The 126,274-nt window shown below is 42.4% G+C and overlaps 1 protein-coding gene and 1 pseudogene across 1 annotated transcript; one reads left to right on the top strand and one right to left on the bottom strand.

The window, feature by feature from the left end:
- The first annotated feature begins 11,125 nt into the window (after window positions 1-11,125).
- TPH2 (tryptophan hydroxylase 2) lies at window positions 11,126-114,715 on the top strand. Its single transcript, XM_037049433.1, has 11 exons — window positions 11,126-11,732; window positions 14,807-14,959; window positions 17,488-17,671; window positions 17,782-17,882; window positions 22,543-22,610; window positions 52,051-52,247; window positions 56,604-56,739; window positions 74,922-75,048; window positions 104,115-104,210; window positions 113,908-114,041; window positions 114,164-114,715. Exons 1-11 carry the CDS (start codon window positions 11,628-11,630, stop codon window positions 114,336-114,338), a joined length of 1,476 nt encoding a protein of 491 aa, XP_036905328.1. The 5' UTR covers window positions 11,126-11,627; the 3' UTR covers window positions 114,339-114,715.
- On the bottom strand, window positions 81,226-86,264 carry LOC118989563 (tropomyosin alpha-3 chain-like; annotated as a pseudogene).
- Window positions 114,716-126,274: the final 11,559 nt, after the last annotated feature.

Here is a 126,274-nt window from a genome sequence, read left to right as displayed (position 1 = left end):
GGGTTGCTGAGTTTTTCCTGTGTCTCCTCAACTCTGTAACCAGAGTTCGGAATCAGAGTAATAAGGTAAATTTAGAAGAGTGGAAATTTATTTTGAGAGAGCTTAAATAATTCATGTGCATTTCTTATGTTCAAGTCTTTAATCCATTTTGAGTTGATTTTTGTGTATTGTAAGATTGGTCCAGTTTCACTCTTTTGCATGCGGGTGAGTCATGTGATAGCTTCACAGGGCAGAGTGACTCCATTCTGTGAAGGCATCGCCTGGGTCTAAGGGGTCCCTGTTAGCTTCTTTTCTAAGTTTATCTTAAAGACGCTCACATAGTCTGAGAGCATCACCATAGATCTAAAAATATTATACATTCTTTGTTAAGCTTTTAGAAATCTTAGAAGTTTTGCATGCTCTTTTCTCCTTTTCTTATTTATCTGCGATGACTAACTCGAAGTTTCTTGGTTACAATTTGGAGCCCCATACCTATGTAAACATGGATGACATGAATTGTGTCGATAGTGTAGCTGAGTGAAATGCTCTGTGTCTCAGTCTCCGTCTTGTTCAAGCTTGCTTTGTTCCCATGGCATTCGGGCTAAAAGCCCCGGCTTGGAGCTTGAGGTTTTACAAAAACAGTGCCTCCCATTTCCACTCCTCTTGACAGAAGAGAAGATGGAACTCTGTACTTTCATAAGATGGACTTGAGGAACTTTTCAAGCTCCCATCTTCTAGGTTGGTGTTTCCCATCTTCTAGGTTGGTATCTTCTTGGTCAGTAAACCTTACCTTACTTTAAGCTCTAATGTTCCTTTGGAAGTCTCAGGCACACAAACTTCAGACTGGTAACAAGAGGTGGCACATCTGGAAAAATGGTAATGGTAACTGGTAATAACAATAGTAACCAGTGGCAAGAGATAGTATTTCTGGACCAACAACCCCCAAAATTGTTTACTCAAGGAGTTCCAGGGGGCGAGGATGGGTGTGGATGCTTGGATCACTTTATGCTTTATGTTCTTGGCACAGAGGGAGAGTATTCTATGAGCTCCAGGAATCAGATGTCAGGGGAAAACAATTCAACCAAACTGATGGAAAGGTTCATTTCAGAAAATGTCCTCTGTACTTACGAATGTGACACAGAAGAGCTGAGCTGTGTGGGTAAGGGCACAGGTTTTGGAGCCAGCTAGTTGCAGATTTGACTCAGGCATTTCTTAGTTTTGTGCTCATAACCAATCTCCAAGCCCTCGGGTTCTTATCTGTAGGTGGGAATAATATCTACCCCAACTGTGAGGAGTGAATGCAGTGTTTACTACAGGGCATGGCAGTAAGCCTGAATACACAAGGTCATTATTGTCCGGAGGCATCTGAACAGACACTGCCACAGGCTGTCTTTCTTAGGGCGAGAGATTGGTTTTTCCTCCCAGCTCACACTATGCTACGGGAACGAGAGGTGGTAGTCCTTGGGGCCCCATTTGGTTTGTTTCCCTTGACTGAGGTGATTTTGATTGCCAATTTGAACTCGGTATTCTGGCTTCATCTGAGCTACTGCCTCACTGACCCCCCAATAAATCACTCTCCTCTTTGTGCTTCAGTTTTATCCGTTTCACATTGGGCTTAAGTATGCTGGTCTTTGATCAATCTCCCCTTATGAAAGTTTTAATAAAAACAATGGGAACACTAGTATAAGATATATCATATTTTGTTTATTTATGAGGTTTGATCATTCTCAAGTCAACCCTCTTGGTCAATATAGCAAATAAAAAAATGCAAACAATTATAAGGCACATCTGCATTAAGCATTTTTAGCAGCATGGAAAATTGTAGTGACTGTAGACAGTCTAACATCTAATCCCTTTACCTGGCTGGAGGCTAAATGCCTGCTCTCAGCCTCCTGAGGTTTGAGAGTCTCAGCATCCACTGCATACGTTCATTTAATCACCCTTTTCTCCGGATGATGCCCCTATTCTCAACTCTGTGTGGTGCTCCTCAGTCTAGAGGGCCTCTATTTTACCCTTACAGAGGATAATTTCCATTCATCTGCCTGGGGGCAGGAAGGGAAGTTGTGTAGCTACATAGAACACAGGAGGGAAATAAGGGTTTTTAACTGCAGCCCTTAAAATAACAGCTTTACGAAGATACAATTCATATGCCACAAATTCACCCATTAGGATATGTAACTAAGTGGGGTTTAGTATATTCACAGAACTGCGCAACTAGCACCAACGTCAAATTGTGTGTTCATCACTCTCAAAAGAAACTGCACCCATTAGTAGTCGTCCCTTCCCCGCTCCCTTCAGCCTCTGGCAACGGCAGGTGTGCTGTCTGTCCCTGTCCATCTCCGCCTCCTTTTGTGTGTCTGCTTCTTCTGGCCTCTGCTAGACATTTCATATAAAAGGAAACATACAACATGTGGGGGGTGGTTTGTGACTGGCATTTTCCACTTAGCCCAATGTTTCCAAGTTCATTCATGTTGTAACATATCAGTACTTTATTCCTTTATACTACCATTTGGGTACATGCCATATTTTCTCTTTCCATCCGTTGATATTTGATGTGTTACCGCTTTTGGCTGTTAGGAATAATGCTGCTCTGAACGTTCATGCACAACTTTTTGTGCGGATGTATGTTTTCACTTTGTCTAAGGGCTACACCTAACAGGAAAATTGCTGAGTCATATGGTAACTCTAGGTTTAATTGTTTTAGGAACTGCCAAACATTCTTCCAAAATGACTACACTGTTTTACATGGGACAAAAAGCACTGGGGTGCAAGGTAACTTTATGGTTAACATTTTGAGGAACTACCAAACTTTTCTAAAGTGACCGTAGCATTTTTTCTATCCCAATAACAATATATGAGGATCCCGTTTTTGTACTTCCTTCCAATACATGTCTTTATTATTTTAGCAATCCGAGTGGTTTTTGAAGTGGTATCGTGTGTTCTTTGGTTTGCATTTCTTTAGTGACTAATGTTGTTGAGCATCTTTTCATGTGCTTATTGGCCATATATTCTTTGGAGAAATGTTTACTTAAATACTTTAAAAAGCAGTTTATTTGTTTTTCTTTGTTACATTGTAAGAGTTCCTTATATATTCTAGATAATGTCTGTTATGAGATACATGATTTACAAATATTTTATCCCATCCTGTGGGTTGTTTTTTTTTATTTGCTTGACGGTGTCCTTTGAAGCACAAGTTTTGAATTTTGTTGAAATCTTATTTATCTAGTTTTAACTTGGTTGCTTATACTTTTGGTGTCACATCTAAGAAACAATCACCTAATTTAAAACTACAAAAATATACTCCTATGTTTTCTTTTAAGAGTTTTATAGTTTTATCTCTTACATTTAGGTCTATGACCCATTTTGAGTTAATTTTTGCACAGTGCAACTTTATTATTTTCAATGTGGATATATAAGGTTACTCAACAACATTTGTTAAAAATATTATTCTTTCTCCATTGAATGGTCTTGGCATTTTTATTGAAAATATATTGATTGTAAGTGTAAGGATGTAGTTCTGAACTCTAAATTCTATTCTGTTTATCAATATGTCTGTCCTTTTGTGGTGCTGTAGTGTTCTGATTATTGTAACTTTTCTGTTAAGTTTTGAAATTATTTAATTGTTTCTTAAACAGGTTTGAAGTGCTCTTTTCCAGCCTCCTTCATTTACCCCAACTTCTATGTGTATTTGAGTCTTTAGGGGATTTTTCAGTATAAATTGAGGTGCTTCTCAGCCTTTTTCATTAATAGCTTAAGATTCAGCTTTTATTTATTCCTTTATTTACTACTAATATTTTTTATCCTCACCTGATGACATGCTCATTGATTTTAGAGAGAGAGGATAAAGGAGGGAGAGAGAAGGAGAAACACTGATGTGAAAAACATCAATTGCTTGTCTCTCGTACTCGTCTCTCCTGGGGACCAAACCTGCAACCTAGCCACACGCCCTGAGAGGGAGTCAAACTCATGATCTCCCCCCCAGTTTATGGGACAAGGTTCCAATCAACTGAACCACATCAGCCAGGCAAGGTTCAGCTCTCTCATGTCTGCAAAATCTTTGATCACTCTTTCCTCCCCTGTGAAGCCTCCGATTTTTTTGTTGCTGTCGATACTATTCTTTTGTGCCTTCAAAAAGACAGGAAATTCTTATTGTTGCTTCTACTAAATCCTACTAAGGATTTCTGGAGGGAGCAAAAAATAGTTAAATCTACATTCTTAACTAAGAAGGGCCTTTATCATCTTTTATAAATGATCTAGACCTGTTGCCTACACTTCAGCATCCACACTCTATTTAACTCCTGTAATATAAATTTTATTTCCTCTCTTTTGCAAAAATTGCATTCTTTAAAGTTATGAAGGACCGTTTTATAACCAGGTCTTGTGGTTTTCCTCTAGTCCTCATTCCCTTTCTCTTCTCTACGGTTTTTGAAACATTTGACCATGAGTCTTACCTCTTTTTTTAAGCTTTCATATTTCATCTCCTTTAACCATCTTGTTACCTAAGGACTTCTATTTTTCTTTCCACATTTAATTGTAAAACATTCACATTGTTCTGCAACCAATCTCCTAAACTTTTTTAAAAAATATTTTATTTATTTATCTTTGGAGGGGAAGGGAAGGAGAGAAATATCAATGTATGGTTGCCTCTTGTGAGTCCCCTGCTGGGAACTGGCCTGCAACCCAGGCATCTGCCCTGACTGGGAATCGAACATCGATCCTGTGGTTCGCAGGCCCGCGCTCAATCCACTGAGCTACACCAGCCACGGCCAATCTCCTAAACTTTTTATCTCACGAAACAGAAAATCTGTACCCTGTTTTTCCCTTCTCGCCACCCCTGGCAACCCCTTTTGTACTTTCTGTTTCTATGCGTTACACTGTTCTAAATAACTCATATGAGTGGAGCCTACAATGTTTGTCTTTGTGATTGACACTGCAGGTAGCATAGTGTCCTCAAGGTTTGTCCATTTTGCAGCATGTGCCAGGGTTTCCTTTCTTTGACTGAGTAATATTTCATTTTATGCATGCATATATATATACATATATATACACACATTTTGTTTACCCACACATTCATCATTAGACAGATACTTGCATTGCTTCCACATGTTGCCTGTTGTGGATAATGCTGCCATGATCATGTGTGTACAAATATCTCTTTGAGACCCTACCTTCAAATTCTTTTGCATGTAGCTATTGCTATATCATATGGTAATTCTGTTTTTACTTTTCTGAGGAACCACTGTATTGTTTCCACTTTGGCTGCACCACTTTAAATTCTCTGCAACAGGGAACAATGGGGTTCCTATCTCCTTTTCCCCTGTGCATATATATTCTTTAATTTGGTGACCTCATGTATCGGCTAACATCAGAGTTATTCTCAAATTTCTATTCCCAGCTCTAATCTATATCTCAAACTGAAGTCCCATATTTATAATTGCATGCAATTTAAAGTCATTAGATACTACTGTAGTCAACTCAAATTTACTATTCTTAGTTTTTTTTTTTACCTAAAACTTATTCCTCCTTTGGAACTAGTGAAAATCCCACTATTTCCAGCCATAGAAGCTTGATAGTTTAGTCCTTTTCTTATATTTGACATCACCTTCTTTTTCAGAAATAATATTCAATGAACCACCAATTCCTTGTTGATTGTTATTTTGACATTCCTTTTAATAGGAATATAAAAAGGAATATACCTGCCGCCACTCTAGTTCAAGCTTGTATTAATTTTCTTTCCTCTTACTGGTTGATCTGCCTAGACTAAATCTTACTGAAGTATCATTTTCATTAGGCTATAGTCCCAATACATTAAAAGAAAACAAATATAAATTTTTTATCCTCGCATTTAAATTTCCAAATAATCAGTCCTTTATCCTTTCTTGTTTTATATTTGTCTTCTAGAAACTTCTCGTAGTTCCTTTCTTTCTTTCCTCTTTTGATTTTTTATTTTAAATTTCTTCTTAAATTTGTTGTCCCCAACATCAGTTCTTGGCTTTCTTCTCAAACAACATATTCTCCATGAGTGAAGTTATACCCACATAGATTGATTAATGTGACAGTATCTAAATCTCTATATCTAGCATAGGTCTCATTTTAAAAATTTTAATGGAATTTTTTGGGATGACCCTGGTTAATAAAATTATATGGGTTTCAAGTGTACAGTTCTATAATACATCATCTGTAAATTGTATTGTGGGTTCACCACCCCAAGTCAAGTTTCCTTTCATCACCATTTATTGCCCCTTTACTCTCTCGTAACTCCTCCCACCCCCTTTTGCCCCCTGTAATCACCATGCTATTGTATCTATGAGTTTTGGGATTTTTTGCTAATTCTTTCACCTTTTTCACCAAACCCCACTCTCCTCTGACGGCTGTCAGTCTGTTCTCTGTATCTATGAGTCTGTTTCTATTTTGTTTGTTAGTTTATTTCATTCATTAGATTCTGCATATAAGTGAAATCATATGGTGTTGTCTGTCTCTGACTGGCTTACTTCACTTAGTGTAATACTCACCAGATCCATCCACGTTGTCACAAAAGGCAAGAGTTCCTGCGTTTTTTATGGCAAGTAATATTCCATTGTGTGAATGTACTACCAATTTCTTGTCCACTCACCTATTGATGGGCACTTGAGCTGCTTCCCAATCTTGATTGTTGGAAATGATGGTGCAGCGAACATAGGGGTGCATATATTCTTTTGAATCCATTTTCTGAGTTTGTTTGGATATATTCCCAGAAGTGGAATCAGTGGGCCATACATATGGCAGTTTGATTTTTAATTTTTTTGAGGTAACTCCATACTGCTTTCCACTGTGGCTGTACCAATCTGCATTCCCATCAACAGTGCATTAGGGTTCTCTTTTCTCCACAACCTCACCAGCACTTGTTGTTTATTGATTTATTGATGATAGCCATTCTGATAGCTATGAGGTGATATCTCACTGTGGTTTTAATTTGTATTTCTCTGATGATTAGTGACATGGAGTGTGTTTTCATATGCCTATTGGCCATCTGTATGTCCTCTTTGGAGAAGTGTCTATCAGGTCCTTTGCCCAATTTTTAATTGGCTTTTTTTTTTAAAGATTTTATTTATTTATTTATCTTTAGAGGGAAAGGAGCAGGAGAGAAACATCAATGTATGGTTGCGTTTCGTGCATCCCCTGCTGGGAGTTGGCCTCAGGGAACCAGCCTGCAACCCAGGCATGTGCCCTGACTGGGAATCGAACCGCGATCCTCTGGTTCGCAGGCCCGCGCTCAATCCACTGAGCTACACCAGCCAGGGCTCTATTGGCTTTTTTTTTGGTGTTGAGTTGTATAAGTTCTTTATAAATTTTGGATACAAACCCCTTTTCAGCATTGGTGAACATGTTCTTTCATTCAGTGGGTTGTCTTTTCGTTTTGTTGATGTATTATTATTTTTTTTTTTGCTGTACAAAAGCTTTTTAGTTTGATGTAGTCCAGTTAATTGATTTTTTTTGTTGTTTTCCTTGCCTGAGGAGATATATCACAAAAATATTGCTATGAGAAATGTTCAAGATTTTACTGCCTATGTTTTCTTTTAGAGACTTTATGGTTTTGAGCCTAACATTTCAGTCTTTAATCCATTTTGAATTTTCCTAGTGTATGGTGTTAGAAGATGATCTAGTTTCTTTCTTTCTTTTTTTTGCACATATCTGTTCAGTATTCCCAACACCATTTATTGAATAAACTATCTTTACCCCACTGTATGTTTATGCCTCCTTTATCAAATATTAATTGACTATAAAGGTGTGGGTTTTTTCTGGGCTCTCTATTTTGTTCCACTGATCTAACGCTACATGTGTACTTTTTATGCCAGTGCCATGCTGTTTTGATTACTATTGCCTTGTAGTATAGTCTGATATCAGTTACTGTGAATCCTTCCACTTTGTTCTTCTTTCTCAAGTTTGCTGTGGCCCTTTGGGGTCTTTTGTGGTTCCATAGAAGTTTTTGAAATTTGTCCTGTTTCTGTGAAGTATGCCATTGGTATCTCAATAGGAATTGCATTGAACCTGCAGATTGCAGATTCAATGTTAATTCTTCCTCTCCATGAACATAGCATATGCTTCACTTTTTTTGTCTTCGATTCCTTTCTTCAGTGTTTTATAATTTTCTGAGTACAGGTCTTTTATATCCTTGGTTAATTTTATTTCTAGGTATTTTATTCTATATGAAGCAATTGTGAATGGTATTATTTTCTTAGTTTCCATTTTTGATGGTTCATTATTTGTGTATAAAAATGCAACTGATTTCTGGGTATTTATTTTGTATCCTGCAACTTGACTGAATCCATTATTAGTTTTAGTGTTTTTGTGTGTGGAATATTTAAGATTCTCCATCTACTGTATCACATCACCTGCAAATAATGACAGTTTTACTTCTTCCTTTTCAATTTGGATGCCTTTTATTTCTTCTTGTCTGATTGCTGTGGCTAAGACTTCCAGTATTACATTGAATAAGAATGGTGAAAGCAAACATCCTTGTCTTATTCCCAGTCTTAAGGGAAACACTTGTAGTTTTTCCCATTGAGTTTGGTGTTGAGTATGATGTAGTTTTGCCCATTGAGTGTGATGTTCGCCCATTGGTATGGTCACTGAGTATGATGTTTGTCATATATGGCTTTTATTATGTTTAGGTATGTGTTCCTCTATTTGCACTTTGCTGAGAGGTTTAATCATAAATTAGTGTTGGATTTTATCAAATGCATTTTGACTTATAAAGAGAAATAGAGTACCCAAATAAACAAAGTCAACAATGATAGAGAAGTACATTGCCACCAAAGAAATACAAAGGATTGTAAGAAAATATTACAAACAACTATATGCCAACAAATTGTACAATCTGGATGGAATGGATAAATTCCTAGAAACACACAATCTTCCAAAACTGAATTAGAAAGAATCAGCACTGAATCAACAGATTACAACTACTGAAATTGAAGCAGTAATAAAAAAACTCCCAATAAACAAAAGTTTTTGACCAGTGGCTACACTGGTGCATTTTACCAAATATTCAAACAAAGAAAGACCTAACGCCTATCCTTCTCAAACAAACTATTTTGTAAAATTCAAGAGGAGGGAAGGCTCAAGCTCATTTTATGAGGCCAGCATTATCCTAATGCTAAAACCAGATAAAGATACTATAAAGAAAAAAAATTATAGGCCAATATCCCTGATTAACATGGGTGCTAAAATCCTCAATAGAATATCAGCAAACTGGATATAGTAATACATTAAAAAGATCATATACTATGATCAAATTGGATTTATTCTGGTGACACAAGGTTGGTACAATATCTACAAATCACAAAATGTGATTTACCATATAAACAAAATGAAGGATAAAAATTACATAATCATATCAATAGATGCAGAAAAAGCATTTAATAAAATCCAGCACCCCATATAGCCACATGCTAATTGGATATGCTAATTGCACTTAAACATTTATATGCAGTATGTATAAACTTTACAAATTCCCTCTTAAGTTGCTACTATTTATGTGTGGTCTAGTTCCATGAATGATACTATCATTTACCTAGTTCCCCAACTCAGAAATCTGGGAGCCGTTCTGGAACCTTTTTTCCTGCTCCCCCATCTAAGTAGAGATGTCATCTGACGGGTTTTACCCCTTAACATCTCTTGTTCTTTTCATTGCATCCTTAATGCTGTTGCCTGATCCCAGTCATCTTCTTCTGGCTGGACCATTTCAAGTCCTAAATGGTTTATGCCTTCAGTTTTGAAGTCCTCCTCCAAGCTTCTACTTTAAAAAAAATGCCAATATGATTATGTTATTGCCTTGAATAAAGCCCTTTCAATTGTTTTCTTTCACTTAGAGGAAAGGGTGAAGCACAAAGTCCACCAAATGGCATTCAAGCTTCATCAGGATTTGGACCCTTCTTTCCTTTTCAGCCCTGTATCTCACTGGACACTCTCACCTTCAAACTGTATCTACTATTGCTGAGCAACAACTTTTATCTCTATATTTTCCCCACATAAAGTATTGTCCTTACCATCACCACTCTCTTCTGACTGACTACACAACCTGACTTTTAAACATTAGCTCAAGCAACACGTCCTAGAAGCCTCTCCTAATTACCCTGATAGGCATTGGCCACTCTGTCCCCTGTTCTTGAATGTTTTCTGTGGAGAAGTCAATATTTTTTGTTTCACTTATATACTTTGTATATGTTTATTTTAGCCAGGCTGTGGTACCCTTGAAGGTAGGCACTGTATCTCATTCATTTTGCGTTCCCAGGACTCAATTGCAATGCTTAACACAAAGTGAGTGCTGAACAAATCATTGTTGAATTACACATCTTCCCAAATTCTGTTCTAGCTGAAATTATCTTAAAAATGTGCTTAGAATAAAAATCAGTGAATGCTAAGCACTCAGAAATGTTAGCTGATATTATCGTTACTTCAGTCAATGTGTTTAAACTTGCCTTTCCTATAAGTTGGTAAGAGGACTTACTTTTAGAGGAAATTCAAGCCAAATAACATTTCTAAAATTAGATCAAATAATAATTATTTGATCTAATTTTAATAATGGTTATTTCCTCTGACTATTCCAGGAACTATTAAAATTCAGTTAGTATTAGTTCATACATTCCTGTTCAAGAATTTTTATTTTGTTTTCTAGGTTGGTAAACATTGTTTTGTTTGGTTTTGTTTAGTTTTGCAGTCAAACAAGCACGTTTGGTCAAGCATATTCCATCCCTCAGGAGGTTGGCAATAATTCCTGTGACATGGTGAATTTTGTGACATTGAATTTGTTGGATTTAAGTTATAAGAGGAGAGGAAAAGTTCCCTAACTGCTGATAGTATCAAAGGAATGACTAGACATTTAGGTTCCTTTTCCTCCCCACTTTGTGAGAAAGATTCTAAGACTAATATTTCAACTATATCTATGGGGCTAGTCAAATATATGGCTAATATATGTATATGTGGCAAAATCCAAGCCTCACATTTTCTTTACAAATTGCCTGATTATCACCACAAAGCACATCACAATTGGGAAGCAGTGCCTTTATCAAAGCCACACACATGTGGGCACACACAATCATAACCCATCAGATCAGAAAAATCTTATCAATATAAAATCAAATGGCTTAGGGATACAACAGTGCTGATATTTCTGAAATTATTTTCCTTCTTTTGCAAAGAACCTCAAAACCTTTGAATTCATAGTCACCTGAAGGCAGAGGTTAACTTGCCAGTAACAGCTTTGAGGGATGAGAGCTAACATCAGGGGACAGACATTTTCTTTTACAAATAACACATTGTTATGTATTGTTCTCCATCACCCACGCCCAAATGGCTACTCGACCTATGAAAGAAATCGCACCATGAGCACAGATAACCCCAGGCTTCAAGGTCTGTAATCTGACTGTAGCCATCAGCAGCCAGAAATGAGTTTCTTTCTAATCAGCCTTCCATCAGTCCCCAGTCACTCATATAAAGGAGCCTGGGGAGGGGAGGATTCACATTGTTCTCTCTTCAGCACCAGGATTCTGGACAGCGCCCCGAGAGGGCTGCCTTCCTCCCGCTGCTTCCTTTCTTAATCTCCTCCAGGGCTGCTATTGCCCCTCTAGTACCCCCTGCTGCAGAGAAGGAAAATTACATCGGGATCCATGCAACCGGCAATGATGATGTTTTCCAGTAAATACTGGGCAAGAAGAGGGTTTTCACTGGATTCAGCGGTGCCCGAAGAGCATCAACTACTTGGCAGCTTAACAGTGAGTACTGAGTAGCTGGCACTCTCTAGAGAGCGCTTTCAGGTAGCAGTTGTCTCATCCTGCCATATTGCCATAAGGACACCTGGTGTAGAGTAAGCACACACACCTCAGCTCCTTCCTCTCTCACCTGTGTACCCTACCTCCCCCCATCTGCCTCCAATCTTCCTGCTCCCTAAAGTAAAGCAGGTGTCCTGGTCGCTACATGCTAAGCTTCTTTTCCGCAAAATTTATAAGTAGAAAGCAAAGAGGGTCTTGAACATCAACAGGCGTTTGTATAAACTGGTGTCTTATATCTACAACTAAAAGAAGTGTGCAGAATTTTGAATTGCCACGTATTCTGGGAAGGAACAGGCAGAAGAAATGAAGTAGATTTCTAGGGTTCCGCAAAATTACTGTGTCTCCTATAGCCCATCCCACCTACAAAGCCTGGTCTTTAAACACTGAAATAATCTTTCCTATTTTTCTCTATAGGTACTGGTTATTGGAATAAAAGAAAGACTGAGTTTTCATAAGTGTTTCTACATTCTTCATTTCTCCATTTTTTCAGCTTAATTGGTGAAGTAATAAAAACGATATACTACTTTTTTATCGTTTAAGGTAGTTTTTATGTTTAAATAGTAACAGAACAAAAAGTTAATATTTTGCAGGATTTTACATTCTGATTTGAGGTTATTGTCGTGGGACTTAATAAAAAGGACACTGAAAGAAAAATATATTCAGTTTCTAGTCACTAAAAATATTAAATGACAATATGATCTCTCCTTTAACTGAAACATAGTCAACAAAAGAAAAAAAGCAGAGACATAGAAATTAAGGACAATTTGACAGTAACCAGAAGGGGAGGGGAAGGGCTTTGGGGAACTACTATAAAGGACACAGGACAAAACCAAGGGGAAGGATAGAAGCAAGTGGTGGAGGTGGGTTTGGCTGGGGTGAGGGAGAGTGGTTGGGGGAACATGCAGACAACTGTAATTGAACAACAAGAAAATAACTATTAAAAATATAAAATAAAAGGGACAAAAATGACTGTAGTTTAATTAAAAATTAAATGATATTTCATTACTGTACTATCAGGCTTTATCACCAGTATAATTCAGTCTGTATCATAGAAAAACATTTTACTATTGTAACTCCAACTCTGTGCCAGAGAGTTGTATTGTACTTGTTTGTTATTACTGCTAAAGATGTTGAAAAGTAATCAGGGCAAGTTTTGTAGAACCATTTAATCAATTTGCAAAATGAGACCAAAAAGTTAAACATAGGTTTTCTAACATATAAATACCATGAATATTTGGATGAGATAGTTCACAGAAGAACTTCAAAGTTATAGTGTACTGCTCTAAAGAGAACAAAGATAACTCAGAATTATGCTGATTAAATATGTTAGATCTGTGTGTTGTGTGATGAGGAGGAGGCCGACGGTGAGAGTACTAAGACTCTGAGCTTTGAGTGACTAAACATTCTATCAAATGCCAATATCTGCATAGACTTCTTTTCTCCCTCAAGTGGTAAATAATAAACTATTTTTAGTGATATATAAATCTAGTGAGTGAAGCAATACTAACATGTGAAAATAAAGCCGGTAGAGAAATCAAAGGAAGACAATGGCAAATCACTATTCATTGAATTCCACATCTAATGTACATTTCCCAGTTTCATAAGGAGGTAATAGATGGGTGAGATTGTCTTATATCGCTGTTTGCCAGTGAGAAAGTTCTCTGTATATACAAAAAAGTAAACCTTAATTTTGCTTTGTTTGTCAAAGGAAAGTTTCTAGCTCTTTTATTCTGTAGTTGTAACAATGTGATCTGACTTTCTGGAATCTTCCATTTTTTTGGTGAATGTTTTAATTTTGTCTTTATTTTTGCTGGATTTAGAATTCTTAAAAAATTTTTTATTGTTGTTCAAGTACAGTTTTCTGCCTTTCCTCTACCTCAGCCCAACACCCTGGCCCTCCCCACCTCCCTGGATTCTATCATTTAAAAAAATTTTACTTATTTATTTTTAGAGAGAGAGGAAGGGAGGAAGAAAGAGGGGGAGAGTATCATTGATGTAAGAGAAACATTGATCCATTGCCTCTCACACATGCCCCAACCTGGGATGGGACCAACCTGGAAATGAACCTCCTCTGACTGAGAATCGAACCAGTGGCCTTATGTTTGAGGGACGATGCCCCACTAAGTGAGCCACACTGGTCAGGGCTGGAATCTGCCATTTCTATCTTTAGTCAAAAGGACTAATAGTCATTACTTAGTCATGTACACAGTATTTTGAATGGCTAATAAAATGCCCATCTCTTCTGGCGTCTCAGATTCTACGCCTGTGCACCAATGATGAGGTAGTTCTCTCTCATTTTGTCTCTTACACTCACTTTCTCCCCCTCACCCACCCACACCATTTCTTTCCTTTCCTTTCTTTTCCTTTGTGGCTGAATTTTAACAGCCGTTTTTCAGATATCATCTGCTGACACAGATGGCCTTCTATGAATATATCCCTTTTATGCTGAACTTCTACAGATAGATTCACATCGGCAACATGGATGTAACTGCAGATAGTAAGGTTCTCAATTTCAGTGCAATTCTGGACACATTTCAGAATGAAATGAATATTTTGCTTTTAAGTTTTAATTGAAACTAAAATTACTGTTGTGCAAAATATACATTTGGCCTTGTTTTGTCATGTTTAATAATTAATAATACAGTTTCCATGAGTCAATGAGGCTAACAGACCAAATTTTATGCTATAAGATAAACTTAGGCAGGAATTATTCATATATGTGATTATTTACTTTATGATAGTCAGATATTTGTTGCTTTTAAAGTGAATTAAATCTGATCACCCTTTAATTTTAGCCACTGGGTGATGTCTCAAGAGCATTGGAAAATAGTTTCCCAGAGAAAATTAGACCAGTACTTATGACCGAAAGTTGGGAATTGAATTGAAATAGTAACTTCTTAAGTTTATATGATTGCTGGGGCTTCCAGCGTATGATTGGAGTATTGAAAAAAAATGTCATGGAAGAGAACACTGGAATCCTAACTAATATTTGCGCGTGTGTGTCTACCTTCTCAAAGCTAAATAAAGCTAACGCTGGCAAAAATGATGATAAAAAAGGCAACAGAGGAAGCAGCAAAAGTGAAACTGCTACTGACAGTGGCAAGACGGCGGTCGTGTTCTCTCTGAAAAACGAAGTCGGCGGCTTGGTCAAAGTGCTGAAGCTCTTTCAGGTGAATGTGCACGGTCCTTCGTAACTTTCAGGGTGGCCGAGGGCCTGCTTGCAAATCTGTGATCTGTCCTGAAACATTACGGCATCCTTTCTGGATGATGCATTAAAAGGTTTGAAAATCCAAACTTCGTGAGGCTTTTACAAGGGGAGTTTGTCTGCCAAACAATGACATAAGCAGATTCGGGTTACTATGGTTCATGAATTCAGCGTTAGCTCATTAGCAATGCTGCAGACTGTTGCCAGGTGAGGCAGTTAGTAATTTAAAAATGTGAGCCTCACACCTGGAAATGCAAACACAAAAGGGGTCAGTATGAGTATCTTTAAATATCAAGAGCCTGCAGCCTGATTTGATTAACATTGGAATCATGCCCAGGTCCTGGGAGCCCATTTATTGCATAAAATGAGATGCTGGAGTGTAGGCATTTGGTATTCTCCTAATCCTCATTGTTTCATGAACTTAACCCGCTGTTTGTAAAGATGAGTCATTCTCCTTACACTTGAGCTCTCTCTTAAAGAAATGCAGTAGCCTTTTCCCCAGGCCTGAGTGGGTGATCTGAACACTGAAGAAAGAGTCTGGTTGAGAATGAGGTTAAAAAAATCCAGGAAAACTATTGCCGTCCTGCCAGGGTCGACCTGATGGTTCCCCTATTCTCCAGGAATCACCCTCCCTTACAAAGGCATTTTGTTTGGGGGCAATGGCAGCCCACCAGCTAAGACAGGATGCTTAGCTCTTTGAGGTGACTTGGGTACTATTGCAGTGAAAAGATAGTTGTAATTACAGTCAAAGGATTCAGACCTGCGTTCTCCTGCCTTGGCTAAATCCCAGCGGCTTCCTAGGTTCAATTTCTTCACTTGTGAAATAGTAATAATTCTTCCTACCTAACGAGGTTGTTGTGATGAAATAATATAAATGAAAATGCTCGGTCAAGTACACAGATATGAGGCATTGTTATAACGTAGAGGGGAAATCAGCAGGCTGATTTGGCAAATATTTCCTTGCTCTCTTTTGACCTCAAAGAATGGATTGGGCACCATAAACAGTGGTGATGGAAATCGGGGACAATTTTTTACACATAATTATATCATCTAGCTCTATCTCCACACAGTGCCCCGAGGCAGGCCAATTCAATTAGACATCTGGGTGCAGTGCAGAAACCCGGGGGGAAGGAGGAGCAGCCCTCTGCTCTCACCCGGCCATCAGCTCGTCATGGGGTCTTAGCCGAACCCTTAACCATCTGGACCTACTCTGCTTTGACCAGAGGACAGTAAAAGTCCAAAGTCACATAATCTGTGTGAAGACTCTTGAACTTTGAACTTCATACTAGTCTGACCTTTACTATCTGCCAGTTTAGAAAATGGGGCATTTGCACAGACATGAATCAAAACAGACACAGAGCATTTAGCTTTCTTGTCACAGGACTACTTTCTTTACACAGAGGAGCATGCCGTTTGATTTGATCTCACTCTGGCTCTGGAAACGACCTGTCCTGCCCCTGTGCTGAAAATGCCCAGATCACCCAGGACTGTATTGGGAATTGTGCTGATAATCAGAGGCCCCGTCCAGAGTGATGGGGAGGCGTCGGCTTATTTGGGGGTGGGTGAGGGTGGAGAGGAGAACGTAGTCTTCCGTTAACTCAGGGGAAAGGAGGACTCCATCCCTGGGGAAATTTAAACCTGAGGTTTAGGTATTACATTGCTGCCATCCCCCAAGCACCTTATTGTAAGGAGACTTTTACCCCTGGAATCCATCATGGGGTGGTAATTGCAACAAAACATTCTCATATGAAGCTAGCCTGGAGGTTGCGAAAAGAGAACAGGGACTAAGTGGTCCCGTTTAGGGTTTTGTTTGTTTGCTTTTTGGTTTCCCTTGACCTTCAGGGATCCACACGTGGCTGCTTCTCTTCCTTCTCTTTTCCTACAGTGTGGGCTACGCTTTGGCCCAGGTTTCCCAAACATCAGTCATTTTCAAATCACTGTCCCCATTTCAGCCTCTTGGACGATTTGCTTTTTCAAAGATTATTTCATTTTTAAATGTTAAAATTTATTTTGAATCTTTAATTTATAGTGGAAACTTTATACCACTATAAAATCAGGGGTTTGAGTTTTAGTTATGTTTTTGGAAACATACAAACAAATAAAGATACATATCTGGGGATTATCAGATAATAACCTAATTCCCCCCCCCCCCCAAATAATCACACACACCACCAGTGGGATGTGGACTGCACTGGGAAATGCTTATGTTTGCAGTTATGACACTTTTATAGTGCCCTTCATATACTTTAATGGCTCCCCCCACTTTTAAAAATGAGATGGGAAAACTGATGTCCTATGAATAAAATATCCCTATTAATAAAAATACTGGTTGAAAACCTATCCCTGTTTTCATCAACCAAAGAGAGAGGAGATTGTCTTCTTTTCATTTGTGGACACTTGGCAACTTGTTTAAGATTTGAAGGAAGACAGCTTGTGGCATCTCTCTCACTGTGCCCTGGAGGTGATTTGGGGATGTTACTTCTCTTTCCACAGGAAAAACACGTCAACATGGTTCACATCGAGTCCAGGAGATCCCGGCGAAGAGGTTCAGAGGTGGAGATCTTTGTGGACTGTGAGTGTGGCAAAACCGAATTCAATGAGCTCATCCAGTTGCTGAAATTTCAAACTACAATTCTGACGCTGAACCCGCCAGAGAACATTTGGACAGAGGAAGGAGGCAAGGCCAGTTTTTGCTCGTTGGGGGGTTTTGCAATCTGACAAATGTTGCAAAGGGGAAAACGCAATCTGTGAGCTAATGTGTTTGATCCTGCACTGTGTTTTCAGCAGAGCTAGAGGATGTGCCCTGGTTCCCCCGGAAGATCTCCGAATTAGACAAATGCTCTCATAGAGTTCTCATGTATGGTTCTGAGCTCGACGCTGATCACCCAGTAAGTGTCCAATACAATCCCTTCCACGAGCGCTTTTCTGGCTCCACTAGTGTGTCAGGCACTGTGCCATGTTCTGTGCTGTAATGCTTTATTGTAGAGCAATTTATTATTTGTTCCCTGGAACAGAGAACCGTCTTTTAAACAGTAAAGCTTCCTTGTAAATATGCATTGGCTGGAAGCAGGTTAGAAAGATGGCATTTCCACAAAGCATTCGTTTTTTAAAGGATTGGATAGAAGTGGAGATTTTAACCCTTGGAGAATACTTCCGTAGAGTTAGACAGCCTGAAGTATACTTGCAGATGGTGACCCCGGGAAAACCGATGAACTGAAATTGATAACTCTTTTGGGAACCTAGGGAGGCATTGGCATTCTGGGGCTCAGTGAGAAAATAAAATTCTCCTTGCTACTTTCCTTGACCGGAGGTAGTTAGGAGTAGAGTAATCTGGTGGACTTCAGTCTCAATGGAAAGGCGGAGGGTTTTAGAATAAGGCTATGACGGGAGGGGCATCTCTTCTCACATCTACCTGGAGTCTATTTACCACCATCCCTCCCCTGCTTTCATAAAAATGACCACCTTGAAAGAAATACGATACGTAGGTATTTCCCACAATTCCCTTCCTCCCGCTTTACATTAGGTTTTATTTAACACAAGAGACCTGGAACTTCTTTATGCTCAGAATGAAGTATAGTTAATAGTCTGGGAGAAATAAGCAACATTCTCATTCATTACAAGCATTTTCCCCCGCCCCCCGCCCCCATGTGTCCCTTGTCTATAAACAGGCAAAACCCAAGCAGATCAGTCATGTTTATGAGAGTGTTTATGGTCTGAGGGTAATGGCTTATAGATATTTGTTGTATTTGAATGGAGATGATCCGGAAGTAGGATAGCAGGGCTCCGTGCAGCGGTTGTCTGAGAGTGTTCCTGCGACCGGCCGCCAGGAACTGGTTAGCGAGCCTACCCTCGAGTTTGAGAACCGTACTTTAGAGACAACTGTGACCACTTCAGCAAGAGGAACGTTTTCAGTCAAACCAGCCATCTGGCAAGATATACCCATTTAAACGAATTCATAACATGTAATTCATATAAATGTTCAAACATACCTAAACATCCAATTCAATTGCATTATTTTCAAAAACCCGAATTTACTCAAAGACATGGTGTGTTTATATTTGCCATCATAGTCTAAAATTTCAGAAAATTCACAGTAATTTCCATGTAAGGCTCCTGAACATTAGAAAAACACTCAAAAGAGACTTCAGGAGTTGTCCATTTGTCATCTTCCCCTTCCCCACCTTCGAAGGAGCCAAAATTAACACAGGTCAGGAATGAGAGGTTAGCAGTAAGAGGACTGCCCAGATGCCAGCTGTTAACTTGCAGGATGACCTTGGACCAGTTCCTCTACCTCTTGCACCTCAAATTCCTTATGTACAAAGTGGAAATAAAATTCTTAATGACCTCACCGTGGCATTTGCAAGGCCTAGTTAATAAAGGAAGTGGAAAGCATTTTGGCGAGGGTAAATACTTGATTCCAGGAATGGAAATGTGGCATTAAATCATCTAGATCTATGCCTGGAGACTAAAGGGTTTCTTGCTAACCTATTTCCAAGTGCTCCCCTTAGTTTAGTTTGAAAATTACTTACCTGGAAAAAGGGGGTTAGTCCTTTTAATGGAACAACCACAGGAACCACTGACCTTGCTGTGAAAAAAATGTATTCAATACCCAGGGCACATTGTCCTAGGCTTAATTTTGTCCATTATTCCTAATCACACTCACCTTATGATACCTTCTTTTATTTTCTTTGCATCCACTTTAAATAATTGCAAGTACTTAGCCATCTCCTACCTCACTCATTTACTTTTACCACGCATATTTCTCTTATAAGCACAGCAACTGTTCATTATGTAAAATTTGATATTGGCAAGTTGATGTTGTTTATGTCATTATTTGATGAAGATGGAAATGTTGTCTCAGGCCTTCTTTGTGCTTCAGAATAATCCCAGGCCTGAGAAGGGTTATTGTGAGAGGCCAGGCCCCCAAGTGCTGGGGCAGCTCAGAAGGAAGGGGCTTGGAATGTGAGTCAGGCTGCTGACATTCTCAAGCAGGGTCAGTTATCTATCCAGGTCAGCGTCTCTCAAACTTTAATGGAAAACCAAATCACCTGGAATATCTTCTTAAAATGCAGACGGGGGTCCTGAGATTCTAGAGAGCTACATACCATTTGTGGCGAGCTCCCGTTCGAGGCTGACTGCAGTGCTCTGGAGACCGCGTATTGAGTAGCAAGGATCTAGACTGGGAGGGTCTTTCAAAGTGTGGTTCAAGGTCCATCCAAAAGGTATTTGTTAATGAGTGCTAATGTTTGACAGCTGCTGTCCTAGCTCAGTGATTCTCAACCTACCTTTCCATTTAAACGATCTGTGGGGGATTAAACAGTACACTGATGCCAGGATCTCATTTCAGAGTGCTTCAGTCAGAACATCTGGGAATGCAGCTAGGTTTGGAGTAGTATTTAGAGCTCCCAGGTGACTCTAAAACTCCATCAGGCTGACTTGTTTGGGATAGCTGCTTGAGCGTCAGTGTACATTTGGTTGAGTACTTCAGGGTGCGGGCCTGCTCTTCAGCTTCCCTTGATTTAAACTGAGAGAGGAATGGTGGGTGTCTAGCAGACACTTTCTGAGTGCTAGGGTTGCCAGATTTAGCAAATAAATACATAGAATGCTCAAGTTAAATTTTAATTTCAGGTAAACAACAAATATTATTTTTTCTTAGACGTATATCCCAAATATTACCCAAGTGTTCGGTATTTTATGTGGTAACCTTATCCCTGGCTTCAGTCCAGAGCAAATGGAATGCGTGCCTGTGATCGCTCATGCAGCCAGATTCCTGTTTTATTTTGCCAGTCCATGGCTCAGTCCTGGAAGCTCTGGATTGCCCACAACGTTTGTGTAATCACCGCCACACTAGGCTAATGAGGCATGATGAGCAAATCACTCTCTTGCATGCCTGAATAAGGTGCAGGTGTTTGCTGAGGAGAGAGACTGTTGAGATCCTTCAGGAAGCCCAGCAGATTATGATGCTGTTACCATGGTGTCCGGTTTGGCAGGAACTAGGGAACAGATGCTGTGCTTTTCACATGACTCTTTTCCTTTTGTCACGGCCTGCTTTCTTCTTGAGTAACAGAGGTGCTTGGATGTCTTCCGTTTAACCATCCTAGGTTTCTTGGTTCTGGTGAGTGTTGAAACTTGTCCTCCGTAGCTGGATCATATATACCCTCTGCATCACGAGGCCCCTATTTAGGTCACAGACCCACTTGTGAATGTGGTAATGACAGTCACAAAATTTTGTATGTACACATTGTAATACTCATAAGGCTCATGCACAAGCCTCAGTTTAAAAACTCCCAGGTCCTAGCTAAAGGAAGAACACGCAAGCTGCTAGGGCAGGAAACTTCATTTCTGCAGGGTGTCTGGATTTCAGAGTACTCTGTCTCCGTTAGTAAATCTCTTGTCCCTCCTGGGAGGAAGGCTGCTGGCAATGGAAGCTCTTCATTTCCATCCAGCAGACATGCCTGTGAAGACTTCTGGCCCGGAGGCCAGTTCTCCTTCGGCCAGGAGAGAGGGCAGAACGATTTCCTATGACTTTGAGTTCCTGCCAGACAACCTGCCCTGCAGGAGTGTCTGCGGAGCAGCAGAGGTGGGCTGGCCTGTGGGGGGTTGCCGCAGCTCTCCTCTCAGAGGCCCTGACCCCAGCAGCGGTCTTCTCCTCTGGCCCCCCTTCTCAGAGTGGCCACCACTTGCTTGTTTGCTTTTGGGGGTGCAGCAGTAGCAAGTTAAGTTGAAACAATTCCTTCTGGGCTTCCAGCAGTTTGGAGAAACAACCCTGGAGAGAACTGATTGAAAGTACCCGAAGAAAAAACGGAAGCCTGTTGACAAGAAGAGAGAATCTCGGGTAAACCAAGAAGTTCTCTCAGAAGGATTCCACATTAGTGAAGAATGACAAACAAGATATTTAATTTCCAAAGTGTTATGATGATGGATAAAAGTCATGAAGTTGCTGAAGACTTCCCGGAGTCATAGGAACCCAGAGTAGAATGGAGCTAACCTACTATCCTGTGCACGAGTCCCTTACCGTTGATTTTGCATTGTGTGCCTATATTCACAAAATACAGCAAAACCTCTTTAAGTTACACTAACTTGGGGATTTGATAATGACCGTGAATGATGGAGTTTTTAATAAATGCCAATTTATTGATCATTTACACAAGGCAATTAAATTTAGGTTAACCTACTGAATAACCAGGTTAAAGGGATGTGTTTTAATGAAAAGGATAAGACTCACTTGTGTTGAAGATCTTACATGTAAATGAAAACCAAAGGATGTTGTTCACTGTATCTATGTACTTCACTATGCCCTTCTGCCCATGTAGTGGGGGAGGGAGACTGCAGCCTGAACTCCTGCGCACCCCAGATTAGTGCAGTCCCAGTATAATGAGGCTTTGCTGCGAGCACAACTCCCCTCGGCCTGTGCCACCAAGGTGGCCACACAAGGGGGAAAACATACACTTGAACTGAACGCTCATCACCGCAGTGGTTTTCTTTCAGGCCTTCTGCAGCTAATTTTTTGGCACTCTGTTAAGTCACTTAATCTCTTTTCTGTTTAAGGGATTTAAGGACAATGTCTATCGGCAGAGAAGACAGTATTTTGTGGATGTGGCCATGAGTTATAAATAGTAAGTACTTGTATAACTGTTTCTGCAAATTGTCACTGGCTGGTTAGAAAAAACACATGCTGTGTGAAACACACCTGTCTTCCCTTCCCTTTCCCTTTCCAAAGGCAGACACGAGCTGTTGCGAACACTCACCCACTCTGCAGCAGTGGTGTTTGACACCCAGGCACAGTGATTGTACGAGAATGAGACCTGTGGGCCGCATGCCTAGCGCTGCATTCTCACCATCGTGTTCGCAGCTCTGCTAGGGCGTGGAGCCATTTTTTTGGCTCTGCAGGGCCCAGAAAATGTGCTTTGATTTTACTTCTGATTTGACTTTTCAGTAACCTCTTTCGGCATCCAGCTTCCCCAGGGGAAGTAGAGAATTCGGCAAGAATGGCAGAAGGGCTCAAGTGAGCAGCCTTAAGGGAAAGAAATGTGTTTGCTTTATGTGGGAAGCAAAACTTCTTAAAAGTTGGAACATTTATGGAAGAGTTTCATACCAATCCTGAGTTAGGGGTGAATGAGGGTTGATTTAGGGTTGGTATGAAGTTGGAGAACCTCAGGAGTGGGGTGAGGACTGTGCATTGTGCAGGGTATTGTGCAACAGTGACAGGGTGTTTGTGACAGACAATAATGTAGTGTGTTGACTGCACGCTGTGTCTAAAAAAGTGGGGTAAGCATAAGGCCTCTAGTTATTCTGCTCACACTAATAAAACGTATAGACCTTCACGGTGCTATCTTTACTTTGTCTGGTATGTGATCAGCCATATAAATCTTGTCATCAGAAGAAAATATAAATCTATGACTGGTAGGAAAGATTCTTTCTTATTCTAGTGGAAACTAGGTGAGGAACTTGACTGCCCTGTGGAGCAAGTTTGTCTTCAGTGAGAATTTAGGACATCATACATGTTATACTATGTAGCAATGTCTTCCTTCCTTCCTCCCACCCTCCCTCCCTGCCTCTCCTTCCTTCCTCCCTCCCCTTCCTTCCTTCCTTCCTTCCTTCCTTCCTTCCTTCCTTCCTTCCTTCCTCTCTCCCCTTCCTTCCTCTCTCCTCTTCCTTCCTCTCTCTCCTTCCTTCCTTCCTTCTTTTTTTCCTTGGGAATATGACATACAGGTGCTTAAAGTAAAATGAGGGTGTTTCCTAGCACACCTCTGATCGGGCCACTCATTTGCTCACTTCTAATTACTCTTGATGCTTTGGTTCTCTTCTGTTCCTCCTCCTAAGCCCCACTCATCCTTCACTCTCTGTACTGGTTTTAATTCTGAAAACCAGGACTACTTGGTACATGCTTTTCTGCATGAGTCTATTCCATGCAAATTCTTGACTCTTTTTACACTACTGTAACTTTCTACCCCTTCACAGTGTCAGTGTGCTGGCCCAAGCCCAGCCTCATGCCCCCTTTGACTCTCAGCACCATCATTTCTAACCCTGCCTTGAGTGTTTTCCACTCAAGGAAATTGTGAAGGTGGCACTCTGATGGTCCAAGCTTACTTTTTCACATCAGACCCTGGCAACTGGTTGTGAGTGTTCAGATTAGCTCCCCTTGGTTCACAGCTCCTCTGTGTGGAATCGGGCCATGTGTGTAGCAATGGGTCCCGAGAAGGGGTGTGGGTAGGACATACCTTTGGGACCTGTGGGGACCTGTGCTTGGCAGAGCCTTTTCCTTTAGATACAACATAGGTAAAAATGTATTTTGTATGTAGATACTATATTTAATGTATTATATATGAGCAATATATACACATATGTGTGTGGTATATGAAGAATTTTGTTAGTGTAGTGATCAAGGAACTGACTCAAATGTTATATATTTCTTTCCAGCAGAGCCCCCAAACTGGACAAAGGCGAGCTGATATTGATGACACCTATAGAATTAATATATATGAGTTATCCAGGTTTCAGAAGGATTGATATGGGGAGTCTTTTTGCCTTAAAGAAAACATGTTTATATAGAGAGGGGAGGAAAAGAGCACATAGTTGATACAGAGGGTAAAGCTCTCAAAGTATTAACAAGTTTGCATTTGCCATTTTCCCATAACTAAAGAGGGATCTTGAGGTGTGATATCTGTGGGAAACATAAGTAAAATCTGGAGGTTGGAAATGGTGGAGATTTTATACAAAGGAGGGTTGGGTGCAGCTGCAGCGTTCCAGGATCTGGCCCCAGTTTACAGAGCTGGGGTGAGGGTGGTGTGGAGGGCTCAGGCTTGAGGGCCTGACCCTCCCTAACTGAGTGAGCAGGATACCGAGGTAGACAGGACAACAGCAATTCTTCATTTTACAAGGAGAAGCTACGCTCGTGCAATTTACAATCTCCCTGTTGTCATGATACCAGAGAGGCCAAATTATAAGCTGAAGGTTATTTAGTGGATATACAGTCAAAGCAGCTAAGAGAGTTTGGGATACAGGGCCACTATAACCCTCTCTTCTGGACAGTGCTTAGTCCAGCTGACTATTAACAAAGTGAATAAGAACTGGAACGTGGGAGCCAGACAATCTGGAGTGTGGGTCCTGACTCCACTTCTTCCTAGATAGGTGATCAACATCATGGAGTCCCTGTTTTTCATCTGGGAAGTGTGTCTAATAATGGGACCCATCTCATGAGTTGTAAGGATTGTGGAAGAGAGTTCACTGCAGTGCTTCACATAGTGCCTGGCACATGATTGGTGATCACAACTGTCAGTCTTTATTGCATCCTCCCCCTTTTCCTTTTCCACAGACTGTCTTCAGTTTCCAGCTGACCTATGTTTAATTCTTTAGCTGTATTTTTTAAAAAAATATTTTTTACTCTGGTTTCTCTTCAGATCATATAAATCTTTCACCTTTTAAAAATATATTTTGTTTTATTAAAAATTTTTATTGTATGTTTTTCATTACTTTTTAGTCCCCTTATACCCCCTCCTGGCAACCCACACACTGTTATCCATGTCCATGAGTCCCTTTTCCTTTTGCCTCAATCCCTCCGCTCCCTAACCTCCTCCTGACTAGCTGTCATCTTCCTCTCTATCTATAGTCGGTCCCCATTTTCCTCATTAGTTCGGTTTGTTCATTGGATTCCATATATGAGTGAAATCATCTGGTATTTGTCTTTCTCTCTCTGGCTTATTTCACTTAGCATAACGTTCTCCAGGTCCATCCATGCTGTTGCAAAGGGTAAACTGTTCTTCTTTTTTAAGGCCAAGTTCTCTTCCATTATGTAAATATCCCATAGCTGTTTTATCCACTCATATACTGATGGACACTTGGGCTGATTCCATATCTTGGTGATTGTAAATAATGCTGTAATGAACATAATGATACAGGGTGCAGCCAAAGGGGATTTGGAATGGGGTCTAGAACTCAAGGTGTCCAGGAAATATTGGAGAGACATATAAGATGTCCTCACATTTTCCCCCTCTTAGGTGTGAGTTGGGGGAGGCGACACATGGAGCAGGAACATGCAGAGCTGTTTTGTACAGCCACAGCTTTGCAGTTAATCCATGGCATGGTCATTTAACATATCTATAATCTTTAACTGGCTGCATGGATATGTGAAATAGCTGTGGCCATGCTCTGAGCCAGGGGGATGGAAAGGGACTTCCCCGCAAGATGTAACTGGGGGGCAGGTCCTCCAAGTGACAGCACCTGTGTGAGAGCTTGGAGAAGATTGGCTCCTTGATATGGGGGCACACCTGCCCAAAGACTCATGATGGCAGCCCAGTAAACTTGGAATAATACAGGAATGCTGGCAAATGTAACTGATTGTAGGAGGATTTGGAAATGGGGGTATAGAGGAAGACTGGCACAGGGATTTAAACCCAGACATGGCAGCCCTGTGGGGGAGAGCCACACGGTTTTGGCCAGAATGAGTACCCCCTCTTGGCTTTGCCAGGAAAAGAGATCCACATGGTTTGGCTAGAGTGCAGAACCCTGCAGATATGGTGGAAAGAAGAACCATGTGGTTTTGGCCAGAGGGGGGACCCCTGTGGCTTTGGTAGAAGAGGACCACATAGCTCTGGGGTGCTCCCTTTGGCCATGTGGCCTTGGAAGCAGGAGAGACTTTGCCTGGAAGAAGTGTGAAAGAACTCTTGCCAGTAGGCCATGAGAAGGTGCCACATGGCTTTGGAGTAATTAGAGATCCTGCCTGGACAGCAACACAGCTGATGGCACCAGCAGCCTGAAACATGGACGTGTGCTTCTTTTCCAGAGTTACAGTACCCCAAATTAGGGCAGGCGGGAGAAGGAAGCACGGTGGGTGTTTGTGGGTATCCAAAAGGACTCTGCTATTTTAATGATGTTAGGTCACTACTTTAGGTCTGGATAGCATTAAATAAACAAAAGCTTTTCACAAATCTCTGGCATTGAGAGATGTCTTTCCTATGGCAACGAACAGTTGAATCTAGCGGGGGGGGGGGTCGTTTCAGTAATAGTATATTGCCACCCCCCTCGATCCCTTGTTTGGTAACAATAGGGTTCTTATGTTCTTTTGAATTAGTGTTTTATGTTCCTTCGGATATATTTCCAGAAGTGGGATCACTGGGTCACAAGGCAGAACTATTTATAATTTTTTGAGGTATCTCCATACTGCTTTCCATGGTGGTTTCATAAGCCTGCATTCCCACCAACAGTGCAAAAGGTTCCCTTTCTCCACACCCTTTCCAGCATTTGTTATTCGTTGATTTATTGATGATTCCTATTCTGATCAGTGATATGTCATTGTGGTTTTAATTTGCATCTCTCTGATGATTAGCGACATTGAACATCTTTTCGTATATCTTTTGGCCATCTGTATGTCCTCTTTAGAGAAGTGTCTATTTATATCCTTGGCTCATTTTTTAACTGGATTTTTTTTGTGTGTGTGTGTGTGTCTGTTGAGTTTTATAAGTTCTTTATAAATTTTGGGTATTAACCTTGTATCAGATGTATCAGTGAATATGTTCTCCCATTATGTGGGCTGTTTTTTTATTTTGTTGATGGTTTTCTCTGCTGTGTAAAAAACCTTTAAGTTTCATGTAGTTACATTTGTTTATTTTTTTCTTTTGTTTCCCTTGCCTGAGGCGATGTAGCAGATACAATATTGCTAGGAGCAATGTCCAAGATTTTACTGCCTATGTTTTCTTCTAGGATTTTATGGTTTCAGGCCTAACATTTAAGTCTTTGATCCATTTGAATGTATTCCTGTGTGTGGTGTAAGACTGTGGTCTAGGTACATTTTTCTGCACTTATCTATGTGTCCAATTTCCCCAGCATCATTTATTGAACAAACTATTATGCTCCCTTCCTTTGCCAAATATTTATTAGCTGTAAAGGTGTGGGTTTATTTCTGGGCTCTCTTTTCTGTTCTGTTGATCTATGTGTCTGTTTTTATGTCATTACCATGTTGTTTTGATTAGTAGGATCTTATAGCACAGTGTGATATTAGGTAGCGTGATTCCTCCAACTCTGTTCTTCTTTCTCAGGATTGCTGTTGCTAGGCGGGCCCTTTTGTGGTTCCATATAAATTTTTGAAATATTTGTTATGGTTTTGTGAAATACATCATTGGAATCTGATAGGAAGTGTGTTGAATCTATAGATTGCTTTGGATAGTATGGACATTTCAATAATGTTAATTCGTCCTATCCCTAAACATAATATATACGCACACTTATTTGTATTTTCTTCAGTGTCTCATAATTTTCCAAGTATTGGTATTTATTCCTAGGTGTTTTATTTTTATTTTTTTGATTCTGTTGTAAATGGAATGGTTTTCTCAATTTCCCTTTCTGATAGTTCTTTATAGGTGTGTAAAAATGCATCTGATTTTTAGATATTGATTTTGTATCCTTCTACTTTGTTGAATTCTTTTAGCAGCGTTACTAGTTTCTAGGTGGAATATTTAGGTTTCTCTATGTACACTATCATGTCATGTGCAATTAACAACAATTTTACTTGTTCTTTTCCAGTTTGGATGTATTTTATTATCTCTTCATATCTGATTGTTGTAGCTANTCCATCACTATTGGTTTCCTGGACATCTCCCTTCATTTCAATTAGTTTGGCCTTCATATGTTCCTCTAATTTGTGACTGTACTCCACCAATTCTGTGAGCATCCTGATAAATAGTGTCTTAAATTGGGCTTCTGAGAGGCGGGCAATCTGTTGGTCGCTTAGAGTTATTGGCTCTGGGACTTTGAGTTCTTCTTGTGCCATCTTTTGGGCTGTTTGTGCCTGTTAAGTAGCAGGATCGGAGCCCTAGGTTTTCACCAGAGCAGGGCAACTAAGTCGCTGGGTTGTGATGCTGTATGTGGGGGCGGGGTCAAAGAGGTACAATGGCTTCCCTCTGCCACCCGCTGCCGCGACCCCCACCACCACTGTCACCACGTTTCGTTCCACTGCACGCGAGTGTGCCACCGCCATCAGCCCTTCACCACTGGGTTTGTCCCCTGGGGCCTGCATGGTCCGTCTCACTGTGCACGAATGTGCGACCTTGGTCAGTCTGCCCCGCACTCCAACTGGCTTTGGGCTGCCTGCGCGCCTAGCGCCTAGGTTGGGGGATCTGTCCTGCCGGACCCAGCTCCGCTGCTGGTTCCGCCTCTCTTACCATCCCCATTGAACAGTTCGTAGCTGTCGGACTTCCGTATAATTCCATGTTCTGGTCTTTGGGTGTGTTCTAGTTCTCCAAAACTTTTGTTGTAGTCAAACTTGGTTGTGGGAGAAGGCACAGTGTTTCCACCTATGCCTCCATCTTGGCAGAAGTTCCTAAAAATGCATCTGATTTTTAGATATTGATTTTGTATCCTTCTACTTTGTTGAATTCTTTTAGCAGCATTACTAGTTTCTAGGTGGAATATTTAGGTTTCTCTATGTACACTATCATGTCATGTGCAATTAACAACAATTTTACTTGTTCTTTTCCAGTTTGGATGTATTTTATTATCTCTTCATATCTGATTTTTGTGGCTAGGACTTCCAGTACTATCTTGAACATGTAGTGAAAGCAAACACTCTATCTTGTTCCTGATCTTAAAGAAAATGCTTTTAGTTTTTCCCTGTTGAGTATGAGGTTGGCTGTGTATTTGTCATATATGGCCTTTAATATGTTGATGTGTGCTCCCTCTATTCCCACTTCGGTGAGAGTTTTTAATCATAACTGTGTGCTAAATTTCATCAAATGCTCTTTCTGCATCGTTTGATAAGATCATATGATTTTTGTCCTTCATTTTGTGTATGTGGTGTTGCAGATACTGTATAACCCTGCATCCCAGGAATGAATCCCACTGATCATGCTCCATGATGTTCTTAATGTATTGCTAGGTTTGGTTGATTAACATTGTGTCGAGGATTTTTGCATCTATGCCCATTGGGGATATTGGCGTATAATTTTCTTTCTTTGCAGTGTCTTTATCTGGTTTTAGATTTAGGATAATGCTGACCTTAAAATGATCTTGGGAGTCTTCTCTCTTCTTGACATTTTTGGAATAATCCTGACTGGCTCTGGCCCTGGAATCACACCTACACAGTGGTCTGTACCCCAAGATTATGAACACACTAAAAAGGTATTTACTTATTTATTGATTGATTGGCTCTAATTCATCCGGAATTTCCCTTTGAAATAATCAAAATGCTATTTCATATAAAAGCAACCAAAATATGTGAGTGGACACAAAGAAGTACCTATTATAAGATTCTATTGATAGGAAACTTCCAGAATAGGTAAAGGAGCAGCAACAGAAAGGAGATGGGGGAGACTTCCACCAAGATGGAAGCGTAGGTGGAAACACCGTGCCTTCTCCCACAACCAAGTTTGAATACAACAAAGGTTTGGAGAACAAAGACGCAGCCAAAGAACAGAAAATTGAACTATATGGAAGTCCAACAACAACGAACTGTTCTACCTGACGGGTAAGAGGGGCGGAGCCAGCAGCGGAGCAGGGTTGGGCATGAAAGATCCCCCAACCCCAGGCGCCCAGGCATCCAGGGCAGCGTCAGGCTGACCCAGTGAGGGCTTGAGACAGCGGGAGTGAGAAGTGAGACGGACCGCGCAGCCCCCAGCAATGAACCCAGCAGTGGCTGACTGCGCTCGCACATTCAAAAGCAGTGGGATGAATCATGTGGCCTGCGGTGGCGGCAGGAAGCAAAGGGTGCCTGCCATTGCATTCCTTTGGCCCCGCCCCCACATAAAGCATCACAACCCAGCAACCTGGGTCGCCCAGCCCTGGTGAACACCTAGAGCTCTGCTCCTCATATGTAACAGGCACGAACAGACCAAAATATGGCTCAAGAAGAACTCAAAGCCCCAGAGCCAATAACTCTAAGTGACCAGGAAATAGCGATCCTCTCAGATGCACAATTCAAGACACTGGTAATCAGGATAGTCACAGAACTGGTCGATTTTAGCCACAAATTAGAGGAACATATGAAGGCTAGACTAATTGAAATGAAGGGAAATACACAGGAAACCAATAGTGATGGAAAGGAAACAGGAACTCAAATCAAGGGGGTGGACCAGAAGGAAGAAAGAAAGGACCAAACAGGAAAAAATGAAGTTACAAGAATTCAAAAAAATGAGGAGAGGATTAGGAACCTCCAGGACATCTTTAAACATTCCAACATCCGAATTATAGGGGTACCAGAAGGGGAAAAGAAACAGCCACGAGTGGAACACTTATTTGAACAAATAATACAGGAGAACTTCCCCAGTCTGGCAAAGGAAATAGACTTCCAGGAAATCCAGGAAGCTCAGAGAGTCCCAAAGAATGTGGACCCAAAGAGGAACACAGCAAGACACATCATCATTACATTAGCCAAGATTAAAATGAAGGAGAGAATCCTAGAAGCAGCAAGAGATAAGGGGACAGTTACCTACAAAGGAGTTCCCATCAGACTGTCAGTGGATTTCTCCAAAGAGACCTTACAGGCAAAAAGGAGCTGGAAGGAAATATTGCAAGTCATGAAATCCAAAGACCTACATCTAAGACTGCTCTATCCAGCAAAGCTTTCATTTAGAATGGAAGGACAGATAAAGTGCTTCTCAGATAAGATCAAATTCAAGGAGTTCATCATCACCAAGCCCTTATTATATGAAATGTTAAAGGGACTTATCTAAGAAAAAGAAGATAAAAAATATGAACAGTGAAAGGACAGCAAACACACAGTTATTAACAACCACACCTAAAACAAAAGCAAGCTAAGAGGACAGCTAGATCAGGAGTGGAATCATAGAAATGAAGAACACATGGAGGGTTAACAACAGGGGAGTGGGAGGAGGAGAAGGGGGGAGAAGGTACAGAAAATAGCATAGACAGTAGGTAGAAAATAGATAGGGGGGAGGGCAAGAATAGTAGGGGAAATATAGAATCTAAAGAACTTGAGACACGTGGACGTAAACCAAAAGGGGGGAAGGGTGGGGGAGGGGTGTGCAGGGTGGAGAGGAATGAAGGGGGAAATTGAACAACTGTAATGGTATAATCAATAAAATATATTTAAACATTAAGAAAAAGAAAGGAGATGAGGTGTTGCCAGGGTCAGAAGGGGTAGAGAGTGAGTACTTCTGTTGCAGGGTTTCCCTCTGGGGTGATGGGGTGATGGGCCAGTTAGTGGTGGTGATGCTTACACAGCATCGTGAATGTATGTCATGCTCAGGAATGGCACAAATTTAAAATATAAACAATAACTTTTATTTATTACTGAAAAATAATTGGAACACAGAAAAATGAAGGCTCAGGAAGAAAAAAGAATAGAATGCAAGAAAAAACACCCGAAGAGTCCCAAATAACAAAATTAAAAAAACAATACACTGAATCGTGCCATAGATTAAATAAAAACACAGCAATAAAAGCCAATAAAAGGGTCAAAGAATGAAGGTGAAACAAATTCAACAGGTTCAATTTTCCCAACACCATTTATTGAATAGACTATCTTTAGCCCATTGTCTCTGCTTGCTTCTTCTGTCAATTATTAATTGACTATAAAGGTATTAGTTTATTTCTGGGCTCTAAACTCTGTTCCATTAATCTATATGTCTGTTTTTATGACAGTACCATGCTGTGTTGATTACTATGGTCTTATAGTGCAGTTTGATTTTAGGTAGCATGATTCCTCCAACTTTGTTCTTCCTCAGGATTGCTGTTGCTGTGCATGACTTTTGCGTTCCATATAAATTTTTAAAATGCTTGTTCTGGTTCTGTGAATTATGTCATTAGAGTCTTGGCAGGACTTGTGTTGAATCTACAGATTGCTTAGGGTAGGATGGACATTTTAATTATGGTAATTCTTCCTATCCATGAACATGGTATGCACTTCCACTTATTTGTATCTTCTTCAGTGTCTTACAACTTTCCAAGTATAGGTCTTTTATATCCTTGATTAGGTTTATTTATAGATATTTTATTCTTTTTGTAGCAATTGTGGATGAGATTCTTTTATAATTTCCTTTTCTGTTAGTTTGTTACTGGCATATAAAAATGTAACTGATGTTTGGATATTAATTTTGTATCCTGCTACTTTGCTGAATTCATTTATGAGTTCTAGTAGTTTCTTGGTGGAATCTTTGGGGTTCTCTATGTACACTATCATGTCCTCTGCAACTAAAGGCAGTTGTACAACTTTCTCTTTGCTGTCACCTAATACTGTAGGTCAGGTGTTTCTGGAAGTAATGCTTGGAATAGAAGCATTAGTTTCCCTCTTAAAGACTGTTGTATATACTGATGTTTTTTGTCTGAAGAACATCCTTCTCTGTAGAGAGATTTTTAAAAATATATTTTATTGATAATGCTATTACAGTTGTCCAGTTTTTTCCCTCCCCTTTATCCTCCTTCACCCTGCATGCTTCTACCCTGCAGCACTCCCCCAATTCCTAGTTCATGTTCATGGTCATACATATAAATTCCTCGGCTTCTCCATTTCCTTTACTATTCTTAACCTCTCCCAGTCTAGTTTATGCTTACCAATTATGCTTCTTATTCCCTGAACCTATTTCCCCCATTTTGTCCCCTCCCCCTCCCCACTGATAACCCTCCATGTGATCTCCATTTCTGTGATTCTGTTTCTGTTCTAGTTGTTTGTTTTTTTTTTTTTTTTTTTAGGTTCAGTTGTTGATAGTTGTAAGTTTGTTGTCATTTTACTGTTCATAGTTTTGATCATTTTCTTTTTCTCAGATAAGTTCCTTTAACATTTCATATAATAAGGGCTGGGTGACAATGAACTCCTTTAGTTTACTTTATCTGGGAAACACTTTATCTGCCCTTCCATTCTAAATGAAAGCTTTGCTGGATAGAGTAATCTTGGATATAGGTCCTTGCCTTTTATGACTTGGAAAACTTCTTTTCAGTCCCTTCTTGACTGCAAGCTTTCTTTTGAGAAATCAGCTGATAGTTTTATGGGAAGTCCTTTGCAGATAACTCCTTTCCTCTTGCTGTAGAGTTCTGGCCAAGATGGAGGCATAGGTAGAAACACTTGGCTTCCTCACACAATCAAAAGAAGGATAACAACCAATATAAAAGCAAAAAATCCCACAAACAAACAAACAAACCCCAGAACTGTCAAAAAATAAAAGTTCATAGAAGTCTGACAACCGAGGAGTTAAAGAACAAACATGTATCCAGACTGATAGGAGGGGTGGAGATGGAAAGCTGGGGTGGAGAGGATGGACGGCAAGGCAGTGGCCGTCACAGATGAAGTGGTGGCTGGTGGGTGGGATTTCCCCCATGTGTGAGCAGAGAAGCTGAGAGGAACAACTGGAGAGTGAGAAAGACACAACACACCCAGGGTTAGAGCAGGGGAAATAAAGCCTCAAAACCTCTGGCTGTAAAAATCTGTGGGGGTTGCAGCAGTGGGAGAAACTCCCAGTCTCAGAGGAGAGTCCATTGGAGAGGTCTATGGGATTCTAGAACATACACAAGCCCACCCACCTGGGGATCAACACCTGGAAGGTCATAATCCACTTGTGGGAAGCGAGGGAAGTGATGGCAGGTGGGATGAGAGCCAAGCAAGTGGTATTGTTCCCTCTTTGACCCCTCTCCCATATACAGCATGTTATCTCCCCATGCTGGAACTCTGGGTTGCCTGGCTTGTCTCCTTCCCTCGTTGTTTCTCCCAGCTTATCTGCACACAAATGGGGAGACTGCCTGGTCTGCCAGCTACTGCCTTTTCAAGTGTCCTTGCCACCCTAGCTTCTTAGCCATCTTGGCTTCCTGTCTCCACCCCTCCTACCAGTCTGGGTGAATGTTTCTTCTTTGATTCTTTGGCTATTGGACTTCCATACAGCTCAATTTTCTGGCAGTTCTGGTTGTGTTTTGTTTTTAAGTTGTTTTTAAGTTGGTTGTTATTCTTCTTTTGGTTGTACGAGGAAGTGAAATGTATCTACTACCTATATCTCCATCTTGGCTGGAAGCTCCTAAAATACATCTTTTTGTGGAGAGATTTCAAAGAAGGTAATCATATTCCCATTTGTGTGTGTTGGGGGCAACTGCTGAAATACTGGTGGTAATGGGTTGACAGTTGCCTCGGGTGCTTCTTATCAGTGGACAGAGTTGGGAAGGTGCCTACCAGGAGTGCTTCAATCTAGAAAACACAAAGCCAGGACTTGTAGAACGTGGGAGAAAAAGGTAATTTCTCGATGTCTTTCATGCCGTCCTCTGTGGCTTCTATGGGTATGAGCTTGAGGGTGGACACAGGGTAGCCATTTTTGTGTGTGTAAATACATGTGTGTTTGCAAGCTGAGGGGGGTGTCCTGGTGCTTGGGGGCGGGGGTCATAAGCCCTAACAAGTACCCAGAGGGTCTGGGTCATCTTCTCCAGTTTGCCATGCAGGAAGTAAGGTTTGCTTTTATTTTACAAAAAAATAAAGCTAGTTTCTAGTTGAAAAAGCTCTTATTCCAGTGCCAATGACTTTCTAAGTGAGCAAATGAAAATGGTGTCAATACAATAATTACTTAAAATAGTTTGAGTCATTTCTGGCAGTGTGCTAAGATCTGATTTCCAAACCACAGCTTGAACTATTGGTGTAAGAGCAGATTAGTTGAAATTAGGGTGGTCCTGAAAAATCCAGCACGTGAGGTCCCTCCAAACATCATTTGATAGTAAAGTTAGAGACCATTTTGATTCAAGGAGACCAATTTAATCCCTGTTAATAATTCATTAAAGTTTTCAGGGCACTGAAAAGAAGTCCAATATATGGTCAGAAATATAGACAAAGATGGCGTAGAGATGTTTCGGGGTTGTTGGTATTGGCAGGATGTAATATGAGGTGTCTGAAGGAAAAGGGAAGGGAAAGATATGAAATACAGCAGAATATCTATTGAAACCATGTCCAGGGAACCCTCTGGGGAATTTGTAATGAATGCTGTGAGAGTCTTCAGGGGTAAAGCAGGGGAAGAGTCAACACACGCAGAGAAAATGAAATGATTCCACTCTGTGATGAGAAAACAGCAGGCTCAAAGTCTGTCTAACCATGAACCTGAGGAGGAGTGGCAGTGAGGCCTGTGTCAGCACACTGAGAATGGTCGATAGGTGCCACTCAGGGGAGGTTCAGATTGACAGCCCGGCTGAGAAACGTGACTGACTGCCCCGAGCCTGCTGCCACCTGCAGACATGCCTGAGCTCTGTGCCCACGAGTGTCAGGAAGCCCTAATAGCCTCACCAGTGATAGCAGAGGAAACATTCATTAGTGCAAATACCAGTCTCCAAAGAAGGCCTGAGAACGAAGGCTCTGGAAAGCTTGGGTACTGTTTTAAAATCATAGGTGAGGGATGCAGATCACGGCCTGTCCTTCCCGACCCAAAGAAGAGAAATTCTAGTATAAACAAGCAAAGAGGGGTCCCATGATCGGAAAATGTGAAGTGTGTATAGACTTGCAGTTTAGTATCAGTGGGAGTGTGATGTTGTAGCTGTGAGGTTTGTGTGATATTCTCCAGTTTTCTGTCATTGGCACCTTCGTATTTCAACCTCGGCATTAGCTTTCCTGCACTTCTGTGGGTTTCACAGTTGCTATATTTTTTTGAGGAAATTAGTAATATATGTTTTTAATTGACTAGAAATAAACAGATTTTTCTTTGGGGGCCATCATAATGATCACTCCTCAACAATATGCATGCATATTTAATTCAATTATACTTGTGTGGGCATAGTGGTAGTTATTTCAATCCATCTTACTCTTTTGGAAAGAGGCCCCAAGCTCTGACTTTAATATGCCACTCTTGTTTGCTTAAATTGATTTTGAATATTTCTGTGATTTGCTACGAGGGCGCTTACTCCCGGCTGAAATTAAGGTGGTACACGGACCTCCTATTCTTCTCATGGGGTTGCTTCCTTTTCTCTCTGCTTATTTATTTGTTTTAGTCCATGGAATCTGAAACGCAAATAAGTAAAAGCAAATGTCAGGGAGTAAGGTAAACAAGGGATTTTCAACATGTCATAATTTCCTTCAATTAAAGTGGGAAAATTTCCTCATTGGCCACAGAAACCCACCTGATTTCAGATTGAGGGATTCAAGTGGTTCCTTGACATCTCTCAGCCTGTTTTCTCCTCAGTAAAATAAAAGATAGTAGCATGGCACTGCTTCCCCTGGGAGTATTTTAAGAATTAAATGAAGTCAAAGGAGTGTTGCTATACAAAGTACTTTACTATTATGTTTATCAAAACAGTAATCAGTGAGTCTAGACCAAAAGCCCAGGGTTTACGCAGACCCCGTCCTGCTGGTAGGGCCTCCGTTGCTTTCTCCGGTTTCTCTTTCAATCTGAGAGGCAGTGTGTGGGATGGTGCAGAGATCACGAGGTTAGAGCTGCGCCCCCTGGGGTGAGTTCCACACCTGGCAGTTATTTGTCTTCCACGCTTCATTTTCTTACCTCTAACATAGAGGTAACTCTACTTCTGCTGGATAGGAGTATTATAAGAATTAAATGAGCTAATATGTTAACAACACTTAGACTAGTTATTAGGAGGTGTTATTTCAGTATTTGCTAATCTTTTTACAACACTAGTTTTCTCACTTCAACCGATCTCTCCTTTTTCTCTACCATGAGGCTCTGCCAGGGGTGTCCAACCTGTGGCCCATGGACCTCATGCGGCCCAGGATGGCTGGGAATGCGGCCCAACACAAAATCGTAGATTTACTTAAAACATGAGATTATTTTTTTTGTGATTACGCATGGCAATATATTTGATGTGTGGTCCAAGACAACTCTTCTTCTTCCAGTGTGGCCCAGAGACACCCAAAGGTGGGTCACCCCTGAATTTTAATACCTTTTGCTTAACATTTGTCTCCACCTGCCTTGACCAGGACTTTCTTTGAGCCCTGGATTCCATCTAATTTTTACACAGTATTAGTTAGTTATTGCTGTGTAACAAAGTACTCCCAGATTGAGTATCTCAAAATAGCAAACATTTATTATCTCACAAAGTTTCTCAGAGTCAGGAATCAGAGATCCACTTAGCTCAGTTCTGGGTCAGGGTTTCTCATGAGGCCGGAGTCAAAGTATTGCCCAGGGAAGCAGGCATGTGAGGGCTTGATTGCAGCTGGAAGACAAGTTTCCGATGTCACTCACATGGCTGTTGGCTGGAGGCCAGAGTTTCTTGCAATGTGGGTCTCTCCACTGGACTGCCTGAGTGCCCTCAAGATGTGACCTGGCTTCCCGCAGATCAAGTGATCCGAACAGAACAAGGCAGAATCCACCTAACCTAGGGTCGGGCAGACCACCAATTCTGATGAATTCCATTGGTTTCATAGCCCAACCCTAACATGTTGTGTGAGAGGGCTACACCTGGGCATGGATACCAGAAGGCGAGGTTCACTGGGACTGTTTTGAAAATCGCCTAACACATACATTTAACTTATTTTTCCTTTAAAACCCACGGTGACTGCTCTGCTACAGTGGGCGCTCATGCGTCATCTACAGAAAGCAGAGGTGGCATGGTGCGGCAGAGTGTGGGTGGCATGGATAGGCGTTGGCTAGACAGAACCGAGTTTGAAATCTGCTACATTTACAAGCTCTGTGGCTGTGAGCATTGACATTATTTCTCTGAGTCTCAGTGCTCTCCTCCTAAAGTTGGCGCAATATCTATTTGTATTGCTGAGAGGATTAACAACATCTACAGAACCCAGATGCTGACCAGTATGAACTGGTGTTGGGTCCATGATAATGTGAATATTATTATCACGTATTAATAAGTTGCTAATGGTTCCTGGATTCCATATAATCATTTGTTAAGTTCATTTGAAATGAATAAAGAACTTTAAGGAGTGAATGAATTAAGGAATTTTTGGCTCCATGGGTGGCTGGGTTAAAGGAGCTTTTCAAAAAATGTCTCTGTGTTTGTGTGTGTACACCTTCTGGTTTCATATAATTCCCGTGCACATCTTGCTTCTTCAGTCTGAAAAAGTGACCCTTTGCGAGGTCTTTCCAGGTCAGTGAATCTCAGCTGTGGTCAGAGGGCACAGGCTAGGGCTGGGCCGTGTTGGAAGCACCCCTGAATGGCTGATGCTGATAGCACTAATCACCATAAGTGGACCTCTTAGCTGGCTTATTTGGGTAGTTTTATCTTCCTTTTGTTAAATTCTGGCCATGTGCTGGACACCATGTTAAACACATTGCTTTTGTTCTCTCATTTAACTTCACATCGAGCCTGGGAGGTAGGTGGCGTTATTGGGCTCATTTTGAAGATGAGGACACTGAGGTTCAGAGACATTAAGAGGTGCCATAGCTGATTGTCACTGACATAAACACCAGTTGCTAATGCTTTAATTTCTCTGAAATTGAGCAGTAAGTTGAATAGTAGAACAAACTATTTGTAGTTCCCAGATCACCCGAAGAGTTTCTGAGTAAGGTCACTTTCGGGGGTTTCCAGTGGGCCTCTCTGACGGATCTAAATGTCTCCTCAAGAAGTCACACCTTTTTTAGGGAGATGGGGTAGCTATAACACTTCCACCCACAAGTTGAAAATAACAATGACACAACTAAGTGACTTGGAATTTTTTAAAAAGCCATTCTCTTTACAGAATTCTCAGCATGTTTGAAATGCATTTAGTACACTTAAGATTTGATGGAGCCAAGACTCAGAGCAGGCCTGTGGACTCCAGGGCTGTGTGCCGTCTCTCGCGGAGTGCTTGGGACTCGCGCCTGGCCCTGGCCTGGCAGCCCTGCGTCCTCGCCCTGTGCAGTCATTGCACTCTCCTCTCTCAGGCCCCGTGCTCTTCTCCTGCTGGAAGCCTGACCCTCATGGGATATATTATGGATGCAAATAAACACAGCTGGGCTGAGGCTTGAAAAACAATTGCTAGAGATTTGTCTTTCTCTGGCTTTTTCTAGTTGCTAGCCTATTTATTTCTTGATTTTTTGATTTACAAAATTGCACCGTTTGTGATTCATTTGCTCTGAGGGTAGGTACACAGCTAAACAGAGACTCTAAAACAAAACAGCCCCAGATGAAGACTAGTGTATCTGAAAAGTGCAATCACCAGCCCAGCAGGCACATTCAGTTGGGGTGAGCTTGAGAATATTCTACTCAGCTCCGTTAGAGAGAGAATTCTATCATTCAGCACAGAACGGTGATGAGAGTCTAACCTCTTCTTTGCATCAAAGCAGAGAAGGGCATTTTTCGGCCACTTTCCCCTCCACGCCACTTCCCCGCTGCCCCAAGTACCACTTGGTCAAAACGAAGCCCTTGGGGACTGAGATTCAGTAATACGCCATGCATTTTAAGGTGTTGAGTAGACACAGATTATGGAATGGATGTGCCTTGAAATAAATGTATTGGGCTCCTAAGCCAGCATCTCTCTTCTCAGGAGGTGTTCTTGGTTCTCTCTTTCTGGCTGGATGACTCAGCAGGAGTCAGCCATAGGTTTACAAAGAACAGGAAGGAGATAGACCATCAGAGAAAAAGGCAGGCTCCCTTGAGTAGAAGTGTTTGGCAGATACTGGGGAGGGGTCTGTGCTCCTCTGCCTCTTACCTCTTGATACCCAATGTTAGAAAATGATCACAGTTGGAAGCTTTCCTGAAAGAAAGGGTTTACTGGAGCATTTGCTAACCAGAAAAAGACCAGGTGCTGGGGCATAAAGTCTAAACCACCAGCAGCGGGGCACAGCGGGGCACAGCGGGGCACAGCGGGGCACTGTGGAGCAGGAGACATGTCCCCTGACTCAGAGTGGATGGGTGCTTTCATACATTATGTGCTGGGGGAGAAAGATGTAAGTTGTTTTGAAAGGATTTGCATTGGCTACAGAGAAGGTGGGTGGGAAAATGTGAAGCAGGGAAGTTCTAGGATAGGTGCATGGTCTCTAAAAAGAAAACATATACTACTTTTTTTCTGTTTTTATTGAATTTATTGGGGTGACAGTACCTAACAAAATTGTACAGATTTCAGATGCACAATTCTACAACACAACATCTGTACATTGAATTGTGTGTTCGCCACCCCAAGTTAAGTCTCTTTCCATCACCATTTATCCCCCCTTTACCCTCCTTCACACCACCCCCAGCAATCACCAAACTTTTGTCCATGTCCATGAAGTTTTTCTCTTGTTTTCTCAATCCCTCTACCCCTGATCCAGTCCCCCCTTTCCTGACAGCTGTCATCCCATTCTCTATCTGTGAGTCTGTGTCTCTTTTGCTTGTTCATTTTGTTCATGAGATTCCACATATAAGAGATCATACAGTACTTGTCTTTCTCCGACTGGCTTATTTCACTTAGCATAATGCTCTCCAGTCCACCCACTATGTTGTAAAACATAAGGTTTCCTTCTTTGTTTCAGCTGCATAGTATTCCATTGTGCAGAAACATTTACTATTTTCGATTGGTTATGGGGCACCATCCTGAACACTTGTGCATAAGCAGGATGCTTGCATCTAGTGGTCGGCTACTACACACCTGAAAATTGATACAAAACTCCCACGAACATTCAGGAATATGAGCAGTCATTCGTTAGCTGCCCCACAGCTATGGACTGGTTAACAGTTCTTGTCTTTCTCTCGCTCTCCAGCCTGCTGTAATTTAACAGGACATCTGAGAATTTTTCTCTGTGTGTATTAGGATTTTCCTACTTCCAGGTAACTGTGACGACGTAGGTTTAGTTTGAGCTGGAGGATTACTTCCCATTGCTGAGTTTTTCCCAGGAGGCACTTGCAATTATTGCAACTTGCAGAAAAAGAACTGAGGTGGCTCCACTTCTCCACCTTTCCAGAAATTTCTGTTGACCTTAGCATTTCTCATTTCATGCCAGGAGACATATGATTTATGGGGCCTGCTCAGTTTCAGAATGTCTTACAGAAAAACATTACTAACAGGAGACGTGAATGCTATATTACTTATTTTAGATAAGCGAATTTTAATTAGAAACAAAACAAATAGAAGACAGAATGAAAGGGAAAAGTTATGCTTCCTTAATAGGGAAAAAAAAACTTTACCTGGGCGGTTGCGAATGTTTATTCTTAATGACATTTTCCTCATCGGTTTCACTGGCAAATGGTCACCTTGATGAATCACGAGCTCCATTGTATGGTGGGACCAAGCTTTAATTTTTTATCTTCTCTGTCTTTTTGAGAAGAGTCACTTTAGAAGGCAAATGTGTCTTCTTCCCGACTGAGCTAATTTGGTCCCATTTCGTTTTCCTCCATTGATTTGCTTTCCCAGGCTTCGAATGAAGCTGAGATCTATGTGGCTGTCTGGGTACATGGTGACTCCTGTGTAAACACTGGTTGTTGATACTTTAATTTCTTTGAAATGGAGCAGTAAATTGAAAAGTAGAACAAAATCAAATATTCGTGGTACTAGGGTCATTTCCCAAATGACTAGAATAGCTTCTGAGGAAGGTCACATTAAGGGTTTTAAGAGTGCCTTTCTGGTGGAATCTAAATATCTTTCCCTGCTCAAGAGGCCACACCCTTTCATTCTTTTTTTTAAAAAAGAATCTGCAGAGCAACTGCTATGTGACATAGGTAGAATCAATCAAGTTGCAAACAAGAGCAACAGAATTCAAAGACTTGGGTTTTTAAAAAGTTATTCTGCTCTGCACAGAATTCTCAGTGTATGTAAAATACACAGTTCTTGTAAGTGTTTAAAAGACATCAGGTTTTATGGGAGAATAATTTTCATGCCAAATGTTTCTCACTACTGGAGTTCAGCTTGATGGTGGAAAGGAAGGGAGCCTGAGGGTTAGTTGCAAAGAAAAATAAAAGGGAAAATTGATTTGGAAAAGGTTTCTCCTTTTCATTTGGGGGACTTGGTGGGTTTTTTAGATGTGCATGAATGAATGCCTCAGTAGGGTGTTGTATGATTATAGCGTGGCTTCCACAGCTGTGAGAAATATTGACACAGTAAGGCCACGTATTACTGACTAGTCCTGGTAAATTCGCACCAAATTCGAATGTACTTCTCAGGGAGGGAGGTATGAGCATTTTTCCTGTAAAGTGGTTTTCACTAACATGAAAGATTAAAATAACTTCCACACATCCTGTCCAAGAGGTAAATGGATTTATATGAAAGTGCTTTTTTGTCATCTCCAGACCTAATCCTGCCCCTGCAGGGAAATGATAAAACTTTACTCATTTCTATACACCCAGAGGAAGAGAACCGCTAGCACTAGGCATTGGCCCTGGTGCTTTACAGATGAAGTGTCTTGTGATCCTCTCAGGGTTGTGCAGTTGTCTTACTCTGCTCAGTTTCAAATGAGGGAGAAGAGACCAAACTCAATGCAGGATGCACGTTAGGTAGGTACTCAGTAACTTGCAGCGAGATGTGTTGGTTAAAGTGGGGTCTCTGGAGGTAGGCATCCTGAATCAGAGTCCCTGCTATGCCACTTACTAGCTGAATGACAATGGGAAGATGACTATGTCACTAAGCCTCAGTTTCCTCAACCATATGACAGGGATACAAACAGTGATTCAATCACCGTAGACAGTGAGCAGCATTTGATATAATCCATGCCCTGTGCTGTTACATTATTGTTGTAGTTAAATGGTTGAATGGACGAGTGCATGCTATTACTAGGGCATGGACTATGGGGTGACTGCATTCCCTCATCCACCCCTGAAAGAGGTGGGAGCACAGCAGTTGCTAACATTCCGTTCCTGTTGGTCAAGATGCAAGATGTGTGGGTTTGAACGTGGGCTCTCCGGGACTCTAGAGCCTGAGGGTCTTCATCCCAGCAGCCTGAGATTGCTGACTGCTCCGGAGTTAAACTCTTTTCGGGATCGCCTTCTTTCAGTTCCACTTCCTTGCGCGTGTTGGGCAGGCACATTTCAGTGAATGCTAGACCCACTCTTGTTCCTGTTGGTATTTAATTTCATGGTAGTTTTGGCAGAAGAAAATCGCTCCTCTTGAATGCGAATAGGGCTTTCTGCAAGGTGAGAAAATGGTGGTAAGCCCTCTCCAGAGGCACAGGTTGAATGAAAACAAATAATTTCCAGGAGCTAAATCTTCTCTCTCCCTGAGGTTCCCTGGGGGCAGTAGTTTATTTTCATTATGCCTGTTATAAAGGCAGCACCAATATTAACAATGGGAACAAAACAAACTCATGTTTCTGCTTTCTACCATCTGAAAGTTCCTTAGGGCCCATAGACTCATTTAGGAAAACTCGTGTGCGCAAAACACATTTGCAAAAGCAAATAAAATATGTGATCACAAATGCTCTTTACCTGACTGGCCTAGGGGACCCACTGAAAATGAGTGTGCGTGTGCCTTGGCCACCCGCTCGCAAAGCTCGCAAAGCGGGCCGCCCAGTCTCCTCACAAAATGAGCCCTTACTGAGCGGTTTGATGTCAGACAACTTGAATGATTTGAAATCTTGGTACACTCAGTTGGTTGTTAAGTTGCTGTAGTAATTTGTAAGTTTCCTTTTTGAAAAATAACATTCAATCATCATGCCCTACGGCTTTGAAAATGTCTTTGAAAGTTCGTTTATTAAGATGCCCAGCATAGGACACAGGTCTGTGTGTAGTGACGTTTGGCTTTTACGACCCTTTGGATTATGTGTGCTGCTCTCTTTCCTCGTAAAAATTTTGGCTACGAGTGTGATGGTTGACAATGCCTAGGAAACCTGAGTTGAGGTAATTGGAAATGAATACACCTTATTTGTAAGCTATGTAATACGTAAGAGTAAATGCAGCTACCAGAAAACATGAAAATCTCAATATCTTTGAGCTGTTTTTTCCATAGCAATCAAAATATATAAAGCAGAGGCGAGGCAAGATGAACACATATCAGACTGTCTGATGCACAAATACGATTTTTCCAACCTTCCAATTTGGGTCTTGTTTTGGCCTGATTGATTGATTTACTGATTCAACAAATATTATTTACTGAACAGCTATGTATTCTTGGCTCTGCTCTGGGTGGCGGAGATGTGAAAACGAACAGGGCAAACAAAATCCCTGCCTTCAAGGAACATGTATTGTAACGGGGGAATAGATTTAGCAGAACAATAATTTTAGAAATTTTACTTTTTTCCCCTCCAGGTATTACATGTCTGCATATTTTAGTATAAACTTATTGAGTGTCCTTTATGGTCTGAATTATGAAATGTAATTTTATCAGATGTGGGAGCCTTAGAGTTTCCTCGTGGACTCTTAGAAATCAGTAGAAAAAAAAGACATTTGCTTTCTGGTATAACTATAAGAAATCCATCCACTCCATTTAGGGGATATATATATATCTATTTCTCCTGGCTCGTGGCCACATTTTTCCCAGTCTCAGGGACATAAGCCATCTTCCGGTTGAATACTCACTGACCACATGGCTCTACTCTAGAGACATCTGACTGCAGGTACAACTATTTCACGACAGTGGTGCCAACCAGCACAGTACTAGATGACATTATGGTGACTGGCATAGTAAGAGTCATAAGGACTAATTGACATTTCTGCACACTGTCACGTCACCTCAGTTGCGAGAAGTGTAACAAATGCTTGGTAACAATTAATAGTACATTTTGTGAATGATAAATATTTCTTTTTAAAATCAAAGTAGGTCAAAATCAGGATTATTTCATAATAATGTGAGAATAACGTCAGTCTCACTGTTGTATACTCTTACGTGCTTTCTCGAATGGGAAGGGAAGAGGATGAATTACAGACAGTTCCTTGGGAACGCTGCAGAATTAGACAATGCATCCCGAGGACTGCGGCTGCAGTGCCTGGGCCTCACAATTCACGAAGGAACAAAGACAGAGACTTCCTGCCTTCATTTCCCAGTAATCTTTCTACAAAGGCCCCAGCCAGACCCTTAGAGGAGCTGCTAATTGCTGATGAGTCCCAGAGTTGATGGCTTTTACACTCACCTCTTCTTATTTCCCTGCTGCCACCCCCAGGTGGAAATGTCAATCAAGAGAGAAATGTCTAAGATGGGGAAGGAGAGAAAAGATGAAGCAGAGATGAGAGGGGCAAGTCTACTCCAGGCAGGCGAACAGCCCTTGAATAAGTAAGGCGTCTCCTGCCCCTAGGAACATGAAATAAAATAAAATAGAAAATGAGTTCATTCCTAATCATTTCTATCAGATTCACACATTCTGTTAACCAATTTTGTTTACCTTCTGTCCTACTTAGTCCTTGCCACCGAGGAAATCCAGATGTTTTCAAAGGACACAATCTATGTTGTGTTCCAGCCAGTCTTATTATCTTGATGTAAATATTATCATTTGCAGCCTGTCACATCTTCCTCCACTGAACAGGGGAATTGTTTCCCGGCACTAGAGTTTCTCTAAAGGTAACACAAGCAGCAAAACTGCATCTCCTGTTAGGAATTCTAGCAGCAAGGACTCCAGGGGGCAGCCAGGACATACCACCATAATCAAATATTTTCCAATCCTCCCCAGTTGAAAATGTAAAAAAGCATGTATAAGAAAAATAGCTTGCTGTTGGATCTGCCGGAGGAGGAGATCAAACAAATAGTTAAATAAAAGGCAAGCATTGTTGATTATTCATCTGGCTATACAAAGACCCCAGCATTTCAACCTCAGTGAGGTACATGTCCCCGGATTTTCGCGTCGAAATGCAGTTGTTGGACAACTTTCTTCTAACCAGCTCAGTACTTACAATGCGCTCAATGTACCTGCCCCCAGTTAGGTTTTTTTTTTTCAATATATGGCTGCCTCTCATGAATCCCCTGCTGGGAACTGGCCTGCAACCCAGGCATGTGCCCTGGCTGGGAATCGAACCGCGATCGTGTGGTTCGCAGGCCCATGCTCAATCCGCTGAGCTACACCAGCCAGGGCCCAATTAGGTTTGTCTATGTACTTCCTGTCCTCTCCTCTCTGCAGGGACAAGACAGACTTTTCAGAATCATCTCCCTCCCTCTAGGAAGAGGGGGATTTAGCCTTACAGGTAGAAAGATGCCTTCCACAGTCTTCAGGATTTTAAAAGAATGTTTTTAGTTATCTCTGAGCAACACAGTGCACCAAAGAGTTTTCCCCGTTGTCAAGGCCAAATCCCCATCATGACCATTTTAGTCCTTTTCCTGGTACGTCTTCACTGAGCCCTGGGTCCTTGTCATGTTTACAATGCCTTAGCATTTAGTGACATCTGTTTTTATCCAGTGAATTAAAAATCTGCGAATAATAATTTTGGTAGTTGTTGAGAATTCTGGACCCCAACTAATTCCATTTAAATGGAGGAACTCCCTAGAGATCTAATGATAATGTTCACATATAATTAGTTTGTTGACAAGTCTCGTCTTGTTGGGGTTTATGCCTATGTAAAACGGTTTTATTTTCCCTTCTCACTGCGTTCAACTGTATAGTGTTGAATTCTACTTTCCTGCTGGGAAGCTAGTTCCTTAGCAACGTCTAATTTCCTGTCATTTTCAATTATTAGTGTGGTCTCATTTGGGTATTTAAGACCTAGTCCTGTTCATTTAAAAGAAGATTAATATCAAACTTGATTTAGCATGTATCCTCTCTCCACCTCAGTTATTGGTAGTTGTGTGTGTGTGTGTGTGTGTGTGTGTGTGCACCCTGGTTCTGAGGCACATTTTCTTCCTTGTGGGACCTACTTCCTCTGAAGTTGGGACTAAGAAGAGGGAAGGGAGATATTGAGGAGTTTTTACAGCATTGTTAAAATGTCATAGGTGGGCAGGCCTTGGGCCACACCCACCCTGGTCCAGACAGCTTTTTCTGATGGGGTGGACTCTGTTGGAATGGTATCTGCATAGTGTTATGCATAGTTTTCTTGGGGCAAGACCATTCCCTCCACCTCTGCGCCTGCAGATATGAGCCCTGCCTCCCCTCGGCCTTGTCAGTGGTCACATCGCCAACCTCTTCTTCAGGGTGGGCGGGCTGTCGCTTGGGCACTCCTCACACACCTGCCCTTCCGTGCTTCTTCCTCAAAGGTGATGGAGAGCCCAGAACATTCTTCTGCCTTCTGAGGACTGAGCACACTGAAGGGGTGGGGCTTCCCTACCTTCTTCCCAGGCATGCCACATTGGAGCCCATGGAAATCTCTAGATTTCCCTGGGCACCTGGCTCCACCTTCATTCACATGAACCTCAAAGTTCAGATGACACAGGCAAGGATCCCTTCTCCTCCCCACAGCGGGTCATACTCCTAGGCTTCCAGACATCCTCTCAGAACTGCGTCTCTACTGCTCCCCTCTGCTGACCGCATGAGGGACCCTCTCTGCTTCCGTCGCTCCGCAGGGGTCCAGACCCCACTTCTCTCAGGCATCCACAGTCCGTCTAAATGATTCTCATGGCTCAGCCTGCCCTCCTCACTCAGGGAAGGGGAAAGAACCTGCCCTTTTTCTCAACCCCTGGTCTCCCCATAATCCCACGCATCTCCTGTTCCCTGTTAGACAGGTGGGTGCGGTCTGGGGTGGGCAGGTTGGTCGGAGAGGACTTGGTTGGTGGCAGGGCCATCCCTGCTGCCTCTCACCAAGGCCTGCAGGGAGATGGTTGGCGCCAGCTGCTGGGGGCTATCTCTAGAATGTGGAGATATAAAATGACTTTAGTTTTGGACCAGAAGAGCGTTTTAGGATGTCGAAACACACGTTTTATATCTTGTATCCACAGATAGATGCGTAATAATACGTGGGTGTCTATCCTAGGCCCTAAAAAGGCCGGATGCTGCTCTGTCACCTTCACGTCCAATTCACAAAACCTCACAGACCCAAAGTACAAAGAAGTGCACTCTATCCTAATTTTTCACCATGAGTACACTTTTTATTTTTCCAAAGGTCAAATTTCAAATGTAGAAAAAACACACTGGATCCCTGTATTCCTTCTTCCCCAAGCACACGTGCCCTGGTGGGGAGCCCAGAACTGCATCCCAGACTTATTGAGAAAGTTAGATCAGTAAATAAATGGGAGAGTATCGACAAAATCCTGTGACCTACAAATACATGCTAGCATTCAAATAATGTGCTTATATATAATTGTACATGAGATTTTTACATATGAACACACTTGCCTATAGGCCATATTTTAGTCTGGTATGTGAAAGTAAGTTGGTGTCTGGAATACATTTTTTATTTCATTGGTATATATTGTACCAATCAATGAAGACCACAGCCAGTCTTGAGTGAGACTAATTCATTGTTAAAACTGACACTATGATTTTAGGCAAATAGCTTAATCTCTCCGAGTCTCAACTTCCTCGTCTGTGAGTGGAGATGATAACAGTGTCTACCTCACGGAGCTGTTGGAGAATCAAATGGACCAATTCCTATAAAAACACTTATCCTTAAAATTACCTGGCACTATGGTCAGCTCTCAGAGATGAGCTATTATTACATACTGGTATTAAGTAGATAAACAATGGGAAACTTCTTATTTGTTTCTATGTTTCAGATGTTTTAAATAGAAATTAAATGGATAAAACTAGCCTTTACTTTGTGATGAAGCTGATTTTTAAATATTTACCTCAAAGATTACCTGGGGTAAGGGCTAGAGTAGTGTGAGAAATCTCTTGATATGACTGGAGCCAGATTTCCCTGCGATTGATCAGGGTAGCAATTGGCCAGGATTCATGCCATTCTGCGCCAGCCGTTCATTCAAAAGAGCAGGCTGGCACCACTGAGAATGTACGTGACGGTCCGTACTACCCAGACTGTGGCCTGGACACTCAATACTAAGTAACAGAACCGCATACCTCTTTCTTTCNCTTTGTGATGAAGCTGATTTTTAAATATTTACCTCAAAGATTACCTGGGGTAAGGGCTAGAGTAGTGTGAGAAATCTCTTGATATGACTGGAGCCAGATTTCCCTGCGATTGATCAGGGTAGCAATTGGCCAGGATTCACGCCATTCTGCGCCAGCCACTCATTCAAAAGAGCAGGCTGGCACCACTGAGAATGTACATGACGGTCCGTACTACCCAGACTGTGGCCTGGACACTCAATACTAAGTAACAGAACCGCATACCTCTTTCTTTCCACCCTGGCTCACACTTGTTTCCCTTCTGCTGCTTCCTGTTGGCTGCATGCAGCTCCCTTTGGAAGGCTGCACGTTTGCAGGCTGGTATCAAAGGAAAAAAGTTTGACTTCATGATTCTTTCCAAATGACTTCTCAATATTTCACTTGTGGTTTCAGCTTCAGCGCTTTCTTAACCTTCCCACTGTGCAAGCCCTTATTAGCTTTATTGGCGTACCTGACTCAAATTGATTTCGTTGAATTTTCTGGACCGTTTATATATTTATTTCCTTACGTCCTTTCTATTTTTATCTGCCCATTTCGAGCTTTCATTCTAAATTTATTGCAGATGCTATGTCTTAGCAATCCTGATCTTCTCAGCAAATATTTGTCAGGTTGTAATTTTTTTATTTGTTATCAGCAGCCAAATGTAAACAATGCTTATCTTGTCCTAATTTAGTTTGTACAAGCCCTACTCTTGTTACTGAGAAAAAACAAATGTTAATTTCTGGTTCTCCCCTCCCTGTGTTACTCTCTCATCCTTCAAGTACTGCAGTTAATTTTTTAAAAAAATGGGGCGTTGGGAACCGTCTTTGCACCTGAACTTTAAACAAAAAGCATTTCAGCAAGAACAGTGAAGCAGAGGGTTGGGGGCAGGTGGCAGTTTGCTAGTCCACTCTCCCCGATGTACTCCTTTCCCATTTTACCTGGGGGTGGGTGGGGCAGGGCGGGGCTGGTCCCAGCTTGTGGCAGGTGCCCCACGGCATCCCTGAGTGGCAGTTGCTGCCTGTGCCCAGGTTTTTGTGGTGGCTGCTGCCACAGGTTGGATTATGTAGGCTGTGGAGCAGAATTCCCAGTTTTGTGTGTCTGTAGTAGGACTTCCGTATCTTGTGTGTATGTATTTGCTGGCTGCAGGGGCAGAATTGTGGGCGAGTGGCAAGGGTAGGCAGAGGGGAGTGCTGCAGGGGGCTGCTGAGCATATTGTGAGAGGGTTTCTCAAATCCTAATTTCACTTTTCAAATAGGTGTTTTAATCAGAGGCTCAATTCAGATTCTGGTCCCTCAAGCAAAAGTTTGCTGAAGCTCATGTCTGTGCTCCCCTCCGTCTACTGGTCCCAGGCCGCTCAGGAGTCGTGCTCCCTGCTCATGGCTGCCGGCTGCTGTTAGAACAGCATTTTGTTCTCTCCTTTCTTTCTGTCTGGGAACTTGCAGGTCATACCTGGCCCACAGGGCTCAGCTGATGTTGTGCTTCCTCCAGGAAGCTCTCCCTGACCAGTCCAGCCCAGGGCCACCTCTCAATGGTCTAAACCAGGCATCAATGAGCTACTGCTTATGGGGCCAGATCTCACACACTGCCTGTTTTTGTAAAGAAACTTTTGTTAGATCATGTAGCTACGCACCTGGAAACTACTAAAAATAATATTGAATGTAAATCGTAATCGAAAAACAGCATTAAAAAACACATGGCTAATATTTAAAGAAACTACATTAATTTGTTTACGCACTGGCTATGGCTGCCCTCCAGATCCAGTGGGAGAAGTGAACAGTTGTGACAGAGACTACAGAAAAAGTCTGGGACCCTCTCCTTAACCGAGAGGGCTTAATGCCTGCCTCTCGCAGCATGTGTGATAAATGTTCCTATTTCGCAGCTTGCAAAACTCTCAGTTTTAAATTTAACACAGCCTTTTAGTATTTCCCAGATATTCTGCAAACTGAACAAATAATCTTAAAATGGCACTTGGAGATTGGGTGAGCTCCCCACAAGGGACCCAGAGAACCCACAGGCAATTTTATTTTCAAAAGACAACATTCATTTGTCACTGCTGTCAGGGGACTGCAGATAAGGCCTTCAGAGCACAGCTCTGTGCCTGAACTTCCTTCCAGACCAGAGCTCACACTCGTTACTGATCTCAGTGTAGGAGCATAAATCTGATCAAATTTCCATACGAATGTGTGAAGATGTCACTTAATCGAATCATTTCTATGGAGTCTCAATACACACATAATTTTAGAAGGTTAGAACTTACTTTAAAATGTAATACTAATGGGATCTTCCTGGACACTCGGGTGCTCTACTTTGCAAGAATCCTGCTTGCAGTGGGTATGAAGGTGAGAATACGCTTAACGCAGTGACTCACAGCTAGCTTTATTCACTTGTCTTCTCTCCTGGCCAGCGGTCAGCCCATCCCCAGGGTGGAGTACACAGAGGAAGAAACGAAAACTTGGGGCGTTGTATTCCGGGAGCTCTCCAAGCTCTATCCCACGCACGCCTGTCGGGAGTATTTGAAAAACTTCCCTCTGCTGACTAAATACTGTGGCTACAGGGAGGACAACGTGCCCCAACTTGAAGATGTCTCCGTGTTTCTGAAAGGTAAGGCTTCACACAGGCTTGCCTCCTGGCCCGTATCCTCATTGGCCACCGAGGACACACCTCTTCTCTTCTCTGATTCTGACCCTGACCCTTGTGCCTCCCTCCTACAAGGCCCCTGTGCTTATAGCGGCCTGATCTGAATAATCCAGGATCATCTCTCTTCATCTCCAGATCCTTAACCTAATCACACCTGCAAAGTCCATTTTGCCACATACAGAAACATATTCACAGGTTCAGGGGACTTAGACATGGAAGTCCTTTGAGGGCCATTATCCAGCTTACCATGGTCTCTAAGTATTGCCACATCTAGCTTTGCGACCTTTTGTGAATCTGTCCTTTTCTTCCATTTCCAATGCTATCACCCAAACAGAGGTCCCCATCATTTTGTAACCTGGATGCCTGTACTCTCCCACCCACTGCATCTAGATAAAGCTCCCAAAGCATCACTTTCTTCTGACCTCTCTGTTCAGAAGGTATCAGGGCCCCTCCTTAGGTTTTATTCGGGCTGGAAAACTTTTTTCCTCCCGTAATGCCAGATAGTAAATATTTTAGGCTTTGTGGGCTAAGAGGCAAAATTGAGGCCATTATGCAGGTACTTATATGCCATTGAAATGTGACTGTTAGAGAATACAAAAACTATTCCTAGCGCATGGAGTATACAAGACCAGGGAGCTAGCTGCATTTGGATGATAGGTCGTGGTTTGCTGATCCCTGGTTCATACTGTCAAGTTCTGAACTGCTCAGCCTCAATTCGTGACCCAGACCCAGCTTTCCAAGTTTGTCTCCTGCCATGACTGCTGCACGGTTCTAGCCTCTGTTCTAGCTGCTCGCTACTCCTTTGCTTAGGCTCTGCCGTTTGCTAGAAGAGCCCATCCATTTTCACCTACTCGACTTCTACTTACTTTTCAAGAGCGAATCCTGCCTCCTCTCTGAATCCTGATCGTAACAGCCACCATGACCTCCCTGCTCCGATTTAGTTTATTCCATGTGCGTAGCAGGGGAGAGAGAGACACGGGCTGACAGCCGGTGCCCTGAGAACCACGCCTGGCACAGTGGGAGGGTGGACATCATCAGTGACGTCTATTATTGAGGGAACGAGGTCGAGAGTCAGCACCCATTTACATAATGCCTTATGTTATGGTTTATTATTATTCTTTTAAAATTAAATTTATTAGGGTGACATGGGTCTACAAAATCATACAGGTTTCACAGGTACAACTCACCAAACATCATCTACACATTGCATCGCATGTCTACTGCCCCAAGCATAGTCTCTTTCCATCCCCTTTTACTCTGCTTTGGCCAGCTCCACCTACCCCCTACTCGCCTTGTGTCATTATTTAATTAGATTATATTTTCCCTCACAGACCTGTGTCTGAGGTGTCCCTGCTTGTCTGCCATGGCGTGATCTGCATGTTATGTATTTACCTTGGACTTGCATGCTCATATGGGGGATCGCTTTTCCCTACATTGTTTCTCAACCCCCAGTACTTGGAAAACCACCTGGTGACTTTTGCTGTGTCTGTCTCCCAACTGAACATTTTTATTACCAGGGGTGGTGTAATGTAGCACGGATTCTGGATGACTCTGCCTTCTTCCAGTTCCTAGCCATGTGACTTAGATGAATTCCCTTCACCTTTTTGTGCCTCTGTCTTTCTTCTCTGCAATGAAGATAATACTTTTATCTACTTCATGAGGGGGTGGGAGGGAAACGAATTAATATAACTTGAAGCCCTAACATTATTGTCTGACACAGATGAGGCCCAGCGGAATCTTAGTTCCTGTTACTGTGGTCCTTGCTGCTGCCGACAGTGCTGTTTTCCCGCCCTCTGAGCTGGGCGCCGGGAGTGCAGCCGGCATCGCTCACGGCACACAGCAAGCACAGAGTCCATGTGTGTGGTTTTTGCTTTTAACCGATTGACTTTTAAAATACCTAATTTATTGGGAAAAAAAAACTTTTTAAGCAATGGTGTCTGTAAAATCAAAGTGATGTGATAGATACATATTTAAAAATTTATATAAAATAAATTACACAATTATTACAATAAAGAATATTCCTTTGTGTACCACCACTTGTGTCCTACATGTGGTGTACACTGACTTAACTGACATAAGTTGAAGAAGAAAATACGATTATTTATTTTTTTGGGGAACAATCCAAAATGAAAGCTTTGGAACAAGCATAAAACTGTTAGAATTACAGGGAGGCCTGAGGGCAGGGTTATTCCCATGTAGATGCCAGAAACTCCAGGGGGATTTGTTTCATAAGCTTCATTGTTTTTTGTTTTTATAAACCATTTCTGAGCATTCTAAGGTACTCCCCTAATGAGGGGAGGTTTTTGGAAAGGGAGCCCTGAGTATGCAGGTATCTGAGGCAAGCGTAGCCTCCTGTTGGAAATGTCCTGGGCCTTCATGAGAAGGAAGCTGTGTGTAGCCCCTAAACTGGGAACGCTGATTATCCATTCACCGCCTAAGTGAGTTAACAGTATAGAGCAGTTTCATAAATTCTATTCTATTCTGCTTATTTTATTCTCTCTTACAATAGACCAATAAAGCACACAGAGCTTTAGTATATCTCTTCAGATTGTGGTAATTGATGTGGCTATTTTCATAATATCACGGAGAATAGCAGTACGGAGTGAAGGAGTTGGGTGGTATTGACAAAAGAAGGCTGGAATGGGAACTGACCCACGGTGCCGGGAAGGGAGGGGTTAGCTCTGTTAACTGACTGCACTGTAGAAAGGGACCAGCTAGAGCGAAATGAGCCAGGCGGGGAAAGACAAATACCCTATGATCTCACCTTTAACAGGAATCTGAACAACAAAACAAACAAACAAGCAAAATACGACCAATGACACTCAATTACGGAACAGGCTGGCAGGGTCCAGAGGGGAGAGGGGAGAGAATCATAGGGAAAAAGGCGGGGGGGGACTCACACGAACAAGTATAAAGGACACATGGACGATAACTAAGTGTGGGGGACGGAAATGGGAGGGAGGTGGGGAGCACTGGGGGGTGGGCAGGGCAGGGAATATAAAACAGAAAACTGTACTTGAATAAGAATTAAATAAAAATGAATAAATAAATAAATAAATAAATAAATAAAGATACCAGCTAATATGTGGTAAGCATCACTTTAGATTGTCATCTTCTCCTGTGTGTTGAGCTTTCTTTTCTAATTTGACTTCTGAATTTAAATCCTTTAGGTATATTTTCACTTTTTCTTCCATTTTCATAAATGTCTTGTTCCTCTGGAAACCATGATTTGACAGTGTCGTTTTGTGATCAGATGGCACAAATGTGACAGCTGCTAACAGTGGAGTTGATCCTTGAACAACATAGGGCCCTGTAGGGGTCTGGTTTGTTTTAGTCTGGCCAGTGTGACTCAGCTCCGTATGGAAAACTACAGAAGCAAAATGGTGGGCAGGAGCCAGACCTTCAAACTGAGTTTTCCCGTGGGAATCAGACCTAGAAAATGCATACAGACCGTTATGGCTTGCTCTTGGTAAAACCCCATCACCCTGGTCCAAAACAGCAAATGTGTATTGTCTATCTTCTAGGCAACAACAAATGTGTATTGTCTATCCACAGCTTGTGTAAATTTGCCCAAGGACAGAGTTAACTGGCTCATCACCATTCCCCTCTGCATGTTATTTTCATTTCCCTGATTGTACCTAAAATGTAGCCTATAATATTCTATGTAATAGATAATAAATCTTTCTCTGATGTAAGACCCGAGGAAAACAATAAAAGCCTGTCTAGGCAAGGGTCAAGGCGCTCTCCTCTTGAGGGAGTGGCCAAGGCATCCATAGGCACTCTCCCCTTGAGAGAGTAGTTGTGCCTGTTCCCCTTTTCCACACAGGATTGTTGTCACCTGCGCATTCATTCTTGTCCTCAGACACAACAGGTGGACCTGCTGGCCGGAGTCCACCACAGGGGCCCCCCGCACAGCTGAAAATCCATGTATACATGGACTTCACAGTTGGCTCTTCCCACCCAGGACTCAACCATCTGCAGATGAAAAATAGTATTTTTGATCTGTGGTGGGGAAAATGTAGCTGGGAATGTAAAAATGGTTTTTCTGATCCACATTTAGTTGGATCTGCAGTGTGAAAACTGTAGAGAGGACAGGTCAACTGCATTTGTTGAAATAAACCCATGTATAAATGAATATATATACATTCATTTACACCCATGTGGCTCAAGGGTCAACTGTATAAGTCATTCAATTGTCAAGAGTTTTAGGAGCTTCATTACTTTGTTTCTAGAACATTCTTGTAAATAATAGGAAGCCCTGCTTGGGCCCCAGGTCCTGTTGGCTTATGATTTAATAGACTCTTTATGATGTCTCTTTAGAAAGATCTGGCTTCACGGTGAGGCCAGTGGCTGGGTACCTGAGTCCCCGAGACTTTCTGGCAGGACTGGCCTACAGGGTGTTCCACTGCACCCAGTACATCAGGCATGGCTCGGACCCCCTCTACACCCCAGAACCGTGAGTACCCACACTGGGAGCGTGGGCTGGATGGAGACCCCACACTGTGAAGTAGTTAATGTTCACTTTACTTGAAAGTGACTTAGGCTTCTTTTCCTTCTAAGTTCACTCATCTAGCTAGTGAGAGGCAAAGCCCTCACCTAGGGAAGGAAGAAGTTACTGAAAGACCAGACTCCTCAGCTATGTCTACAGGGCCTCTGATAGTCTCTCTCCAGCTTGTCTCTCTTACTTTATTCCAACACTGAACCTTTCATTTTGGCCAGGCTGTTGATGGCATTGCTCCTTAAGCCATGTATAGTTTTTATAAAGCCATGATCCCTATAGACAGGACAGTGTTGCATTGAAGAAGCAGGGCTCATACCAAAAGTCCAATGAGAGGATAATTCCTGCATTGCAGGCTCTACCCTCATCAACTCATTTAATCCGCATAGCAATGCTGTGTTGTAGGTACTGTTATTATCTCCACTTTACTGATGAGGAGATGCAGGCACAGAGGAGCAAAGTAAATGCGGACGCATGTGTCTCTCCCACGAGGAAGCTCCTCTCATGCTAAGCAGGTTACACATACACAACAACTCTTACCACTAATGCCCTCTCCCTTCATCTTTATATCACCCCCAGACTCTGAACTCTGAGCTGTTTTTCCCTGCTGTCCTAGTTTCTTGAACACTCCCCCAGGCCTACCCACCACCTCTAGATTCATATGTGGTTTGTGATTCTTTGTCTTCTTCTTAATCCTCACCTAAAATATGTTTATTGATTTTAGAGAGAGAGGAAGGAAGGGAGAGAGAGAGAGAGAGAGAGAGAGGAATATTAACATCAGAGAGAAATATCAATAGGTTGCTTCCTGAACATGCCCCAACTGGGGATCAAACCCACGACCTAGGTTATGGGCCCTGACCAGGGATTGAACTTGAAACCTTTTGGTGTATGAGATGATGCTCCAACCAATGGAACAACACAGTCAAGGCAGGGTTTGTGATTCTTCTTTGGCTCTGTCACCTTTCTGCAAGAGAATTCATCTTTGTGACTTTTAACCTTCCTCCCCTGGACAATGGGTGGGATAAAAGCACAGAGAGAAGCAAGTGCTGCGGCTGCACGGCTCTGTCACGGGTGGGGACAAAGGGTAAGCTGGGAACCTCTCCTTGTTCATGATCGTCCTCATGACACACAGCATTGTATAGTCTCTCTGTGTGAAACACCCCGGGTCCCTTTTCTGAACCTACTGAATTTTCCGCTGCCTTCTAGGTGTACACGAGTTTCATCTTCTTTGATCTTGCCATCCTGTGCACAATCACTCCTTCCTCAGAAAGCCTGCCATTTGCCTTCCTTATTTTCCATCTGCTCCATGCATTTAACGGTGCTATCTTTTAACATGTTAAACTGTGTCCTACATCTTCCTTGAAATCATAAACTACTTGAGTGGTCTGAAGCATATATTTTGTGTGTGCTTTAAAAGTTGCACAAATGTTTATTAGAACACTATGTGCATAGATTGTCTTGGAACAAGACACAGTACCCGCCCTGCTGGAAGAATGGGGCATAAAATGGTCAGCATAGAAACAGATAGATCAGTGATTGCGAACATTCTTCATCTCATGGCACATATAAACTATTTACTAAATTCTGTGGCACACTAAAAAATATTTTTCCTGATTTGACAATAAAAAAACAAAGGTGGGATTTTGATTTGTTCACATTGAGTAGCTATTGTTATGTTGGCTGTTGTCATTTTTTTATTTAACAATCTGAAAGAAAAGAGGCCAGTGCCCCTGACTAAATGGTCAAGTATTGCATGTTTAACAAATTCTTGCCGCACACCAGTTGAAAATCACTGAGATACACAGATAGATAATATGGTATCAGGTATGAGTGCTATTATATGCTAAGAATGATGTGGAGATGAATATAGCAGGGTGAGGAAAGGAAGAGTGATGTGAAATACTTTTTAGGATTGGATATTAGGGTAGCCTCTTGGAAGGTGACCAGACTATATATGGGGAGGGGTGGGCGCATTCCAGGTGGAGAGAGAAGAGCAAAAGCAAAGACCCCCTTCAGCTCTATTCAGATGATGTCTAATCCTAACCTTACTCTAATTCACCACCTATTTGTAATAATGTGATTTATAATAAGAAATACACATTTGGTCTTTGTCTCCATTTCTAGTAAAAAGCTTCTAAAACCTTCAAAATTCCTTTGGTGAGAGAGATAATGTTGTCTCTTTCTATATTAATGAGGTGACTTTTGGAAAGCCCTTAGTCATCTAAGAAAGTGAGCTGGTTATCATGGGATCCAACCCTGTGATTGGAGGGTTGGAACTTTCAGTCCCACCCTCCTGGCCCCTAGAGAGCAAAGAGGGGTTGGAGGTTGACCCAGTTGCCAATGGCCAGTGATTTAGTCAATCATGCCTGTGGAATGAAGCTTCCACAAAATCTCAAAAGGATGGTGTTCATAGAGCTTCCGGGAAGCTCTTCACCCTTCCCACGCACATCGTTCCACACATCTCTTCAACAGGAAGTTCATCTGTATAACATATTACATTCTTTTATAATGAACCAGTAATCTGTTAAGTAAAATGTTTCTGAGTCTGTGAGCTATTCTATCAAACAAATCAAACCTGAGGAGGGAGTCGTGGAAACTTCTGATTCATAGCCAGTCAGTCAGAAGCATAGGGAACAATCTGGACTTACAACTGCTGTCTGAGACCCAAGGCAGTGATTGTTGGTACCTCCAATCTAACGCCAGTATGTCCAGAGCACAGGTGACAACCCTGACTTGTGACTGGGGAGGACTTGTAGGACTGAACCCTGTAGAATTTTTGCTTTCCTTGGGTAGATAGTGTCAGAACGGAGTTAAACTGTAGGACACTCAGCTCGTGTCTGAGAATTGCTCCTTGTCTGTGGATTTGTTGAAACTGGATCCAGGGACCCAAAAGACCTCTGCTCTTTAGGCCACGGAAGCTATCACTTTGCCTACGATGCTGCTTTACTTAAATAACCTTGTGATTAATGGGCTGCCAGGGACTTGCCTGAGAGCAGAGAGCCCTCGGAGGTTCAGGCAGTTAAGGAGCTGATGGGCAGAGATGGCAGCTGAGCTTCCGAAGTCCCCCTCCTCCTTTTTGGTGGGCACGAGGCTCACTGATCGGGTGGGTCCCTGCAGAATCACCGCATTGTTTTTTTTAGCCCTTTCCAGCTTCCCTGAACGTGTGTTTAGGGTAAACAAAGGTTACTTATAGGACTCAAGACATTTGGAAAAGAAATGCTTCTTAGAGTGGAGTTAGGGCTCCAAGGAGTGTTGTCAGAGTTAGAAAGGCAATCTCTAAATCCAGTCCAGAGGGCTTGCAAATGGCCCTGTTTACAAAGAGCAGGCACTTTGTTAGTTCCCTTTGAATACCTGGCCCTCCTGAGACCGGTGATAGCGTGCCAATGGGTGCACAGAGAGAAAGAGCAAAGAAATGAGATTTTAGTTCCAGAAGTCTATAAAATTTTGGGATAATGTGTTACATTTTTACCAACGTACTTTCAGCCAATTCATTCAGCAAACATTTATGTGCAATGTTAGCAGGGAGATGCAGTGGATTCAAATATGAATAAAATATAGCAGGTATGTTTTAAAGCAGCCCACATTCTGGCAAGGGAGATAGAAACATAAATAATTGTAAAGGGCTGTGGTAGGACTCTAATGGGGCTGTGTGAAAAGTCTGGAGGAACAGAGAGGAGAGAACAGTCCCCAAAGGCTTTTTCACAGGAGGTATAACTGAGTGGAGGTCTGGAAAGGAGGCAGGAACTTCTTTTGGGGATAAGGCAGGGGTGTGGAGGGAAGGGGACACTTTCAAGTCAAGGAAATAGGAAGTGCAAGGCTGTGGAGGCATGCAAGGGGCAAAAATGATCGAGGCTCGCTACACCCGAGTGGCCAGAGCCTAAGTTATGTATTAGCGATGAAATGCTTTTTCAGTCCTCAGTGGAAATGGTCCTTTGTCAGACTAGGCCCTTTGTGCTGAATTCTGTAGGCAGTAGGGAGCTATCCAGGGTTCTCAGGGATGACTGGATCATCTTGTTCAAGAAAGATGATGGGGGTGGAGGCCAGGGAAGTGTGGAGAATGACCTGGATGGAAAAGCAGACAGGGAACTCGCACGGTACTGAAGGAATGTGGTTCATAAGGTGTTGAACTAGGATAGGTCAGTGGGAGAGGACAAGAGGGCACCTGTGTGAAAAACATGTGGGTGAGGAGAGGGGAGGGTCCCTAAGGCGGTGCTGAGGTTTTTAGAGGGCGGGGGAGGGGGCTGACTTGAAGTTATTTTTAATAGTGACTGAGAATCCTAGAGGAACATCCTACGTGGCGGGAAGAGGAAAAGAATAGGGAGAGGAGGATGGGGATTGGGGCGTGTTGTCTTTGCGGCGCCCACGACTGGGACCTCCAGATGGAGAAGCCTCTGGTTTTAGGAAATAAGGGTTGAATTCAGAAGTATTGAGACAAGTCAAATCTCTCACTGTAGGTTTCAGCATTTTTCTTTTCCTGACTCCTGCTCTGACACAGACAGGAGGGGACTAAGTAAGGCGAAGGGTGGGAACTTGGGATTCACTGACTTAGGGCTGTTTTATAGGCTCTCTTACTACTTGTGAGTTTGATACCATTTTTTACAAAAATTATTATTTTATGAATAAGGAACACGTGTGCATGATTCAGAATGCAAAGCTACGAAAGGGTGTACACCATGGGCACTGGCTTCCTTTCTCTCCTCTGCCCCCTTCACACCCACTTCCTCCTCCCTGGAGGCAACCGCTGCTACCTGCTTCCAGTGCATCCTTCCAGAAACATGCTATGCAGACAAGAGCCTCAGGAAAGATCTCTTTAGTCCTTACGTGTTGCCTAAGTGCCTCCCTAGCCATGCGGTTTTAATCTACGGAACACTATTCAGGGAGTGCTGTTCCCTGCCCAAGCACTTCCACAGGCATCATCTTTGTAATGAAATCCCATTTTCTCAATTGAAAACCAACAAGAGGGCAGATTCTTCAATTTGTGAAGTTCAACTTGGCCACTGTGTTTAGTGCTCTGACCTGCTTCCAAGAAACTGGGCTTCCATTGTTGACCTGTTGCAGCGGAGGTGGCGCTCATGAGACAAAGTTGATCCCTGAAGATGGACAGAAATGGGAATGAAAGCAGCAAGAAGACATTATCTGAAAACAAAAATTATTTTTCTTCTCAGTCTGGATAGAACGTATGTTGATGTCACAGCTTTCAACACGCATTGGGTTTTAAACATGTCTTTGGCTTGTTCTTGCATTTTACAATTTAAAGGCTCCAGATTCTCTCAACCTAGCCAGATAATGGGACTTGAATTTAAAAAAATAATAGCAGATTGGATTGGCTTCCTGTGGAAAGTTTTCTGGCCTGGAGGACTACAGAGAAAGTCCTGGAGAATTCAGTGACTCCTGGTTACCTTGGTGGGAGGGGGTGTTTCTCTGCATCCTGGACTGAAAGGTGCTAGTGCTGCTGGAAGTGGGGAGATACTCCTGCGCTCGTTCCCCTTGAGCGGCGCCCGAAGCCGTGATTCAGCACTGTTTTTTTTTTGTGTAGCTGCGTGCTTTGATCAGCTGTGCTCACAGGCACCTTTGTCACTACTTGAGTATAGAAATTTGTAAATGATTTCCTTTAAAAAATCGATTGGGTCAAATTCAAGGTTATTCCAGTAATAGTGTCCTTCTCACTCAGTGGAATGAGATGGAAAGATGCAGAGTTCCAAGTTGCATGGGCGTGTGAAATTCACCCAGCATGTGGGTGGTGTCAGAACCAAAGTTTGAGAGGGCCCATTATATCCTGGTTCCTTTTTCCCTCTCTGGGACGTCCACCGTGGGCTGTGTTGTATTGCATCCCCTGGCCTCCTCATCTTCTCTTAGGAAAGGGTTTTTCAACCCCAGCACTTCTGATATTCTGGGCCAGGCAGTTCTTTGTTGTGGGGAGCTGTCCTGTAGGATGTCCGGTGGCATCCCTGGCCTCTACTCGTTAGAGGTTAAGAGCATCCTTCCACTCCTGTTAGACAGGACAAACAAAAAGGTTTCCAGATACCGCCAAATGTTCCCTGTGAGAGCCACTGTTCTAGAAGAAGAAATTTGACAGGTCACAGTAACATTGCTTCTCTGTCTGCTAATTATTGGGCTGCTTCCTCTTAGAAGCAATCTGCAGGCTTTATTTTCTTTCTAAAACACCAATTTGAGTACAGCATTCCCCTGTTTGACTTCTGTTAGTTCCCCGTTAATGTAAGGAAAAAAGTCTAATCTCATTAAACCACACCTTCTGCTCCTTGTTCTGCCCCTTCCAAAACCTTACAATCCAACCACACTGGACTTCTCACCACCCCCATGAACCTGCTGATTCATGCCTCCATCTCTTGCATGGGTGGTTCATTCTGCATGAAATGGCTCTGGTTAAATTCTTTAATTACCCAGGATTAAAGCTCAGTCTCAACCTTCCCTGTGAAGACTTTTCTGGGCAGAGTTTGATGTTCCTGTAGTATTTTGCCTTACATTTATTAATATTTTAGCACTCACAGCACTACGTGGTAATTATTTGTTCATGCATCAGTCTCTTTCATGAACTCAAGGCCAGTCAGCAAAGGCAATACAAAAATGAATGAAAACCGAGTCCAAAGTGGGCTGAAACCAGGAGCAGCACCACCACCAGGAGGTGCCAGGTGTGAGATAGGCTCAAACTCTCAGACCCAACCAGAGATCCATGGAGTGAAAGAGCGTGGGAGCCCTGGACACGCACCGAGCTGCAGCAGGGCCTCTTCCTGAGGAGATGCAGCCCTGGGCTGTGAGCATCCTCTGCTCGCCCCAACAGCTTTACTCTAATTTTAGGGACTCATGCTGGCTATTCCTCTACAAATAGGCTGTTCACAACCTAGGTATGTGGCCTGAGCAAGGATCGAACACGTAACCTTCTGGTGTATAGGACAATGCTCCAACCAACTGAGCCACCTGGGCAGGGCAAAATTATGAACATTTAATGATGGAAATTTAAGTAGCATTGGAAGCTATGAGGATAGGTCGCTTGGACCACCATTTGAAGAATAGACTTCTCTTCAAATCGCACCCAGCAAGGGGCAACCTGTTTTCCTCACCTATTTTGTTTTGGGGATAAAGATAATTTCAGAATATAAAAATGGTTATTCATTGTGAAGGTGAAGAACAGTGGCAAAAGGCAATGTGAAGGTTGTCCCCACGTCCCCTTATTAAAATGAGAGAAAGAAAAGAAGAGAGGAAGGGAGGGAAAGAAAAAAAGAGGGACCCACTCGCATCCATCCTATATGGTGCTAAAAATGTACATTCTTTTTTCCCTTTTGGGTAACTAATCCTGAATATTATTCCACCAAAAAGACAGGAAAGCTCATTGCCTTATCTGTAAAACTAATGCCACTTAGTGACATTTTCTAAGTTATATTTAAATTATTTAAAATATTACATTAAAAATAACTCACATGGACAATAGTGCGGTGATTGCTGGGTGGAGGGGTTGATAAAGGGGACTAACTGGTAATGGGAAAATACAATAAAGATTGAATTTTTAAAAAGAGAAAGAAGTAGTTCTATGAGATTGGCAGCTTCTGACAAGCACTAACACAGGCACTGTCGGGCAGGCTGTTTCCGCGCCTGAGGTGGGTGCCCCTCCCCCAGGGAGGGGAGTGGACCAGAGAGGAGGGACTTCTCTGCATTTGTCGGTGGAAGCTTTTTGCTGGCGGGTGGTGAGGATTCAGTGTAGGGAAGTCTTGGGCCCAACGGGAGGAGAAGCAAGTTGCAGACAGGGATCTTTCCTTTACTCCCTGGTCTGATTTGGCCTAGTCTGGTCTCTCACATCAGGCTTCTGGTTTTCAGAGGGTGCTTTGAATTTCAGATGTATTTATCCTCTCCCCTAGTCTTGCTTTAGTTCATTTGGCTTTGCTTCTCTTCTAGGGGATCTGTGGTCTCCAGTCCTTCATGTGCTGAGTGGACATTGAGTGCTTGGTAACTGCATACTTGTGAGCACACATACTTGGGTATACTATTTACAATGATATCTGTAGTCCTGATGGTCAGTGGTATCTGAGAAATGCAGAGCTCTTTAGTTAGAAACACAATTTAACACAACCACATTCCCCTACAGCCAAATTTCATGCTTTCCTTCAAAGCTGTACAGACTGAGGTCTCAGAAATAAAGGATGGTAGGACAAGAAGACCAAATTTTCTAAGATGTGACCAGGAAACTCCAGTCTTACTCTCTTCAGTATAGGTCAAACCCTGCCCTGTCCCCCCCCCCCCCCCCCATTCTAGATTTCTGGTTGGAGACCAGAGGTGGACAGATGCCTGGTGATTCTGTACCAATGCTCACAGGAACATAAACCATTGCCCAGGGCAATGCTGAAATACTCATCCATAACACAACACCCTACCCCTTGTCCATTGTTCAGGGAGAAGCAGCTGGGAATTTTAAATATAAACGTATATTCTTTGAAGTTGAGTCAGTACAATATCTCTCTCTCCAGAGGAGCTGTTGCCAAAGTAATAAAGCAATTTTTGCACCAGAAATCCCTTTTACAGATGCTTTAATGAAAACATTTAAAAATATTGATTCCATTTTTATTTTTAGATGTTGTGCTTAACATATTAGTAACCAAAATATACGGTACTTTGCTCCATGGGGTATAAACTTGTTCCATTGAGGCATTCCAGACCGAGGACTGCATTGGGATGGCTGGTTGGTCAGCCCCTCTGGTGTGGGTGTATCTTCTGCTTATTTTTGGTGTGTCGCTCTCAAATCAAAGAGCAAACATTCTCTATCAGGAAATAATTAATGACACTAGTGATTAATATGTCCACATTTATTGCCACAATACAACTAAATGCCTTAGTATTAAGGAAAATATTTTTTGCCACAGCTAGCATTTTAGAAGCAATTAATGTTATTTTAAATTATAACTGTTTTAAGGTTTAGGAAAGGTTTGGCAGTCAGGTGGTTTTTTTCTTATAATTGCTATTGTGTTTCAATTTTATAAGAAAAATAAAAGTGAATTATTTCTGGCAATATTTTTGTCTCTTTTAAGTAAAATAAGTGGATTATATGCTGAGCCCTTGCTTGTTAGAACGAGCCTGCTCTAAAACTGGCAGAAGATGTCATTTACTTCCTTTTCTTGTGGTTAAGCCATTAGTCCTCATTTGCTAAGTGATAATAGCAGGTTAAGATGCAGGCTTTCAGATTTGTAAGAAGGGTTAGCTGTTCCTCCCTTGACTGACGAGATGCCTTTCACTGGATCCACAACGAGAGGAAGAATAGGATCTTTCCTTTCCCAACACTCCCGATTGCTGACATCTGCGGGGGACTCTGAGTCTGGAACGGGTCTGACTCAAGCCCTGGCTGTCGTGGGCGATTTTGGTGTCGGGCCCGGCTGACGTCAGGTCTGGGCAAGGTCTTTCTGCAGAGCCGGGAGGATAAGCCAGAGCTTTGTAGACTTTAACCTTCATGCCTATGAGCTCTGTTCAGCTTAAACTGGCTCCTTCCCGTAGGACACCTGCCCCTGTGCCAAGCTTCCTGCCCAGCCAACTGGCTTCCTCCATAGTGCTATTTCCATTTTTGTTGTTCAGGATTGTAAGCAGCATTACTGCCAGTGATTCTCAGAAAAGGGCATGTTCTCTGAAAGCCGGTCCCACCTGGCCTCTGTTTTCTGCACTTTAACCCAGACCTCACAACCCCAGCATAGCAGCCACCTTCTCCCTTCGTTTGGTTGGGGCTACAACCTGGGCCAGTTAAGATGTTAAAGGCTCTATGACCTGAAAACGTTGTCATCCCTTCCATCTTCCAACACAGATAATTTCAACAACAGCAGCCACTGTTGTTGAGAGAGATAGATGTATATACCTCACATAATATATATTTACTCCTAATAACAAACATGTGTGTATCAACTATTGTGTTCCAGGCACCATTTTAAGTGTTGTATGTGGATGAACTCAGTACTCACCACAACCCTTTGAATTTTTACTGTTATTATTGTGGATAATACAAGTGTTTATGGATGAAGAAACCAAGGCACAGGATGGTTAAGCAACTTGCCCAAGGTCACACGGCTGGTAATCACGGGAGTCAGAATTTGAACTCAGGAAGTAGTGCCAGCATCTGTGGGAATAACCACTATTTTACATGAAGTGGTAGTACTAGACAGAAACACTCAAAACATAAGTGGGCTGAAGCTGGAGAGCTTCTTTCTTGGTTTTCTAATTACAAATTTCGTGTAAGGTAGTAAAGTGATACTTTCTCACTTTAGTTTGGTGGCCCTGCCTTGACAGAACCATAAGTACTGAGTGGGCCTGTCGAGTGGTCTAGTCCAACTACTGGCCTGTTAGAAGGCCCTCCTCTCCTCTGATCTTCATGGGGCCGGAGCCTCACCAGCACGCAGCAATGCGGAGAGGAGGCTGCTGGGTCCCTGTCCTCAGGCAGAAGGACCTTTGGATGCCAAGCCTCCAAATCCAGACCCCTTTGGAGCGCTCAGTGTGACTGGTGGCAATCCACTTAACCTCCCTGTGTGAGGGATGATGAAATGGCGCTTTGATCTCTGAAGAGGAAAAGGCTTTATGTAGATACCAAAGAGCCCACTCTCACTTGGCACCTTTTAAATTCATGTGGAGGCTGATGTGCCTCATAAAATTCCAGCGCCTCCTTAGTTACAAGGCCACATTCCTAGGCCGGGACTCCCAAGTTCTCAATCATAATATTGTGTCTAGTTCTGCAAAGTGCCTAAAAGCAAAAATAACCCCTAAGACTTTTTACGGAGACTTCTGTCTCAAGGGCTCTGAGCACTCTAACAATAGACATTCTATGAAAACAAAATAACCTTGTACATTTTTAAAACCTGTGCGTTTTCAAACCAAACTTGTGTGCCTGCTGGAGTCCTAGTTTTGTTCTTTTAGGCACTTATTGGGAGTGGCTTGGGACAAAGCATATTGTCTATTTATTTTTTTTAATTTTTATTTTTGGGCAGATGCAAAGCAGGATTTCCCTTTGGCACTGTTCCAGACTCCCGAGGCACGCCTTCCTTCTGTGGTGCCTGCAGTCCAGTAATAGCGTCCACTCCTAGGTCATCGTTCGTGTCTTGTCAGTGTCAGGGAGTTGGTGTTAAATATCCTCAGGCGCGGAAGACTGACATGGCCTGGGGGAAGTTTTCAGGAATACTTGCATTTTTAAATCACAAGTTCAGAAAAAGAAATTCAAAATGATTCAATTTTTTTTTAGGCAAGGAAGAGGTACCACCCACTGTCTATACCGTTCACTACCACGTGGGGAGGTTCACCCATGGGCAGGCCCAGCAGCCACCACCTTAGAGAAGGAAAGAGGGACCTGACACCTCCCACCCATGCGTGCCTGTCTAGCATCATGCCACTCAGTTCCGTGAGGGAGGCAGGATCGTCACCGTTTTACGGATAGCAACTCCAAGGTTCAAAGCAGTCGGGTATTTTCCCTATGGTCACAACCACTCGGAAATAGCAAGACGAAGAAGCTCTAGTCTGAAGCCCTGCACTAGAAATCAGGAAAACTACACTGAGGATTCACTTTACCTCTGCATGGAGCAGCAGAGCCCCATCGTCACCGCTCTGTTCGGCTGAGTTCAAAGCGGTCATCCAGTGTCCCCTAGGTGCCAGGCCTTCACAAGCACTGGGCACCCCAAGATGCACACGGCATGGCCTCTGCCCTGAGAAGCTTACTGCTTCTTGTTTAGTTGATAACACGTCTTCCCAAAGGGCAAACCTTTTGGAAGCGCCATAGCCTTAGGTGGAGGTGTCATCGAATGTAATATGGTGAATAATACATAACTTGTTGGGAGCTTGTGTTTAATGCATTATCTTCCTCCATTGTTTAGGAGCTCTAGGACATAGAGACCCCTTACAATCTCCATTCTACAGCTGAGAAAACAAGACATCTATGCTGCCCAATATGGTAGAGATGTGACTATTTAAACCTATTACTTCAAATTAAATTAAACCATAGATTTGGTTCTCCAGTAGTGCTGGCCACATTCCAAGTGCTCAATAGCCACCCTTGTCAAGCGGCTTCCATAGAGGACGATGCAGACATAGTAGGTTTCCGTCTTGGTACAGTGTCCCATTGCACAGCGCTGCTCCGAGTAACTTGCCTGTGGAGGAATGTGAGAATGGACTTAGGTCTGAATCGGGAGTATAAGCCTTTAACCATTATGTTGTATTACCCAGTTAACAGTTAGTGAAATTTAGGAGGGGCAGGGAAAGAGTTAAACATCTCTTATTTCTCTAGGAAAGAAGAAATATCTGCGACTCTGGAATACTAGAGACATACTGACAGTTTCCCTTGCGGGCGTTTTTGTTTGTTTGTTTTCATTTGTTTGTTTGTGGTACCTGCGAGAACTGGAAGTTTTTTTTTTCACTGCTCAGGAAATTTAGGACTTTCTGTCTGTGCTTTTATGGAACCACAGGTGACTTGCTAAAAGCTGTATTAAGATTGTGCCTTAAAAGCAAACTTTTAAGCCTCACTTCCTAACAGAGTACCTGGTTCACAATAGGCACACGGTGAATGCTTCTTGAACTAAATTTCAGAAAAGATAACTATAGCATTTTCTGTAGTCTCAAAAGAATAGTAGTGCTGAAGAATGACATCGGTGGCCTTCCTTATGATTCCTGAGGGAGAAACAGTAAAATAAGGCTTTCTCTAGGGCCCTACGCAGGTGCTCAGCTTCTTCAAAAGGGGGCCACAGATGTGTTCCCCTGCCCTGTGACAGGCACATCCGAGGGAATGATCGTGAGAGCTGCCTATAATCTGAGCTGGGTTACGCAGAGAGCTATTTTAAATCTAAACTGCAGAAACTCCACACACAGCTCCAAAGTGAGCCCTGGGAAAAAATCGCCTCATTACCAAATTAATTCCTTGCATCATCTCCTTAGTGCAGGGAAGACAAACCAAGTCACCCTCTTTTCAGTGCGTCCTGGTGTCTTATCCCAGATGACTTGCGCTTACCCACCAAATGTTGTATGACAGCGGAAAAAGGACCCTATTTTGTCTCCCAGTTCAGCGTCCTGTTTCTTTTCATCAGTGCAAAAGCTCCGCCCCGCCCACTCATCTTCCTTCTCTTCGCTTTGTGATTTAGCTAAAGTGTTGGCTTCTGTGTCATTTAGAACAAACAAAACACACAGAAATATGGCTTAAAAGACAGATGCGCTGATTTGGGATGGGAAGCAAATGTTGTATGCTCACTCGCTGCTTCTTAAAGGCTTTAATTCACAGCAGGAATAAAAATGAGTCGTCCAACGTGTAACACAAGCAGTCAGCTTTGAAAACTGATAAGAAGGGGGAAAAATGCTGGACTCATTTTGAATTTGAATTTAACAACCAGGATCCTTGTTCCTCTGTGCCACACAATGATGGCGACTTTCTTAGAATGATTTAAGAATTCCTTGGAGGCTTTTTGCCCAGGCCCTTTGTAGGCCCATTTCAGCAGGCTTTTTAGAGTCCTCCTTCTAACAGCAAGTATCAGAGAAGATTCCAATGCAGAGCAGCCGCAGTTTAGGGCCTGATATCAACTTGAGCTTCTCACTCATTCTTCCTCCCCCTTCCCCGGCCCCGCAAGGAGACATGATGTTTTACAGTGTTAACAGTTTTGAAAGGTCTTACATTTCTAGTGAACAGAGTGCTTTTGCGAAAAGGGCTCTGAGAAGCATTATTCAGGTGAAAATGCATCGAAGGCACGTGAGTTAAAAAGAGAAGTTTGCCGATGTAGAGATTGGAGGCGGCATGTGCTGACAGGTGCAATTACAGCCAAATAATCGAATCTTTTAAGAGAAGTCTGGTGAGATAAGGGGATAGCTGTGGAATCTCATTGGGAACCGGTTCATAACGAGGTGCTCGGGCCCAGCTGTGGATGCCGTAGCTGATGGCAGCCACGGTTATGGCAGCCATAACTGTAGGGGAGCTACAAGTAGGGGAGTGGCCAACGGAGCGCAGCTACTTTACCCGCCGGACATAATAACTATTGCACTTTGAAAAATGAGGTGAAATGGCATGAGTTCAGCCCAACAGAACTGCATGGACAGAAAGGTTGGAGAGAAGGCTTAGTCTTCTCGCCTGGGTTCCCCATAGTGTGGAACCTCTTTGAGCCCTAGAGAGTTGCAGTCAGCCCAGTTTCTAAGTCCTTCAGTCAGAAAGAAACTCAAGAAAGTACCAACTTTTCAAAATTAATTAATTGCTTTTATTAGTAACGTTAAAGATCTTTCTACTTCAGTTTCCTTTGTCTATGACCAGTGTGTTAGTAGAGGACGCTGGGGTGGAGAACAATCTGGTGTTTCTGAGCATTTCCCACTAATGTCATAAAAGATAGTAACCTTCTTTCTGGTCTTGAAATGTTAGATGCTTCAGCATTGGCTCAAGGAGAAGTGAGTTGCTGTGCACAGTGCTTCTCCACCTGCTCACGGGTCTCTCCGGCAGCTCTTCCTCGGGTTCCCTGCAGGGAGACGGAGCTGAGAAGTGGGCACAGACTGGTGAAACACAGAGTGGCCATCTCTCCTCATAAGGGGACAAAGGGCACCCCTCACACGCCATTAGTGCTTCTGGTAGACCAGGAGTGCTTCAGGGTTTCATTCTTCTTCTTTTGTTTTAGTTCTCACTGAGGATATGTTTTCTTTTCTTTTCTTTCTTTCTTTTTTAGAGAGAGAGGAAGGGTGGGGGGAGAGATTGAAAGAGAGAGAGAGAGAGACGTTCATCAGTTGCCCCCCATATACACCCCATTGAGGAAGCAAACCCACAACCTAAGTGTTGGGCCCTGATCTGGGATCCAACCCGAGATCTTTTGGTGCGTGGGACAACACTCCAACCAAATAAGCCACGTTGGTGGCCAAGCCCAAGCTTTCATTCTTAATGAAACAAAGCTGCTAGGTTGTATAATTTCTTTCTTTCAAATTTATAGTTCTTCTTTTCTTTTTTTGAAGTGTAGTTGGGTTACCTTGTCATTGTACTGCTCTTAAAGATTCTTAAATTGGTATAGGTTTCTGATAATGGCACTTTAACGTAAAATCCAGGTGACAGCTCTCTTTCTACCACAGAGAATTAACTCCTGAACGTCTTTGGATCTCCTGCATTTGCCTTCCTCTTTTCCATTGCCAGCTTTTCACTTTCCTTCCTAACCGTTAAGCTCCATCAGGACCTAGGCAGTTGGAAGACTTTCTGCAGCAGCCTTCCTCAGATGTCTAACAAGCTCAACAGTAAATCCAGCATCGCACCAAGAATTCGCCCGCACCGTTGCATGGCCTTCCCTATTCTCACATCACGACACACTCAGCACTGAGCCCGGCCCACAGCATTTCGTATGTCTTGGCCGCAAAAGTTGTTTTTGTTTCTGCTCACCTTGCTTACTTACACCATGACCTAATGCCATCTTCAGTGTTTCCCTAGAGTTTGACATCTTGTCTAATTTTGGAATTATTGTTGTCACATTTTCTGCCTGAATCAGTGGGGTACTTTAGTATTTACATCGTAGGGTACAGTGGGGGTATTTAGATTTATCCATGGTGGGCCACTTCATCCTAATTCTAGCAGGGGTGCAGACTGCGTGACCTTTTGAAAAAAATGGATTCCATGAATGAATCTGTAGGATCCACTCCTAGGATGGAAGTATTAGACTTGCAATGGAATTGAATGCAGATGGAGGAAAAATTAGCTACCTAGTGACATTTCTATCACCTCCTTTCATTTTTTCTCCAGTATTAATGATATGGTTCCAGTGGAATTAAACTTGGGCCACTAAAAATTGCATAATCACATTCAGCTTCAGCTTCAAGTACTAGTTGCTTAAACAAGGCTGATAGAGCTCCTAAAATCATCAGTCGTGAACTGGGTCTCCGTTCTGGCTGTGTCTGTCATAACCCCACCCGCAGAGCTTTTTGAAAAGCACGGATGCCCAGGTCTATCCCAGAGTCAGACTGAGTTGGTGTTAGGTAGAACCCACTCACTGATATTTAGAAAGGCTCCTCAAGTAATGTGGAGGGTTGAAGAGCACTGAATGGCCATAAAGAGACTTCGGACAAACTGACTACATTTTTACTGGTACAAACTAACTTAGTTGAACTCTCCTCCTCACAACCTAAGGCCCACCAAAAATACGTGCTAAAACATTAGAGCAATACAAATGAAAATAATAGAGAAATCTGATTTCAAATCTTATTAATCTGTCTCTTATTAACAGAGGGACCTTGAAAAGGATGCTTAAATTTACTGACTTTTAGCTTCCCATTTGTCAGCTGGGAAAAGTAATTCTTCTTTGTAAGCGAAGATTAAAATAATGGCGTGATATGAAAACATTTAGTACAGTACCCTGCACATAATAAGAGCTCAGTATATGTTTACTTTTTTAAAATTTCTGTCTTTAGTTTCTTCATGTGTACCATGAGGAGCTTGGATATCTTTTTAAGTTCTCCTAATCACCGAGTCTCATTCTTTGCCTTAAGCATTATGATTGGAAACAAAAACAACAACGGCAGCAGCACATATCATTTTTTACAAATTCAGTTTATGTGCAAGAAGGAAGCTATTAGCACACAGTTGACAGGGAATGGATTTGGAGTTGCTTTTAGTATCATGTTCACGTATCTCATTTGGCCGCTCTTTCAACTTGATGTGTCTGTGGAGTGGCTGGCCGATGCTGGGGAAGTGGTTTCAGTTGTGGGACAAGATTTTTCTGACTGAGTAATGCCATCTGTTTTATGGGGGCATCTGTCTTGTGCCTTTGACCACCATTCACTTGCTTCAACCACATGACTGTCCAACCTACTTTATATTTGTAATAATGGCGATAGCACCTGGCATTTATATTATAGCACCTGTTTGATGTGATACACTTCAGAGAAGCCAGGTGAAATCAGGAAACATCTTTCGATTACTGCCTAGCTAATTGGTTTTGGTAAAGAAAAAAATTTTGCTGCCTCTTGATCCATTCCCAGAGAGTCATAGGGGACATCATTCTTAGATAGCCTGGTGTCAGGGAACAGTTTGTGATTCATGGAAATGACTCAGTAAGTCATCTGCCCTGCTAAATTGTGACACATACTGCCTTTGCCTGTCATCTGGCCCAAATGGAAACTCAGGCAAATGAGCAAGCTTCTAAGCTTGTCTTGTTACCTAGCTCTGGCTAACCAAAGCAGAGGACTAGGGGGGTCAAGGGATTGCTCGTGCAGATAACTTGTCTGTGGGAAAGGATGCTTGGATGATGATGTTTCCTGGTGCCTAGCAACGTGTAACATGACATGCGTTTCAACTGAAGGGTTAAGAGCAAGAGTTTTTTTTCTTTTCTTTTTTAAAGATTTTATTCATGTATCTTTAGAGGGGAAGGGAAGGAGAGAGGGAGAGAAATATCAATGTATGGTTGCCTCCTGTGTGTCCCCTGCTGGGAACTGGCCTGCAACCCAGGCATGTGCCCTGACTGGGAATCAAACCGCGATCATGTGGTTCACAGGCCCACGCTTAATCCACTGAGCTACACCAGCCAGGGCCAAGAGCAAGAGTTAAGGAATCATGAAAAGCTGGGGTCAAATTTTGGTTTTATCACTATCTATAGCAAGAGTCAGCAAATTTTTCTATATAGAGCCAGCTAGGAAATATCTTAGGCTTTGTGGGCCATATGATCTCACTCACAACTGCTCCACTCTGCTGCGACCCCCTAAGAGTCAGAAGGGGTCCCAGGCAGTACAGGAATGGATGGGCATGGCTGAGTTCTAACATAATTTTGTTTACAAGAACAGGCAGTGGGCCAGATTTGGTCTGTCCTGTAGTTTGCTCACCCCTGATCTATAGGATCTTGCACTAATAAATTACTTTAATCCTCTAAGTGTCTTTTGAGGATTAAAAAGAGATAATGTATATGATAAAACACTTATCCCGTGCTTGGTATAAAGTAAGCACTTGAAAATAGTAGTCACTATTATTCTATTAAAATGTTACCTATCATAATTTAAAATGCCATTGATTGTAAGGTACATCTGTATTTCAGAGTTGTTAAAATGTGATGAAAAGTCTTAGAATGGATTGAATCAACAATAATTAATTAGAGTAACAAGTTTACGTGAAGGAGTTTAAGTCTCGTTCTACCAGTGGTAGTTTAAAGCTTCTAGTGTAACATTCTTTGTGATGTTTCTCTTGTCAGAGACACGTGTCACGAGCTCCTGGGACATGTTCCACTGCTGGCAGATCCTAAGTTTGCTCAGTTTTCCCAGGAAATAGGCCTGGCGTCTCTGGGAGCATCAGATGAAGACGTGCAGAAATTAGCCACGGTCAGTTTATTTTCAACGTAAAAAACTGTTCTGCTTATGTCCATTTGTAAGGTGGAGAAAGCTCTAGCCTCATCAATTATAAATTTTAAGGCCAACATTCTGGATATGGCATGGTGACTTTATCTTTTCCTATGTTGTGTTTTTTTGAACAGTGTGTTTTTGGCTGATTAACCATCCAAACACTTGTATTTTATTCTTCTCATTCAGGGGTTGGCTAAGTAGTAAATATTTTATCCTTGCAGTTCATGAGGTCATTGCTGGAACTACTCAGCTTAGTGACTATGATGCAAATGCAGCCACAGACAATATGTAAATGAATGAATAAGGCTGTGTTCTAATAAAACTTTATTTACAAAAAGCTGGTGGTGGGCCAGATTTGGCCTGATGCTGTAGTTTGTTGACTCTCATTTTAGTTCAGTGTTATTTTCTAGAAATAGTAATAATAGTAAAAGCTATGCATTTATGATTATGCTTGGGATTATGTCTTTGACTGGTTGCTATGGTTGTGGTCAATCCCAGTTTGAATCAGCAATTAGAAGCTCAGGCTAAACAATTATGATATGTACAAAACCAAAAAAATATTTAATAGATGGTATGGTTTCAGAAAGGTTCATTTCAAAATATGCAATATGAGAGTAAAGGTATAATATTGGCAGTTACCTTTCAGATGCTGAAGAGCCAGATATGTCAAATTCATGTGACTTACCTTAGCCTATTTTCAAAGAGCTGAGGGTAAGAAAGAGTTGATTTAACAACCTCCCTTACCGACCAGGGCTAGCCAGGTAGCCTAAATGAGCAAATCTACCGGAGGAAGAAAAAATGGGATCTCTCACGTTGTATTTGACACGGATACACATGGATGTCAAAGTAGGCATGCAAGAACACTCTTTGCTCCCACTATTGAGTTTTTCTTATATTTCTGAAGACATACAACCCTTCCACATATCTCTTACCTCCTACTTTTGATGGAGATAGGGGAACCTGCAAATATTTCCCTACTAAAAGAGGAACCGCGGGCCGGGGTGGCATGGCCCTGCATTGGGCGGGTGGGGCCCGCAGTGGCTTTGGGAGGGCACTCGTCTCCGTCAGAGGGCTGGGCCTTGCTTCCCGCTCACGGCTGCCGGACAACAACGCAGGCCTCTGTGTGGCCAGACCTGCGACTTTGTGAGAGACGGGCCATCTAGATTTCCGGATAGAAGTGAATGACTTTTAAAATTTTGGCTCAGAAAAAATCTACCATTTTGAGCTGGGGAAAATATAGTTGTAGACAGAATCGGGTTCTTGACTTACTAATTTCTCACCTTTGCCCCAGGAAGTATATCTCAGTTATATCGGCCATCTGTTTTACTACATAACAAATAATCTCACAACTCAGTGGCTTTAAACAATGAACATTTATTACCTCATCTTTTGATTTGCTCATATTCTATTAGGAGCTCACTCCAGCCCACACTGAAGGGCGAGGGGAATTAGGCTTCACTTTTGGGGGAAAGGACTGTCAAAGTGTTTGTGGATGTATTTTAAAACTACCCGTCACACATGAATCCTATAATTTAATTCTCAAACCTTGGATCTGGGTTCAAACTCCACATTTTGGAACATTTTCTGTGCCTTTTAAATTTCCCTTGAAATGTTCTCTGGTTTCAGCCTTTGACCCCAATAGCTCATACTTTTGATCAGGGATGAATGTATTGCTTACTTGTCTGACTCTGAAGAGCCACACATGGGGATTTAACTCTGCCAGGGTGTGTGTGTGTCCCAAGAGAGGAGGAGAAGGAGTAAGGTAGGACTTGATGAATGTGAATGAAGGTGGAGCCTAGTGAGGGAGTTATCTCACTCTCTTCTTTTAAAGGAGAGGAGTTTTATTGTCCCTTATTTTACACTCCATCAAATGATGATGCATTCTGTCATTCAAACTAACATGTCCAAAGAACATATGTTCCCCACATTTCAGACATTTATAGCCTATATAGATAAAACCAAGGTTTTTCAGAGAAGAGAACGTTTGTACTGAGTCTTGAAAGATGACAAAAAGTCAGCCAAGTGGTAGAGAGGGGAAGCAGGGACAGAAGGAAGGTTTCAGCTGAAATAAGAAGTCTCTCTGGTTTGTGGCTCAGCAGGGAATGTCTGCTCATCAGCACTGAGGGCCGTGCTGAAGCCCAGGGTTGCCTTTTGGATTCATTTTCTGTTGCTACCGTAACCTACCGTAACCAATCATGCATGACTTAAAACCATACAAATTTGTCATATTACGATTTCATGAGCTTAGAAGTTCAATACCATTCTCACCGGGCTAAAGGTTTGGGCAGGGCTGCGCTCCTTTTGGAGGCTCCAGGGGAAGATCCATTTCCTTGCCCACATTCCTTGGCTAGTGGCTCTTGCCTTCTGTTTTCCAAGGAGCAACGTTGCATCTTTCTGACTTTTCTTCCGTTTCCACATCTCTCTTGCTGACGATAGCCGGGAAAGGTCTTTTACTTTGAAAGACTGATGAGACCCATTGAGCCCACCTGGGTAATGCACAAGCCTCTTCCCTTAATCATATCTACCAGGGCAACATATTCACAGGGTCTGGGGATTAGGGCATGAACACCTTTGGGGCGTCATTATTTTACATGCCTATTTTCATATTTATAAGAAAAAATCAAATACATGTACCTTGAAAACTATTTTATTAGGACCAGTAAATCTGTAGGGTGATCAAGTTTTTTTTGGAGCTCACTTGTCTTAGCATGATTCCAATACCCTTGGCTGTGGATTGTCGTAGCTCCAACAGCTAAAACCACTTCCGTCTGTTAGAGAGCATTAGGTCATTAATCTTGTTTCTCTCTCTCTCTTTTCATTGCCCTTTCTTTGGAATGTGCCTGCTTTTCTGAAAAAGCCAGTTCAAGTCAACAGATAATCTTTAAGTGGCTATAGAATCTTAGGTTCCAGGAAGTAGGGATAGGAAAAGTCTGAAGGTCAGTACTTGCCTGAAGGAACTCACACTGTAGTCCACCAAAATACAGAATACCTAAAGTCAGTGTCCACCTTTATTGCCATACTGGAGGATCTTTGTCGGAGACACGGGTTTAAGGTAAATCTACGTGTGTGTGTGTGAACTCTGAGTTCACAGTTGGAGCGGGGTTCAGTGTGGGAACAGGGCCAGCACAGATGTTCCTCTATATGGGCAGTGACTGGGGACAGGTTAGGGGCATTGAGAGTCTTCCAAGGGAGCCGACATGCCTGGAATCTTGCAGTTTAAAACAAAAACTGAGTGTAAACTTGCAAAAGACTTTTACCTGGAAGATTTGAGTCCCTTCTAAATGCAGCAGTGTTTTGGGGCAGAGGAGGGAGTCTCACCACGGTTTTGCCTGACCTCGGTTTTTTTCCTTGCTATTGCCTGAGCCCCACACCAACTCTCTTTGATTTTCTCTCTCACAAGCCTGACAGTTCCAGTTCTTTCCAACTTTATAGATTGCCTACTTAGTTCGAACAGTGTTTTGCAGACCAAAGAGAAATTTGGAAAGCTTTTACAGTGTGATGGGGAAGAGAAGAGGAGGCTAGGATGATTTTTCCTGAAATGACACTAAAACTTTCTTTGACTTTTGAACATATCTCATTCCCCAGTGAAAACTAAAGTGAATGGAAACCTGCTGAAAAATGGCCTTGAAAGGAAATAGTTAGGTTTCAGCCAGGCAATTTCAAAGTAAACCCTGGAATAAATAACCTATTAGTTGTCATGCATATTAATGGCCCTCAAGCCATCCGCTGAAGCTAGAAGCCTTATTTAATGACCTCCTTGCAGAGACTGAGAGAGCAGAGCTAAGGTCTCACTAGAAAGGTCCAATGGTGGGAGATAGTAGGGGTTAGCTTGTCTTCTTAGCCTTCCAGATGAGAAATGAAGGTATTGTTAGCTGATTTCCTTAGAGTTGTTCCCATTAAGTCTCAAGAAAAAGTCCTAGAATAAAATGAGATGAGATGTACCTAAGGAGAAAAATCCATCGAGAGGACAAATGGAAGACCACAAAAATCGCTTTATATAAACCGGTGAGACAGGCTATGTTACTCTTTTACTCTAGGTGAGATTTATATTATTAACGCCTCTTCTTCCATAGTGCCTGCTTTTCCTCGTTTAGTGAATTTAAGCACTGATAAAAAAGAGAGTCAGGCCTCGTGAAAGCAGAGGCTTAATAACTTTCTGTGACGTGCTGTCAACAAATCTATCCAAGGAAGAAAGCAGCCCCCACTAGGACTGATGGGCACCGCCAAACTCTGTCTTGTCCCAGCTGGTTTTGAACTTCGGGGTCCGATTTCAGAGGGACCAGGCTATTGCCTGTAGCTACCGCCTCCCCTTGCTATATTTCTGCCTGATATTTATTTTGACATTTTAATAATGCTCAGTTTTGAGAATGTAGCTATCTTTGCTGTTTTATGGGGCAATGATTTCTATGCCCTGAGAACCATTTAAATGAAACTCTTTTGTATCTGAAGAAATTGATGCTGCTGCTTGGTAAATGTATTTCAAATGAACTGTTATACGTGTAAATAATTTGGCCTCCGGTGGGTAATGAATAAGACCACGGGTTTGGGCAGCTGCACTCTTTTCATAGTCATCATAGCAGCCCAGGGTCTGTGTGTGACAGATATGCAAAAATATTTCCAATAAGGGCTGCTTAGAGTGTGCTATAATTCTGAGACCAGCCATGTCCCCCTGTAGTGCTGGCTTAAGTGGATTTAATAGATTAGTGTCTTCTTTAAAGGTTGTTAAACATAAATGCCTTCCGGGACCGGATGGGTAACCAACATGTGTGAAACAGCCTGCTATAAGATAATAAGGAGTATTGGAGCCTGTGGAGAACTGGAGAATACACATTACACCTAAAGGCCTTCCAATTCAAAAATTAAAACAAAACAAAAAGCTCTTTGGCTACAAGCAATGCCTGCGAGCTGAAACAGAGCTCCAGGCTCTCAGAGGCCAGCCCTCGCATCAGTGGTTAGATTATACACTAGACTGCACCACCAGCCCAGCTTAGATTCATCTTCATGTCATACTGAACAATCTCAATGGCTGTTTGCTGGACAACTGCCTATTCTTTCCTAAGCAGAGTGTTCACTAGAAATAAGTCTCTCGTTGTTGTTGAGAGGTGACCGATTTTGAATTATAGTTTTAAACACAAGCATGATTGTAACACATGTGTGCTGGGCACATGTCAAAGATTTATTTAACTCATGAATGAGAGAAAAGCAGGATGGCAAATCCAGTTTGAAGAAGAATTTGGGGGATCAAGACTATCTAGTCACTGAAGGAAAGAATCCTGGAATTAGGCACAGAATGGTTTCTGTCTTACAGGGCAAGAATCTGTAATCTGGAAGTTATCTTTTTGACCAGGAAGACTTCATTTACCTGTCTAGGAAATAAACATAATGTTCAAGTTAATCTTCACGCAGTAATAGCTAACTCACAACACGTGGGCCCTGGTCATCGGTGAGTAGGAAGTCAGACGAAGGTTATGTAGCTCCTTGATCGGTGCTTGTCTTTTCTTTTTCATTTTTGGAGGAGTTTGTTCTTTATTTTGAAAAGACATTTGTCAGTTTTCATGATCAGAATAGTGGCACTATTGGTTTTTCTTTCTCTCAGTCGGCCCCCAAAGAGACCAAACCAGAGGAGCGTGCCCTTTAAGCCAGGAAGCTGTCCGATCCGAGCTTAATAGACCTCCCAGAAACCTCACCAGGAGGGGGTCCTGGGTGAGGAAAGAAACTTAAAGGTCGGCACGCCACCAGTGGGGCTGTAGAGAGCTTTCACAGCCAGATGGCGTGGCCAGTGCGCCCCAACCCCAAAGAAGCAAAGTTTCAAAATAATATAAAATTTAAAACAGTGTTGTACATACACTATTCAAGATTTCTCCAGATACAAAGCATGAAGAGATGGCACCTGTAGACACAGCAGCTTCAGACCCAGAAAAGGGGGATGAGATGATTTCATATGGCTAAGCCAGTGACAAAAACACAGTTTGCTTTCTTTCAAGGGGGCAGATAACTGGTCACTTCAACATAAGAAGCACATGATCCATTTTGTGAACGATCGAGAAGGGGGTAGAGAGGGGACAAGGATTTGGTCTCAGAGAGGTAGCACCATCCTTTAAACTGGCAGGCTGGCCTCAGGCGGAGTCAGGGTCAGAGGGAGGAGCAGCGGCAGGGCAGGACTGGGGTCCTCTACGTCTCATTCAGGTCACGCAGAGCGTGGTCCAGCATCCTTTGTGTACAGAGGTGTTCCTCTTTGGTGCATTTCAGTTGGTCTTCCAAGTCATCAATTGTCTTTTCTAGCTTGGCTACTGATCTCTCAGCAAGCTCAGCTACTGATCTCGATCTCCTTTTGTTTATCAGTAAGAATCTTTATCTTTTCCTCATATTTGTCTTCTTTTTGAGAGTACTTTTCTTCAGCGGCACTCAGACACTTCAGGGTCAGGTCCATCAGTCTGATCTGCTCATCCATCTCTCAGCAACGAGACTCTGCCAGCTCAGCTTGTTCCTCTGTGCGCTCCAAGTCTCCCTCAATAATCACCAGCTTATGAGCTACCTCTTCATGCTTCCTATCTGTCTTTTCTGCAACATCCTTAGCTTCTTTGAGTTGGATTTCCATCTTTTATTCATCTCTTAAAGCTCAGTTTTCAGTAACCTTCATACCTCTCTCGTTTTCATCAGCAGCTTTCTCAGTTTCCTTCAGCTTTCATAGGGCAGTGCCCAGGGGCTCCTGACTACAGTATAGCTCCTCTTCAACCAGCTGGATCCTATGATTCAAGGACGCCACCTCGGCCTCAGCCTGTTCCTGGGCCCGCCTTTCCCCCTCCACTTCCCGTTGGAGGTACTCAGTTCTCTCCTTTGCATCTTTGGCCTGTTGCTGCAGAACCTGGATCACCACCTCGATGGTGGTGATCCCAGCCGTGGTGCCCAGCCAGCTCCTGCTTCTCTTCCTGCCCCTCCACTTGGCACTGCAGCCACTCCTCCCTAGAGATCAGTGCTTTTCAAACTGTAATATAAAACAACCTAGAGATCTTGTGAAAATGCAGATTCTGGTCACAGGTCTGGAATGGGGCCGGAGATATTTTGGCATTTCTGACAAGATCCCAGGTAATGCTGATGCTACCGGTTCAAGAGAAGCAGGTGGCCTGTGAGGCAGGTGGGCCTGTTAGACAATGCTCGAGAGTGTCTTTGAAAAGGCACGTGGTAATCTTTTAGACTTATTTTCATATTTGATACTTTTCCAAAGCACTGGATCCACATCGTCTGGTGAGACATGAGTTCATTCAGGTGAGTGCCATGTCATTGCTTCTGTTTTGTGTGTCTGCTCTCGCACTCTCGAGACCGCCACCTGCTACTTTGCCATATGTTTTATAGTATTGAATTTTACAGGAATGCATGAACAGAAACTTGCTGATAAGGTACGGTTAGGAACTAGTCACGGAAAAATGTTGATTTCTCTTCTCCCAAGTGTTAGGAAATGTAAAGGGGGTCCTTTCATGAGGTGGTAAATCCCATCTTATTGATATAGAGGGCTTCAATTCAGTCTATTCATTTCTCACATCGTAAAGGCATTTATTTGAACAGGTAAAACTGTGCATCACTTCTAGGAGAAAGCAATGAGTATGAATACATCACAGGTGTTCCCCAAGCAGGATAAATTGACCTTTGGCCCAGAATACTGAGAGTTTTAGGTCATCCATTTGGTTCTCTCAACCTTGACACACGTTTCCCTTCACTTTCTGGTGGAAGGGCTTCTGCCACTGGGTCTTTTTCCTAAGGCTGGTGCAAGAAGTATCTTGGCCAAGGGTAATGGAGGAATAAGCAAACTTCTCTGAATGTGTTCCCAGACCCTTAGTCTCATGAGGTGATATGATGAGTTCTGCACAAGGAGGGGTCCATGGGCGAATACACATGGGAAACTCTGGGTTAAATACAGTGAGCAGCTTTGTTTTCCAAGTGTAGGACTTCTCAGAGCCTTTGATAAGGTAAGGTGCAGAGTGAATCTCCACAAGTGATAAAAAATTATTTTTCCAAGTTGACCATGCTTTCTCCATTTTAAGATGCCGTTGGTTGTAAAACACCCCCTTAATTGAATTTTTTAAAAGGGGGAATTAGGAAAATTTTCTTGCATTGTTTGTAAGATGAAGTTCCATTTTGTTAATGTTAAGAACTGAAAAAAAAGTGAACTTGAGAGTGAAGAAACTATCTTATATGGTCACAGAAATCTATTTCTATAGAATGTATATCAGCACCTGGGCTATTGGTACTCCAGAGACCACAGTTTAGGGCATACAAGTCTAGAATATTGTTTTGAAAGGAATGAATTCATTGTGAGTAGAGACCTGATCACCAGCTAATTTTTTTTGCAGGAATGAAATGTCATAAAATTAATAACAAGATTCTGTTTATACTTTATCCAAACAAATAATTTACTTGTTCCAAGTTGAAGAGTTTGCATTGATCAAGGCTTTCGGTGGCCATGAATCAAGTGTGTTTGAATTGTCAGGTATTACCAGTACTTTCTCATGTTGAGAGTGCTAATAAAATATACATTTCATCTTAATACTCTACTTGAATTCATATTAGAAGTATAATAAAAAGGTAAGCTAGTTTGTGAATTGGCAATTCATGTTTTTCTGTCCGTGGAGGGACATGAGCTTGTTTCCAGGTCTCTCATATCTTCACCCAGCTGGTGGGGATTGGGAACTTTTGGATGCTTTTAAAAGAAACCTCTAGAACTCTCTGAAGATGGATGACATTAAAAGTACATTTCAGTGTCTCTACAGAAAGCTGGAATTAATAAACCTCAGGCTAATTTAGTCTGTGCAGCACCTTTGAAGTACAACTGTTTGGACCATCTGATACACAGCTGACAAAAGGCTGAAATGAAAGGAATGCACTTTCATATATTTTTAATTGATATATTTGGGTAGATGATGAGATTGTGTGTTTTTTTTCTGAGAGTAATCTAACTAAAAGTCAATAATACCTATTTCAACTCATTATTTTCACTCTTATGTCTTCCATGAATACAGAAGGGTAGCAATGCCTGGCAAAGAGCACTGTCTTTCTTTAGCTGCCTAGAGCTCGTTCCATCCTTCTTCATTGTTTTCTCCATTACCTTCCCTTGGTCCTTTTCTACTGGGGTGCTTCAAGGCCAGACCTACTTCTGCTATGGCTCTTTTTTGAGAGTTTTGATATAGAAACTAAGGCTGTTTTGCTCGGTTTGTTTTATTTCATGTGTGACGTTCATCACTGCCATTATGAGGTGTTTGGCATCTATTCACATCATGATGAGAACAGAGCGCCACCACTGTCTGGAAATGAAAAGTGAGCTCTTGCTCTCACCATGGAGCTAATTTGGTTAGAGCATCATCTCCATATATGAAGATTGTGGGTTCTATCCCCAGTCAGGGCACATATAAGAATCAACCAATGACTGCATAAATAAGTGAAACAATAAATCGATGTTTCTCTCTCTCTCTCATTTCTTCTCTCTGTCTAAAATCAATCAATAATCTCTTTAAAAAGAAAGTTCTAGATTGCCCACTATGTTTAGAAAGAAAACCATCTGCAGTCTGAAATAGCTGTGTATTTTTGCAGCTCAGATCTTTCTTCATCATTTATAACTATGTCCTAGGGGCTTCTGAGAATCATTAGATAACTGCAGATAAAAACAAACAAACAAACCCAAAATATACTTTAGATATTTGAAAACTCAGAAAAATGGAGCTGCTTTGGTAACTGTTCATTCTCTTCGTGTGCCGAGTGAGCTCTGTACCCACTTAATTTTACGCACGTGGATGCCACAGGTCAGCAGCTGGGCGTCTCTCAGCACTAGATGCAGCTGCTGTGCGGGACCTTGGGCGGGCAGTGTGCAGCGCGGTGCAATGAGGACGGGGTCTGAACCTGAAGCCAGCCTGATAGGGCCGGAGTGCCCGCTTTTTTACTCCCAGCTTTACAGAGATACAACTGGCATGTAACAATGTATAAGTTTAATGTGTACGACTTGATATAATACACTTATATATGGCAAAACGATTGGTTAGCTAACACCTGCATCGCACCAAATAATTACCATTTCTTTGTTTTATGCTGAGACATTTAAAATCTACTCTCTTAGGTACTTTTATGTATATACTATGATATTATTAATTATAATTGCCATGCCATGGATCAGATCCCCCAAACGTATTCATCTTATAACTGGAGAGTTGTGCACTTTGACCAAATCTTTGTCCTCACCCCCACCCCACACCCTCTAGTCCTTGGTAACCACCGTTTCAGTCTCCACGTGTGTGCGTTCACCCCTCCAGACTCCACGTATCAGGAATATCACACAGTCCTTGTCTTCCTCTGTCTGACTTACTTCACTCAGCACGACACCCTCCGGTCCATTTGTGTTACCACCATTGGCAGAATTTCCTTCTTTCTCACGACTGAACAATGTCTGAATAATGTTCCAATGGGGGGGGGAGTGTGTATATGCACACATATATACACATACATATATATGTGTGTTTACACACATATGTGTACGTAAGTATATATATGTGTATACATATATCTTTATTCATTGGTAGACACTTAGCTTGTTTCCATATCTTGGCTATTTGAATAAAGCTACAACAAACAGGGGAGTGCAGTCCTGTCTTAGAGATCCTGTTTTCATTTTCTCTGGATATATACTCAGAAGTGGAATTGCTGGGTCATATGGTAGTGATATATATATATCTTCGTTTTGTTTTCCATAGTGGCCATACCAATTTACATTCCTACCAACCAAAGGGTTCCCTCTTCTGCATTTCCTGGTCAATATTTGTTACCGCTTGTCTTTTAGATGGTAAAAATTCCAGCTTTGGTACTTTCTAACCTTGTAGTCAGGGACAAGTTAAATGATCTCCTTGTGCCTCAAGTGTCTTCTTAGAGGGGTGATGTTTCCCTGCCCAGTGCTGACTGGGGAGCACGTGGGGCGAGCTGCCTCCGTGATGTTTGCCTTTATCTACGTCACACCCAGGTACTGTTACCCACGAAATCCTAACTGCCCCCAAAGAGCTGTACTACAATTTAAAGAATTGTGAAGTCATTTCAAGACCTGGAGTTCTCTAGCTCTTCACCCAAAGCTAACTTACTTCTTCCTGTGGTTCGAAAGCCCTGACACGGCGCCTTTCTTACCTTCTCTTCTCAGAGTGAGCTGTGGTGCATTCATCAAGCATAGAGACTTCTGAAGTCATTTTAATTTGCACAAAGACGTGCAAAAGGAGCTTTCTGGTTTAACGATAATGGGGTAGGCTCTCCAAATCTTAGACTTGCCTTCACAGAAATATCTGTGGTGTAATTCCATTCCTAGCAAAAGCAGACAGAAGATGGTTGGGAGGTCTTTTTTTTTTTTTTTTATGAAGTAGAATAGCAGAGGTAATATTATATCAAACTATAGGAATTTGATTACCCCATTCCACAAATGTCATTTTCATATAAAGGAGTCAAAAGGATTTCCAAAGCTGTTCTTCCGAATGGCGACAGAAAAACCCAGAATGCATTTAGTGGATGTAAAATGTAGCCCTGTACACGGGGAGCCACCGCAATGAATGGCAGCTCAAAAAGAAACACGGCAGGAGATTGAACGCACGGTGATTAAAAATCTCTTTGCTCCCTTCTTAGAAATATTGTAAGTTGCTTACAGTTTTATACGCTTGTCACAGTCACGATGGGCATTTCTGGGATATTTCTGATGGGTGGATTTCATACTGGGAAAGGTTTCCCAGAAAATGAAATGCTGTCGTTTGAGGACTTAAATCCGAAGTAGGTGCGAGTTAGACGGCTGGGAGGGTTGGGAGGAGTAAATCACCGGGGGCATCATCGTTCTTTCCAGAGTCTGCCAGTCTGTCTCTGTAGCTTCCATAAAAACATCAGTTGCTGAGGACTGGAGTACTGGGGGCTGACATAGGGGGATTTGGGGGGGGGGGTCCTTTACTGAAAAGTCTGTACAAAAACCTTTGTGTCTCTTCCTTATTAAAAAAGTGACGCATATTCATTGTAGAAAAAATTTTTAAAAATGGATGCAGTAAGGAAAAGAATATAAAAATCATTTGCAACATCACGGCAGTGGTAATACTGTTAACATTTGGCATATGTCCTTCCAATTTTCCTGAAAAGTCATTTCGCCGAGTCAAGGAAGACTAAATAAAAGGGAGCCCTGGCTTTGGGGAAAGGAGCAATGAGGTGTTCCTCCATTTATCAGAGACTTAGGCTGTCAGGAGAGGCTTTGTCTTCTACTTCAATAGGAGAAAGAATAAACTGGAAATACTCTAGAAATATGGGGCTTATAATTTTTTTGCTCATATAAATTGTGGAGTGTTTTAGTGAACGTCTTCTGTAGCTAATGAGTTTTGTTTGCTTTTGCTTTTTCTTTTGAAAAGTTAGCCAACACACAACTTTTCTTTTTTAAATTAGAAATTTGTTTCCACACATATTTTAATTGTTTGCCTTTAGGTGTTGCATTAGTCTTGTCCCCATTGGCGAGTAGTACTTTTATCTAGTCAACGTTTACCCTCCTGATCTCTTTTTGAGTAAGATCGTAAACATCTTTCCTCGAAACACTTGACCTCAGATAATCATACTTGCAGGGAGTAAAGGGGAAAGCTGGAATAAGACAGAGTGAACCCTACTGTGTAGGACACTATTGGTTTCTTTGAGCATGTGCATCTTTGGGGCCTGCTTGTGGGGAAGTAGTGTGGTGGGTGGTTCAGAGTGCAGGCTTCGTGGTCGAATGACCTGGGTTTGCATCTAGGCTCCAGCACTTACTGGCTGGGTAACCTTGGATGAGTCAATGAACCTTTCTGTGTCTTAGTTTTTCATCTTCAAAACAAGGACAATAATCCTCTCAAGTCTTGAGATGATGCCTTGTAAAGCTGTTTAGCACAGGGCTAAGTGTCCGACAGTGCTGGCTAGTGTATTTGACGTGACCGTACTCTCAGATATCCAGGTGGCCACACTGTAAGACTCAAGGACAGGAAAGGCCCCTGTAGAGAATTTCTGTCTTCCGTGTGACCTTGGGTAATTCTTTACCTTTCAGCAACTCAGGCTGTCTCTTCTGAAATGCAGGCTATGCAGTTTATGTTACAAAGGGGTTTTAGATGGAGACAGCATACTACTACCTTGCAATATGAAGTGTTTTAACCATAAGTAATAGAGGGAAAGCCTCCTCTAAAAGATGTCAAGCTTCTCTCTGGAGGTGGAGGAGGCCTCCTCTGAGTTAATTAGCACACCTCCCTTCAGTGAACACAGAGGAAGGCAAGTGGCAGGAAACAGCTTGGGAAAACAAATGAATCAATATCGTTTGTGCCAGCGAGAGCACCTGAGATGTGAAACCATGACTGAACTCTTCAAACAGATTAGGAGTGATGCTGTCCACTGATGCATGCAGTCCCCCTTAATAATGAAAGAAAGCAAGAGATTTGGGGTTTCAAATCTTGGCTGCTCCTCTTGTGAGTTCAACTTTCGGAGAATTCAAGCCAGGTGTTCGCAATTTGGCTGTAGGACGGCTGCGTGAACATAACAGTATGCAAAGAAGCTGTTGGAAGACTTCCAAAAGATGTTGCTTGCTCTAGTTTCGATGCGTTTTTGGATGTGTCTCCATGTTGGTAACAGGAGTCCTATGTTGGTGCCTAATTAGCAAGGTTTGAAAGTTCTCTGTGATGAAACAAGGAAAGACACTTTTAAATGGCATACTTTAGACACATTTAAATGTGTCTTACATTTAGCTTTGACAAAAACTTTTTTTTTGGATGTTCACCTCAAATATAACTGAGAGGGCTTAGTTCTCCCCAGGTGAAAGTCAAGGCTATAATCGGCAAAAAAAGGAGCACTGGATTCTGCTTGTTTGCCACGCTGATCCAGCAAACACATGACCCTGCTGGATTCCCACTACATATTGTTTCCACAAGTCTGATAGAATCAATTGTAGCCCATTCGTTCACTGGTTCAGTAATATTTACTGAGCCTCTGCTATGTCTCCGGGCACTGGTCGTTACACTGTGAAGCAGGTAGACATGGTTCTGTTTCTTGGGGACTTAGAGTCTGGTGAAGGATACTGATAAGTAAATGGGGGTTTAAATATAACTTGATAAGTGCAAAGACAGGGGGTGGGAGGGCGCTTACAAGGTCAGGTCCAGAGAGTCGGATGAATGACCCAAGGTGGTTTCCTGGAGGAAGACTTTCTCAGCCGTCAAGTTGATAATTTTTAATTTGCTGTTATATATGCTTACTGATAGAGCAGATGTTAATACTTTGGGGAAATTTTGCGTCTCAATGAATTGTCTGCACATCAGAAATCTCCCTGGATTGGGTTGCAGGAGCCGTTGAGCNGGGGGTGGGAGGGCGCTTACAAGGTCAGGTCCAGGGAGTCGGATGAATGACCAAAGGTGGTTTCCTGGAGGAAGACTTTCTCAGCCGTCAAGTTGATAATTTTTAATTTGCTGTTATATATGCTTACTGATAGAGCAGATGTTAATACTTTGGGGAAATTTTGCGTCTCAATGAATTGTCTGCACATCAGAAATCTCCCTAGATTGGGTTGCAGGAGCCGTTGAGCTGTAAATAAGCCCATAATCTCCCACCCGGAAGGGATTTCTCTGTAGAAACTGAGCCCTGAGATGGGCTGAATCAGCCATGAAGGTAACTATGGGTTTAATCACCTCAGGGCAGGGAACCTTCTCCTGAGTCATAGCTCTCATACTGAATTAGCATTTGAGTCTCACTGTGGCACTTCAAGGCCCTCAGGACTCAGGTTATTGTCCCCTAACACACTCCCTGGTATCCATGGGACCTATGTGCTGTACACACAGCTGGTGCTCAATAAAAAGTTGGTGAGGAAGGCAGTTCTCATTTTATAAATGAATCAAGGAGGCTTGGATAAGTGAAAAGACTTGCCCAAGACCGGACAGTAAAATAATGACAGAGACTGAGCTGTTAGATTTTCTAAGCCCTGATCTGCTGCACCAAACCACTTCGTAGGAGCCGAGGATGTCAGGGCAAGGTGTGACCAAGTGCTTGGGGTCCGGGAGGCTGGCTATTAATTCAGAAGTGGGGTGCAGACTCCGTAAGTCATACTGCCCCCTAAAGGGGTTACAAGTCAGCACCCTCTGTTCTGGCTAATGTCTATGGTGGGCAAGAAAATGATGTATTTAGCCTACACCTTGCTTACATTTAAAAAAATGGGTCACATTTACGTATCAGAGGCTATCACATAAGCATCCAAATTCCTAGCTTCCCTGAAGAAGATCAGCCTCTCTAGCGGTCAGAGGGCCTTCGCCCAAGGGGACAGTGGGCCAGAGCTGAGCTTCTGTCCCCACTCCCTGGGGTGCCTGATCCTGAATTGGGAAGTGACATTTCATCTTCAGTCACCCGCCTGTCCTCCCTTCACTGAGTAGGGGACTCTACTGACTAGGGCAAGGGAGGGAGAACTTAAGGACTGGAGTTGAGACAGCAGCAAACACACCTGTCCACCTGGATGCCAGAACCAGAGAGTAAGTTTGGCAAAATAGCTTCTCATGAGATACCAGAAATGTTTCATGCTGTACCACTTTTTGCTGTCTCATGTATTCTCACTAATCTCCACCAAATTTATTTTGTGCCCATCAAATAATGCACTTACATCAATGTTGAGAAGATTGCTATAGTTTAAAGCAATGCTCTGTAGCATTTAGTTTTGTGCTTTGTCATATGACTTTTTAACGTAAACATGATGTATTTTATTTCTAGCCCAGTCTCATTTATCACAGTCTCAGCTCTTTCGAGCCATGCTAATTGCAGCGCTTTCCTCCCAGTAAGACTCAGAAGCCTTTGTGACTGGCTTCAGTGTGTGATCCTCACTGGCCGCCCACAGGGCTGTGCTGTGTTACTTGGCTGAGCCAAAGGCTACAGAGGAGATGAGAGCACTCACCCCAGTGCAGGCGATAGAGGACAGCTGCAGGCAAGCTAGGCAGACCCTGACCTAGTACACACCAGGTGCAGCCGTCAAGAACATGGCGTGAATTCTAGGGTCTGCAATGTTCAGTCACTGAGGACAGAGGGTGGACGGTGTGGTGGTGTACGAACAACATAGGCATTGGGGGTGAGGCACAACCACTTCCCATGGCATTGGGGGTGAGGCACAACCACTTCCCATGGCTCCAGCAGCCCTAAACGCGCCCAAGTTCTTCAACCTAATCTCAGTTACCCCATCTCTAGAAGGGGGGATTTAGCACCAGCACACAGTAAGAATGCCATTAATGTTAGTTATTCATTTTATTTTCTCTGTCTGATACACAAGGAACCTAAGGCGGGCTAAATAACTTTCCTCAGGTGAAGTAAAAGGCAGAGTCTGCCCTTGCACCCTGGTTCTCTCACTCCAAAGTCAGCACGTGCAAAGCACCATGTTCTGTTACCGTCATGGCGCCTGCCCCTCCAGGTCTGAGCGTGATGTGAAGTGCTTAGCACTGTGCTGGGGTGCAGGTTTCCGTAACTGGCTGTGATTTTTGTTAGAGACAGGGGAACTCAACAGAGCCAAAATGCTGTCTAGAGGTTCAATTACCTATGGACCCTCACTGTGACAGGGACCCCAATTCACAGGTAACTGTTTTCAGCCCCATTTACACATATAGACGGCAGTGTCAACTCTGAGTGCAAGAGATGATGATGGTAGTGGTGATGGTTAGTGACTAGAGAAGAAACATGACTTCATTAATAAAAACTTAAAATAGAAGATGCCCTCGGTGCAGTGGAGCAGAGAGAATGGCTCTCTCAGCCAAACATACCTTTTTTGTCAGTTTTGAGACATATGGGCGTCCTCCAGGATTCCCGATCTTGCCTGGGAAGAAATAGGGGAGGAAGTGCAAGCTCTGTAGTCCCAATGCCTAGGAGGGTGTTGCTTTTCGTAATGCAGAGATAAAAATGAAACGACCCTCTAAAAGCGGTGGTGACTACCCACAGCTTACTTGGAAGTCAGTAAAAACCTCATCTTTCATCCCAGCGTTCAAGAGCTGACCTTTACAATCACCACATCTGGGGAGAATGTGTGATTTGATGCAGAACATTTTAGGGCATGTCGAAAAATGAATGGCCAGGAATGTGCTCATCAGTTTCCTTCTCCTTCAAGGAGCTCAGAATTGCTTAGGTTATAAAAATCAGTTCTTGGGCACTTCTGAATCTTAAGCATTTGCGTAAGTAGGTCTTCTGTGCAAAGTAGATTAAGCACATGTATAAATGGGATGCTAATCTACGCACCTGGTATGAAAATGACGGGCGTGTGTATATGTGTGTCCTCAGAGTGAAGTCTAGCCATTTCAAGATAGCTAGTTATGTAATAAGTTCAGCAAAGGGTCATTTGGAAGAGGGTGGAATTGCTTTAAAAGGGGAGACACACTATGTGAATCACTTTGTTACAGAGATCTTGCATTGAGGCCCATGTTCTACATCTAGGGGCCAAGGAACAGTACTGAAGAATACAAAACCAGCTTTCAATTTATAAAACTCAAAATGCCTGCAGGTCCAGAAGGCTTTAAAAAGAAGCCTATTTGTATTCCTAACTCCATTTTTAAAGAGCCATGGAACTATGTGGTAAACAGAATTGGACAAATGGTCATCTCACAGATTTGTGTCCAGGTGAAATAGCGTCTGTCTGATCTCATGTGTCATCATCTGTTAAATGAAGGTCTGGGCAGTGGTGCCGAGAGAAACTCTTCATAGCTGCTAATTCCGGGCAGCCTGGGCCGTGAGGCACCTCAGGGCCTGGATCTATCACAGTCAGACTCCTCTGTACCCCGACCAAGCACAGTTTGCATTTTCCCTGGCTACTCTCCAGTTGGCTCCAACTTTCAGAAACAGCACACTGAAAAACTTTCCTCCTGACATTTTCTGATGAGGATCCAGATGTCAGAATCAGTGGGTTTTCAGAGTTGCTGCTTGTAGTAATGAAGGAGGCCGGAAGCCACTTAACCACCAGGGGGCTGAGCTTCCACAGGAGACACCTGCTAGGAGGCCAGCTCCTCTCCTGCTCTGGCTTGGAGGGCATTGGCTGTTGTTGAGGCAGCCAGAGAGAGAGAGAGAGAGAGAGAGAGAGATCAATGAACACATCTATTTCTGAAGCCATAAGTGAAAACTGATTTGATGGGCACGGTAGAAAGATTTTCCTCTTTTCAAAGCCTGTACTATTAGAGAATTTGCTGATGGTAGTAGTTACTGGTCCGGAAGGTTGGCACTGGCCCTGTTGGTTTGGCCCACTGGGAAACCTTCTTGTTTAACCATTCCCTCTCTTCCTTCCATGTTTGTAGAGCACCTGCTACATGTCAGCACCTGCTACATGTCATAGAGCAGGCATTAAACAACAATAACAACGACAACAAACAAGTTATACCCTGTCCCTGGCCTCGGGGAGTTCAGAGTCTGATAGAGGGAGAGGCAAGAAGGCTGGCAATTTCAGGATGGCTGCATACGAGCTAGATGGAGGGTGGGAAGAGGACCACATGACCTGGCACATGGGCAGCAGTTGGTGATGGGCAGCCGAGGAGAGTGTCGTCAGTCTGCACAGTGGCAAGCATTTCCCTGAGGGGTGGGCAATAGGGAGGAGGAGGGCCAGAATGCAGGAGCTGGGTCACGGGGGCCTTTTCTGCCTTACACATAAGTTTGGACCTTTACTTTAGGGCAGTGAGGACAGGAAAGTTTTGTGACTGGGCTACCATATGGTCACTGTGACATGCCATTGAGCTTTGAGAGTAGAGTGCCTTGCAGTGGGTCTTCTCAGGGTTCCAGGGGTGGCCCAGCTGCTCGGGTGGCGCTGATGGTAAGTGGATGCTGGTCACTGCTGTCAGCGCATGAGTGGGAGGAAGAGAATGAGGGATATTTTTTCTTTTTAAATAAAAAAAATACCATAAAGCCTGATGTAAAAACTAGTAAATATTAAATGATAAGTTAGGTGGTCTTTTTTGAAATTGAAAATGCTCTTAGATAAGCGATAAGCTGAAAAAGGGGGAATAGAATTGAAATGGCCAGAGGGCATTTAGACAAAATGCACTTGTTCTGGAAAGCAACCTAAAAGATATAGGAAACGGGGTTAAGAAACACACAGAGAAACTGTGACTAAAACAGTGCAGCTGGAAATCGCCTATGTCGGTGCATTTTTCTTTCTTTTTTTTTTTTTTACATTTTTGTTGATTTAAGTTTTATCTTGGTTCTTAAAATAATGTAGAACCAAATACTGATTTTTTTGTAGGAAAAAATGTAATTTTCTTTACAAAAGACTGAACCGAGAAATAAAGTACATAGCTCCATAATTTAACAGAAAAATAAGAAATTCATGTTTTGGTGGGAATGACTTTTTAAAAAAATTTATTTATTTTTAAAAAATATTTTTTATTGATTATACCATTACAGTTGTTCGATTCCCCCCCTTCATTCCCCTCCACCCACACACTCCCTCCCCCACCATTCTCCCCCCCTTAGTTTATAACCACGTGTCTCAAGTTCTTTAGATTCTATATTTCCCATACTATTCTTGCCCTCCCCCTTATCTATTTTCTACCTACCATCTATGCTATTTTCTGTACCTTCTCCCTCCTTCTTCTCCTCCCACTCCCCTGTTGCTAACCCTCCATGTGTTCTTCATTTCTATGGTTCCACTCCTGATCTAGCTGTCCTCTTGGTTTGCTTTTGTTTTAGGTGTGGTTGTTAATAACTGTGAGTTTGCTGTCCTTTCACTGTTAATATTTTTCATCTTCTTTTTCTTAGATAAGTCCCTTTAGCATTTCAGATAACAAGGGCTTGGTGATGATGAACTCCTTGAACTTGACCTTATCTGAGAAGTGCTTTATCTGTCCTTCCATTCTAAATGAAAGCTTTGCTGGATAGAGCAGTCTTGGATGTAGGTCTTTGGATTTCATGACTTGGAATACTTCCTTCCGGCTCCTTCTTGCCTGTAAGGTCTCTTTTGAGAAATCCGCTGACAGTCTGATGGGAACTCCTTTGTAGGTGACTGTCCCCTTATCCCTTGCTGCTTCTAGGATTCTGTCCTTCATTTTAATCTTGGCTAATGTAATTATGATGTGCCTTGGTGTGTTCCTTCTTGGGTCCAACTTCTTTGGGACTCTCTGAGCTTCCTGGATTTCCTGGAAGTCTATTTCCTTTGCCAGACTGGGGAAGTTTTCCTTTATTATTTGTTCAAATACGTTTTCCACTCATGTCTGTTCCTTTCCCCCTTCTGGTACCCCTGGATGTTGGAACGTTAGAGATGTCCTGGAGGTTCCTAAGCCTCTCCTCATTTTTTTGAATTCTCATTTCTTCATTCCTTTTTGGTTGGATGTTTAGTTCTTCCTTCTGGTCCATTCCATTGATTTGAGTCCCAGTTTCCTTTCCATCACTATTGGTTTCCTGTGCATCTCCCTTCATTTCAATTAGTTTAGCCTTCATATGTTCCTCTAATTTGTGACTATAATAATCAACCAGTTTGTGAGCATCCTGATAAACAGTGTCTTGAACTGTGCGTCTGAGAGGCTGGCAATCTCTTGGTCGCTTAGAGTTATCGGCTTTGGGACTTTGAGTTCTTCTTGCGCCATCTTTTGGGCTGTTTGAGCCTGTTATTTAGCAGGATCGGAGACCTAGGTGTTCACCAGAGCAGGGCAACTCAGTCACTGGGTTGTGATGCTGTATGTGGGGGTGGGGTCAAAGAGGAGCAATGGCATCCCGTCTGCCGCCTCCTGCCGCAGCTGCCACCCTCACCGGGGCCCATGCGTTTCGTCCCACTGCACTCGAGTGTGCCACCGCCGTCAGCCCTCCACCACTGGGTTTGCCCCCTGGGGCCTGCGTGGTCCATCTCACTGTGCACGAATGTGCGGCTGAGGTCAGTCTGCCCCACACCCTGACTGGGTCCGGACGACTTGCAGGTGCCTAGGTCTGAGGATCTTTCCTGCCCGACCCTGCTCCGCTGCTGGCTCCACCCCTCTTACCGTCCCCGTCGAACGGTTAGTGGTTGTGGGACTTCCATATAATTCAATTTTCTGTTCTTTGGCTGTGTCTTTGTTCTCCATACCTTTGTTGTATTCAAACTTGGTTGTGGGAGAAGGCACAGTGTTTCCACCTATGCCTCCATCTTGGCGGACGTCCTCTGCATTTTTCAATAAAAGTTGTTTTTTGCTGCCACCTTTTTTCTCCTGTGATTCACTCCTTACATTTGATGATCAATTTTCCACCAGGTTTGTCATAATGTTTCCTCAGAGTTTAAGTTTTTACATTTTGATTCATACAATGGCTGTTCTTAACCTAAGACAATATATGCTGTTTGCACAACCGAGGCCATTGTTTCCTGGCTGACAAGACAAGTGACTCAAATCTCAACCTTCCCCTTTTCCCTACCTGTTCTTGTCGGTCTTGCTTTGAGGAGAGTCACTGGCCAAAGAGGCGGTCTCTGCCTGGTCAAGGGGAGCTTGTGACCTGGCGCATCCCATAGTTTGACTTAGCTCTGCCTCCCCATGATGTACGTTTTGGGATCTCTTAAATCACCCTTCCCCCAGCCCACTGACGTTATTCTTTCCCTCTTGCCAGAGCCCTCCCAAGATTCCATTTACCTTTCAAAGTCCAACACAAGCTTCATACTCTTTGCGTTCCGAGATTGACAAGCACGCTGTGATTTCAAGACAGGGAAGTTCGTGGTGGGGTAAAAACAGCAGAGGTTAAGCATTATTTTTATATTAGTCTGGTCTTCCCATCCATATGGCACACTTGTCTTGAGTATAGAACCGTATCTTTCGGTACTTTTGTGATCTCAACTAGAGCTCAGTGTGGAATTTAATAAATATAAATTAAAAGACTTTGATTATTGTGTGGCCTGGCAAGAGCTGCAGTGATTTTCATCGAGAGGCCCGTGGTGAAATGAGTCTAGGCCGCAACAGCTCGAAGCATTCAGCCAGTGGTACCTGGAATCGGCACAGCCACTGACCCCCATATTTACAAAACCAGGAGGAGTGGCTTCCTTTTGCCAAGGGGAGGCTTCAGGAGTGGTGGGGGTGGTCTGTGGTTACAGGTCAGCTGTAGCCCTGGGACGGCGGATGACCAGTGTCCTTCAGTGGTAAGTTTCTAGCATTGCCTTTGCTCATATCACACAGGACTAGCTCAGGGCAAAATAAAGAAGTGTGCAAATCTCCCTGTCTGCTCTCTGCCGCAGCCCAGTCCCAGGGAGCTTTCCCCGTCAGTGCCCTCACTCTGCAAACAAAGCACCGGGGTTGTCATGGCCATTGCACCTAATGTGATCTGGCTGTATGTGCGAGTCTTGGGAGCATCTGCAGTTTAAATAGTTAAAGAAATAACAAAAATTGATGTCTAGTGGGAAGTTCCCTGTCTTATGCTGTTTGAGTGATGGCTTAAGCAAGGCAGCTTCCATTTTCACTTTTGTTTCCCAATTTTTGTTGATTTGTATTGCCCTAATATTTCTGTCTTACAGCTTCCTGCTTAGCTCGCCAGCCCCATTCTTCCCACCCTGTTATCATTTGTAATTTAATCAAGATTAAGGGAATTTTGGCCAAAGGTAGAAGATACTTGCTGCTTTTAAACCAAATTGCGATGTAGCTAAAATTCAGACTCTAGTGTCTGGGGCTGACTGATAGAAGGGTGCTTGGGGAGGGGACTTTGAATGGCCTCCATCTTGTAAACAATGGTTTGAGTGTATTCTCTGACCTCCCTGGTGATTCCAGCATGGAACCCCTTTTGTGTGTTTTTATCTGTCCTTATAGGGGTACAGACATCTGGTGTTAGAACGTCTTTGAGTGTCATCCTTCCCTTATGGGATCAGCCCTTTCGTTTTGATGGGGGGTAGGGCAAACCCTTCAGACACTTGTTAGACTTTATGGGGCAGGATCAGATACTTGTTAGAATTTTATAGACCTGCTTCACAGGTCTTGAGACTTTATTTGCTATGTCGTGACATGGTGGTGGGTGGGCATGGGTATGGAGCCCAGAAGTGGGCTGGGCTAGTGTGAGTGGCTGGGGGCACATGCGGGTCCAGGCAATAGCTATTTATCCCCAATGACGGAAGCATTTCAGTATTTCAGCGACAGGAACTGCTGCGCCTGGGTGACTGCTGATGGCCTGTATCCATACATGCACCTGCTGGTGAGAAAAGAAAATTGGGTTTGAAATCAGGAAACTGGAGCTTGACTTCTAGCTCTGCCAGCCGTGTGCTGTGGATTTTTGAGCAAATTACTTGACCACTGAGCCTCAGTTTTCCCATCTATAAAATGGAAGTAATAATGACTGCTCTTTCTCAAGTTAGTAGTAGGACTACATATATGAGAGCACTTTATTCAACTGGAAGTCTTCTGGCTAAGTTTATTGTCTTGATGTTTTAGCATCATTGTTGAGTTCTGTTGTTTGGTGATAACTTCAAGTATGAAAGTGTTTAGAGCTGTTTACCCAAATATTATATTTCTGTACATTTTGAGTATATATTTTGTATATTTTTCTTGTTCCCCTCCTATGTTAGGGTGTGGACTTGGAAGCTACATAAGTAAACTTTGAATTATGAGCAAGACAAGGATAAATAGGGTCTGAGTGAGGGCCTGAGTGATTCTTTTATATGGAAAGTAAATAAAATTTAGTGCAACTCAGGGCCTTTCAAAACTCTTTTCTAGCTTCTTGCTTTCAAGATACGTGGAGAATGGAATTCTAAATGTGGTGTGATATGTCGATTATTTTAAAATATATACTATAAGTATATAAAGATCAAATTTTTACTGAAAGTGATAGAGAAAATTTATCACTCATTCAGGCACTTATTTTTATTTTTAGAGCAATGGGAAGGGAGGGAGACAGAGAGGGAGAGAAACATCATTGTGTGAGAGAGACATGGATCAGTTGTCTCCTGCGTGTTCCCAACTGTGGGACCTGGCCCACAACCCAGGCATGTGCCCTGTCTTGGAATCGAACCAGTGACCCTTCAGTTCACAGGCCAGCACGCACTCCACTGAGCCACACCAGCCGGAGCTCACTTAGGCATTTATTAGATGACGTCGGTAGCCACTCTCTTGGAGAAGGTAAAAGAAGTAGGATACCTGGGATTCCTCCTGGAAGTTTGGGTACCATTTTAATACAGTTTAAGAATATAGCCTGACTCTCAGGAAGAGCTTATATCGTTTTTCATGGATTCAGGGAGTGCGGGAAGTGGGAGGCAAAAGGACTCTTTAAGAGGAAAATTTTCTTTCCTTCAAGAGCTCTTTGAAAAAAACATTGTTCATCTCTTTAATTGGATTAGGTGTCTTAGCAAGAGCTTCAGGTGCCCAACAGCAAACATAAGAAAGATGTTGCATCATGTGCTCCTATAAATCACCACGTGGGACCAGTGTGTATTTTATTGGAGTGTTCAGTTTCTGTGGACGGTGTTAGCTCAAGCTGTGACTGCTGCTGGTTTGGCTGGGCCAGAACTGATGCACGGGTGGTGCAGTACCACTAGTGATCTGACGATGGCAGCATTGGGCGACCTATCTCACTTTCCTCAGCACCCGCGGTGTGAGCACGTCCTGCAGCCTGTTCCACAGCGGTGTTTGGATTTCAGATTGTCACTCAGACTTTCTTCTGCTTAATGACTGCATGTATGCAAATGACTCTGCTCTTTTCCGTGGAAGAGGTCCAATCTGTCATTCTTGTTTTGGTTTTCAGTTAATGATTATATGTAATTATAATTCAAATAAAATATTTATAAATAATTACATATAATTAGTGGTGTGTAAACCTTGGAATTCATGAACGTCAGCTCTAATGAAAGGTACCCTTCAATTTGGGAGGTGTTAGTTTTACTATTATTATTTGTTTCTATTTAAAAGACATTAGTGGCCAAAAATCTGCAATTGTCTTTCACTGGTGTTTTTATAAGATTCAGGGTTTTTTGTTTGTTTGTCTGCTTTTTAAATAATAAGCAGGATATTTATTTGGTAAATCACTAGGGAATTATAGATCCCCCAACATCTGGAGAATCCTCTAAGGAAAACAAATGATATTTTTCTTAAAAATTCAGAAACAGTCACCGTTGAATTCTGAAAGGTCATCAAGGGGTCACCCAGGTCATCTTTAAGCAGGCTCTGCAGTTACCCCCAGACAGAAGACGTGTGCGTTGCCCTCTCCTCCCCATTAGCCACTGCGACCAGCATGTGTTTCTCTACCGCTACTGAAAACAGAAAAAGGAAAATTATTCTGGGCCAGTCTGTAGTTCAAATTTTGCCAACACCTGAGATTCAGGTGTATTTTACCATTTTCTCTTTATTTGTTAGTCATGTGTGGAGCTGCAAATGAGAAACAGTCTCAGGGCAACAGGTCTTAATTCCCTGGGGATGGTGGCTGCAGAAGTAGCTTCTAGGCACTTTCTGGGGTTGGGGACAATGGGAAACCACAGAGAAAGGTAGATAAAGTGAATGCGCAGATGGAGCTGTGTGAGGTCAGAGTTTCAGGAAGGACTCTCAGGCGAGGTATGGGGCCGAGAATGTTCCCAGTGATGAGGAGCAGAAGGCAGTGACTCTTTCCTCTGAGGTCGCCCTGATTCTAGAAGCATGTGGACTAAAGACACACTGACAGACTTAGCTTTGAACCTTGAGTTGACTTGAGGCAGACCTTTTAATTCTGCCTGAAATTGGATGGGATGCCAGATCTATGTGAAGATCTCTGTGACACACCAAATTTTCTCAGGGCTCCCTCAGCCAGTTTTGATTTGGGTCATGATCGTGACTACACATTATGTATGCACTGGTGTAGCATAAGGAAAATGCTCTTAGGCTGACCCGAGTGTTCCCGTAAACGGCTCCGTATGTGCATTTTGCAGGCTTTAGAACAGGACGCCATTCCCACGCCCCCCCCACCCCCATCACTTTTGTATGCAATGTTCAGGCTCCAAGGATTCAATTCACGTGCTATAAATGTGATGTAAGTTAGGCAAATCAGCTGAAGACACACAAAGAAGATGCTATGAGGTTCTAATTTTCCTGTTTGACTTTAACTTCTCCATTTTTTGTTTGTAAGGGAAAATCATGCATCATTAATCTTTTACCTCAAAATTTTAAAATACTGAGCTCTAGATTTCTTCAATGTCACCATCTAGACTGGTCTTGAGCAAACTGCTTTACCTCCTTAAACTTGAGTTTTCTTTTTGATAAAAGAGGAGGCTGAACTTTGTCTTCTTGTTTTGCAAGTGTACGATTGCTCCTCTTCATTGTGCCCAGCATTGTGTGAGTTTTTTTGCAGGATAGACTTGAGGGCAATATTTTAACTTTTTAAAACATGTTCACATCTCTCAGTGTGGTTCTTCTTACAAGAGGCCTCTGTGATATTCCTTCTCCTAATCCCTTGCTACCTTGGCCCAAGTCTGTTTAAGTCACTTAGTTCTCTTGTCTCTAGGCTGCCACTTCCTTCTGACTGGTTTCTTTGCTTTCACACCTGTGCCTCTACAATCTATTCCTTATCCATCATCAGCACGATCTTTTGAATACTAAATCGGAACATGTCTCTCCACACCTAAAACCTTTCAGTGATTTCCCAGTGTCCTTGGAAATGCAAATCTATTCCTGCCTCAGGGCCTTTGCACTTCCTCTGCTGGGAACACTCCTCCCCCTAGATCAGCAATTTTCAACCTTTGTGCTGCAAGAATTTTTAAAACATGCAATAAGTGACTATTAGTCAGAGGCATTGACCTCTTTTCCCTTAGACTGTGAAATAAAACAGTGGCAACAGCCAACACAGCAATAGCAGTCTGGTGAGAATGAATCAAAATTATACCTATTTTTTGTCAGACTGACAAAATATAATGAATGTATTTTGTCAGATTGACAAATACAATACGTTTTTTGGTGTGCCACAGATTTTTTAGTAGTTAGCTTGTGAGTGCCACAGATGAAGAAGGTTGAAACCACTGCCCTAGACCTTTGCATGAAAGGCTGTTTTGCAAGCAGTTTAGATATTACTCCTTCAGAGAGGCCTTCCCTGGCCTCTCCAACTAAAATAGCTAAGTCTTTTGCTTAATGTCTGACACATTGCATGGTTTTATTTATATAGCATATTCTACCTGAAATTATCCTGCATATTGATTTTTGATGATGTTATCGTTGTCTGTCTCATCTCAGTACAGCCTGTATGCTTCACGGGAATGGGGGCTTTGTCACCTTCTTTGCTGCATATCCTTAGCAGCTAAAGCAGTCTAGCGTATAATAGGTGCTCAAGGAGTATTTGTGGAATAGAGGAATGTCATCGTAGGCAGGACAACTGCATGCTGTGTCCTGCCTACGAGAGGCTGTGCTCATGCAGCTAATTAAGAGTTGGGCCCAGACTACGCCCAGGGCTCCTCATGCTTCTTTCCTCCAGGTCGCACTGCCACACACCAGACCTAACTTAGAGATTATTCTTTCATTCGCTGCTTGTTTATTTATTCACCAGATGTTTATGGAGCTCTCGTTATGTTTCAGATACTATTTTGTATCAGTGGTTCTCAACCAGGCGTGGTGTCGCTCCCCTGGGAACATTTTTCAATGTGTAGTGTCATTTGTGGTCGTTACAGCTGGGGTGGGGGTGCCACTGGCATCTAGCGAGTAGAGGCCAGTAAGCATTCCATGGTATGCTGGACCCCCCACCCCCGTTCCAGTAGAGAATTATTCAGCCTACACTGTCAATAATGCTGAGCTTGGGAAACCCTGTTCTAGATGAACAGACTACTACCTGTTCCCATGGATTGTATAATCTGTGGTGGGGAGACAGGTGATGAATAGTACACAGCATACAAAAATAATTTGAAGACCATGTCTAAAAGTGGTGTGATGGAAAAGAAAGAAAAGTTAGAACAGAGGAGTCTGGCAGGCACCATGGGTGATGGGGGTGGGAAGGGCTGTACTCTGAGCTTTCTTGGGAGGTGAACCAGCAAAAGAGAACCTGCCTCTGGGTTTTAGCTCTGTGACCTGGACTAATTGGTCCTTCGGGTCCAGCCCGTTGCTGCAGGACATCAGCCCACTCAACTCAGATCACCCTCACTCTGGACAAACGTGAAGCCCTCTTGAACCGAAGGGCCTGTTAACCTCCACATAAAAATAGAGCTAACTGCCATGGGCAAGAAATATTCATTTCTGTCCCTTTTAAGGAGTGTTTAAATTTTCCTCTCTCCCAGCACTTCAGCACACTATGATCCCTAATGCAGGACAGTGTTAATTTGATGCAAGTTTTATTGCTCATTATCTGCTTCTCACTTTTCTCTCAAAACAAAAATGGTGTGATTTCAGCCTCTCTCAAGGGCATTGTGAGTTTTAGTTGTGCAGAGGTTTCTGTCTGTCTAGGTTAATTTCCTCAACTCAACAGAAATAATTGTAGATTTTGATATCATGGGAGGGCTGTAGTATCTAATAGTTGAAGCTGATAAAACTCAGGTCAATGGTTCTGAGAACCAATAAATGGTTCTTATGATTATATATATATATTTATATATGTATTTATACACACACATATATTGTATATCTCACTGAAAAACATACCAAAATTGTGGTTTTGGTAGTTTGGTAAGCATGTACTTACTTTATTGGTTTCTCTCTTGTTTCTTTACCAAGGTTGGCACTCTGGAGGTACTCAGCAAATGTCTGTTGAATTAATGAACAAATTGCAAACATCAATTTGTGATTACTAGGTTCTAATTTATTTTTCCACATATACATGAACTCACATATCACCAAAATACAACTTAGTAAATATTATACAATAGCATGTTCTTACAGCATTATTACTGTGACATATTAATTTATTTCTAAATCTGTGTTTTTTATGTTTAAAATTATTGCATCGGATCTGTTTTGACTCATGGGTTCCTGAATCTGGTAAGCATAAGACTTTCAGTACTAGATACCTTTTCTGTATACCTTTGACCTAGGAAAAGATTATTAAGCAAGAAAATAGATTTCAATAAATGGTTTTGATTCAAGAATATGTGAACTGACATTGTTGGAGAAATTATGGACAGTGTGCCATTTTATTCTACAGAAGCACTTGTTGACCAGTTTACTGAATGTGTGTTGATTTTTTTTTTTTAGTGCTATTTCTTTACAATTGAGTTTGGCCTGTGCAAGCAAGAAGGGCAACTGCGGGCGTATGGAGCAGGACTACTTTCTTCCATTGGAGAGTTAAAGGTATGAAGCTGTGAATGAAAGTGTCCTTCCCAAGCAAACTGGTTCAAGGTCATGGGAAATATTGATTTGTGTGTCTGCACATTTCTACTTGCAGATACTCCATAAATATTTAACACAGAGGAGTTGGCACCTCAGCTGTGGGTGCTGACCTAACTTTTTGGTCTTCTGAAAATGGGTCACACCTTTTCGGGTTTGTGGTGTGACTCAAATGGATGAGCATCTACGTGCACAGTCAATGGGAATGACAAACGCATTCTCAGATGTTGGCTAACAAATGACTGCCCCACATTCAGTGCTGAACAGTGGGCAGCGAGCTCGCAGTATTCCACTGATTAAAATTTCCTCGTAGGGTTGCCTTGACTACTCTCATTTCTGTCACTCCCTGGCTCCCAGGGACTAACCCAGCATTTAATTCCCAAAGGGGAATTTGAGATTATTTTAGCTTCTTCAAAATTAATGTGTATTAAAACATATGTGGACATATACAATGTAGAAAAAATCTAAATGAACATGTGGTCTGAGAGGTACCTCATGTGCATAGCGATGCCTAAAGGATGCTGTTTTTGTGCCTTAACATACAGCCACATTACCATTTATTCAGAAGTTCTGGGGCCTGAGGCATCTGATAATTTAAATATTCTGGTTACGGAACAATTACTATCTCTACCATTGGGGATAGCAAGTTTTGATGAATTTAGAATGCAATGTGAAATATAATCTGGAAACGGTACTAAAATACTTTTTTATCTTTTTTCGATTATTCAGACCAAGATCAGGATTATAGACTATGTTAGGGTTTGAGTTTCCTTAGAGTATTGATCGTTATATAATACAATATAATTAGGAAATATATGGTAATTGGAACTTTTTGTTTTTTTCTGTTCTTGGAATATGTAATTTATAATTTTATCAAGTCTTCTCCATTATGACCCTATTCATTCATTCCCCAAACATTTGGTTGAGCACCTAGTATGTGCCATGTACTATGCCATTTACTGGAGAATACAACTACAAATAATAATAATGAAGAATAAGAATTAAAAGAAAATGACAACTACCTCAATGGACACTTAAATAGACCTTACTATTTTCAGTGATTTCGCCATATAAACCCATTTAATTCTCACAAGAACACAAAGAGATAAGCATTACTGTTATTGCAGGTAAGAAAGCAGAGGCATGAAGACATTAAGAAACTTGCGTGAGGTCACTCAGCTAATAAGTGTTGGAGCTGGACCCTCACAAGTCTGGGCTCTAGAGCCTGAGCCTTTAACCAGGAGGCCACGTTGCCTGGGATCCTTGTTATTATGGGGTTTGCATTCCAGTTGAAGAGACGACAGTCAGATAATACAATGTGGCAAATGTGCCTGGACAGATGGGGCCATGCGTGGGAGGACTTCCCAACAAGGGCCCAGCCCCCTAAGCTGGTTCCCAAGGAGTGGGCACCTGCGGGAGAGGATGCGGTGATGCAGACCACAGACCGGGCCACGGGACCGCACTGTGTAACCAAAGCCTGATATAGTGCGGTAAAATGTTTTTTACTAATGAGAAGAGCCATCTGGGGTGACCCTCAGCGCGCAGCAATGGGGCAGGTGTCATGCCCTTGAAGGACCCAAGCCTTGGAGGGGGCGCTTTCTCGTTTCCCCGAGAAAAGAATGAGCCAGGAAATGATGAGGCTCTTGAGCTACATCTATTTACATTCTCCTCAGAGGGTTTATAAATCACACCAGAAACAAAAGAAACAAATCTCTCTCATTGCCCCAACTTTCGACAGGGTCCTCTGGTCCGGTTAATGAGGCGTGTGTAGGCGGCACTGGGGTGAATCTGTTGTTTTCGTTTCTCTTGGTGCGGGTGGAATCATCTGGAGATGGAAATCAGCCAGAAACACGTACACCGAAGGGCACTGTCTGCCATGAATCTCCTGGTTCTGGTCCATCACCTCTGGTCATTAGCATTCTTCCATTCTCAAATTCCAACACTCTAATATCCCTGTGATTGCTACTCTGGACCATTCTTACAATTCAGGAATTTCTTTCTATAGGAAATATCTTCTGATTGTTCACAGAGAATACAGAACGCGATGCAGGTGACGTCCACAACCCCTCCCCTGACCCAGGCCCGCAGCATCCTGAGCCTTCCCAGCACTCCTGAATACTTCAGTCTAACTTTTATTTAAGAGAACAAATGATCGTTCTTGATCTAGGTAGAGACAACTTTGTTAATAGCATTATAATAATTCCAGTGTAGACATGCTTACAATTTTGAATCTAGTTACCTTATGTGGTAAAATATTTTTGCTGTTCCAACTGCAGACTAAATGTAGGTCCCAGCTAAGTTGTTGGAGAGTTTGGCATAGTCCTTATAAATTTTACATAAATATCCACAATTCACCTTTTTACCTTGGGCAGAACATATTTTAAAATTTATGCTTTAAGAGGCTAGATTTTTTTGGGCACAGCTGTTTCACTTCGGAGCTGACCAAGTATTTCCAAGTACTTTACCTAGAGTTTGGAGGATAACTTTTATTTTTTCAAAATAAGAACAATGTTTTCACTTTTTAAAATAATTTTGACAATGATTATTTTTATATTTAAAAAGACAGAAACAAAATATATGGAAAAGCTTGTAAAGGCTAACAAAAATCTGATAACCATAAAGACTATTTTTTTTGAAATTTCAGCAATGGTTAATCTCTCTTTTCTTCCAATTACCTTTCAGATGTTCTAAAAGTGTGTTTGGGTAGGGCCTTCCCTTCCCTTCATCACCATGGAAAGCAGTTAATAATGAGCTAAGTTACTTGGAAAACTGACTCTAAAAAAAAGGATAAGTCAAAAGGCAGATCCATTTTTAGTTTTCTGAGGAAATTCCATACTGTTTTCTATAGTGGTTGCACCAGTCTGCATTCCCACCAACAGTGTACTAGGGTTCCCTTTTCTTCACAACCTCTCCAACACTTGTTGTTTGTTGCTTTGTTTATGGTGGCCATTCTGACCAGTGTGAAGTGGTATCTCATTGTGGTTTTAATTTGCATCTCTCTGATAGCTAGTGATACTGAGCATCTTTTCATGTGTCTCTGGATCCTCTGTATGTCCTCCTTGGACAGGGATCTAATCAATGAGACAAACAAACAAACAAGCAAAATATAACCAAAGACACTGAAATAGAGAACAGGCTGACAGTGACCAGAGGGGAGAGGGGAGGGAATTTCAGGGGAAAAGGGGAGGGATTTACTGGAACAAGTATAAAGGACACATGGACAACAACAAGGGAGGGATGGAAATGGGAGAGAGATGGGGAGGGCTGGGGGGTGGGCTGGGGGTAAAAGGCAGAAAACTGTACTTGAACAACAATTAAGATAAATAAAATTTAAAAAAGAAAGAAAAGTAAGGTTGAAAATAGCATGATTGGCTGCCATCATCCACAGTCTAGCTGGTGTCTTTGCTTTCAGACTCTTTTCTCTCTATCCCAGAACTGACCTGGGATATGTCTTTCATTTAAAAACTTTATTATTCACCCATTCATTCATTTTATTGAAAACTGAAGGTTGCAGATTTCAAGGAAGTTGGGGTCTGTGGTAGGGCAAATCTAAGAAATTACTTCATGGGGGTCTTCGTTGAACATGGTTCTTTTGTAGAAGCCACAATGAAGTCCCTTCACATTAGATATTAAGAGAATGACTGCTAATCAGTGAATTGGTGAGTCTTAGCTGAATAAGTTAATTCATCTCAAGAGAAAAAGGCAATTTCTTATCCCCCCCCCATAGGTAATGGTAAATAAAGTCTAGTGCTTTATTTCCTGAAGGGCAGAGATTAGATTTTTTTTTTTGTAAATGGGCTTAGCACTGACCCCATAGCCACTGCTGGAATATTACATATAAATATATATGTTCTGCTTTGCAGGTTTTGATGAAGCTGATGGTTTTAAAAATTGTAATTATTATTATTATTTTGGCTTTGGTTTTAGGATACCCTTGCACAGGGAATTTATTGNCACAACCTCTCCAACACTTGTTGTTTGTTGCTTTGTTTATGGTGGCCATTCTGACCAGTGTGAAGTGGTATCTCATTGTGGTTTTAATTTGCATCTCTCTGATAGCTAGTGATACTGAGCATCTTTTCATGTGTCTCTGGATCCTCTGTATGTCCTCCTTGGACAGGGATCTAATCAACGAGACAAACAAACAAACAAGCAAAATACAACCAAAGACACTGAAATAGAGAACAGGCTGACAGTGACCAGAGGGGAGAGGGGAGGGAATTTCAGGGGAAAAGGGGAGGGATTTACTGGAACAAGTATAAAGGACACATGGACAACAACAAGGGAGGGATGGAAATGGGAGAGAGATGGGGAGGGCTGGGGGGTGGGCTGGGGGTAAAAGGCAGAAAACTGTACTTGAACAACAATTAAGATAAATAAAATTTAAAAAAGAAAGAAAAGTAAGGTTGAAAATAGCATGATTGGCTGCCATCATCCACAGTCTAGCTGGTGTCTTTGCTTTCAGACTCTTTTCTCTCTATCCCAGAACTGACCTGGGATATGTCTTTCATTTAAAAACTTTATTATTCACCCATTCATTCATTTTATTGAAAACTGAAGGTTGCAGATGTCAAGGAAGTTGGGGTCTGTGGTAAGGCAAATCTAAGAAATTACTTCATGGGGGTCTTCGTTGAACATGGTTCTTTCGTAGAAGCCACAATGTAGTCCCTTCACATTAGATATTAAGGGAATGACTGCTAATCAGTGAATTGGTGAGTCTTAGCTGAATAAGTTAATTCATCTCAAGAGAAAAAGGCAATTTCTTATCCCCCCCCCATAGGTAATGGTAAATAAAGTCTAGTGCTTTATTTCCTGAAGGGCAGAGATTAGATTTTTTTTTTTGTAAATGGGCTTAGCACTGACCCCATAGCCACTGCTGGAATATTACATATAAATATATATGTTCTGCTTTGCAGGTTTTGATGAAGCTGATGGTTTTAAAAATTGTAATTATTATTATTATTTTGGCTTTGGTTTTAGGATACCCTTGCACAGGGAATTTATTGTGCTGCTTTTTAAAAAAAAATAGCTGCTAATCAGCATTCACAGAACAGGTTTATATTTGTAACCGTCATTTGTATTTACCACCACTTATGGCAGCTCTGTGAGAGACGGGACCGCTGCCAGGCTGTCGGGAAGAGCATCCTCTGAGGTCACCTGGTTTAGCCGCGGTGGTGTGGCTGGAGTGAGGACTTGGGTTGGGGCTGGCTGCTGCTCCACTCCCACGTCTTTACCTGCTCAGCTGGCTCCGCCTCCCGTCTTCCTCCTCCCCTTTCCTCTCCTGCAGGAAAGGAAATGATGACTTGTAATAAGGACAGAGGGAAAGCCTGTGCATCGGGAGCTAGAAACGGGTCTTAGGCCTTTGTGAAAGGCTTGCATGAAGAGAGATGGTTCCCTCACCCCCGTAGCTTATTCAAACTGATGAAACTTTCAATGTCACTGGTACAAAAAAAATAAACAGGAGTGATGCCGTCATCCCCCAATTTGGCAATAGGGATGTCAGTGCCAAGTCGTGCTTGGTGAGCAGGAGGAATGTTTGAGGGAGGTTAAAAATATAATGTACATATGTACATATGTGCATATACAGATATATATATGTTTATTATTCTGATGTGGGAAAAAATGATTGTAGTGTGAGTGTGAAGGTGCTCATAGATTTATTTTATTCAGAATTGTGAGCCCAAACCTACCTATAGACCCGTCTTCACACTTGAGTTTTTCCCCAACTTGAACCAGTTCTAATATAGAGGGTGAGGGTCATGGGGTTTTTACATCTGGAATAGTTGAGATAATAACGCCGAGTCACTGCAAAGGCCGGTGGCCGGGAGGAAGGGGCATTTTACATTGATGAACTCACGGCAGGCCCTGTTGCCACGTAGCACCTGGAAGTCTCAGAATGAGGCCTAGGCTTCCCCACCTGTGAGTTCTAGACCCCTGGGGGAGAGGAGCTGCCCCTGTGGTAGCCAAATTCATATCATCTTGAGACTAAATTAGCAATAATAAATATATTGAGCACTTCTTATGTGCCAGTACTTCGCATTCATTACCTCGTTTAATTCATATTGCAACCCCAGGCTACAGTTACTATTTGTATTCCTGTTTTCCAGATGAGCACTGGGACAGGCTTACAAAAGTGGAATAACTTGTCCAAAGTCATGTAGGAACTTTAGGGGACAGTTGGGTTCTGGGAAATTTTGGATGTTGAAAAGATACTTTTTAATTTAAAGGGCTGGAATGGCAAATGCATCTTAATTTGTACTCTGCAGACAATTAATTAGGAATGGCCATCTCGGCTGGGAAGTCGGGAGAGGCTGCTCTGGCCCGTCCTTGCTGGCTGGGGTGGCGGGAGGGGATGGTGGTGTGGGCGCTGTGCATTTGCAGGCGCTGTTAAAATTGCACTGCAAGAACTTGAGAATTCACGGAGGTTGATCTTTTCAGTTTATTGAAGAAGAAACTGTGCTCCAACCTGGGGATTTTTCACCCACGTGATACCAGGCCTTGGGGACAGCTTTGTTTAGTAGGCAGGACTTGTGTTCCCCAGTCCTGTGCCCTAGTCTGTCGCATTGTGGGTAACTCCAAAGTAGCCCTTTTAGGTGAGAGGAGGTAACTCTCAAGATTTCCTGCATTTTTAAAATGGCTTGGGAGTCAAAGGCTGCCAGCCAGATCCTCCCAGCATTATGAAACGCCCCCCTCTTTACAGAAGGTTGGATTACTTCTTGCAGACTTCAGCATACCTGAAGAGCACAGCAGGAAGGACTCATCACGGTGTCCCCGGGCCCTCTAGCAGTTTGGCTGGATATTTACAACGAAGCTACTCTGGACATAGGGGCGTGGGGATGCTAGCTATTCTCCCAAACTCAGCAGCTTAGAGAGAGACATGAATAGTGGTTGAAGAGCAAACTCAGTAGGACTTCACTGGAGTGGGCAGTGGGCTTTGGAATCAATGGAAATGTACATTCTTTTTATATCACTTGGGCCAGACCCAAGTATTCAGAAACAGGGATCTCACTGGCTGCGTGGATGTTGCTGGCAGTCATCACACAGGGGAGATACCCATCAGGTAAATGAGATCATTGATAGGGGTGATCACAACTTCATTGGTGGGCCTTTCTCACTGGCTGCTTCCCCAACGCCAGGATCTTATCATTCTCCAGGCTCATCGTTGGGTACCATTATCATCCCTATATTTGTAACCAGCCTATTGGACTCTGCAGGCTCCTGAGGAGAGACCGCATTTTTGAGAGTTTTGAACAATCAGCTTCCAGTTTTTCCTTTGACTATTATGCAAGGCAAGTGTGATTGCCTAGTGTATTGCCTATAGGTCTCTGCCTCAAATTATATGCTTTGAGTCCACTGACTTTTCTTGATATCTGGGGCAGAGTACCCTGGCCTCTGGGATTTTTCTTGGTCTAATCTCATCCCCTTGACCAGTGAAAATGACTAAATAAGCTCATCTGAGTATCCAGTGGAGTCTTCCCACGACAGATTTTTCTAAAACCACACTGACTCCAGTCTCTGTTACTGCATACACACATTCGGGGGACATCCTCTACACGTCACACGTGGTGACAGTTACAGTTGCTGATTTCCTATCAAGACACTGCGTATCCTAGCAGAGGAGTTTCACCCCTTCTTGTGCTGGGCCTAGACCCAGTGAACAGTCTGTGCCTCAAAAGGGGAGCCGTGCCTTAAACGTTCCTGTAGCCTGCTCTGCTTCCACTCTGCCCGTGCTCCGGAATGTGGAGCTGAGAGAAAGATCAAGGACGCTGTCAGTCCGTTCCTTCCTTTAATACGTGCTGATTGATGAATGGGCAACAAGAGAAACCTACTAAAGTAAAATGCTTCCAGAGCGTGTGGCTGCAAAGAAAGCAACTTCTAGTTCTGAAACCAGTGACAAGCCAGCAGGAGGGCTATTCTGTGCAAAGGAACAGCAGCTCTCATAAAAGGACATTTCGTTTCTTGAAACTCAAGTTGTTTTAAGAATGTGGGCAGAACTATTAGTCACGTGGAACCCAAATCCCCTGACACCCACTGCACGGCATTGACTCCAGCACAAACGCATTCCCAGGTGCAGTGACCTTTGCTTGTAATGGAGCTGTTTGTGGCCTGCAAAAATGAGTTTGCTGTGAGAGGCCCTCTGCATTCCCGATTCCTATGTGCAGTGATCTGGACAACGAACTTGTGAAAAAGCATGTCACAGGGCGCGGTCTTGTGCCCTTTCCCTTTCATGTCAGTTCTTTGGTTTACAGTTATATCTTCAGACGTAGGGAACCACAGCCTTCTTCATGGAAGGCTGCAGATCATTCCATGCGTTTTTACATTGTGGGAGGAATGCACCAGGAATACTGAACAGGAAAGTTTTGTCAGCATTTCTCTAGGAAACCTCAGCAGTTAAAGATCGAGAAGGTAGAAGCGTGCGTTCGATAGGATCCAGAGGCTGGGATAGAAATCACGTAGCCCGAACCTCTCACTGCAGCTGAGGAAGTGCAGGCACAGACAGGTGAGGTGATTTGCCAAAGCAGCCCAGTGAGGCAGCAGGGACCCCTGGACCCGAGCCACGCTTCCAAACTCCCGCTTCAAGGCAGTTTCTGCTTTCCCTTTTCTTTCTCTCCTGACTAATTTACCCTTGCACTTGAGAAAGACAGAAACTAGTGGTGTATTTATCAAAATGCTGTTCACAATCATTTGTGTCTGAGTCATCATGGTTGCCCTTAACATGCAGATTTCTGCAGACCTACCAAATAAAATCAAAGCCTGGGTATCTGCATTTTCACAAGCTCCTTAGTGATAAAATGCACATTCTGTCTGAGAATCACCAATTCAGGGTCTATAAATAGGCAGGTGGCACGTGGCAGGAAATGCCACACTAACTTACAGTGTCGCTGAACTTACATTGAGAATCCGATCCTTCACTGGTCCTGCTCCTCAGGCCGGTCACGTAGCGAGCTGCATGGAGCTAATGGTGGTTCAAAGAGCAATTAGGTTGGCTTTCCTGTTTTCCTAACGCCTGCTCTGGGTGTAGCTGTGACTATTAATATTAGCTCTTTTTTTCCCCACCTGGAAATATTTGTCTTCTGTATACTGCTCTACTGTACTTGGTGGAAGGTAAATGAATGCTTTGCAAATATCCTCAAATATGCAGGTCCACTTCAGACACTGTTGATAAACAGAACCTGGCCTCAGAATGTCTCTCAATGAGTCTGCAAGTAGTTTAGTCAGAGTCTCAATTACCTCTCCACGCAGGTAATTATTACTTCTGCCATTTAAGTGAAATTTCGGTACATTGCTTATAGAAATAAACTTAGGACCATATTTATGCTATCCCTGCTTCTATTCATAGCACAGATTTAAAATTCCATTTCTGTTGGGTTATAGCTCTGAACGGTTCTTCAGTATGAATTTGGCTGATAATAAATAAATAAAATAATACCATAATCTCATTTTTTTCTTTCAGCACCTAACAGACTTAAAAACAACAGCAATAACAACGAAATCCCCTAACACTCCATTTACCCCACACGTGGGAGAATTCCATATTTCAGGGCCGACTAATAACTGAACAGTTCTGTGAAATTATTGAGCCATGTTTTAGAAATGGGCCATCATGGCGCTTTGGAAGTCTCACTGTGGAGTTTCACGGGTTTTGCGGTGTGTTTTGCAGCATGCTCTTTCTGACAAGGCACGTGTGAAAGCCTTTGACCCGAAGACAACTTGCTTGCAGGAATGCCTTATCACCACCTTCCAGGAAGCCTACTTTGTTTCAGAAAGTTTTGAAGAAGCTAAAGAAAAAATGAGGTAAGCTTGATTTTTCGGCTGTCTAGAGAAAATAACTTATTTTTCTGGCTCTGTTCCTTTGTTCTATCTCTTATACCAATGAGGGTTGATTGCATATCTTTCTGTTTCTGTTTATTTTGCAGGGACTTTGCAAAGTCAATTACCCGTCCTTTCTCGGTGTACTTCAATCCCTACACACAGAGTATTGAAATTCTGAAAGACACCAGAAGTATTGAGAACGTGGTGCAGGATCTCCGCAGCGATCTGAACACAGTGTGTGATGCCTTGAACAAAATGAACCAGTATCTGGGGATTTGATGCCCTGGAACAGTGTTGTTGCCAGCATGATCATTTTGCGGGGCTTAGCAGTCAATGTCATAGAACACCAATACCTGTCTGTGTCCTGGCTTGGCCAGCAGGCATGCAATTATGTATATCTCTACCTGCTTGTAACTTACCGTGCTGATGTGTGAAACACCATTAAGAACCCAGTGACAGGTAGCCACTCATTGTAGGAAAGATTGTAACATGTTTAAATGTCTTAAATTGATTTGACATTCCTGCTTAGTGTCTTTAACCAAACTGCATCTATTTAAAATTTGTAACAAATAGCTCTCTTATGATTCTGGTTGGTGACCTTTTCCTTCTCAGATCTGAGCCTTTTCTCTGGGTTCATTAGACAAAATGAAAACAGCAGCGAAACTGTCTCTGCTCTGGGCAGCATCAGTACTTCCCCAGTGTTACCGGAGAGAAACCCAGAGCCGTAGGAAACTTTCCATCGTGTTAACGATATTCGGGATTCTGTTAAAAATTGTTGAGGTAACACACCTGTTGGAATGACTTCTAGGTTGAATGTTTATACAAAGGAAGAAAAGAAAGCTTTTAAGAAACGGGATATATAGGTTGCACTGACCTTGTAGACACTGAGCTGTGGCATGCTTCCCATGGCGTTTTGGAAGGAAGTACTTCCATAAAGGGCACTGTTTGAAAGACGAAACAGTGGCGAATAAATCTTGGGACTATCAATTTTATGCTGGAATAAAGTAAATTATCATGCTCAGGTGTTTAACCTATTTTTTTAGAGGGCAATAAAATCATAGAACTTTGCTTTCAATGATGTGGAAATTGAGTCTCAGAGAGGTTAAGTGATTTGGTTGAAGTAGCACAGTTAGTTCCAACCTTTATAGCCCATTGCATATTGCTTTTTGGGTTGCTAAGAAGCTTAACTCGATACATGCATGTATTTATATGTAGTCAGAGAAGGAAACTAATGCTTATCAAAACTAATGTTTATCACTGAATAGGACATTGTTTGTGATTAAGATCTGCCGACAGTACAGGTGATTCCTCTCACAGGCCCAAACCAAGCCAGATCGCTGGGCGTCTGTCTGCTTGTCCAAAGCTGGGACACGTTTTGGCAAGATATAGTGATAATACCACAAATCTCTGGTCGTGCTTGCCGTAAGAGGCATAATCAGGTGATTGAGTGGAAAAATAAAAAACTGCAGAATACGTGAATGAATTTCATCCTCTGATTTCTTCAGCAAACACAGCCCTGTTCCCTTCCTTCTGCTTTGGTCCTGCAGAATCCCAGGGGGAGGCAGGGGAGACGGGAAAAAGTACAGAAAGAAAAGATGATGAAATCAGTTTTAAGTTAGCAGTTCTAAAATAATTGCTACAACAACTTCCAAGGATATTCCTTTAATAATAAATTACATATAATTTCAAACTACTTCTTACTCTTATCTGGGCCCATGATGAGACAGATATTTTCAGACCGAACATGTTCAGGAAGAACATGAGGAAGCATTCAAACATACCTCAGAGAAAGGGAAAATTAAAGTGAAAACTCAGAGTTTTGAATACTAGTTATCTTAACTATTGAGGATCTTTCTTTTCTGCAGGATTCTAAGAACAACTGAGGTTTTGAGAAAGGATTTGGTGGCTAGCAGGTGGGAGTCGTGCCACTTAAATGCTATTCTAAGTGAAAGAGATAGTGCCTTGAAAAATTATTGGTGGTAGAGAAATTATGAGCAAGCTATGCCAGATGAAAGGATCTAGGAAGATCAAGTAGCTGCATTTTCAGTAGTTTTACAGATCCATGAGTGCACAGTTTCCTAGATCTTGCTTTGCTAGACCTAGATGACTCTGAATAATTGTTCACTTATAAATACTAATCCAGAACAATAATCCAGAAATTTCCAGAACTAGTTGCTGAATTTTCTCAGAGGAGAAAATTGGCGAAGAAACTCTTAATGTCTACCCGTTGTGGTTTTTCCATAATTTGGTGTTGCACTAGACACCAGTAAACAAACAAAGAAACCCGTAAGTAGCCAAGAAGTTTTTCCCTTCTGGCCCCATAAGAGGGGAACCTCTTAGCTAAATGTACTGAAGGCAGAATTATATTTGTTTTTTTTTGTTTTTTTTTAAATATCATTTTTATTTAATTCTTGTTCAAGTAGACGTTTCTGTCTTATATTCCCAACCCTGCCCGCCGCCCGCCCCATGCTCCCCTCCTCCCTCCCCTTTCCACCCCCCACCCTTAGTTATTGTCCATGTGTCCTTTATACTTGTTTATGTGAGTCCATCCCCTTTTCCCCTATGATTCTCTCCCCTCTCCCCTCTGGACCCTGTCAGCCTGTTCCATATTTGAGTGTCATTGGTCGTATTTTGCTTGCTTGTTTGGTTTGTTTAGATTCCTGTTAACGGTGAGATCATATGGTATTTGTCTTTCACCGTGAAGGCAGAATTATATTTGATTGTAAACAAATTCTCCCAACAAAAATTACATTTGAGCAGTCTTCTGATTGGCTTATAGCGGCATCTTCAGGTTTCTTACATGTGTAAAGTCTATGTTGTTTTGAAAATAGAAGGGTCGTAAAGCAAATAGGCTTCCCCACAGAGCTTATATAGGTATCACACAAAGAGGAGGAATTACTGTACTTCATTCTTTTTAGATTTGTTCTCCATTTGGAATAGCAGTTACCATGGTTTTCACCACGTGAAACAATGGGTCCTGGTTTTCATTTGTTGTGAGCATTTAACTTGCAAATGCCATTACAACTAATGGTGAGAATAATCCTATAAAATTTAATAGCCATCACAGGAAAAATGTTGGCAGAAAAAGTCCCCAAATGAAAACAGTACAAGAAAAGAGGCACAGCCAGTTTCTTGTCATCTCTGATATCTGCTCAGTGTAACCATTTATCTCAATTATGCCTCATGACTTAAAGCTAAATTAAATAGATCCAAGGGCAATTATAAATTTAAAGATACTTGCTCACTGTCATCTCACTGTGAATTGCCACTTTATTTTGGTTTACTGCTGACTTCAGTCATCAGCTAATCAGAAATCAACCCAAGGTTCCTAGTAAGACCCATTTTCTTGCGCATCACCCTTTGCAAAAGACAGCCAACCCTGATCAGCCCAGCTTCCTTTTTGAACCATTTTTGTATGTTATGAGGTAGGTGCAGGCATTTGGTACATACTTGAATGATCAGCATAATATTGATAGATTGATCATAAGTTGCATCTTTTACAAGTAGAAACTTTGATCCAAGATAGTTTAAGAAATTAGTTATTTTTTTAAAACTTTAACGGTAAGGGTCGCGAAACTTGGGTTTGTGGCTTAGTATTTATTTACGGTGTAATTTAGAAATGATGCTTTATGAGGATGACATATCTCTGCTTGTCTCGCTTACGCATAGTAAATGGGCCCGAGCCTAATGAATGTAAAGCATTGCAACATTTACCAACATGAAAAGTCTAAAATGAAAAACAGTGTGCTTTAACGTGGAAGCAAATAGAAACACAAAGTTTCATTTTCAAATGTAGTCATGGCTCACATCACCTCATTTTCTTCCTTCGAGGAGGAAAACATTAACACAAGATGTAGTTGTCCTCCAATTCACTTGATCTAATTTTCAACATCTAAGGAATCCAGTGCTGATGCTCACTCTCATGAACCTTGTCTTACTTATAATGAAAAAGAAGGCAGCCCAGAGTTTTCCGGTGTGTCTGATTTTTTTTGTCTTCTTTAGTTTCCAAAGACATTCTCTTATTTGGGGAAATGATTCTTATGCCGATTGCCGTAATCTGGGAAGAATCAAGGGAGGCAGTGATGGGATACAGCTCCTGCCAATATTAGATTTGCATGTGTCCCAAATAAACCGGTTCTGGAACCTGGAATTCTTTATAATGTGATTTGGGTCATGACATTCATTCAGTGGTTTAGACTGTGTCAGGGCCTGTACCAGGCACTGTTCTAGATACTGAGGAGATGGTGATGCCGAAGACAGAGGAAGTTTATGCCCATTTTGAACTTACATTCTAGTGGATAGATACAGGCAAAAAACTAGATTATTAGATTGAGATCCTGGCAAATTTTATGAAGAAAATATTCAGGGTAATGTGATAAAGAAAATGGGAGAGGGAGTAAGATGGGAAGGAACGAACTTCCTGAACAGATGGCATTTGATGAAGACGCACAGGATGAGAAGAAGCCAGGTATGAAGGGGGCTGTGGAGGGAGTGTTCCTGGAATAGGGGACCCCGCAAGCTCGAAGCTTGAAGGCAGAAATGAGGTTGATATGTTTGGGGAAGTGACAGACTGCCAGTGGGCTGGAGAGGAAGGGACGGAGAGCAACATGGGGCAGGGATGAAGGACACAGGGACCTAGACTGGTCACAGGTACTCTAAACCTGGTCGGAAGTCCTGGAGGGCTGTAAGCAAGGCAGCACCCTGATCTGATTTACATTTTTATGAGCTTAGTCAGGGTGCTGTGTGGAAATGAATTATAGGGGGCCTGGAGGGTGGGGGCATGGACAAGAGTGAGCGGTAGAACTGAGCAGGAGGCCATTGTGATACTGGGAATCTTCCAAGTCCATATCCTGGCAGCTCATGGTGCGCGTTACTGAAATAGTTATAATTAAGTAGGTTCCAAAGTGAAATGGGTGGGTCAGAACTGTCAGGTGGAACACTGGGTTGGTTATCGTTTTCGTGGGAGAAGTGCACATCCAATGATATCCTGTGTCTTTTGCAAATACTTAAAGCTCCCTTTGACAAAGCAGCATCATGCTTGTCCTGGTCATCTGTGAAGGACACAAAGCCAGACTGGAAAGCAAATGCATTTTTTCTTGTGACTCACAGATATTGACCCCTTAAGAAAAATGAAGTAGAAAATAGGGCGTCCTTGGTAAGAGTTGGTGGTGCTCAAACTCGTACAGTGATTCAGGCCAGAAAGAAGCTTCTTCACCTCTAGGCAGACTAAAGAGTTGTATTCAATCTGGCCGTTTCCGTGGGAATGGGCCACATAAATATAAGGGAATTAAAGTCTATGTTCACTCTTCCCACTGCCTCTCATCTGGCCAAATGTGCACTTCAGATACCCTCGAAAGGTTCGCTTGCTGCGATTCCTTCTCTCCAAGAAGGGTGGGTCTGGTGCAGCAGCTGGAAGTACATTTCCTTCCTTGGGAAGATCGTAGTGAGCCTTATGTTCAACCCAAGGGCGTCTGTGGTTGTCGTGCCTGCAAACAGCATTCTCATAATCCAGTCTGGATACAGTTTTCATAATTGAACAACAAAAACCATCGGACAGATGTGGGAGGGTAATTTGAAAGCTAGATGGCACAAAGAAATCGAGTTCATTTTCTGTCATAATCAAATCTTTACAAACGATGCAAAGCTAGTTCTTACTTTTCAGGTAGAGAAAGATAGTACTAATTATAGGAAGGTGGTAGGAGTTTCCCCGTCCCTCCTTAATCCTTCCAGATCTCTGGCAATTGCCTGACTTTTTAGCTTGTGAATTTCCATGGAGCTAGCAAGATGCTGATTCAGTAGGTCTGTTACTCCCAAAGGCTTGCAAACCACTGAACCTATCTAATGTACAGCTTGCCCAATTTTAGTGAACAGTTAACTTCAGAGATGTTAATGAGGCCAACTATTGGCAAGTGAATTTGAAGTGAAGAACACATTAAGGTTTGCCACTATAGCAGTTATTTGTTTATTGGGATTGATTGAGGCAAAGCTCTTTTGATCATTACATCTGATTGATCATAGCACATGGCATTATGAAAGACTGAGGTTCCCAAATCAGACGGTTACTTGGAAGAAAATCTCTACCTTGCAAGGGTGGAACATGTTCTGGTCCTTTATCCATTTCAGTGTGACAGCCTAGCCATTAAGTTGGAATGGATCCTAATTAGCCTCCTCACAAATCTCTAAAACTTCTTTGGTCTTTCCTGTTAAGCAGAACTTAAATCTATAAAAATAAAAAGAAGCCTAAATTTCTCCCTTGCCCACGTATAGTCAATATCAAAGAAAATAACTTGCAGGGTAATACTTACTGCTGAACATGAATACACACCTAGCAATCCCGATGTGAAGTGGCATTGGAAGTGTAATTTGGTTCACCCAGCCAAATCTCATCAGCTTGGCCACTCCAGCGCGTTTGAATTGGTGATCAGCTGACAGCTAATTGCCCGACTGAGTCTGCCTCTTGAGCTTCTGCCTGGGAACAGAGGGAAAATTCATCCTGAGTCTCACCTAGGCTGGGCAGAGGTTTTCTCCCCTTTGAGAGTGGTTGGCCTCTGTGCACACAGGGAGCTGTTTGCCCAGCATCCTTACCCTTTGCCTGGTGACCGCACTGCCCTTTCCCTTTTGTGATCTCCCCTGCCCTATTCTTTGTTCATGTCTTGCTTGAGACTGACTGCACCTCTCAGTTGCAGGAGCAGGCTTATGAGCAAAGCTTGATCAGTGAGATATATGCCCCTGCCTACAGTGATTGCTATTGTGGGGGGGGGGAGGTGGCACGCTGTGAGGTGGCCAATGATGGTCAAATCTTGGACTTCTCTGAAATCTTTGGGAAAGAGGTATGCTACTTTTTTCTGTGACGGGAAGGTGGTCATATGTGAATCTGGAATTTCTGGGGCCACCATGTAGGGAATGCAAGGACAAGAGTAAGAGATCAGGGCAATGTCTTAATGACATTGTCAAGTTCATGGATTTAGCTGCGAATGAATGCACCTCTGGACTTTCCAGGTCTGGCAGCTAATAAGCAGCCCCTCCTCCCCAGCTCTCATTTTCATTCTGCTGTCACTGACACCTGAAGGCTGCCAACACCGGGATGACGGCCCTAGAAGAGAGCAGGTTTTACATTTGCTTTCTTCACATTTTCCCTCTTGGTCGTGGAAATCACAGCTTCCTGAAGGAGTACTATTCATGGCTTTCTTTTTTCTTTCTTTTTTTCGGCCTAGTCTGTGCCATAGAAATATGAGATGCCTGACCCTGATGTGTTAATCTTCCTCTCATGCTGGGAACTGTGGGACTTCTTCCAGTGAGACGTGCCAGCAAGAGTGTTCCGCAGAAGTGCTTAATTGGCTTCTAGGTGACTACCTGAGATTCAACCTGTAGGCCACCAACTAGTTTTGTGGAAAAAGAAAATTAAGGGAAATTAAACTTAAGCTAACTGGATAAAGCTTTTTCTGTGTGTTTTTTTTTTAAAGGAGGATTTGGTTTTCATCAGGATTGGGTACCTTTAAAAAAACCTCTCTCATAATAAAGAGAACATTGGCTTTGGAATCAGGAAAACAGGAGTACAAATTCTAATTTTTTTTGCTTACTAGGTCAGTGATCTTTATAGACTTACTGATTCTGTCTGAGCTTCAGTTTTGTTTTCTGTAAATGTATGAGAATGCCTCATTTACAGAATTATCATGAAAATTAATATGACCATAAAATGACTTAAAAATGTTAATTTCCTTCTCTCATTTTTAAATCTGTTAGCTCTTAAACATCACCAGCTTTTCCCACACTCTTACATGATGAAATCATTGTAACTTAATGGCCCAAAGAAGTACTATATCAGTGTTATGGGTCATTGTTTTTATTTCTGTGACCTTTCATACTCTCACTGGATGACTTCCTAGAACTGACTGGATCTCATCCAGATGTAAATCTGTAGCTTGTGGCCATTTGCGCGATGGCCTTAAATCGCTACCTGGAAATTCAAAAGCAATGGCTACTAACCGATTCAGTGACCTCAGAGATGTTTTGCATTTCTCTCTGGACATCAAAATTTATATCTATGAAATGGGAATAAAGACGTATTTAAATTAACGAAACAATATAAAGGTTGGAACTTTCTGGAAGAAGGACACTAAGCAAATCAAACTATTATTCATAGTTCATTGAATTGTGGCAAGAAGGCTCTGAGCCATTCCATACTGTCTATCTGAGAAAAACTTAAAAAGGGCAGAGGGGTGCAGGCCATCTAGAAACGCAGGCCCCACCAGCCTCTGTTACGTCAAAGGGTATGTGTTCCCCAGGCTCCATGTCAGAGAACAACTGATTAGGGCTGTCTCTGATGAAAGTGAAGTCCTGGTCAAAGGGAGTAAGTTAAGGGGAGAATAGAAATGCATTATATGTGCAGAGCAGAGAAAGGAAGTGCTAAGTGAAAATAGGAAATTGGAATATTATGTGTTGGAAGAGCAATTCTTTTCATCCTCGCAGCTAATGGACTGAACAAAAAGTGAACAATTTGTTTCATGTGATGATTCACTAACGCTAACTGACAAGGTTTCCATTTCTGAATCTCCTCCCACAGTCAGCTGCTTGTTTGCTGTGCAGTAGCACACTTATCTGTCTATCTATGGCACAGCATAAACAGGGCAGCTGAAATGTATGTGAGGAATAACTATAACTGCTTAAATCCTTCCTGTTAAAGGAAGGAGTGAGGAGAGGCAGCATGGAGTGTCTCCTTCTTGCTCCTACTAAAATAACCATCTGTTTCCTTTGTGACGTCCTCTCCTTTGAAGAATTCACTTTGAGAAAAATATTCTAATGTGGGAAGGGAAACAGAAGCTAGATTCAGTTCTACTTTGAGCTTTATTCTTGCATCCTTTGCATCTGGGTTGTAAACCAAATGACTGGAGTTGAATCTGTGTCCTAAGCACCAGTCCAGACACAGACCAACCACCCTGTGGCTTTGCCTTTCCCTGGGGACCTAGGTTAGGCGTGTGGAGAACTGACATTTCACATGTGGTCTGAAAATAGTATTCATTCCAGGATATAATCAGCGATCAATCAACTATTAGCTTTATTTTCCATTCCTTACTTTGTTGACTTTTATTTTCATAGTATCTTATTATTTGGGTTAGCTCGGCAGACAAGGGGGAGCTTTGTTATTTATGACTCATTGGAACCCAAGAGCAGAGATGTGGTGGGTCCCCAGAAGGGACAAGAGGTGGTAACTGGAAAGACCTCAGAATTTCCTCTCTGCCTTCACCTCTGTCTTCTCTGTGCATCTGTTTCATTCTCCTTTCCTGGACTCCCTTTTATCTTCATTTTTCCCCTCTGCACATGAGCTTTTTCTACTTACTCATTTGCATGGTGGAATGTGGTGACTTGAAAATTGCTGACTTTTACATTTTATACAACAATTTTAGCCAAAGGAAGTGGCACTGTCTTTGAATTCAAATTTCCAGTCCTGGGGAAATGGAGTCTGATCAAACCAGTGTGGGTCAGCTGTCCGTTCCTGGCCTGGCCGACTGTAGCCAGAGTGGAGGGAGTGGGGTTGACATTTGACCCTTTTAGCACTGGGGAGGCACTTACAGGAGAGTGTGGGCTGGGCAGAGATCCAGAGAGGTTTTGGCAGTCCAGACTATTACTATTGTCCCATTTTAAAAATCATAATGCTTAAGGCATTTGCCTTTAGATCCCAAATAACCAGTATTGAGGTGGACTTTTACCCCTTGTTGCTCATTTTTTTACTGTTCTACTACAGTTGTCATTTCTCATTTTTAGCACTGGCTATCAGACTTGCTAGCTTCTCATTCAAATGTCCAGTTTTTGGAGTGGTTGAAGTGAGCTCACCTTTGGCCAGTCCATTCATGCCTCTGTCCACTCCCTACTTTGTGTCTGATGTCATCTCACATGTGGGCTGGAAAGGTGATGTGGGGGCTCTGCCAGTGGTGGACAGAGAGGAGGGATGGTGCAGACAAGAGGAGCGTCAAGAAAGGTAGGAGGCTCAGGGATGTGTGGTCCCAGCAGCCAAAAGAGAAGAGCGTTGAGGGTCAAGGAGCTATGGGTTCCAAAGAACAGAGCCTCCAGCTGCTAGGGATGTGGATGGGGCGCCTGTGCAGCGGACGTGATCACGAGCCTGCCAGACAAGTTCCGGGCATCTGGACTCTGGGGTCCTTCTGGCATTCCTGTGTGGCTCTGGGAGTTGTGTTTTTCCTTCTTTGGAAAGCGAGGTTTATTTTGTTGTGGCTTAGTTTTTATCAAGACGCTACCTGAAAGGTGGGCTTACATAATGGATTGACTCCCACTTGCCCACTGAGATACTATATAAGTGAGAGGTTTGTGGTACCTGCTACGGGAAAATTTGGTCCTGATTTTTTTTGTGGCCCAAATTTTTCCAGGATTATTTTCCCCCTTGGTATGCTATGATCTTGTGGCTGTGATAATTTAAGTTCTATAACCTAGAAAAATAAGGACAGAGGTTCAAGCTTAAGAGGTCTGTATAGTGTCAAATGCTTCCTTGAACCTAAGAAAGAAGCTGGAGAGTGGAAACCTCTGCCTACACCAAAAAGTCATCATCAAATGTCCACACTCAATTTTAAATATATTTGAATACAGTTACAGTTTTCCTCTCTCTTATTTGAGATGTATACTATTTCTTAAAAATAAATGAGAGTGTTTCACTCGCTAATCATAGCTTATACCCACCTCAATCCAGGGAAAGGTGCATAACTGTGCACTAATATTAATTAGCTTCTTGGGTCAGGATTAGTTTAAATCCATTGTTTTTACTATGATTGCTACACATAAAATGAAATCAAAGAAACACAATGGTGGATTTGTCTGAACACAGCTTCACATTGTTCTGTTTTAGAGGCACGCACCCGGAAAGTTAAAAATGTCTCCCTTTTATCTTATAATTTTTTTGGTTCTTTTTCCTGAATCAGGTTTAAAACTTATCAAGCAGTCATTATTCTTTAAGTGTGGAGCAGGAAATGGCTTTGCTCTGGCCTAGCAAAGATGTAGATTTTCTTTCTCTCTGTTGTAGTGGCCACAAGGGCAGTGTCTGCTGTGGTCAGACAGCCTGGCTGCGCACCCCATTCTGCTGCTCACCAGGACAAGCCGGCTTAATCACCGCATCTCACCTGCAAAGTGGGAACTAGTAATGGTGGTCTCACAGCACGGCTGTGGACATTCAATGTGGAGATATATTTAAAGCATCTAAAATAGGACCTATCACCTATCTCGCAGACTTCTTGTGAGCAGGAAAACACGTGACAAGCCTTTGGCCCAGTGCCTGCCACGTGGCATTTGTAAACATGCAGTGAATCAGGGCCCTTATTATTCTGTCCGTTGTTCTTTGTTAACCGTATGTCTCTGCTCACCAGAACTTACTTTTTATTATACAATTGATACACTAGTGCATTTGTTTGTAACTGGGAAAGAGTCAAGGATGTGAAAGAGGGGGAATAAAACAAGAACGTTTCCCTCTGTTCCCCACCCACGCCACTGCCCTTCACAAACAGGACAACTGTCCACCTTTGGTTTCCGGAGATTTGGGCACTCTCATCGTCCTCACCTCTCCTCCCACACCATATTTTGATAGTGGAGCTTTCTGTCTTTTCATTTTATGCAAAGTTCCAAGCAAACACAGCTTGGAGCTCAATACTGTTTTTCGATGGAAGGTCAGGATAAAGCAGCTTCTGGGAACTAGTGTCATTTGAGCTGTACCTGAAGGGAAAGGAGATTTTAAAAAAAATAATAATCTTCCGGTGGGGAGTAGAACCGCCCTCAGCCATCGGGGTGTTATCTCTAGGTTGCTGACCTCAATCCACTCCTATACACATTCACAAAACCTGTGTTTTGTGGGTTCTTCTCCACTGGTACTGCCGGTTTCACCAGATTACAGCCTGGCTTCTCACGTAAGTTTTAAGGAAGTCAAACTTCTTTGAATGATATTTTTTGACTTGTAAGTAACAAAAATTAAAAAAAAAATTTAAATGAACTTTTCACCATACTTGAGAAAGGATTTGGAAGACATTTAGAGTTTCGGAACATTTAAAAAATAATTTTGAAAGGCAAAGAAAGATAAAAAGATCTCTCCATTGTACATTGTTTATTATTTATCAAATGCAGGCGCTGGACCAAGCCCTTTAAATGTGTTTATCTATCAGTCTTCACAACCACTTCGTGAGCCAGCTATCTTTATCATACTATTTTTTTCCAGATAAAATAAT

The sequence above is a fragment of the Sturnira hondurensis genome, unplaced genomic scaffold (genome assembly GCF_014824575.4).
Source record: "Sturnira hondurensis isolate 20B ecotype Veracruz unplaced genomic scaffold, ASM1482457v3 Scaffold0006496, whole genome shotgun sequence".
NCBI classification, from domain to species: domain Eukaryota; kingdom Metazoa; phylum Chordata; class Mammalia; order Chiroptera; family Phyllostomidae; genus Sturnira; species Sturnira hondurensis.
This window is presented reverse-complemented; position numbering and strand designations above follow the sequence as displayed.

What these genes read in the sequence shown, in the direction of transcription:
- TPH2 (XM_037049433.1), top strand. Translation starts at nt 11,628, where the DNA reads ATGCAACCGGCAATGATGATGTTTTCCAGTAAATACTGGGCAAGAAGA. An exon ending in AGCTCGACGCTGATCACCCA is followed by an intron (nt 17,883 to 22,542) that starts GTAAGTGTCCAA and finishes TTTCTGTTTAAG; the next exon opens with GGATTTAAGGACAATGTCTA. An exon ending in TGTCTCCGTGTTTCTGAAAG is followed by an intron (nt 52,248 to 56,603) that starts GTAAGGCTTCAC and finishes ATGTCTCTTTAG; the next exon opens with AAAGATCTGGCTTCACGGTG.